At 36.6% G+C, this 144,179-nt stretch overlaps 1 pseudogene; it reads left to right on the forward strand.

Moving 5' to 3' along the window:
- Positions 1-12,371: 12,371 nt before the first annotated feature.
- On the forward strand, positions 12,372-13,187 carry LOC138442878 (armadillo repeat-containing protein 1 pseudogene; annotated as a pseudogene).
- Positions 13,188-144,179: the final 130,992 nt, after the last annotated feature.

Below are 144,179 nucleotides of genomic sequence, written 5' to 3' on the forward strand. Positions count from 1 at the left end.
CCTTACTGTTAATTGAATAATCTAGAAACAGCCATTAACATTTTATCTGAACCTATGATTATTTATTAATGCTAAACCTGCTAAAAAAAGTACGAAAACATTTCCAATATGGTCTTCCCAAACTCTGCATCACCAAATTGATATTTAATTAATCATAGTTTTGGCTCTCCCAGAAATGACATTTTAAACCAATCAATCAGAAATCACCTGGTCAGCAGAGGTTAGGTAATCAGCTTGATAGACCCCCTGCTGCTGCTGCTAAGTCACTTCAGTTGTGTTCAACCCCATAGAAGGCAGCCCACCAGGATGCCGTGTCCCTGGGATTCTCCAGGCAAGAACACTGGAGTAGGTTGCCATTTCCTTCTCCAGTGCATGAAAGCGAAAAGTGAAAGTGAAGTCTCTTAGTTGTGTCCAACTGGTAGTGACCCCATGGACTATAGCCCACCAGGCTCCTCCTTCCATGGGATTTTCCAGGCAAGAGTACTGGAATGGGGTGCTGTTGCCTTCTCCGGATAGACCTCCTGCTGCTGCTGCTGCTGCTGCTGCTGCTAAGTCCCTTCAGTCGTGTCGGACTCTGTGCGACCCCACAGATGGTAGCCTACCAGGCTCCCCCATCCTTGGGTTTCTCCAGGCAAGAACACTAGAGTGGGTTGCCATTTCCTTCTCCAATGCATGAAAGTGAAAAGTGAAAGTGAAGTCGCTCAGTCATGCCCGACTCTTCGGAACTCCATGGACTGCAGCCCACCAGGCATCTCCATCCATGGGACTTTCCAGGCAAGAGTACTGGAGTGGGGTGTCATTGCCATCCCCTAAAGGAAAGTAGCCTTGAAATAACCCACACATTTTGCCTAATATAATTTCCTTCTGCTTACTCCCTCTGGCTATAAAAATCTCATTTTGTACAGCTCCTCAGAGCTTCTTTCTATATACCTCATTGGATGCTGCTGGATTTGAATCGATTTTTGCTCTAATAAATTCTTAAAAGTTTTAATATGCCTCAGATAATCATTTAACATTTAAGGAGTTAAAAGAGGAAACCAAAGGAAATGGCCACACCGTGGAGAAGCAATGCTGCTGCTGCTGCTACTGCTAAGTCGCATCAGTCGTGTCTGACTCTGTGCGACCCCAGAGATGGCAGCCCACCAGGCTCCCCTGTTCATGGGATTCTCCAGGCACAAGAACACTGGAGTGGGTTGCCATTTCCTGGAAAAGTAATGAGCAGCCAGATATAGGTATGAGTTGGGCCCCTTGAGCTCTCTGCTTTCTCCCTGCCTCTGAGGGTAAAAGGTCAGCCCCTCTTGGTCCCAGCTCCACAGTTTTTAAATTGTAAACTTTCAGACTTTTTTTTTTTTTTCCCAGATGGAGTCTGGAAACCACTGGAGTCAGACTAAGCCTCAGTTAGAAACAGATTTGGTTCAGGGTTGGACCAAGTCCCACTTAGACTGGACTAGGTCCAATGTGAGGTGATGGGTGAATACAATTTTAAGACTGAACAAGTAGGTTAGTCCTACCAAAGATAATCTTGAATTACAGTAGACACATTGAGAATTTTTAATTTAGGCTTATCCATTTAGGATATGCCCTAAGGAAAAAGGGGTCTTAACTGAGAACTCACCATAAAAAGTAGAGAGAAAATTATTCTCCCTCCTCTATAGCTTCTGGTGACCAGGAGACCCATTAGGACATTCCACTCTCTCTGCATTCAGAATCCTGGGAAAACTGGTAGAAGTGAGAATATTCTCTAAAGTCAGCTCTCCCTGATTTCTTTCAACGGTGTCTGGTCGAGACAGGAAGTTAAAATGTCACTTTGTCCCTTCCTTTCTAAATTTGATTTGGCAGAGTAAAACAACAACAACAACAACAACAACAACACAGAATTAGATCCTTGAATTGTGACTTGAGAATTTCCCTTTGGGTACCCATGGGTCATTAATCTTCCTTCTCTCCAGACATTGTTATTATCTTCTTGTTTGTCTCATTTTGTGCCCTGAGAACTTTCTTGGCAAACTTAAGGTTGAGGGCTTGAAAAATACAGCCAGGTAGAAATGTGAGGTAAATGTCATTTGCTGCTATTATTTTACTATTGCCAGCTCTCAGGAGAACTAAGTCTTTCTTTTGAGGGGCTATTTTTGAGAGTAGCTCTGGATCGTGTGGGAGCAGTAATTTTCGTACCCTTTTGAGGGATGACCCTTGCACTCATGGGCTTTCCTGATAGCTCAGTTGGTAAAAAATCTGCCTGCAATGCAGGATATACCAATTTGAATTCTGGGTTGGGAAGATTCCCTGGAGAAGGGATAAGCTACCCACTTCAATATTTTTGAGCTCCCCTGTGGCTCAGCTGGTAAAGAATCTGCCGGTAATGTGGGAGACCAGGGTTCAATCCCTGGGTTGGGAAGATCCCATGGAGAAGGGAAAGGCTACCCACTCCAGTATTCTGGCCCACAGAATTCCATGGACTGTATAGTCCTTGGGGTTCAAAGAGTTGGACACCACTGAGCGACTTTCAGTTTCCTGCATTCATGAGGTAGTTCAATACTGCTAGGAATATTTACTTCTTGTTTTGGCTGAAACCTGGCAGTATGCAATACTAAAAAATTTATTTGTATTTAAAAAATAATTTAAGTAGCTCTATGATTGTCACCCTGCTTATTTAAATTATATGAAGAGTACATCATGAGAAATGCTGGACTGGAAGAAGCACAAGCTGGAATCAAGATTGCTGGGAGAAATATCAATAACCTCAGATATGCAGATGACACCACCCTTATGGCAAAAAGTGAGAGGAACTAAAAAGCCTCTTGATGAAAGTGAAAGTGGAGAGTGAAAAAGTTCGCTTAAAGCTCAACATTCAGAAAACGAAGATCATGGCATCTGGTCCCATCACTTCATGGGAAATAGATGGGGAAACAGTGGAAACAGTGTCAGACTTTATTTTGGGGGGCTCCAAAATCATTACAGCTGGTGATTGCAACCATGAAATTAAAAGACACTTACTCCTTGGAAGGAAAGTTATGACCAACCTAGATAGCATATTGAAAAGCAGAGACATTACTTTGCCAACAAAGGTCCATCTAGTCAAGGCTATGGTTTTCCTGTGGTCATGTATGGATGTGAGAGTTGGACTGTGAAGAAAGCTGAGAGCCAAAGAATTGATGCTTCTGAACTGTGGTGTTGGAGAAGACTCTTGAGAGTCCCTTGGACTGCAAGGAGATCTAACCAGTCCATTCTGAAGGAGATCAGCCCTGGGATTTCTTTGGAAGGAATGATGCTCAAGCTGAAACTCCAGTACTTTGGCCACCTCATGTGAAGAGTTGACTCATTGGAAAAGACTGATGCTAGGAGGGATTGAGGGCAGGAGGAGAAGGGGATGACAGAGGATGATATGGCTGGATGGCATCACTGACTCGATGGACGTGAGTTTGAGTGAACTCTGGGAGTTGGTGATGGACAGGGAGGCCTGGCGTGCTGCAATACATGGGGTTGGAAAGAGTTGGACATGACTGAGCGGCTGAACTGAACTGATGATGAGAAGTTGGCAAAGCTGAAGAGGATAATTCAGGGTCATAAAGAAACATTGTTTCAGCCCTTCTCTCCTAAGATAAAATCAAAGTATGTATCCAAAAAGGAAAAAAAAAATTTTTTTTCCTGAAAACTCTGTGGAAGCATTTACTAAAATATTCCAAAGATACAGAACTCTAAATCTAGAACATGGTAATATTTTGAATTTCATCATAGTTGAAGATTTTCTGCCTTATATAAAGAAACAGACTAAGGATAATGTAGCTGGATGAGTACATGAACATCTATGGTTCATGTTGCACCCAACTTCTTCAAAGAATTTAAAACAACTACTTTTATTTTACAAATTGAGTCTTTACAAGAATTGAAATGTGGCTCCAGAAACAATTCAAAAGCCACCTATCGTTTTTACAAATTCCAAATCCTCCCCTGCTGCTGCTGTCAAGTCGCTTCAGTCATCTCTGACTTTGTGCAACCTCATAGATGGCAGGCTTCTCCGTCTGTGGGATTCTCCAGGCAAGAACACTGGAGTGGGTTGCCATTTCCTTCTCCAATGCATGAAAGTGAAAAGTGAAAGTGAAGTCGCTCACTCCTGTCCAACTCTTTGTGACCCCATGGACTTCAGACTATCAGTCTCCTGTGTCCATGGGATTTTTCTAGGCAAGAGTACTGGAGTGGGTTGCCATTGCCTTCTCCAAAAGGATTATAGATACTATAAAATATCTGGACTTAGGGAAAAAAAAGGTGAAGCTTTTTGAAACTTGCACTTTTTCTCTGTCCCTTTCATTTTTCTTATAAAAAAAGTTAAGAACAGAAACCTAAATTAATCAGGAGATCAGAAGAGGATTTCTCTTCCCATGAAGACAGCAGAGTTCAACAAGGAAAAGACTCCTTTCCTGGCAACAAGTCAGCCAGTTAAAAGCTATTGGCCTGTTTACTGTAGTTCTCCAAACTTCCTTTTCAGCTATAAAAGTGTTCATCTTCCTTGCCATCCAGAAATTTCATTGCCATGCTAACAGATACCAAATTACTATTCTCTATTGATCTTCAATCCATCTTGATTGGAGAAATATCTGGCAGTCTATTTGTTTTAGGTCTACACGTTCTACCTGGTAGTCTCTAGAAACCAAGGCAATTCTTATCAAAAGGAAACAAGTGAGAAAAAAAAAAAAAGGTTATTTTGAAAACAAGAACTATGAAAGATCTTAAAATTTGCTTCACATATGTAAGTAAAAAGCTCTAGCCATGTGAGCAGGTAAACTTAACTTATTCCATCTGCCAGAAACAAGTTGGATGTAACCTTTCTCATAAAAACTAGTGAGTTCTGCATTATCACACTCATCTCCAAGACAGGAGATGTAAGAGATGAGTCTGATCCCTGAGAAGGGAAGATCTCCAGGGGGAGAGCAGGGCAACCACTTCAGTATTCTTACCTGGAGAATCCCATGGACAGAGGAGCCTGGTGGGCTATAGGCCATAGTGTCATAAAGAGTTGGACAGGATGAAGTGAGTTAGCATGCAACAAGCACTCGATCTCTTGGCTAAAATCTTAAAAGCTATATGTCTTATTTTTGTCTATATGTATATCTATGTATGTATGTTACAGATGTGTGATGTTTTTCTACCTGTGGATGGAATTACCTAAGTTCATTTTGTTAGATAGTTAGAATAGGAAAAAGGAGTCCAAAATAGCAGTGGTTAAAAGACAAAGAAAGGAAAAAGCCTGTGAAAATAGAACAAGGAAGATCCAAGGACCAGAGTGAGAACCTCAGGTGAAGCAAACAGCCCTCCTGGCTAGCCTAATTTACCTAGGATTGGCTCAGAGGGAGGAGAAAAATCATATAAAAAGAGGAGCCAAAATTGAGCCTCTCTCTTCTTTTTTCTGCACTTCTTTTGGTGTAACACTGGTCCACAGTTTAAACTGAGCTGTAACCGAGCTGCAGCATGGGTCTGCCATTTAAACTGAGCTGTAACCAAGCTGTAACACTGGTCTGTCTGTCGCTTCAAATTTTTGCTGTGGTGAGACAGAACTCAGGAAATTACACACTCCCCTGACAATTTGTTCATGAGCTCTATTTAAATAGCTTAAAAACAAACAAATCAAGTCTATTCTCAGAAATATGGAAACTAAACCAAATGTTTTTTTCAATTTCCCCTGATCTAGCATAACATTTGGTAAATAAAAGGTAATTTAAGTTTATTGTTTTAATTTAAAAAGATATACCTTTAGAGCTATCAGTATTAAATATAATTCAGGGAAAGAACTTTAATTCTATCTAAGTTTTAAAAAGTCAGATAAACTCATGTTATCTCTGTTATAGTATTTGTCAACATAAATATAACTTAAGATGATGGTTATCTATTTAATGCCATCATTTCATAAAATAATTTTATAAAGGGAAAGTAAAGTCTTTATATTTACCACATACCTATTACTTCTGGTGATTTTGTTTTTTAACATTGCTTCATATATTGTTATTTATATTTTGCCTGAAAACATTTTTAATTTCTTATATAGTATTTGTCTGCTGGCAAAAAATTCTCTCCACTGTTGTTTGTCTGATTTTATTTTGGCTTTATTACAGCAAAAATTTTCCTAGGTGTAGAATTTTAAGTTTTTATGTTCTTCCCTTCCCCCAACTTATTTCATCAGTTTATAAAATAAGTTGTTAAATATATCATTCCATTGTGTTCTGGCTAATACTATTTTTGATGAGAAGATTGTGACTGTTCTTTTGAAAGCAAATGAATTGTTCTCTCTCTCTCAAATTTGAATGTTTTTACAATTTTCCCTTACATTAATTTTCACTAATTTAGGTTATGATATCCCTTGTTGTAGATGTCTAATTATCCTGTTTAAATTTTGCTGCTACTTTAGACCTGTAGATTACAGTATTCATCACACTTAGAATATTTTGGGCTATTTATCTTTATTATTTTTCTGCCTAATATCATCATTTGGAGATCTAATTATTTTGGACATTTTCTCCCTGTGCTTTAACGTGGCTCAGCATTTTCCAATTGGACTCTACAGTGATAGAAATGTTTTATAATATGCTCTGTCTAAAGCAGTGTCTCAAAACCGTATGTGACTATTGAGTACTGAAATGTTGTGTGGTGAACTGAATCTATCATCCTGCAAAGTTCATGTTTTGATGGTTTCCGTGGCTGTATGTTCATGTTTTCTTTTCTTTTTCCCAGTGTCTAATATAATGTTTAGCCCACTTAAAATTTTATAAATATAATTTATTGTGTTTTCTACCTTTAAATGTTTCTTTAAAAATCTTATATGAATCCTAGGTCTTTGTTATTTCTTTAAATACTTGAACATAGAAACTTATGATAACCTTTTAAAATTATTCATTATTTTTGAACATCACTATCTTTTCAAGATGTATTTCTATTGACTAATATTTCTCTTAGGGTTGCATTATCTTAATTTCAGTATATATCTAGTAATGGTATTGGATATAGACATTGCTGAATTTTGAGTTTCTGATTATTTTGTCTTACTATAAGAAGTTTTAAAATATACTTGTTGCTGCTGCTGCTAAGTCACTTCAGTCGTGTCCAACTCTGTGCAACCCCAGAGACGGCAGCCCACCAGGCTCCGCCATCCCTGGGATACTTAGGCAGACAATTAAGTTATCTGAAGACTAGAGTGCTACATTTATGATATTTTATATCTGTGGGTGCAAATCAATATTAGCCTTTATGCTAGGGCCAGTTTAGCTCTTATACTATTGGGCTGATCCTTCTGGAGGTCATTCCTAAATGTCAAGGAGTATCTTTATTCTTTGACACTTGAATGTCTTTGAAACTTGTGTGACTGAGAGGGTAACAGGCAAGAAGGCCAGGGGGGTCTCCAAATGGAAGAATTAGGCTGCAAGTGTCAGAAATCTTTATCTCTCTTAAGTGGCAGGAGGAAACAAACTAGCTCTAATTTTTCCTTCTCTATGCAAATTTAATAGGAGGTTTCCCTTAAAATACTGTGTTGCCATAATAACACCTGGTTTCACCTGAAGTTAACTATTCTCAAACCTTGAGTTAACCAATGCATTTTTCTTATGGAATGTTTGTCTTAAGCTCTGTTACTGTACTATGCATTTATCCCAAACTCTGTCTTCATGTTGGTTCTGCCTAATGGCTCAGAACCTACTTGAGAAACCAGTATGTTATACTCAGATATTGTTCCCCTAATCTATGTAAACTAAACTATTTGTATGGTAATCTGCCCTTCTACAAAATTCAAGTCATTTGTTTTATGGCCCAGGATGAATCATCTGGTGCCAAGATTATCCCAAAATACATCTTATAGATGAGGGGCCCGATGCCATTCTGAGTTTTAAGACATTCCTTTCTTTCATTAACAGACTGCTAGTGACTATGTAACATCCAGCTGAAGACTAGCAGGGGGATATTCTTTCTGCCCCCTTCTGATGCCTATGTCAGAAGCTTTCTCTATCTCCTTTATACTTTAATAAAACTTTATTACACAAAAGCTCTGAGTAATCAAGCCTCATCTCTGGCCCCGGATTGAATTCTTCTCCTCCAGAGGCCAAGAATCCCGGCGTCTTTTCATTCAACAACAGCCTTTCATGACATTTTAGAACTGTTTAGCGTATAGTTCCTCTGTATATCTTTACAAATCTCGAGGAGTTTCAATTTAATGTTTAGTCCCAGCAGAGGCAAGCAACTACACATGTGATTTAGAGAGCTCTGTATTTTTATTCACTGCTTTTTCTATTACACTACTCCATGAATTTCAGCTGCTTTAGCCTTTCCAATATTCAAACTCTCTCCAAAACTCAGTGCTCTGCTTGGCTGTCTCTGACTTTGCTGCAGTTGATAAAAGCACTTCCAGGCAGACAACAGTATAACCGTTAGGGCACCTTGTTTGTTTCTCATTTTTATGGAATCAGAATCCTATGCTATGTATTGTTTGGAAATAATTGAAACCAGAATATTACATTTATCTCCAATATGATAGAATAATAAAATACTTTCTGATATTACAGGTTAAGAATACTGAAGAAATCTCTAGATGTAGTACTCAAACAGGGTGAAAGGAAATCTTTATATATTGCAAGAATAATGAACATAGATAATTAGTGATACTTGCCAATGATATAGTCTATACTACTACTAGGTCGCTTCAGTCATGTCCGACTCTGTACGACCCCATAGACAGCAGCCCACCAGGCTCCCTCGTCCCTGGGATTCTCCAGGCAAGAACACTGGAGTGGGTTGCCATTGTCTATAGATAATGAAATAAAGCAAGAAAAATGAATCAGTATCATGAAGATAAAAAGGGAGAAAATACTGTCATTATTTATAGGTGATACAATACTCTACCTAGAGAAGCTAATGAATGAACAAATAAATTAATTACATAATGTGGCACATATATGGGATACAAGCTCAGCCTACAGAAGTGAAGTGAAATCGCTCAGTCCTGTCCAACTCTTTGTGACCCCATGGACTGTAGCCTACAAGGCTCCTCTGTCCATGGAATTTTCCAGGCAAGAGTACTGGAGTCGATAGTAATTATCTTCTCATGTGATAGCCAACTAGAAAATTAACGAAAAAATAATATACAATAAATACTTGATATAAATACTGTTTTCCAAAATCTTCTTAAGCAATAATTCAAAACAACTCTATATTAAAACATTTACTTCTGATAAATACATTTGCTCATGTACCTCAAGAACATTTTTAGCATATTTAGTTAGAACAGTTTAGAAATTTTCAAAGATATTTGCTGTTAATAATTTAAAGATGTATATGTGTTTAGAAGTGAGACTTTATTGTTTTTTATGGATAAATGTTTAAAGGTACTGAACAGATTTTTTTATGATGCAAAGAGAAGCTAGTAAAAATGTTGAAAAATACAAAGTGCCTATATAATACAAAGAACTTGGATTTTTCAAGTTTTAAGCATTGAGTTTAGTCTACAGGACTGGCAGTTTAGCAGGAGATACAGAGTATATTTTGAGTTGAAACTGACACAAACAGACTGTTTCTGGATCATTGTTTTAACACAGTGACCAAGAACAGTTTGTGTTTGTGGCAGAGACCCAGATATGAAATAGGCTAAAATAGAATTTGGTGGAATTAAACAGCTTAGAAAGAAACATGTTCTTGTTGGAAGAGTTGTGACTCTTGGAAAAATACCAGTTTCCAAAAAACTTGGGACAGTTTACAAAAAAAAAAAAAAGATGCATCCTTTCCTTTCTCTCTGTGCCAGCATACAACCAACCACCTGTTCTTCCTACTTCCTGGGGAGTATAATAAAATATAACATCTGGGTGATTAAACTAAGATATAAGATTGCTCATTACACTTCAGAGATACTTTTCTATGAAAAGATGGGTTTTATGCACAACTACATAAGCTTGGTTAACTTGGAGTTCAGTGGAAGAAAATGCACTTCAAATTTAGAAATTTGTCTTTATTCATAGATCTGCTGTCTTTCTCTTTATTGAAGCCATTCACAATTTAAATTGGTATAAGCATATTCATGAAATTTCTAGCAATTTAATATATACTAATAATAATTGTAACAATATATTAAGATATATAAAAATGCATATAAAATATATTTAAAGTCATATACCAAAGGGAATATATTAATCAGACATAAATATTCATGGAAATTAGTTTACTTATTGTAAATCTCTGCATTATTTGAAACAATGCCAAAACTGTTTTCAGAATCTGACATATCTATTAAAACGAAATTAGAAGAAAAACGTGTGTATTTTATTTATCATGTATTTTATATTGGAAAAGAGCAATAGTAATTTAGAAGCTAATCTAATACCTAATATATAGATCAACTTAGGTAATATCTGAAAAAGAAACCTCAATGGGTAATAAATACCTTTAAATAACCTTTACAAGCCACATAAAAATCACTCAAGTCGTATGTATGACATGTATCATTGGAAAGATATACCAGTTTTTCACCACTAACCTACTTACTATACACAATATCTCTGCATTCTCATGTCCTTCTAGCAATTAGTTCAGACATCTCTACTTTCCCATATCTGGAATATAATGAAAATAATTTACTAATCCCAGAAAGACACACATTAATGACCAGACTACTGAAACTCCATCATATTTGTTACCTGAATTTTTTTTATTCAGTGTTAGCTATGGAAGTATTCCAAGCATGAGTGTGCTCAAGGTTATGTATGCTTACAAAATTCTAAATATGTTCTGTTGATTCCTAAACATTGCAGTCAGAGAAGGCAATGGCACCCCACTCCAGTACTCTTGCCTGGAAAATCCCATGGATGGAGGAGCCTGGTTGGCTGCAGACCATGGGGTCGCTAAGAGTCGGACACGACTGAGCAACTTCACTTTCACTTTTCACTTGCATGCACTGGAGAAGGAAATGGTAACCCACTTCAATGTTCTTGCCTGGAGAATCCCAGGGACGGCAGAGCCTGCTAGGCTGCCATCTATGGGGTCGCACAGAGTCGGACACGACTGAAGTGACTTAGCAGCAAACATTGCAGCATAATAAAGTAAAATATTAGCATAGACATATCATTAGCTTTCACATTTTTATTCATTTAATAGATGAACTATGTTTTTAGTTGATATATGGACACTCATATACATATAGCTCATCAACTTTACAACTATTCTGGCATCAATTTTCTCCACATATGTAAGAAGGAAATGACAGAGATCATCTTGTATACAGCCCACGGAGAGAGGGAAATAGTAATGAGTGTATTTTTAAATATATTTAAAGAGATTCATGTCATATAGCTAATTACAACATTAATTACAAAACTTAAAACTTAAAGGAAAGATAAAAATTATTCTATATAATACCTTGTTTTAAAGTTCAGATAACAGGGTCAAAGAAATAAAATTTCAGGTTGTATTTTTATCAGTCAAAGCTAAATAGAATTAAAATATGATTTTTCTTGAAAGTATATTTGATATCACACATATAGAAATTCCAAATAGAGTGGCATTTGATAATTGAAAATCAGAAAAAAATTACGATAATTGCAACCACTAGTATACACTTATCTAAGCAAATTCTAAGGCATATATAGCATTGCTGAGATTTTATTTTACAATGTTAAAAAAATCCCTATTCATTAAAATTTGTCAATAGTGACAATAAAACAAATGAAGTCAAAGAGAAGAAGAAGGTAAAGTTATAAAAGAAAAAAAATGGCAAGGGAAGGGGAAAAGAGGATATGAAGAGGAAATAAACTGAAAAAGATATGTGAATACAGCAAGTTTTAAAAATAATGTTTTTCAATCCTAAATCTTCCTGGTAGAGGAATAAATTTACCAAGGTAAAATACATACATACATAATGCATATATATATATATATATATATATATATACATACACACACACATATGACTATATTAACTGTATAATTAAAAGATTAAATTCCATAAAGGTATACAATTTTAAAATTTAAAACAATTATATACTTCAGGAGATGTCACTCAGTAATGTAAGGCAGAAAGCCAAACTATGTAAACCACACTACAGTACAATTATATTCATATTTGATACTTATATTACACATATAATATTTATATGATAAACATTCATATTTATTCATCTTTATAATCAAACAGGAAAAATGCGAGACTTTCTTTTCATTTCATTTCCCTTGCCAGCGTCCTCGCTTCTAGGCTTCAGAAGTAAGCTTGGTCATTTGTCATTGCTGACCCTGCTACGTGACTCTGGGCTCCTCTACCTCATCGTTGATGTGGCCCTAATAGTGCAGCACGCTGTGGATTCCTAGAGCACTGGAGCGAACTTAAGAAGATTTTGTCCACGTGTACAGCATAGAAGATGAATTCATCATCCTCCACGATGAATGAGGAACCTGAGGCTCTCTCTGTAGTTAACCAGCTCTGAGACCTAGCCACAGATTCTTTAAACTGACGAGCCATTGTCCAGGATCAGAGATGTCTGCCCAGTCTTATTTTATTTATGGACCTTTCGCTCTTCAATACTTGGCAGAGTGCCATGCCAACAGAGAAAAGATGAAAGGAGAGCTGGGAAAGATGTTAAGCTTGCAAAACGTTATACAGAAGTCTACAACTCCAGGGGAAACAAAACTGCTAGCCTCTGAGATCTAAGACATTCTTCAATCTTCCAACATGACAGTTGGGGATAGTTTCAATGAAATGAATTCACGTCGAAGGAAAGCTCAGTTTTTTCTGGGAACTACAAACAAACATGCCAAAACAGTGGTTTTGCATATAGATGGTCTTGATGATACATCGCAGAGAAACCTGTGTGAAGTGGCCTGGTTAAAAATTAAAGGCATTATTAGCTTTACTTCTCAAATGGCCGTTCAGAGATGTGTGGTGCGAATCCGTTCAGATCTTAAAGCAGAGGCTTTGGCATCAGCAATAGCATCAACTCAGGTTATGAAGGCTCAGCAAGTTGTGAAGAGCGAAAGTGGAGAAGAGATGCTGGTCCATTCCAGGACACACTTGTGGAGTAGAACAGAACATGGAGTTGCCTGACTACCTGCCCAAGGATGAGAGTCCCACGAAGGAGCAGGACAAGGCGGTGTCCCAGGTGTGCTCCCACCCAGAGGGCAGAGCTAGCTGGCTAAGCATAGCTGGAAACTTTTTATCCAGGTCGTTCTACTGGTGACTTCCCTTTGGGGCTCAAGGACTGTATAAGCAAACAAGGGGCCAGTTTTCCATCGTCATGGTGAACTGTCAAGTGCAATTTGCAATAAGTTATCATGAAAAATTTCTAGATCCCATCATTGAGAATGCTGCATTTTACATTCTACTGGACATTTCACCCCACTAAGTGGTAAAAGGGACAGAGACGACAGGTGGAGTTGTTTTGTTGAAGAAGGTATTTTGATTTTGCTGTCCTTTGTTTAATTGCCTCACTTCTTAAAAAAAGAAAAAAAAGGGGGTCCACTGTTAAACCAAATATGTATTTGTACAGCTTTACATTTTATTTGACACGAAGCACATGATTAGGAAAACTCATTTTCTCAAGCTTCAGGACCAAGAAGAGAATTATTTTTCCTTTTAGCTCAAGTTGTGCATGAAGATGGAGAAGGAAATGGCAACCCACTCCAGTATTCTTGTCTGGAAAATCCCATGGACTGAGGAGCCTGGTAGGCTATGGTCCATGGGGTCTCAAAGAGTCAGACACGACTGAGAGACTTCACTTTTCACTTTTTCATTTCATTTACTGGGGATATAATTTTTAAAATATTGACAACAAAGTATAAAAAGAATTTCTCTTTTCTGTAAGAGTAAACTAGATACTTTTGTGCCATTGGGCAGATACCAAGGAGACAAGGATTTATAGCACTGATTAATGACAGAAAGGGAGTGAAAAGCTCATTGATGGGGACTCATACTGACCCTTGAAGCACTTTCCTAGTTTACAGCTGTAGCAGAGATACTAAGAAGTTGAGGTGAGTCTCCAGTGAACTCTTACAATAGCCAAAATATTGCCAACTGAGATTTAAGCCCTGCCAAGAGAGAGGGCATTCCTGATGACTAAAGCAGTAAAGAATATGCCTGCAATGCAACAGAAACAGGAAACATGTGTTTGATCCCTGGGTCAGGAAGCTCCTCTGGAGGAGGAAATGGCAACCCACTCCAGTATTCTTGCTGGCAAATCCCATGGACTGAGAAGTCTTGCAGGCTACAGTCTATGGGGTTGCACAGAGCTGGATATGACAGAGCCACTGAGCACACAAGAAAGAGGAGACATGGCTAACATGCAGACTTTTCAGTTGGTACAAAGGGCAAGGGTGAACCAAAAATAAACCCTACCTTCACAAAATTGAAGACCAGCTTCAAGTCATCTCATTCCCTGCTTATTTAATCAGTATGACCTGTCACAACCTAGTTAAAATAACTACTCGGTTTTATTATGATCACCTTTCCTTTCAACTTTCTTGCCTGCCCATCAGGCTACTTGATAGAGCATTAAAATATTTATGGCTTTAAACCACTCCCAAATATTATGATTCAAATGGTCTGGGGCAGGTCTTGGACATAAGATTTATTTTGTAACTTCTCAGGCTATTACTAATGTGAAGTCAATGCTGAGAACTCTGTTCTACATGTTACTTGATAAACATAATTAACTGCACAGTTGTCTTTCTCCTCTACTGGGCTGGGAATTTTTGAGGATAGGACTATGTTTTTTATATTTAGAGCCTACACATCTAAAAGAGTGCCAGATACCATGTAGGTGCTTATAAGTTAGTTGGTGATAAATGACTGAGTTTCAAAACATGGTCATTTCAAAAAAAAAAAAAAAGATGGTCATTTCAATTCAATTTAATAGCTACTAATCAAGTTCAGACTTTATTTTTGGGGGCTCCAAAATCACTGCAGATGGTGACTGCAGCCATGAAATTAAAAGACGCTTACTCCTTGGAAGAAAAGTTATGACCAACCTAGATAGCATATTCAAAAGCAGAGACACTACTTTGCGGACTAAGGTCCATCTAGTCAAGGCTATGGCTTTTCCTGTGGTCATGTACGGATGTGAGAGTTGGACTGTGAAGAAAGCTGAGTGCTGAAGAATTGATGTTTTTGAACTGTGGTGTTGGAGAAGACTCTTGAGAGTCCCTTGGACTGCAAGGAGATCCAACCAGTCCATTTTGAAGGAGATCAGCCCTGGGATTTCTTTGGAAGGAATGATGCTCAAGCTGAAGCTCCAGTACTCTGGCCACCTCATGCGAAGAGTTGACTCATTGGAAAAGACTTTGATGCTAAGAGGGATTTGGGGCAGGAGGAGAAGGGGACGACAGAGGATGAGATGGCTGGATGGCATCACGGACTCGATGGACGTGAGTCTGAGTGAACTCCAGGAGATGGTGATGGACAGGGAGGCCTGGCGTGCTGCAATTCATGGGGTCGCAAAGAGATGCACACGACTGAGTGACTGAACTGAACTGAATCAAGTTCCTTGGAAATTTGGCCTTGGAATGCGGAATGAAGCAGGGCAAAGACTAATAGAGTTTTGCCAAGAAAATGCACTGGTCATAGCAAACACCCTCTTCCAACAACACAAGAGAAGACTCTACACATGGACATCACCAGATGGTCAACACCGAAATCAGATTGATTATATTCTTTGCAGCCAAAGATGGAGAAGCTCTATACATTCAACAAAAACAAGACCGGGAGCTGACTGTGGCTCAGATCATGAACTCTTTATTACCAAATTCAGACTTAAATTGAAGAAAGTAGGGAAAACCGCTAAACCATTCAGGTATGACCTAAGTCAAAAACAAGACCAGGAGCTGACTGTGGCTCAGATCATGAACTCCTTATTACCAAATTCAGACTTAAATTGAAGAAAGTGGGGAAAACCGCTAGACCATTCAGGTATGACCTAAATCAAATCCCTTATGATTATACAGTGGAAGTGAGAAATAGATTTAAGGGCCTACATCTGATAGATAAGAGTTCCTGATGAACTATGGAATGAGGTTCCTGACATTGTACAGTAGACAGGGATTAAGACCACCCCCAGGGGAAAGAAATGCAAAGAAGCAAAATGGCTGTTTGGGGAGGCCATAAAAATAGCTGTGAAAAGAAGAGAAGCAAAAAGCAAAGCAGAATAGGAAAGACATAAACATCTGAATGCAGAGATCCAAAGAATAGCAAGAGACAAGAAAGCCTTTTTCAGTGATCAATGCAAAGAAATAGAAGGACAGAACAGAATGGGAAAGACTAGAGATCTCTTCAAGAAAATTAGAGATACCAAGGGAACATTTCATGCAAAGATGGGCTCGATAAAGGACAGAAATGGTATGGACCTAAAAGAAGTAGAAGATTTAAGACGTGGCAAGAATACACAGAAAAACTGTACAAAAAAGATCTTCATGAACCGGATAATCACGATAGTGTGATCACTCATCTAGAGCAAGACATCATGGAATGTGAAGTCAAGTGGGCCTTAGAAAGCATCACTATGAACAAAGCTAATGGAATTCCAGTTGAGCTATTTCAAATCCTGAAAGATGATGCTGTGAAAGTGCTGCACTCAATATGCCAGCAAATTCGGAAAACTCAGCAGTGGCTATAGGACTGGAAAAGGTCAGTTTTCATTCTAATCCCAAAGAAAGGCAATGCCAAAGAATGCTCAAACTACCACACAATTGCACTCATCTTACATGCTAGTAAAGTAATGCTCAAAATTCTCCAAGCCAGGCTTCAGCAATATGTGAACCATAAACTTCCAGATGTTCAAGCTGGATTTAGAAAAGGCAGAGGAACCAGAGATCAAATTGCCAACATCCGCTCAGTCATGGAAAAAGCAAGAGTTCCAGAAAAGCATCTATTTCTGTTTTATTGACTATGCCAAAGCCTTTGACTGTGTGGAACACAATAAACTGTGGAAAACTCTGAGAGAGATGGGAATACCAGACCACCTGACCTGCCTCTTGAGAAACCTATATGCAGGTCAGGAAGCAACAGTTAGAACTGGACATGGAACAACAGACTGGTTGCAAATAGGAAAAGGAGTATGTCAAGGCTATATATTGTCACCCTGCTTATTTAACTTCTATGCAGAGTACATCATGAGAAACACTGGACTGGAAGAAACACAAGCTGGAATCAAGGTTGCGGGAAGAAATATCAATAACCTCAGATATGCAGGTGACACCACCCTTATGGCAGAAAGTGAAGAGGAACTAAAAAGCCTCTTGATGAAAGTGAAAGAGGACAGTGAAAAAGTTGGCTTAAAGCTCAACATTCAGAAAACGAAGATCATGGCATCCGGTCCCATTACTTCATGGGAAACAGATGGGGAAACAGTGGAAACAGTGTCAGACTTTATCTTTTTGGGCTCCAAAAACACTGCAGATGGTGACTGCAGCCATGAAATTAAAAGACGCTTACTCCTTGGGAAAAAAGTTATGACCAACCTAGATAGCATATTCAAAAGCAGAGACATTACTTTGCCGACTAAGGTCCGTCTAGTCAAGGCTATGGTTTTTCCAGTAGTCATGTATGGATGTGAGAGTTGGACTGTGAATAAAGCTGAGTGCTGAAGAATTGATGCTTTTGAACTGTGGTGTTGGAGAAGACTCTTGAGAGTCCCTTAGACTGCAAGGAGATCCAACCAGTCCATTCTGAAGGAGATCAGCCCTGGGATTTCTTTGGAAGGAATGATGCTCAAGCTGAAACTCCAATAATTTTTCAGCCTCACGCGAAGAGTTGATTCATTAGAAAAGACTTTGATGCTGGGAGGGATTGGGGGCAGGAGGAGAAGGGGACGACAGAGGATGAGATGGCTGGAATGCATCACTGACTCGATGGATGTGAATCTGAGTGAACTTCGGGAGTTGGTGATGGACAGGGAGGCCTGGCGTGCTGCGATTCATGGGGTCACAAAGAGTCAGACACGACTGAGCGACTGAACTGAACTGACTCAAGTTCCTATTGTATGGTGGCCTATTGGTGTACAAAAGTAGATAATACAGTGCCAGCCTTTGGGGGAATTATTGTTCAACAGAGTGGTCACAAATTTTTCATTTACTATTATACTGATAGTGCTTTTAAGTGACTGCATGTTAAATTAAACTTTCAGAGCTTCAGTGCTGCTACTGCTGCTGCTAAGTCACGTCAGTCACGTCTGACTCTGTGTGACCCCATAGACGGCAGCCCACCAAGCTCCTCCATCCCTGGAATTCTCCAGGCAAGAACATTGGAGTGGGTTACCATTTCCTTCTCCAATGCATGAAAGTGAAAAGTGAAAGTGAAGTTGCTCAGTTGTCTCGGATTCTTAGTGACTCCATGGACTGCAGCCTACCAGGCTCAGCCTACCATGCTCTCTGTCCATGGGATTTTTCCAGGCAAGAGTACTGCAGTGGGTCGCCAGTGTCTTCTCCATCAGAGCTTCAATATTCTCAGTCTAATATACCAAATTATTCTTTCTTTGAATAGTGTTCCATTATCAATTAAATAATAAATAGAATACACATCAACTGCAGAATATGTATTCTTTATAGGTGGGCCTGGAACATATACAAATACTGACCTTATTCTAAGATATAAAAAATCAACATGTTTCAAAAATTTTTATTATTCAGAACAGATATGATCCTGTTGGCAAATCTAGGGAAAAAGCCATAAATATAATTGGAAAACTGCCCATCTGTTTGAAAATTATGCACTCTACTTCAAAATATTCTTAGTCAAGGAAAGGACATAGCTTGAATTTAGAAAATACTTTGAACTAAACAATAATGAACAGATAATGTGTAAAAGTTGGATGATGTGGTTAATCACAGCTTAGGGAGAGACTTATAAAGGCTATATATTATAGAAAACAAAGCTGAAAATGAATTAAGTATGCATCCCGATTTTAATAAATGACAGCAAAAAAAATCCCAGAAAATATGAAGGAATAAGATAATGAAGATAAGAAATTAATGATATAAAATGAATTTAAAATAAAAAACTTCTAATAGAGCTAAAATTTGGAGTTTGAAGAGCCCTATATTTCAAGTAAAAGAGATGATGAATACAATACTGTTTTAGCTATAGAGAAAAGATATAAGTTGCAAAGACTGGAAAGGACTAATGGATTATGCTACAATATCTTTACAGAAAAAAAAAAAGCCAGATAAATAATCAACACAGAAATAATCAATGTCACTAGATTCAAATACAAAATTTAAAAGCAAATGGTGTTTCTATATCCTACAGATAATTGAAGAGGAAACATAAATGACAAAATATACTATTATGATAGCATCAATGAAACAAAAAGTCTCATTAAAATTTGTAATACCTTTATGGCAAATAACTATGTTAAACAGATTGATATATTATAAAAATAGATTAAAATTCTCATATTTACACAGCTCAGTTTTCCCAAAATTTGACATCTAGATTAAATGCAATATTGTTCATAATCTAAATAGCAAAAAGAAACAAAAGTCTACTGTTGGCAGACTCTCTACAAGTTATGACAAAGGAAATTTTCAGGCAGAAGGAACAGAATACAAGACAAAAATATTTCAAACAATGAAATGAAGAACACTGAAAATGAAGTAAATATAAAATATTTAATTAAAGTGCATTAAAAGACAGTGAACTATCTAAAACACAATTGCAAAAGTATTTATCAGTTCAGTTCAGTTCAGTCGCTCAGTCGTGTCCGACTCCTTGCGACCCCATGAATTGCAGCACACCAGGCCTCAGTGTCCATCACCAACTCCCGGAGTTCACTCTGACTCACGTCCATCAAGTCAGTGATGCCATCTAGCCATCTCATCCTCTGTCGTCCCCTTCTCCTCCTGCCCCCAATCTCTCCCAGCATCAAAGTCTTTTCCAATGAGTCAACTCTTCGCATGAGGTGGCCAAAGTACTGCAGTTTCAGCTTGAGCATCATTCCTTCCAAAGAAATCCCAGGGCTGATCTCCTTGCAGTCCAAGGGACTCTCAAGAGTCTTCTCCAACACCACAGTTCAAAAGCATCAATTCTTCGGTGCTCAGCTTTCTGCACAGTCCAACTCTCACATCCATACATGACCACTGGAAAAACAATAGCCTTGGCTTGATGGACCTTATTTATAGTGTATTAAAATATTTTATGCTTTCTTTAAAGTTTAATAAAAGTGGTACAAATATTTAACAGAGGAGATGAAAGAGTCATATGAAGAACTCACTTAAGCTAAGAGAAGTCAGAAAAAGTGGAAATACATAGGAAATGGGAAGGGTTTTCAGCTCAATGGGTAAAGAATCTGCCTGCAATGCAGGAGACACAGGAGACACAGGTTCAATTCCTGCTTAAGAAGATCCCCTGGAGGAGGGAAATGTCAACCCACTCTAACATTCTCACCTGAAATATCCCATGGACAGCAGATCCTGGCAGAATACAGTCTAGAGTGTCACAAAGAGTCAGACACAATTGAGTGACTAAGCATGCGACTCAATCATTATCAATTATCACATGAAATTTGAGTTATGTAAGAAAACCAATTATTGTTAAAACAGAATCACTGGGTTAAAAAAAATCTAATTAGATACTACCTACTGGTAGCCTGCTTTAAATTTAGATAATCAGACAGGTAAGAAATTTAAAAAAAAAATCATAGCATTCAAATACTATTCAAAACAAAGCTAGAGAATTATGTGTACATACTGAACAACAAAGAGTGTTTTTATCTACATTGTACAAAGACTGACAGAATTTAGAGGAAAATAAACAAATCTAGAGTTATGCAGACTTCAAAGCTTTTTAGTATTGGATGAACCAATAGGCAGACAACATATATGGATACAGGAGACCTAAACAATACTATCCATCAACTTTACTAAAATTGACACACAACTAATCAACAGCAGGGTGGGCATTCATTCCAAGTAACATGAACTTTTCACTAATATAGTCCAGATCCTGGGTCCTAAAATAATTCTCAACATATTTAAAAGAAAACAATACACACAAAGATGGGCTCAGACCATAAGTGATTTAAACTCTGAATCAACAACAGAAAGATATGTAGATAAATTCCAAGCAATTGGAAATTAAACAACTTCGAATTAATTCATGGGTGAAAAAAAAGTATAGAAAGAAGATAACAATACTTTGAATTAAATGAAAATAAAAATATTGAGACATGAGGGATGAAACAGAGCTGTGATTAAAGGAAACTGTAAGCAGAAAATGTTTATATTATTTTTAAAATCTCAATGTAAGATTAACTAAAGAAACTGGAAAATGATCAAATTAAACTCAAAACTAGTAGAAGAAAAAAAAAATTCACAGAAAAGTCAACATGATTTTAGAACAGTTACAGAGCAAAATATCAATGTACAATAATTGCTTGCACTTACATAAAATAGCAATTGAAATTTTAAATAAAATATGATATAAATTAACATAAAATATAATAGATATAAATCTCACAGAAATATACAACATATGCCTAATGAAACCTGAAAACATCAATGAAAGAAGTCAGAGAACAACTAAATAAAGGAAAAGGTTTTTCATGCTTCTGGACTGGAAGACTCAACATTGTTATATCAATTTTTTCCAGTTGGACCTGTAGCCTTGAATGCACTCTGAGTTAAAATCAAGCTGGATAGCTACTGACCAACTGACTTTTAAATTATACAAAGATGATACAATTTGAAAATATTATATCACACCTTATGAAAAAGAAAAGACAGCATTCAAGAAAATATTGTTGAAAGGATAAACACACAGATCAATGGAATAAAACAGAGAAGAGATAAATAGATCCATGAAAATGTATGTAAGTCATTTTTGATGAAGGTGAAAATATAATCCAATAAACAAATGATAATGTTTTCAAAAATTTTACTGGAACATTTGGACTTCAACATATATAGAATAAATCAGTTCAGTTCAGTTCAGTTCAGTTCAGTCGCTCAGTCGTGTCTGACTCTTTGCAACCCCATGGACTGCAGCACCACAGGCCTCCCTGTCCATCACCAATTCCCAGAGTCTACCCAAACTCATGTCCATTGAGTCGGTGATGCCATCCAACCATCTCATCCTCTGTCATCCCCTTTTCCTCCTGCCCTCAATCTTTCCCAACATCAGGGTATTTTCAAATGAGTCAGCTCTTCACATCAGGTGACCAAAATATTGGAGTTTTACCTTCAACATCAAGCCTTCCACTGAACACCAGGACTGATCTCCTTTAGGATGGACTGGTTGGATCTCCTTGCAGTCCAAGGGACTCTCAAGAGTCTTCTCCAACAACACAGTTCAAACGCATCAATTCTTCTGCGCTCAGCTTTCTTTATAGTCCAACTCTCACATCCATACATGACTAAACGAAAAACCATAGCCTTTACTAGACGAACTTTGTTGGCAAAGTGATGTCTCTGCTTTTTAATATGCTGTCTAGGTTGGTCATAATTTTACTTACAAGGCATAAGTGTCTTTTAATTTCATGGCTGCAATCAACAACTGCAGTGATTTTGGAGCCCCAAAAAAGAAAGTCAACCACTGTTTCCCCATCTATTTGCCATGAAGTGATGAGACTGGATGCCATGATCTTCGTTTGCTGAATGTTGAGCCTTAAGCCAACTTTTTCACTCTCCTCTTTCACTTTCAACAAGAGGCTTTTTAGATCCTCTTCACTTTCTACCATACGGGTGGTGTCATCTGCATATCTGAGGTTATTGATATTTCTCCTGGCAATCTTGATTCCAGCTTGTGCTTCGTTCAGCCCAGCGTTTCTCATGATGTACTCTGCATATAAGTTAAATAAGCAGGGTGACAATATACAGCCTTGATGTACTCCTTTTCTTATTTGGAACCAGTCTGTTGTTCCATGCCGAGTTCTAACTGTTGCTTCCTGACCTGCATACAGATTTCTCAAGAGGCAGGTCAGGTAGTCTGGTATTCCCATCTCTCTGAGAATTTTCCACAGTTTCTTGTGATCCACACAGTCAAAGGCTTTGGCATAGTCAATAAAGCAGAAATAGATGTTTTTCTGTAACTCTGTTGCCTTTTCCATGATCCAGTGGATGTTGGCAATTTGATTTCTGGTTCCTCTGCCTTTTCTAAAACCAGCTTGAACATCTGAAAGTTCACAGTTCATGTATTGCTGAAGCCTGGCTTGGAGAATTGTGAGCATTACTTTACTAGCATGCGAGATGAGTGCAATTGAGTGTGGTAGTTTGAGCATTCTTTGGCATTGCCTTTCTTTGGGATTGTAATGAAAACTGACCATTTCCAGTCTGGTGGGCACTGCTGAGTTTTCCAAATTTGCTGGCATATTGAGCGTAGCACTTTCACAACATCATCTTTCAGGATTTGAAATAGCTCAACTAGAATTCCATCACCTCCACTAACTTTGTTCATAGTGATGCTTTCTAAGACCCACTTGACTTCATATTCCAAGATGTCTGGCTCTAAGTGAGTGATCACACCATCATGATTAACTGGGTCATGAAGATCTTCTTTTGACAGTTCTTCTGTGTATTCTTGCCACCTCTTCTTAATATATTCTGCTTCTGTTAGGTCCATACATTTTCTGTCCTTTACTGAGCCAATCTTTGCATGAAATATTCCCTTGGTATCTCTAATTTTCCTGAAGAGATCTCTAGTAATTCCCATTCTATTTTTTCCTTTATTTCTATGCATTGATCACTGAGGAAGGCTTTCTTATCTCTCCTTGCTATTCTTTGAAACTCTGCATTCAAATGGGTATATCTTTCCTTTTCTCCTTTGCTTTTGGCTTCTCTTCTTTTCACAACTATTTGTAAGGCCTCCGCAGACAGCTATTTTGCTCTTTTTTTGCATTTCTTTTTCTTGGGAATGGTCTTTATCCCTGTCTCCTGTACAATGTCATGAACTTCTGTCCATAGTTCATCAGGCACTCTATCAGATCTAGTCCCTTGAATCTATTTGTAGCTTCTACTGTATAATCATAAGGGATTTGATTTAAGTCATACCTGAATGGTCTAGTTGTTTTCCCCACTTTCTTCAGTTTAAGTCTGAATTTGGTAATAAGGAGTTCATGATCTGAGCCACAGTCAGCTCCCAGTCTTGTTTTTGCTGACTGTATAGAGCTTCTCCATCTTTGGCTGCAAAGAATATAATCAACCCGATTTTGTGTTGGCCATCTGTTGATGTCCATGTGTAGAGTCTTCTCTTGTATTGTTGGAAGAAGGTGTTTGCTATGACCAGTGCATTATCTTAGCAAAACGCTATTAGACTTTGCCCTGCTTCATTCTGTACTCCAAGGCCAAATTCGCCTGTTACTCCAGGTATTTCTTGACTTCCTACTCTTTTATTCCCATTCCATATAATGAAAAGGACATCTTTTCTGGGTGTTAGTTCTAAAAGGTCTTTAGGTCTTCATAGAACCATTCAACTTCAGCTTCTTTCTAAGGAGAAATGGAATAGCCATCATAGTCAACAGAAGAGTCTGAAATGAAGTGCTTGGATGCAATCTCAAAAACGACAGAATGATCTCTCTTTGTTTCCAAGGCAAACCATTCAATATCATGGTAACCATGTCTATAGAATAAATAAACCTCCATAAATTATATACCTTAATCAAAAATTATCATCAAATGGCTCACTGCCTAGAAATAAATATCAATTTTTCACCTGAAAAATTTCTAAAAGTTAGGTGAAATTCTGTGTGATCTTGAGTTTGCAAAGAGTTTACAGCCTGACATCAAAAATATAAGATTTTTTTAAAGTATTTAACTTTATCAAAATTCAAGTTTTGCTACGTAAAAGTTATTGAAATAATGCTGACAAAAGGAGGGTACAGATTAAAAGTAAATATTTCCAAAGCATGTATCTGATAAAGTACTTAGTGTATAGATTACAACACATACTAGTAAGAAAGCAAGCAATGAAATTAAAAAATGAGAAGCAGATCTGAGCTAAGTAATGATGAAGATCCATGTATGGCAAATAAGCATGTGAAATGGGCAAAACAGCTTTCAACATTAGGGAAATGCAAGTTACATTCATAAAAAGATGCCAGTATATACTTTATAAAATAATAAAATCACCAAACCTGATACTATCAGTACTATTAAGGACTTAAAACAACTGCAACTCTTATTCATTGCTGGTTACAACAAAGAATATCACAACCAGCCTCAAAACTGTTTACCATGCAACCCTAAAGTCCTTCTCCAAGGTATTAACCCAAGGGAAAATGAGGACAATGTTCACACACAAAAAAATTCCATGAGTATTTATAGATGCTATGCTCACAATCAACAAAATATGACAATAATATAGGTGTCAACTGTAGTACCTCGAAGCAATAAAGAGAAACAAACTATTAATTCACACATGCAAGACATTAAATACATCTTCTTAAAGGAAAGAAGCTAAACTCCTAAGACTATTTCTTATATGATTAGATTTATACGATTTTCTACAAAAGATAAAAATATGGAAATGGAAAATAAATCACTGATTACCAGTGGTTGGAGTAAGAGATGAGACTGGCTGAAAGAGACAACTTGGAATCTTTGGGCTAACAAATATATGCTGTATGTTATTGTGGTGGTAAATAAATGACTATCTGCATTTGTCAAAAGCTATAGCAACTACACAACATGGAATGAATTGTATAAGTGTATATAAATTTGAAAAGTTCAGTCATGGTTGCAGGGGATTCAAATGGAATGTAGACAGAAAAATAAATCTACTTGTGCTACAAAACAGTTATGTAACAGTACTTGAGGAGATGCAGAAGAAAAAAGTTGATCTAAGTAACTTTGGTAGTATAAAGACCAAAAGTAGTGTATATACTCTGGTGAATTTGTTTCTCACATGTTTCAAGATTTCTCTAACCAAATATGTATTGATCATAAAATTAAAAAATGGGAGAAGTGGAGAAAAATAACAGATTCTACCTAAAACATGTGATCAAAGCTTACATCATCAAAATGAAGAGATACTGAAATAATGTTTGATATGATATGTTGAAAAGGACACTTTTCATTTCTGTAGCATTATTTCTGAAAAATATAATTTCAATTTAATCAAAAGTAAATATCAGATATCAAAGGACAATGTCAAGTACACAATACTTGACAAGTACTTTTGAAAAGTGTCACAAAAGACAAAGGAAAATGAAATTAGAACTGTTATAGGCTGGAGTATCTGTAACATACTCCATGTAATCCTATGTAATCTAAGTAATCCTAATAGCATATATGGTTTACATATTAGTATTATACTAGTGCTAATTCCTTAGGTTTTAGTTTTTGTATTGTACAGCTGTTATAAACATTAGGGGTACTGGCTGAGGATAAATGAAAATGTCCTTCTAATTTTTTGCAATGCCTCTGAAACTTAAAATTACTTAAAAATAAGATCATATTTATAAATAGCACATTCAAATTTTTTAAAACTACTTGCAATATTTTAATTATTCCATATTGGGTTATTAAGTAGGTCTATAACTATTTTGGATGCAACATAATCATTCTGAAAATTAAGTAATATTTTCCAAAAGTGCAATCAATTTAAATGATACTTGTTTTATGCTAGAGTTTTATTTCTCATTTTATTTCTGTCACTCCTCATTAATTTGATTCACCACTAAATTTATAGATGAGACTTTATAAACTTTAACATTCAGTATTAATACACAAATCATATCTACATAATCCATCAAATGCTCCAAAACAAGAACAAACATAATTAATTTTACAGAAGTATGGGTGAAAAGTCAAAGATTTGTATAGACAACAAAATGTCATAAGTTTTAACAGAGAACATATGTTATATTTGGCTGTCATATGAGGATTATAAAATTCCAGAAATAAATATGTATCAAAGTCTTAGCAAAAGCACAATTAATATATTAAACTATTATTTTAAAGGGATTATATTTTCACCATAACGAGGCTAGTTTTACTCTGCTGCTGCTGCTAAGTCACTTCAGTCATGTCCGACTCTGTGCGACCCCATAGACGGCAGCCCACCAGGTTCCCCCACCCCTGGGATTCTCCAGGCAAGATAGTTTTACTCTAAGTGATACATAATCTAAGGTTATGTATTACTGTTCTTATTCACAACGATATGACATTTTACTACCTATTATAATTATTTAAACCAAGTTTAGTTCAGTTCAGTTCAGTCGCTCAGTTGTGTCCGACTCTTTGCGACCCCATGAATCGCAGCACGCCAGGCCTCCCTGTCCATTACCAACTCCTGGAGTTCACCCAGACTCACGTCCATTGAGTCCGTGATGCCATCCAGCCATCTCATCCTCTGTCATCCCCTTCTCCTCCTGCCCTCAATCCCTCCCAGCATCAGAGTCTTTTCCAATGAGTCAACTCTTCGCATGAGGTGGCCAAAGTACTGGAGTTTCAGCTTTAGCATCATTCCTTCCAAAGAAATCCCAGGGTCAATCTCCTTCAGAATGGACTGGTTGGATCTCCTTGCAGTCCAAGGTATTCTCAAGAACAACATGATTAACTATCTTTTTAAAACAGGTAGAAACTGGCTATAATGGGAACATGGCTAGCGATATTCTATTATTTGGCCAGAAATGGCTAATATTCAATATAAAAAAACAATAAAAATTGACTACATATATATTTTTTCCTTTGCCTGTAAAACTGTGAATAGATATATACTCTGCCTTGAGGAGTGTATTGTAGAAATATGACAAGGATTCTGCAACATATTTTTCTTTTTTGAACCTCAAAATAGTAAGGATTGAAATTTGTTGTTGCTTAGTCACTAAATTGTGTCTGACTCTTTTGCCAGCCAAGCTCCTTTACCTGTGGGATTTCCCAGGCAAGAATACTGGAGTGGGTTGCCATTTCTCCAAGGATCTTCCTGAACCAGGATCAAACCCTCGTCTCCTGCATTGGCAGGTGGGTTCTTCAACACTGAGCCACCTGGGAAGCCAAAGAATTGAAACATTTATACCCAAAACATATTTCTAACCCATAGAATGCTAAATTTGAATTTGACTTGAATATTTACTAAATTCTGGGTACATTGGGCATCACATTTAACTGAACTGACAAATTCCCTTTAGTCTTGGAATTTACTTTTTGAAAAGCAAGACAGACATAAACAAAATAATTAAGAAAATCAAGATGGGGTGTTGTCAGGATGACCCTTCCTTTGAATAAAGCAGAAAGGCAAAATAGGATTTTTGTGAAGTCTAGAGCTGTAAATCACTCTCTTTCTCATGTAGGTGAATGATGTGATTGTTGTAAATGGTGTACTTTGAAATGATTTTAGATTTATAAAAAGAGTTTGAAAGGTAGTATAGTTTCCATATACCCTCTGGTCACCTTCCTGTAATGTTAACATTTATGTAACTGTGGTGTAACATTGCTATAAAATTGACACTACTACAAAGTAAGTCTTAGACTTTATTCACCAGTTTTCCCACTAATCCTTTATTGATCCTAATCTAAACATTTAGTTGTCATGTCTCTACTTCAGTTTGCTACAGATTCTCAGTTTGCCCCTGTTATTCACAAACTCAATATATTTGAAGAGTACTGACTGGGTATTTTGTAAAATATCTGTATGCTTCATGTTTTCTCATGATTAGTCTGGGATTATAGTTTAAGGGGAGAATATCACTTTCTTATGTCATATCAAAGAGTATGAAATAATATATTATTTGGTGGTGGTAACCTGAACACCTGTTTAAGGCGGTGTCTGCAAGGTTTCTTCACAGTAAAAACACTATTTTCCCATGTTGTGCTCTAGTCATTCAACTGTGACTTGGTATTTTCTCTTTCGTTTTGTCAAAAGTTCATTTCTAAATTTGGTTGATTTTGTTCTGTAGCCCAGTTAATTATATTTTTTCTGACTTTAACTGTACAATTTAATGAGTTTTTAATAAAGATATACTCTTAAATGCCAACACAAACAAGATATAGAACATTTCCATCAACTTAAAAAATTCTGTTGTGCTACTTCTTAATTTCTCTCATTCTACTCTTTTTTTTAATTTACTTTTATTGGAAGCTAATTACTTTACAATATTTTGGTCGTTTTTGCCATACATTCACAGGAATCACCCATGGGTATACATGTGTTCTCCATCCCATCCCCCAGTGCACCAGCCCTGAGCATTCTGTCTCATGCATTGAACCTGGACTAGTGATCTATTTCACATATGATAATATACATGCTATTCTCGCAAATCATCTGACCCTCACCTTCTCCAACAGAGTCCAAAAGTCTGTTCTTTACATCTGTGTCTCTTTTGCTGTCTTGAATATAGGGTCATCATTACCATCTTTCTAAATTCCATATATATGTGTTAATATACTGCATTGGTGTTATTCTTTCTGACTTACTTCACTCTATATGAGAGGTCCACTATTAAATTTAGTCAATCAATGTTTTTTTTTTCTTTTTTCTGTCTATAGATTATATTTCCGTTACTAGAGATTCAAATAAATGGAAGCACCCATTACCTATTTCTTCAAGCATCATTTCTTTCTATCACCATAGTTTGTCCTATGTTCTTTCAGGTTGTATGCAACAATATTTCCTTTTTTTGATAGATCAACATTCATTGTAGACATAAAACAACCTATTTATCCAGACATTTTAGCTTACTTTCAGTTTTGAATTATTTTTAATGAAATTACTGTGAACATTTGTGTCCAAGTATGTGCTGACCTCTCTCTTTGATTTTGGGTAACTATGGTGTAACACAATTGAAAGGTCATATATTAAACATGTTTAATTTTCTGAAAAAAAGCAAAACCGGTGAAAGCAGAGTGTTAACATGAGAACCCACTATCATATTTCTTGGCTACCATTGTGTCTATTCCTCCTATTGTTCTCCACCACATTTGGAAACACATCAAACTCGACACATGATTTCCAGCATATCTGTAAACTTACTGGTTGTGATATCATTCTTCAAGCCAATGCTTCTTTTCTGCCTTTTAGATATTCCTGATAATTTCTAGTTAAATAAGCTTTCTAGTTACTTTATGCAATTATAGTTTTATAAGTTTCTATTTTATAATTCATGCATTTCAAAGATTTGGTACAGGAATCTACAATACATGTTCAGTCTCTACCAAATGTAACTTTAGTGACAAAAAAAACCCTACAGAGTAAGTAATCATATAATTTAATATATAAAATATTATATATTATAATCATATAATTTAATATATAAATATTATATATTTATATATATATCATATACTATATTTTATATGATATAATATATAAAATAGTATACATTATAATCATATAATTTAATATATAAATATTATACATTTAATATATAAATATATATTATAATTTAATCTCAAAACTGAGACACTGCTATAGTAAAAATATTACTAAATATAGTTAACATTCTAAAATATTTATTTGAAGATTAACCCATTTGCTTCATCATATTTATAAAATTACACTATTTTAACATTAAGATCTATTCTAAGAAATAAAAGCAACTTATATTTATACATTAAAATTATTATTTTTTTTATTTTAATTTATTTTAAAAATATTTTAAAAATTATTTTAAATACATATGTATTAGGTAAAATGTAAATTATGTCATGGTAGTAAAAAATATTCCTGGTATAATTTTATGAACTATAATAAGTTCTACCATCTAATTTTCTTAAACTGCATCACTGTTTTTTTTCTGTAGGATGTATTTGTCTGATTACATTTTTATTATGTGATGAAATTACAACATATTTTTAAATTTTATATTTTATGGATGTGTGTGCATGCTAAGTTGCTTCTGTCATGTCCGTCTCTGTAACCCTATGGACTGTAGCCCACGAAGCTCCTCTGTCCAAAGGATTCTTTAGGTGAGAATACTGGAGTGGGCTGCCATTCCCTCTTCCAGGGGATCTTCACAAGCCTGGAATAGAACCCACATCTCATATGTCTCCTGCTTTGACAGGCAAGATTTTTACCACTGTTGTCCCCAAAAGCTCATATTTTATGGGTAAAATATATCAAATTATTGACATATTTAATAGGATCTGCTCCATAAATAATAATATTTTCCTGCTTGGATATATTGTTATAGTAGATAATAAGGTCCTTGGTAATCTTAGAGTAAATTATTTAAATGAAGAATATTCTTAAATCTAATTTTTGGTAAGTATAAATCAAAGATAATAGATTATTTAATATGAAAAATAATCTTACTTGTACATGAAGCAAGATGAAATGCTGAAACAACACAATAGTCTGGTACTAAACTGATTTATGTTTTACATTTTCAACAAGCTTTACATCATTGAGAACCTACTAGTGTTACTCTCACACAAGAGCTTCATAAAGTGTTCTTCATAGTTTCAACAATCCAAATGTTCCTTCTCCTTATTTATCACATAGCTATAACATATTTCTTACATCTTGTGATTTAGTATCACATCAAACTATATATGTTCAAACTACAAAGCTGTTGAAAATTTTAGAAACATTAACATTCAAATGCCAGCTTATGGTTGCACCCTCGCATAAAATATTATCTGCATGATGCCAAACACTCAATGTATGTGGATTCATTTTTGTGAATGAGCTTACATTTTTCAAGTCTACAAATGTCTTCCTCACTTTACTTAAGGCATATGTAAAAATGTTCCTATTTGATAGGATTAGTATTTTGGTAGCAATTCTAATTTCCCCCAAAGTTCATTATTCACTCTTGGATGAGATTGGAGTACACCCAAGCATAACATAAGGAAATATTCACACACATATGCATAAGACTCCATGGCAGAACCTTCATACAAATAAATTAGCATACACATAATAAATTCAACACAACATCATCACACAGAATGAATAGCATTTAATTATTTCACAAAATCTGTTCCTCTATAAATTTTAGTGTGAATTCTTGGCAGAATATTACATTCCTTATAATATTAAACTATTCAGTCTTATTTCAGAACTTGTATTATTTAGTAAAGATGTTTGGAAATGTCTCATAATTTTGATTTGCAGTATTTTTTATGGATCAAAAACTTTTACAAATTGTATTTACATCTTGCATCTGAATATGTTATAACTACAACTCTTCAGTATCAATAGATTTTTTTAAACCTTTATTGAAGTCTGACTGATGTATAAGAAGCTGTATATTTTTAGTACACACAACTTGATTTTGGCTGTAAGTATATAACCATGAAAACATCACCACAATCAATGAAATAAACATTTTCATCACTTCCAAATGTTTCCTCCCACTCTCTTTAGTTATTTGTGTGTGTGTGGGTATATGCCTGTGAGTGATATGGATACAAAATAAAATCTATTTTCTTAGCAATTTTTAAAGTATAGTTAAGTATTGTTAACTATAGTCACTAAACTGCAGAGCGGATCTCTAGAAGTTCTGCATAACTGAAGCTTTGGACTCTTTGACCAATACCTCCACATTTTCTCCTATCCCCAATTCCTGGCAACTACCATTCTCTTTGCTTCTATGAGCTTGACTTTTAGATTCCTCATACATGTGTGATTATGTAGTATTTGTCCTTCTGAGTCTTATTTGACTTAGCATAACATCATCCCGACAGTAAATGGCAAGATTTCTTTTTTTAAAAGTCTGAATAATATCGCTATATGTTGATACCACATTTTCTTTATTCACTTGCCTGTCATGAGGAAATAAAGGTTGATTCAATATCTTGGTCATAGTTAATAAGGCTGCAATGAAATCGGGAGTGCAGGTATGTCTTTGAAATACTGATTTTCTTTCTATTGGAACAATACCCAGTCATGGGATGTCTGGATGATATGGTAAGTCCGTTTATAATTTTCTGAGGACATGCAATACAGTTTTCCACAGTGGCTGCATCAATTTACATTCCCACTAACAGTCTACAAAGTTTAACTTTCTTAACATTCTTAAAATACTAGTTTATTTGTATATGTTGTTTTGTATTATTTTTATTTTGTCTTCTAGGAGCAGCTATCCTTAAAGCAATTATTCCATAATTATTCCATAATTATTCCATATTATATCAAGCAGAAGGAAGTATTAAGCACTTCCAAATGATGCTAAAAATTTAAGTGAAACAAGACAGACAAGTTCTACTGGATTTTGTCCTATAGCAGCCTTTGGTGAGCAAAGCAGGAGTTGTTTTTTTGAAATAATAAGGAGTGAGTGCTATACTGGAGATAAGCAAAATGAGTAAATTACAAAGCAATCCCATCTATATTCAAGGATATTTGATGTAAGTAACCAGTGCATAATTCAAAAAAAAGTTATCTATTTCCTAATATTACTAAAAGTTCAGTGGCAAATCTTCTGGCAAACTACAATTCAAGACTTCATATTATAAGATCATAGGTCTAATTCTCTCTTATTTCAGCTCTCCTCTCCTCCATTATTACTTGATATCTTCATAGTTAGCTATCAGCAACACAGGCTTACATTCCCTTAAGTTTAAGGTCTGGTGAGGAAACAGAAAGTGGCCTTTTAAACCAGAGGACATTATTAGTTTTGAAAGTCTCTGAGACAAGTAGTCATTTCTAACCAAATACCCTGAAGAGTATACAATGCTTTGACTAGGCAAGCTATGTTCACACATTCAACTCTGAAGTCAAAGAAAAAATCAACTCCACAGGAACCATATTTGTCAGAATAGAGTAACAGTGATTCCCCCAAGGAAAATTCCAATGCTTTTATCAATGTTGAATCCTTAAGTACATTTTTCATTTCAATAAACAAGATATAATTGGAGGAGGGGGCATTCAACGGATTGGAGAAGGATTTGGCATTAGTATGAGAGACACAGCCTTTATTATAATTGAAGAACAGAAGAAATAGAGTGAATTCAATTAAAATAGTTTTGCAAATTTGTGAACAGTTTTAGCAGTAGACCAGACTTTCTCCTAAGTGGAGTAAAGGAAGTAATGGCGGTGAGGGCTCTGAGGTTTAAAGAATGTGAAAAAGGCCAAGAACATTTGAAGATTATAACAGAGGTGTTTGCACATATAGAATAATATATTTCCCAGGAACAGTTGAAAGTTCAATTAAGATACTCAAGTACGATTTGTGGGTGACTTTCCTCTTGCTTATTGTGTGATACATTCCAGTAGAACTTCCCTGTTCAACTGCGAGTTAAGAAAAACAATAAGACTCTTCTAGAATGTTAAGCGTTGTGAGAAACAGGCAACAAAAGACAGAAGGATAGGATAGCTCGATGAATATATGAACATGATATGCAATCCCAGCTACAGAATACAAACTAAATAAGTGAGTATTGTATTCAGTTCAGTTCAGTTCAGTTGCTCAGTTGTGTGCAACTCTTTGCGATCCCATGAACTGCACCACGCCAGGCCCCCCCGTCCATCACCAACTCCCGGAGTTCACTCAAACTCATGTCCATTGAGTCGGTGATGCCATCCAGATATCTCATCTTCTGTCGTCCCCTTCTCCTCGTGCCCCCAATCCTTCCCAGCATGAGTCTCTTTCAATGAGTCAACTCTTCACATGAGGTGGCCAAAGTTCTGGAGTTTCAGATTTAGCATCATTCCTACCAAAGAAATCCCAGGACTGATTTCTTCAGAATGGACTGGTTGGCTCTCCTTGCAGTCCAAGGGACTCTCAAGAGTCTTCTCCAACACCACAGTTCAAAAGCATCAATTCTTCAGCACTCAGCTTTCCTCACAGTCCAACTCTCACATCCATACCTGACTACTGGAAAAACCAGTTGGCAAAGTAATGTCTCTGCTTTTGAATGTGCTATCCAGGTTGGTCATAACTTTCCTTCCAAGGAGTAAGCGTCTTTTAATTTCATGGCTGCAGTCACCATCTGCAGTGATTTTGGAGCCCCAAAAAATAAAGTCTGACACTGTTTCCACTGTTTCCCCATCTATTTCCCATGAAGTAATGGAACTGGATGCCATGATCTTAGTTTCCTGAATGTTGAGCCTTAAGCCAACTTTTTCACTCTCCTCTTTCACTTTCATCAAGAGGCTTTTTAGTTCCTCTTCACTTTTTTGCCATAAGGGTGGTGTCATCTGCATATCTGAGGTTATTGATATTTCTCCTGGCAATCTTGATTCCAGCTTGTGTTTCTTCCAGCCCAGCATTTCTCATGATGTACTCTGCATACAAGTTAAATAAGCAGGGTGACAATATACAGCTGTGATGTACTCCTTTTCCTATTTGGAACCAGTCTGTTGTTCCATGTCCAGTTCTAACTGTTGCTTCCTGACCTGCATACAGATTTCTCAAGAGGCAGGTTAGGTGGTCTGGTATTCCCATCTCTTTCAGAATTTTCCACAGTTTATTGTGATCCACACAGTCAAAGGCTTTGGCATAGTCAGTAAAGCAGAAATAGATGTTTTTCTGGAACTCTCTTCCTTTTTCCATGATCCAGCAGATGTTGGCAATTTGACCTCTGGTTCCTCTGCCTTTTCTAAACCCGGCTTTAACATCAGGAATTTCGCAGTTCACGTATTGCTGAAGCCTGGCTTGGAGAATTTTGAGCATTACTTCACTAGTGTGTGAGATGAGTGCAATTGTGTGGTAGTTTGAGCATTCTTTGGCATTGCCTTTCTTGGGAATTGGAATGAAAACTGACCTTTTCCAGTCCTGTGGCCACTGCTGAGTTTTCCAAATTTGCTGGCATACTGAGTGTAGCACTTTCACAGCATCATCTTTCAGCATTTGAAATAGCTCAACTGGAATTCCATTGCCTCCACTAGCTTTGTTCGTAGTGATGCTTTCTAAGGCCCACTTACCTTCACATTCCCGGATGTCTGGCTCTAGGTGATTGATCACACCATCATGATTATCTTGGTCTTGAAGATCTTTTTTGTACAGTTCTTCTGTGTATTCTTGCCACCTCTTCTTAATATATTCTGCTTCTGTTAGGTCCATACCATTTCTGTCCTTTATCGAGCCCATCTTTGCATGAAATGTTCCCTTGGTGTCTCTAATTTTCTTGAAGAGATCTCTAGTCTTTCCCATTTTGTTGTTTTCCTCTATTTCTTTGCATTGATCACTGAAGAAGGCTTTCTTATCTCTCCTTGCTATTCTTTGGAACTCTGCCTTCAGATGTTTATATCTTACCTTTTCTCCTTTGCTTTTCACTTCTCTTCTTTTCACAGCTATTTGTAAGGCCTCCTCAGACAGCCATTTTGCTTTTCTGCATTTCTTTTCCATGGGGATAGTCTTAATCCCTGTCTCCTGAACAATGTCATTAACCTCTGTCCATAGTTTTCAGCGTATGATATGTGATAGATAGATCACTATCCATCAGATGTAGGCCCTTAAATCTATTTCTAACTTGTACTATATAATCATAAGGGATTTGATTTAGGTCATACCTGAATGGTCTAGTGGTTTTCCCTACTTTACTCAATTTAAGTCTGAATTTGGCAATAAGGAGTTCGTGCACTTAGTAATGTATTAGGGCTACTTAATAGAGTGTAGTTTACCCAATGAATTACGTTCTTAGTTATTGAAGGAAAAAAAAATACACAGAAAAACAGGATGGTGTGTTTAGGAAGCAATATAAGCTCGCCAGTGATATTGAAATTAGCACGTTTTCTGTTGACAACAAGTGTTTTTTAACAAGTTCCTGGGGTATGATGGCTAAAGAGGACAAAGGTAATAAAACTGAAGATGTGGATGACATGTCCTACATTTGAAATAGATAGTGGAAATGGTGCCATAGAGGAGGGCCAGGTTTTAGGTACTGCAAAGAAGAAATTGAGAATTTAGGATAATTTTCTGGGAATATACCAGGAGGAGAAAGTAGAAAGAATTGTGAGGAAAGAAAGAAGTGATGGAGTCAGAGGCAATTCAGTACTTATCGTTATGAAGCTCATGATAAAACTGAGCAGAGGCTGGCAAGATATGACTCTCAGGACAACTGCAGCCTGGCAACTGTTTTTATAAATAGTTTTATTGAAAGATAGTTTGTTGTCTTATTTACAACTTATCTACGATTGGTTTTGCATTACAGTGACGTTGATTAGTTATGATGCATACTGTATGATACACAAAACCTAAAGTATTTACTATATGGTCCATTAAGTGAAGTGAAGTGAAAGTCACTCAGTCATGTCTGACTCTTCGTGACTCCATGGAGTATACAGTCCATGGAATTCTCCAGGCCAGTATACTGGAGTGGGTAGCCTTTCCCTTCTCCAGGGATCTTCCCAACCCAGGAATCAAACCCAGGTCTCCTGTATTCTTTACCAAGTGAGCTATCAGGGAAGCCCCATGGCCCTGTAAATAAAATACTTTTCTTCAAAGTTGGTGATGCACAGGGAATCCTGGCATGCTGAAGTCCATGGAGTTGCAAATAGTTGGACATGACTGAGTGACTGAACTAAAAGAAAACATTTACAAAATTGAAAATTAGCAAACTCAGGAATTATATTTAAGTAAATTTTTACTGATAAAACAGGTATGAAATAACAATATCTTCAAGGAAGGCACGGACGTTCACAAAATGATTTTCATTTCCACCTACAGTCCTTGCCAACTTAATGGTTCAATTACCCAGAGATTGCCATGCCTATCTGTGTCTACCCTTGCCAGGTAAACTGAAGTAGTGATGATTATAAAGCCTGCAAGAATACATTTGGAAGAACTGGAAGGAAAACTATTCATGAGACTGCAAACTCTACCTGGGAGCCTAGGGAAGAGATGATACTAAAATTGTCAGGATAATATAACTTCCCTGCTGCTACTACTACTAAGTCACTTCAGTCGTGTCCAACTATGTGCGAACCCATAGACGGCAGCCCACCAGGCTCCCCTGTCCGTGGAATTCTCCAGGCAAGAACATTGGAGTGGGTTGCCATTTCCTTCTCCAATGCATGAAAGTGAAAAGTGAAAGTGAAGTTGCTCAGTCGTTTCCAACTCTTCATGACCCCCATGGACTGCAGCCTACCAGGCTCCTCCATCCATGGGATTTTCCAAGCAAGAGTACTGGAGTGGAGTGCCATTGCCTTCTCTGATAACTAGCCTAGGATGGTATGAATTTTTCTATAAAAAACTCTTATGTATGAAACAGAGTATATTGATGGTGAAACATAAGAACCAAACAAATAGGACAGAAGATCTGTCTGAAAATATTCTGTGGAATTTTCTGTGGAGTTTTCTATTTCATCTTAATCTTTCACTCCCTTGAAAGTATTGTTCTATGTGAAAGTAGTCATAAAGGCCAGGTATTATATGATTCCATTCATATCTTGTGTACAAAATATGCCTATAAATAAAGTATAGAAATTGAAATGTAGAGTTTAAGAGACTGGGGAATAATGGGGAGTTATTATAATGGGTACACATTTTCTTTCTGGGGAGGGAAAAGTTTTCTAAAATTGACCTGATGATGACTGCCCAACTTTTTGGACATGTTACAAACCACTGAACTATCCAGTTTAAGTTGGTAAGTAATACTGTATGTTAATTATATCTCAATAAACTTTAAAAAGAGACCTATTATAAAGAAGAGTAATAAAAAGTGAAGATTAAGATTTATTTTTATTTTCTCATTGAAATACAAAACAAAATCATGCATCAAAAGTAAGTTTGGAGTTTTATGAAGAATGAAGATGTAAACTATCATTCATGGAGATTAGAAGAGATAATTGATTAGAGAAAGTAGAAGCGTCACAGTGTATTCCAAAGGCTTTGCCCAAGACTTGTGCTAATTTATACAAAGCAAGAATAATTATCAAGTTAAGGGTCTTTTCTCTATCCACTTGCTTTTGCTCAATTTTAGGCATGGAGAATACCAAAAAAATAAAATAAAAGATTTAAACATAATATTGTTAAAATATCACACTAAATAATCAATTCAAGGATTTAAAGTTTAAGTATGTAGGAACATACATGTTATAACCAGGTTATTGGTTGTGCAATTGCCCGCTTGCTTTTTTAAAAACTGTCATCCTATAATTTAGTATAGATTAAGTTCTGTAGGAAAAAATTACCTTCTCTATGGAATATAAAATATACTTAAGACAAAATTAGGTAAAAATATACTTCAGATGATTGATACCAATATTCTCCATGATCTTTTAGATAATTGTAATTAATCATATAACTCTAATTGTTGAAATTTATAAATTATTGTGGTCCTCAAAGAATCATTTGAACACTAAAAACTCATCAGTTTCATATTTCTTACCAATATTTAAGCAATATTAAATATGAACACTAGATAGCAAAATATCCTTAATATAACAATTAAAACATTGGTATATGTTTCTTCTAAAATATAAACATCCTGTTTTTACACATCTTTTATTAAAAAAACATTTCAAATGTTCAAAAAAAATTTACATCAGTTAAAAATCTTAATGGTTTCTAAGTCCAAATTCATTTTGTGAGAACTCTTACATAGTTCTAAAGTCTAAAATTTGGAAGCACATTCCATGTACAGTTGACACTTTCAGAAAAAAAGAAAAACACATTTTATTATATTTTCATTATTTTTGTTTAAAGTTTTCAATCTGATAAACTGCTGCATAATAAATACTATAATAGCATCAAGGTAATGTTTATACTTTTTGCTCACATAATGGCTGATTTTTTTTAACTGAACTGTAACTGAAACCATAGTGATATTAATGATATTTCAGAGGTAGTCAGTATATGAGTATGCAAGGAGGCATGCCTCTGCCTAACTGTCAGTTTATGTAACTGCCTTGTGGCAAAACCAGTATTAATAGTTGAGAGTTCGTAATGCCCTAGGGCTCTCCTCATTTGCTAAGGTATGATAATCAGCTGTGTCAGGCAATATGGCTGCATGTCTGCCAACTTGTGAACAGATCATTCAAATGAGGATCATTAACAGATAGAAGTTTAAGCTGCTTCTGTCTTTAAAGCCTTCTGTCAAGAATTAGAAGCTGGGGTGTTGTTGGGAAAGTAGCAGGTAAATAGAAGTCTTACTGAAAATGCAACAGATTAATGATAACCCTTATTGGAGAAATAACCATTAGTCCAGTAGTCAATTTTACATGATCTTAACATAATACATAGAGAACACTGCCATCTCTAATCCTAAATATCCTAAAACATAAACCATCTGTAAGTGAGGTATAGTTTTGTGAACTCACTAAATTTCAAGAGAAAGATAGTCTTCTGGCATACTATAACAAGATGGTGGCTTGAACAGATTATTTAATCATTTTACCTTATACTCTTTCATGTTATAACTCATGTTTCTTACAGATGATACCTATGTTTTATAGAGAAAAATGCATTAATATTTCAATACTATAAACAGAACTACATTTTATTTTTACTCCTATAGCAAAATCATTACCAATCCTAGGTTACAAATATACACATTTTAACAAATTAATAAACTTAAAACCAAAATATAATTTTTAATGTGTTTTAAATAATTAACCCAATTTACAGCTGATGCTGTCAAATATGTAAATGTACACTGGGTACATTTACATTCAGAATTTAGTCCTAACTTCTCTAGCAATGTTTAAACTCCACTCCATGTTACAGAATACATGAGCATATTTCTGTAGGAAATACTAGACTGCAGTCACACATGGTTTGTAAAAATATAAGTGTTTCACATAGTTCTTTGTTTATACTTCTTGATTCATATTTAACATTAATTTACAGAAAAATATTAATTGAAAAAAATTTCCACCAATTAAAATATAGATTTTAGATTATAAGGAAGAAAAATATATTATTAATTGGTCACTTCACTTTTGAAGTTCTGGTCTTTTTATAAGTTTTAATTAATAGTATTTAATTATAAACATTTAAACAATTGCATGTACATGGCTAAATTTGTGTGGTTATAAGTAAGCCTCATCAGCTACCAATATTGCTTCATTCACTCAAAGAAACTCCAATAAGAAGTTGAAACTATTGCTCAACTTTCAGCAGCCCTTCTACCTGCCAGCAACAGCTGGGCAATCTTTCGTAACTATTTTCAGTGAGTAGCAAGTTCATGGCCAAATCAATAATTATAAAATCAAATGGAACATCAGTTTCCATCCAAGATTTAATTTGGCAGTATAGTGCTATGAAAAATTAGACCCTCATATATTATTGCTACAATTTCTGATTCACTGGTTTACTAATGCTTCTGCCCGTTAGGGTAAATTATCATGTTTCCATTAATTTGGTAATATAATTATTTGAAAATTGAGTTTTGATAGTAACTCCCTCACTTAGAAACACTGTACATTGCTCGGTTGCTTATAGTAATTTTTAAACTATGATATTTTCAGTTTTATCACCTTAAATAATACTGCAAAGTTCTGTTTTACTTTTGTAAATACCTATTTATTTTTTATATACTTTTTTTTGAAGGTAGGTTTGTTTATTTATGCATTCTACTTTTAGATATGTTTCTCAGTTCTAGATTAATTCAAGGCAGGTTTTCTTTTTTGGATAGAAAGTCTTCTCATATTAAAAATGATGGGCTTGTCTCACTTTAGGATTCTATAAAACAAATGAACTGCTGTTCACATGGCTTACTTCCAAAATTCTAATCCTCCCTCTTGCTTATGCTATCAGTTCAGCTCAGTTCAGTCGCTCAGTCGTGTCTGACTCTTTGCGACCCCATGAATCGCAGCACTATAATTGTTTTTAATTCTTCCCAAATATAGACTTCTGAGGAAATACAGTACTGTAAACACTTTATATATACACAAATTTTATTGGTGAAGTTGGCTGCCTCCAATCTGAAAAGGCCTTTATGTTAATGTGAGCTTCTTTTTAAAATTTTTTTATCATTCATTTTATTTTTTAAATATAAATTTATTCATTGTAATTGGAGGTTAATTACTTTACAATATTGTATTGGTTTTGCCATACATCAACATGAATCCATCACAGGTATACACATGTTCCCCATCCTGAAACCCCTTCCCTCCTCCCTCCCCGTACCATCCCTCTGGGCCGTCTCAGTGCACCAGCCCCAAGAATCCAGTATCATGCATCAAACCTGGACTGGTGATTCATTCCATATATGATATTATACATGTTTCAATGCCATTCTCCCAAATCATCCCAAATCATCATTCTCCCAAATCAACCCTTGCCCTCTTACATCTGTGTCTCTTTTGCCGTCTCACATACAGGGTTATTGTTGCCATCTTTCTAAATTTCATATATATGCGTTAGTATACTGTATTGGTGTTTTTCTTTCTGGCTCCAGTATAATAGGCTCCAGTTTCATCCACCTCATGAGAACTGATTCAAATGTATTCTTTTTAATGGCTGAGTATTGCTGGTTGGTTTCAGAGTGTATTTACCTCTGTAGCTTTTGCACTTTACTATTTTTACTACTCTAGCCAAATTGCTGGCCATTTAGTCTTTAAGCAGTCTCTTTACATCTCAGTCCTCCAGCAATTTTTATTAAAGTGGCTCTGTATCCAAACTGTGGTTCAGAATCACCTGGAGACTTTCCCAAAAGCTCTCATACTTTATATTCATACAAGATTAATTGAATCAGAAACTCTGGAAGTATTTGCCAGAAATTAACTTTTAATAGCAAACAAACACCACTCCAGGTGATTCTTTATATTTTAACAGAAATACTATATGCATAGTGTAAAATGTACTAATGTTTGATGTGATACAGTTTGATAAGATTTTATACATAAATATCCTTATGTAACCAGCACCCTAGACTAAGATATATGGCATTTTCCACAAAGGCGTCTCTCATTTCTTATCACCGTCTATAAGCCACCTATAGGAGTAACTGCTATCTGACTGCTATCATCAGAGATTTACTCTTGTTTTTGAACTTTATATGGGTGCAATTACATACTATATACTGCTTGGTATAAATGTTTTTGCTCTTCTATTTCTATTTGACACATGTTGCATGTAATAGTGGTTTGTTACATTTTACTGAGTTTAATGTTCTACTGTATTAACATATCAAATTTATCTTAGTGTTGATAGAATTTAGTTGCTTCACCTTTGAGGCTAATATAAACAAGTATTAAAAAATACAAACTTTCTCCACATTTTTGATGGATATTGGTACTTATGTTATTACATATAAATATCTAGGAGGGGAATGAATGGGTTATAAGGAAATCATATATTCAGCACTGGGATACATTCTATATAGTTTCCCAAAGTGGTTGTACCAATATCTACTAAAAGCAGTGTATCAGCGTCTCAGTCATTCCACATTTTTATCAAAGTCAGTACTGTCAGTTAAAAAAAAAAAAATAGCATCAAGGTAGGTGTATGTGCTGTGCTTAGTCACTCAGTTGTGTCCAACTCTCTGCAACCTCATGGATTGTAGCCTGCCAGGCTACAATCTGTTCATGGGGCTTCTCCAGGCAAGAATACTGGAATGGGTTGCCATGCGCTCCTTCAGGGGATCTTCCCAACCCAGGGATCAAATCCAGATCTATCACTGGCATTGCATGCGGATGCTTTACCATCTAAGCCACCACATTAAGGTTTTAGTTTGCATTATCCTTTTGCCAATGATATTAAGATCCATTACAGATGCTAACAGAAATTTTGTATTTATTTTTGATGAATTGAAAATTCAAGCATTTTGCTTTTTTTTTTTTTTTCTCTATTGCATCTTCTGATCACTTATTATTGATGTTTAGGTGCACTTAATATAATCTGTATTTGAGCCCTCACTTTCCTTTTCAGTCTAATAATGCCTTTGGTGACCAAAATTCTCAGTTTTAATGAAGACAATTTTATAAATGTTTCCTTTTACACTTAATATTTTCATATTTTGTCAATAAATATATACTTACTTAATATTACATTGAAAATATTAACTGCATACTTTATCTTAAACCTAAAGAAAGCACTTGTGATTTTTCACATTTTGAATCAAATGACTTTTGATATTATTAAATATTACTAAATAGGTCTCATATTCAGCAGTTTATACAGAATAACAGCCCCAAAAGATAGCCACACTCTAATCCTCAGAATTGTTGCATAGGTTAACTTGACAGCATTAGGGATTTTGCAAAAATAATTAAGCTTAAATAACTTAAATTGGAAGATTATCATGAATATCCTAAGTGAGCACAATCTATCATGAACCCTTAAAAAGCAAAGGATCTTTCCTACTTACAGAGACCAAGTGAGATGGCAGCATGAGGACTGTGCCCACCACTGCTGAATTTGAAGATGGAGGTAAGGGCCACAAGGGATGCAGGTGATCTCCACAAGCTGGGAGAGGTAAGGAAGTGGATTCTCACATTCTTCCTGCTATTTTTCTCCAGGAAAAATACAACCCTGCTGATGCATTGGTTTTAGCCAAGTAAGACCCATGTTGGAATTCTGACCTCAGAATTCTAAGATAAAAAATTTGCATTGGTTTAAGCTTATAAATTATTTTAATTTGTATATTGTCACCCTGCTTATTTAACTTATCTGCAGAGAACATCATGAGAAATCTTGGGCTGGAAGAAGCACAAGCTGGAATCAAGATTGCTGGGAGAAATATCAATAACCTCAGATATGCAGATGACACCACCCTTATGGCAGAAAGTGAAGAGGAACTAAAAAGCCTCTTGATGAAAGTGAAAGAGGAGAGTGAAAAAGTTGGCTTAAAGCTCAACATTCAGAAAACAAAGATCATGGCATCCGGTCCCATCACTCCACGGGAACTAGATGGGGAAACAGTAGAAACAGTGTCAGACTTTATTTTTGGGGGCTCCAAAATCACTGCAGATGGTGACTGCAGCCATGAAAAAGACACTTACTCCTTGGAAGGAACGTTATGACCAACCTAGATAGTATATTCAAAAGCAGAGACATTACTTTGCCGACTAAGGTCCATCTAGTCAAGGCTATGGTTTTTCCAGTAGTCATGTATGGATGTGAGAGTTGGATTGTGAAGAAGTCTGAGCGCCGAAGAGTTGATGCTTTTGAACTGTGGTGTTGGAGAAGACTCTTGAGAGTCCCTTGGACTGCAAGGAGATCCAACCAGTCCATTCTGAAGGAGATCAGCCCTGGGATTTCTTTGGAAGGAATGATGCTAAAGCTGAAACTCCAGTACTTTGGACACCTATGCGAAGAGTTGACTAATTGGAAAAGACTTTGATGCTGGGAGGGATTGGGGGCAGGAGGAGAAGGGGACGACAGAAGATGAGAAGGCTGGATGACATCACTGACTCGATGGACGTGAATCTGAGTGAACTCCAGGAGTTGGTGATGGACAGGGAGGCCTGGCGTGCTGCGATTCATGGGGTCGCAAAGAGTCAGACACAACTGAGCGACTGAACTGAACTGAACTGATGCTAATAAATTATTTTAATCTGTTGTTAACAATTAGAATACATGTACATATATGTGTGTGTATATATGCATATGTACTTAGTATACTTATCTTTATTTTTACAACTATAATGTGTTATACTTTCTCAAAGGTCATGATTGCACTTCTAATTTCTCTAACCCTTGTAAGTAAAGATTTCATGATTGATCTATCACAGAATCAAATCTAATATTTTCCAAACATTTGATGAGCAATATTGGCAGAATAAGTAGGACGATTCTTACTATTTTTTTATGTTTTAATGATGGAACACAGGAATTCTGCATGACTTAGAAAGTATGCAGCCTGAAATAAAAGCTAAAACATGAACAATGTAAAATGTTTTGAAAAATGTTCAAAGTAATTTAGGATGTTCTGGTAAAGGCAAGTGAGAACAGATGGCTGATGGTGGATCATCATCAATCTCAATCACTTAAACTGAAATAAACTTCTAAAATAAAGAAGAGGAATTCAACAGGATACAGAAATATTAAAATCACTTTAATTCCCTCAATTTTATTTTCCATTTAGAAACATAATACTGAGCTACAGTTGTGTCTATTGAGTGAACCTGCTCCCAAACTGGAGGATACCCTATCGGAGCAATTGGTCTCATTTTTAAGACAGACTTAAAGATTAGACTATTTCAGCCTACTCTGCTATTCCACTGTTATAATATATGCCTGACTCAAAAACTCAAATTGGTAAATTTATGTAAACTACACTTACAAAATATTATGCAATCATATTAAAACATATAGGTTTATAAAAATAATTTGAAACATTCTTAAAATATTTAAGTTAACAGGAATTTATATGCGTGTATAATACTTAGCAAAACAAGACAGTCAACTAACATATTGATAGCATGTTTACATCATGGCTCATGGAAACACACACACATTCAATTCACACATCGGCATGAACATAAACACAAATTTATGCACTGAATTGAAAATACTACAAATGTAATTCTGATATCAACTCTCCATTTCTACAACTTTCTTAGAAACTGTTAAAAACCTCTAATAATTTCTGAGGGCCAAGATTTAAGCTGCAGATTTGATAGACATAAACTTCAATTTTCCTTATATAACACCATAGGTTCATGGTAGTATTGATATATATTAATGTGTATCAATAATGTTAATGTGTTAATATAATATTTATAATATAAATATTATAATATAAAAAACCAGCATTCTTTTGCTCCACATTCTTTGAGTAAGATAGTGTGTTTTAATTAGGGACCATTCCCTATAAACTCATTAGTTTGTGCATGTGAAAATGGTTTAATGTCCATTTCAATACAACTCTGCCTGTTGGCTCCATGGAAGTGTTTTCCTTTCATTTTATTTCACAAATGTTTGAAGACTACCAAGTGTTTCCTTTCCAGTCAGTTGAGTCAGAAGATTTTATAAAATCTTTATAGAAAATATTTTTCTTCACAACCATTGGGAAATATATATTATAAATGAATTATAATAGCCTGCAGACATGTAAAAACATTTTAGACCTCTTTTGCCTTTTAAAACTTACACTGTCAGGGCATGGAAGTGGCAGATGTATTCCTTTGTCTGGGGGCAGAGGTCCTGGCATAGGGTTTCCTCTGGGTTTGGGATTCCTCAGAATGAATGAAGAGTCCAGATCAGGGCTGGCCTGCTCAGAGGTGGAAGCCAGAGTCCTCTGGTGACTGAGCATGCCAACAATGAAGTCATGTTCTTTGCTCCCACTGTTCTAGGTGGAGTCCAGCTGTGGCACCAGGTGTCCCTGCTCTGTTTCTCTGCAGGTAGGAGGCCAGAGCAAAGGTTGGGAAGGTATTTAGGTGCTAACCTGTCTCAGGTGACTTCTTTCCAAAGGTGTCTCTGTGGTAGGGAGCCAGGTGAATACACTAAAGTTTCCTTCTCTGGGTGCATCACCGAGAAGAGGTAGCCCCAGCCTGGAGACTGTAGGACTGGCTTCCAAGGTGAGCTGGAGATGTGGGCAGCATGTGAGCAATGCTCTCCACAAGCATGGTGTGGGAGCATCAGAGAACTGCTCACATTAGCTTCCAGTCAATACCTACATCTGAGTTGGAAGCTGCAACAGTAATCAATAGTCTGTGGAAATTTTTCACTTGCAGAAAGGGCAAAAAAACAACCAAACAGAATCTAGGCTATGTCTGCCCTGTTCAACCTTTCAAATTTTCCTTCTAACAGTAGCAAAAAATGTCCTGATGCTCTTAGAATTCATTTTGTACCAGAAAGATGCATATGTCAAATTAAAGAGACATATTATTTGGCTAGGACATAATCATATAGGTCATTTTAGAGTTCAGCTCCACTCATCTTTCACTGAAGGTTCTTTCACAGAATAAGTCCTCCTTCACCATATAGAAAAGATGGACTAAGAAAACAGAAACTGACCATGATACTGGATTATGATGATAACTGCACAGCTGTATAAATGAAATAATTCAACTGTACATATAAAATGGGTGAATTTTAAGGCATGTAACATTATGCCTCAATAAAGATCTTTATAACAGCAACAAAACCTACACAGTCAAAGTTTTGGAATTATGTATTCATACATAAAGCAACTGGACAATTTTTAGACCAGAAATTACAACCTATAATTTTAAAATAAAATGTACTTGAATATTTACTAAACACATGTTAATAAACTGAAAGCCTTTTGAACTATTATAAATAAAAACACTGATTAAAATATAAACCAGATTAATAAACTGGGCATTAATGTCCATGTTAAAACCCCATGGTACCTATGTGAAGTACCTAGCCAAATAGCAATATTTCTAGAGTCAACTCATGAAAATGATCAATGATCATGAGTGTAAATATTCCAAGTATGTTATTTCTATTTGTTTGTTTTATTATTGTTTATCTTGTTTTATATGCACTATAATATTACTTTTGCAGTGAAAACTAATTGATATCCATAGAGTGATTAAAATGTTGTTATATAGAAAAAATCAGAAAAATGTGCAAAAGACACTATTGTGGTAATAACACTATGTCTATAAATACATAATCAAAAAATGGAAAATTCATGAAATAAAAATTCAAGTTAGAATATTTCAACAAAATATAGTAATTTGGAGAGAGGAAAAAAGAAAAAAGAAACCTCTGAAGTTTTTAATTCTAATTTTACAGTTACAGAAAACAAGTCAGTCCATCTGGCGCTCATGTACAATTGCTGGAAGCATGGACACCTCAGGACCCATGCTCCAGTCCCAAATTTCAGACAAAAAGAAGACATATTATGAACTCAAATGTTCACCCACTTATATATAAACCACTTAGGAACATACAGCTACTCTTTTGTTGTAGTTCAGTCACTCAATTGTGCCTGACTCTTTGTGAACCCACTGACTGCAGCACACCAGGTTTCCCTGCCCATCACCATCTCCCAGAGCCTGCTCAAACTTGTCTATTTAGTTAGTGATGCCATCTAACCATCTCAATCTCTGTCATCCCTTTCTCCTCCTGACTTCAGTCTTTCCTAGCATCAGGGTCTTTTCCAATAAGTTGGCTCTTCGCATCAGGTGGCCAAAAAACTGGAGCTTCAGCCTCAGCAACAATCCTTCCAATGAATATTCAGAGTTGATTTACTTCAGGATTGACTGGTTTGATCTCCTTGCAGTCCAAGGGACTCTTAGGAGTCTTGTCCAACACTATAGTTCAAAAGCATCAGTTTTTCAGTGCTCATATTTCTTTATTGTCCAACTCTCACATTTATACATGACTACTGGAAAAACCATAGCTTTGACTATACAGACCTCTGTTGGCAAAGTAACGTCTCTGACTTTAATATGCTATCTAGGTTCATCATAACTTTTCTTCCAAGGAGCAAGTGTCTTCTGATTTTCTGGGTGCAGTCACCATCTGAAGTGATTTAGAACCCAAGAAAATAAAGCCTTTCACTGTTTCTACTGCTTTTCCATCTACTTGCCATGAAGTGATGGCCTCAGATGCCATGATTTTAGTTTTCTGAATGTTGAGTTTAAGCCAGCTTTTTCACTCTCCTCTTTCACATTCATCAAGAGTCTCTTTAGTTCTTCACTTTCTGCAATAAGGTTAGTGTGATCTCCATATCTGAGGTTATCACTATTTCAACTTCTCCTTTATATAAATGTATTTATTTGTCCCTAAATTTTTGAAATTATGTATGCTAATGAAAAATAATTCAAACCTCCTTTACTAATATTCTTAATTTCAATGTTTTGACTGAGAAGGCATACTTCTCATATGGATTATTTGTAACATTTAACAAAACATGATATATTAATCCTGGCATGGGCAAAATTTACAATAGAATGAAATAAATTTACATAATAAACTATTAATGAAGATTACGGAGAAGGCAATGGCAACCCACTCTAGTATTCTTGTCTGGCAAATCCCATGGACGAAGGAGCCTGGTAGGCTGCAGTCCATGAGGTCGTTAAGAGTCGGGCACGACTGAGTGACTTCACTTTCACTTTTCACTTTTATGCATTGGAGAAGGAAATGGCAACTCACTCCAGTGTTCTTGCCTGGAGAATCCCAGGGATGGGGGAGCCTGGTGGGCTGCCGTCTATGGGGTTGAACAGAGTTGGACAAGACTAAAGGGACTTAGCAGCAGTGAAGATTATACAATTATATTTATACATTTTCTTGACTATTTTGTAAAGAAATCAAGTTATTTAGACAGTTTTTGCTATTATTTTAATTTTGTTTATTTTATTTATTATTTCATTGTGTTATTTAGACAGTCCTTTTGTTATTTTTCAGATATATGGGATGATAATACCACAACTGGGTGTATGAATCATACTATCATAATTTCTTACACTTTATATTACATGATATAATGTTACTTAAAGGCAGAATGTGTGTGTGTGTGTGTGTGTGTGTGTGTGTGTGTTCTCAGTTGTGTCCAACTCTTTGTGACCCCATGGACTATAGCCCACCAGGCCAGGCTCCTCCATCCATGGAATTCTCCAGGCAAGAATACTGGAGTGGGTTGCCACTTCCTTCTCCAGAGGATGTTGCTGCCTCAGGGATCAAACCCATCTCTCCTGCACTGGCAGGCAGATTCTTTATCACTGAGCCATCTGGGGAGCCCAATCAACTAACTTTACTTAATGACATTTACAGAAGCTACAACCAGTGACAGCAGAAGCCATATAAATACATTTAAGTACCTGTGAAATAATCACAAATGTAAACTATATACTGATCCACTCAAATAGCAAACATTTAAAATAATTTTATACTACAGAGGGTATAGTATCTGACCATAATAAAATGGAGCTGAAAACAAATATTTGGAAACGGAAAAAATATTTTTAACATAAAATAGTTTGAAAATGAAACACACATATGGATCAAAAAGCCCAAAAGTTGTGGAACCTAATAAAGTCATTCTTTAGAGAAAAATGCATATACATATGAAGGGGAAAAATATAAAATTAGTGAGTTAAGCTTTCAATTTCACAAACCAGAAAAACAATCCAAAAATTTAAATGCAAAACAAGGACTAAGGAAATAATACAAATGAGAGTGAGAATAAATAAAATTGAAGATGGAAAAACAGAGAAAATTAAAAATCAAAATTTAAAAAGATCAATAAGTTGATAAACTTTCAGAGACTATTGCAAGAGACAAAGAGAGACAAACATAGAGTTCTGGTGTGGGGATGGGGTAGGTGAGGGTAGAGGCTGGAGAGAGGGGAAAAGAAAAGAAAGAGAAAGATATATATATATATATATATATATATGAATACAAATTACCGGTATCAAGAATGAAAGGGATATCACTACAGACCCCATCAGTGTCAGATGGGAAAGTAAGGGAATACCTCAAACAACACTGCATACACATAATTTATTTGTCTTTATTCACTGCCTCTGAATCAGAAAGCTATTTATTGATTTTACCCCACCCCCCACTAACACACAGACATATAGAGATTTTGTGTATTTTCATTCCTTGAGGAGTGTCTTTTCAAAATTCTGGTAAATGACCAGTGCTACATATAATCTGAGGCAACAATGGAGTGAGTCTTGACATAGTTTGTTAGGATATACTGAATAGCAACTATGTTAGGATGGCAGTAAAGATGTGGCTTTGAAAACATGAATAACCACCAAGAAAGTCTAAAGATCTGTTCACAAATATGTAATTTAGGAGCAGAAAGTAAGAAAGACAGGGAAAGGACATATGACACTAAAGCCCATAATTACTTATAAGACAGACATTTGCTTGATTTGAATATTTATATGAGACATGAATAAAGAACAGAAATCTTATGTGGGTGATGATATAAGTAATTTAAGTAAATGGTCTGGCTACATTGGCAGGATTATGAGGGACAGTTAAATGGTTTTTGAGATATGCAAATATGGTAGGAAAAATAATGGCTCCAATCACAGGAATCTATGAATATTTAAGAGTACATGGCAAAAGGTAATTTAGGTTGTAGATGAGATTAAGATTGCTAATCAGTTGACTAAAATAAAGAGGTTAGGGTGACCCAGGTGGGCTGATTGTAATTATAAGTATCTTTAAAGTAAAAGAGGAAAGTGGGAGAGTCAGAATTAGAGAAGTGAAGAAGGAAGCAATGTTAGAGTGATCCGTTTTTCTGACTTTGACAAGGAGGGAGAAGCCAAAAGTCTAGGAATGTAGGTGGTCTCTAGAAGCTAGAAAAGAAAATAGATGATTTCCTAAAGCTTTCTAAAGGAAACACAACTTAGTTGATCCCTTGATCTTAGAACAGAAAGTCAGTTTTGTACTTCCGATCTACAGAACCATAATTGAGGAGTCTGGCATTGGCAAAAGCATGATTTTTTAGGACTGACTACAGGCAACTACAAAGGTTTTATTAGGCAGGCCTCATAGGAAAAGCTGCCCCACCCTGCACCCCTCCCCCTGCCTCACAGCAGGCTTTGTGTACAGCCAGTGCTTTGTAATCTCTGAAGGGAGTGGCAGTAAAGGATTCAGGCCCTTTTATACGCTCTTTATATATTTGCATTCCTAGTTCAATTGCCTTCATTCCTAGGTCTCTTTATTTGAGACCTTGTGCAGAGGTCCTCTTCAGCCATCTCTACCAAGGTCTTCTAAAGTAGGTGACGTGGGAGAAATTTCAATTTTCCTCCATCCAAACTGGGTACCTAATACTTTTCTACTTTTAGATTCTCCCAACCCCAGAGTCCATATAAGTGCTGTACCCTTTTGTTCAGGGCTATATCAGTGAGATAACCCTCACATCTGCACTGATTATTCTAACACTGGACTTGGACAAAATTCCATAGAGGAAATGGGACAGGAGGTTGCTGCAGTTTTAACCTCTTGTTTATACCAGGATCAGTTCAGTTCAGTACAGTTGCTCAGTCGTGTCCAACTCTTTGCGACCCCATGAATCGCAGCACGCCAGGCCTCCCTGTCCATCACCAACTCCCGAAGTCCACTCAGACTCACGTCCATTGAGTCGCTGATGCCATCGAGCCATCTCATCCTCTGTCGTCCCCTTCTCCTCCTGCCCCCAATCCCTCCCAGCATCAGAGTCTTTTCCAGTGAGTCAACTCTTCGCATGAGGTGGCCAAAGTACTGGAGTTTCAGATTTAGCATCATTCCTTCCAAAGAAATCCCAGGGCTGATCTCCTTCAGAATGGACTGGTTGGATTTCCTTGCAGTCCAAGGGACTCTCAAGAGTCTTCTCCAACACCACAGTTCAAAAGCATCAATTCTTCGGCGCTCAGCCTTCTTCATAGTCCAACTCTCACATCCATACATGACTACTGGAAAAACCATAGCCTTGACTAGACGGACCTTAGTCGGCAAGGTATTGTCTCTGCTTTTGAATATGCTATCTAGGTTGGTCATAACTTTTCTTCCAAGGAGTAAGCGTCTTTTAATTTCATGGCTGCAATCACCATCTGCAGTGATTTTGGAGCCTAAAAACATAAAGTCTGACACTGTTTCTACTGTTTCCCCATCTAGTTCCCATGAAGTGATGGGACCGGATGCCATGATCTTTGTTTTCTGAATGTTGAGCTTTAGGCCAACTTTTTCAATCTCCACTTTTACTTTCATCAAGAGGCTTTTTAGTTCCTCTTCACTTTCTGCCATAAGGGTGGTGTCATCTGCATATCTGCGGTTATTGATATTTCTCCCTGCAATCTTGATTCCAGCTTGTGTTTCTTCCAGTCCAGCGTTTCTCATGATGTACTCTGCATATAAGTTAAATAAGCAGAGTGACAATATACAGCCTTGATGTACTCCTTTTCCTATTTGGAACCAGTCTATTGTTCCATGTCCAGTTCTCACTGCTGCTTCCTGACCTGCATACAGATTTATAAGATATTAAACTTTAACTGTCATTTTTGGCTCATTGCTTTAATCAGCTACTCCAACACCTAGTAGTTCAGCTCTCAATTTCAGCTCAGTTGAGTTCTTGATACTAAGTAATATATCTGTGTCGTTTTATGGCACCCAGGTTGTGATAATTTGTAACAGTGGCAGTAGAAAACTGAAACAGCAACTGAATAAGACTTTATCAATATTCAATTAGAAACTATATCATTTAAGTACAAGTAACTTGCTTTTACTAAGAGAAACATTTTAAATAATCCCAAATCACTTAAACACATTTAGGTTAAATATACTCTTGATCACGTACCATGTTTTTCCCAGTAACAGAAATCTTGAAGCACAGCTCAAACAAGAAATTTTAGGATGGACAAATTCCTCGTTGGCAGCATGAATAACTATGAAATTTCTCTCCAGTAACATAATCATAATTTGGGAAAGTACTTAAGAAAAGCTATTTAAAGTGTATGGAGATTATCTTAAGGAATTACAGCAAATGAAAGAAAAAGCAGCTAAACATACCAAATCATGGAGAAAAAAATGAGGGCCTGTGGCATTAGTTCCATGACCCTTTCTCACTGTACCATTTCAGTGACAGAAACTCAACTCTGGGCAGAGGTGTCCAAGAAAATGGACTCCTCCCATCCACCTTCCATCCCCAACCAAAGGTTATTGTTTCTTCTGGAAGGAAAGGTTACAACCAGCAGCCTCACTGCAAAAGATCTCTTCCAGGCAAGAGTATGGCCAAAAGATTCTTTATTCCCAATCACAAGGCAGAACAGCAGAGAATGGGGTATCCTGAATTGGCCCTTGCCAAGGCTGAAAGGCTGATATAAGGTAGAGGTTCCATGCTGGGAAAGGACTACCTGTGAAAACCAGAGCTTAAACATCGCTGCAGCATTCTTGACCAGTGAAACTGGTGTGTCAAACAGAGAGGACCAGGGAAAGAGACAACTAAGAAGAGCCCTCCCGGGGTCTAAACTTTTTTAAGTGTTGAAAGACAAAGACAAAAGAAAACCTTGAAAGCAGGAACAGAAATACTCTCATTATATGTATACAAGAACCCTGATGAAATTAACTGGATTTATCATCAGGAGCAATGAAGTCTAAAAGGTTGTAGGATGATATACTCAAAGTGCTTAAAGAAATCCTATCAGCCTAGAGTCTTCTAGCCAGAAATAAATATTAATATCTTTCAAAACTGAAGGCAAAGTAAAGACATTTTCAAACAAATTAATAGAGAATTTATTTCTTGCACATGGCTTTATAGGAAATATTAAAAGATGTTCTTTGGGCTGAAAGCAGGTGACTTAGTAATCTGAATACACACACATACACATGCACATAGAAGTCCTTGAAATATAATCACATAATGTAAAAGAAGTATGATTTTATAGTTCTTCTTTCTTTTAACTGATTTATTTAAAAAGTTGAATTTAAAAATAAAAATATAATTGCACTTTAGGATCTGTAACACATAGAAAAAAATAATTTGACAATAATAGCAGAAACAGTGATTGGGAACAAAATCACTGGAGGAAGGTAAGGAAATGACACTAGAGAGTAACTCAAATTCACAGGAACAAATGAAGAGAAAGAGAACTGGTAAACAAGGAGGTTAATAAAACAAATTCCATCTATAGATGTGATTTTTTTAAAATTTCTACTAGACATAAAATTATATGAAGTAATAGTTTCAAAATGCATCTCTGGCTTATAACTTATAAAAATGCACTATGTGTAACATTAATAGCACAAAAGGTGGGCAGGGGTAATAAAACTGTATCTGAGAAATGCTTTTATGTTCACTGGAATTAAGCTCTTTTAAATCTAATGCAGATTCAGATAAGTTAAAATGTATATGGTTAAAAAAAAATGTATATGGTAAGCTGCAGTACAACCATGAGGGAAACAAGATTAGCTAAAAATCTTTAGAGGAATTAAACATATATATTAGAAAATACTCATATAAAGCAAAAGAGAACATCAGACTAAAAGAAAAAAAGAGATAAGACAGAAAGATACAAACTGTAAAATGGCAAAGGTAGATCCAACCATATAAACAATATCCTTAAATGTGTATTGATTAATATTATCCATTTAAAAGACAGAGGTTGTCCTCCTATACAGAAAAACAAGATCCTACTATACACTGTCTACCACAGACACGCTAGATTCAACATATTGTTAATAATAGTTTGAAAAATTAAAAAATGGAAAGTATATCATGCAAACAGCAACCTTAAGAAAGCTGTAATGGCTATACTGTTATCAAAGTAGATTTAAAACAAAATGTTCTTAGAGATAAACAGGATCATTAAAAATGACAACAGAGACAATCCATCAAAAAGTTATACCAATTACAAAAATATGTATTCATAAAAACAAAGCCCCTGTGTATGCAAAACAAAAATTAAGGGAAATACATGATATAGCAGAGTTGAGGGAGACAACACAACAATGATAATTTCAATGTCTAAGTTTCAACAGTTGATTGGACAACTAGGCAGAGAATCAATAAAGAAATAAAATACCTTAACTACACTATAAACTATAACTATAAACTAAACCAGACATAAATAAAATATTCCACCATAAAATAGCAGAACAGAGATTATTCTCAAGTGCACATGGGACACAATCCAGAACAACTGAAATCCTACACCATAAAACTAATTTCAATTAACTTAAAAGGCACAGAACAATACAATGCCTATTCTCACACCATAATAGAAAAAAATTTGAAATGAGTAACAAAAAAATTAAAAATCAAAACCATGTCATGATTATATAACATTACATTCCTAAAGAGCCAATGGGTCAATAAAGAAATCACAAGAAAAATTCTGAAAACATTTTGAGATGAAAAACAAGCACTGAAACTTGTGGTAGGAAAGTAAATCAGAGCTTAGAGTCAATTTATAGCTGTATAAATGCATACGTTAAAGAGAAGGGCTTATATCAAACACCTCAGTATAGGTGCCCTGTAAACTGATATACTGGAATGATTTATGAAATGTGAAATAATGTGCATTAGATATGAAATGTAAGGATGCTACTATAATTCCATTATTATCAACAATATATGATGTTATCTATTTGATATATTAATTTTAAATGATTAAGGCAAAGTTTTCACCCTCTTTCTGGATATAGTTTACTCTATTACTAAAAATTATTAAAATAAGCTAAATTTCAAAATATAATTAAGTTTATATAAATTTCTCCTCAATAGCACTTATCTGAAACACCAAAGCGAAGCAAAAATTATTTCACAACTGTCATTTTAAATCGTGAAATAAGTTGCAGTCTATAAATACACATCTCCACAAACTCACAGTTCCTTTTTCAATAAGCCGAGAACAGAAACAAATCTGAAAGAGATAGCTTTGTTGGTTCACAATCTGGGGAGTTGTGGTGAAATTCCAAAATGGCCCCCACTTTTGAGGAGGGCGAGGAGAGGACGAAGAGAGGGACAGACCACCTCACACTGGTAAGTGGTGGAGTTAATAAGCCAAGTTAATAAGCCTTGTTTTAATAAGCAAGGTGACTTACTGATGAGGTTCGTCTTTGGCGGCCAAAAGTGAGTATGTAGACCTCTGCTCTCGCCAACCAGAAGCTTAGAACTTTTTATAAGGCATCCTTAATGCGGTTCCATCACCCTTCAGACCGCTCTAGACTAGTGCAGACTAGTGCACCCTTCAGACCTCTCTAGACTAGTGCAGAGCTCTGCGCAGGCGGCGCCCTCGGGCAGAGCTGCGGCTGCGCACTGGGAGCAGTGGGCGGGTCCTAGATTCCGAGGCCCAGGAGGCAGGGATGGTGCCTTGGCGAGCCTGCTAGTCCGATCCCTGGAGATTGTCCCGTCCTGCTCTCCGTTCAGTCAGCCGTTATATCCTTTCCGTGACCTCCTCCAACAGGGTTTTAGGTAAGTAAATACTGTTTGTCTTGGTCCATCTTTCTTTGTTTATAAATAATACTTTTGTTTGGAAATTCTTTGGAAAAGGAACTAAAGAAAGAGGCCGTTTTCTCAGAGATGAAATGCAATGCTACGTTTTTGTAGGAATTTTTCAAGAGACCACTGAATCATAAAAGACGTTTTCAAACTTGAAAATTGCACCGTGCTTCAAAAACATGTAAGTGGCTGCTTAAATATTTTAGCAACAAAAACACTTTGAAAATACATATTCAGGTTAATGATCATTAGGAATGTGGCTTTCTTTTAAAAATAAAGGTCATTCTTTACTTGGTATAATTTTTGTTATTCAGTCGCGTCATGCCTTGGCTCTCTGTGACCCATGGACTGCAGCATGCCAGGCTCCTCCGTCCTCCACTGCCTCGTGGAGTTTGCTCAAGTGCTTGTCCACTGAATTGGTGAAGCTCCCTAATCATTCCCAGGTGTGTCAGTGGTTAAAGAACCGGCCTGCAGGAGACTCAGGCAGACATGAGTTCAATCCCCGGGTAGGAAAGATCCCCTGGAGGAGGCCATGGCAACCCACTCAAGTATTCTTGAGAATCCCTATGGATAGAGGATCCTGGCACGCAACAGGCCATGGGCTCGTGTAGAGTCCTACACAACTGAACCGAGTTAACAATCATGCAGAAACCAAAATGTGTTTTGCATTATCTTTTCTTAAGGTTATTTGATCCAGTACCATTTTTTTTTGAAATGACTAACCATTTCTGACTGAACAACTGAAAAAACGACCATCTCCTGTGATTTTTCTTTGTATCTTTGTAAAAAATAATATATGTATTTAGGTGTGTATATATTCTTGAGCAACTTACTTGATTCCATCTCTGTACTCACATCAGAATCACACCCTCATAATTAATATTGTATGATTGTAACTTTCAAAATCTGGTAGAATAAATCCTCCAACTTGGAATTCTCTTTCAAGAGTCTAGGCTATTCTAAAGCAATTTTTTTCAAATATAAATTTTAAGATCATGTTGCAAAATTTCACAGCTATAAGACTGTTAAAGCTCCTTGGGATTGTATTTTTTTATCACATCTGTTTTTATTTATGCTGGATTTTTAAAATTTTAATTGCAGGCTAATTACTTTGCAATATTGTGGTGGTTTTTGCCATACATTCACATGATTCAGCCATGAGTGTACATGTGTTCCACATCCTGACCCTCCCTCCCACCTCCCTCCTCATCCCATCCCTCGGTGTTATCCCAGTGCACCAGCCCTGAGCACCCTGCCTCATGAATTGAACCTGGACTGTCGATATACTGTATTGAATCAATATAACATGGGGAGAATTGACATCCTAAGTTATTTGCTAATTAAGAAATACGGTATACAGATGAGTTTGTCTTTTAAATTTCTGTCAGCAACATGATCTGACCATATTAAACTCTTCTTTGATAATTGGTGTATTTAGGTTATTTTGAAAGAAATTTTAGATTAGATTTTTAATTTCACATGTCAGTAAATTGAAATATAGTTGATTTGTATGTATTGACTTTATATCTAGCAATTTAATTGACTTATTACTAATAGTGCATTTTATAGGTACTTTTAAAGTTTTCATACATTCATGTCAATTGCACAAGAGCTTTATGTCTTTTAAATCTTTGTGTTATTACATTAATGCATCTTTATCTTTTGTCTTAAGGACAAGTTTGATAGTTAAAAACTAGTTATAAGATGCCAATAGGGTATTTTTTTGTAACTTTGGAAAGATTTGGTTCTGATTCTAGATTACTTCCCTGATAATTCTAGGGCTTCCTTGATAGCTCAGTTGGTAAGGAATCCACCTGCAATGCAGAAGATCCTGGTTTGATTCCTGGGTTGGGAAGATCCACTGGAGAAGAGATAGGCTACCCACTGCAGTATTCTTGGGCTTCCCTTGTGTCTCTGCTGGTAAAGAATTCACCTACAATGCTAGAGACCTGAATTTGATCCTTGGGTTTGGAAAATACCTGGAGAAGGGAACATCTATCCTCTCCAGTGTTCTGGCCTCGAGTATTCAATGCATTGTGTAGTCCGTGGGGTCAGAAAGAGTCAGACACAAAGAGCAACTTTGACTTTCATTTTTTCACTAGATTACTGGGAATTTTACCATAAGGTATATTGAAATATACTGTCTTTCTTTTATTCTGTTAATGCAGTGATTTTAGCAATTCATAACACAAATTTGCGTTCTTAAAATACACTAGATATAGTCCTTACTGATCTTTAGTTTTGTTCTTTCATTTTCAAAAAGTAGTGTGTTAAAATATCTGATTATGTTTGTAATTTATCTATTTCTTATTCTGATGTTCCCTTTTAAAAAATAAGCTTGAAATTCATATTATTAATATGTTTTCTATTTATTGGCCTTTTTTCATCTTTATGGAATGTCTCTTTGAGTCTGTAATATCTCTTTCATTGAAATCTCTCTTGCATGATATTAGTATAGATGTTTACATTTTATTTCTAGTTAAGGTTTTCAGCTTTTTACTTTCGAACTAGCCATGTCCTTATTTTTAAAACCTATAAGCTTTGAATTTTAATTCATTATATTTTTTTATCTAATGTAACAAATTTTAGCTTTTCAGTAAAGAAATAAGTCCTTTCATAATGAATATAAATTTCTAAATTAGTTGAGCTTAGTTTAGCATTACCTGTTTTTCTTTTTTCCTGTCCTGTCTGTTCTTTGCCCTTATATTCCTCATTTCTCAACTTCATTTTACATACTTTTACATACTTTTCCTTTAATTTTGAATGTCCACATCTTATATAAATATTTTATTATTATTGAGACTACATTCTTCACCTGTTATAACTGAACTTAACATATTTCAATTCCATATCCCATTCCTTCTTTTCCATTATTCAGTCACTAAATTTTACTCATGTATATTATATATATATGTTAAAAGACCCCACAAGACATTGTTATAATTACTGCTACAGAGCATTGCTACATTTATTGTTAACTATATGTTTGCCTATTTTAGTATATTTCATTATTTGTTTCAATTCTATGATTTTATCTGAAATTACTGACTTTATCCTGAAAAAAATTCCTATACCTTCCTTCAGTTCAGTTCAGCTCAGTCACGCAGTCGTGTCCAACTCTTTGCGACCCCATGAATCGCAGCATGCCAAGCTTCCCTGTCCATCACCATCTCCCGGAGTTCACTCAGACTCGTGTTCATCAAATCAGTGATGCCATCCAGCCATCTCATCCTCGGTCGTCCCCTTCTTCTCCTGTCCCCAATCCCTCCCAGCATCAAAGTCTTTTCCAATGGGTCAGCTCTTCGCATGAGGTGGCCAAAGTACTGGAGTTTCAGATTTAGCATCATTCCTTCCAAAGAAATCCCAGGGCTGATCTCCTTCAGAATGGACTGGCTGGATCTCCTTGCAGTCCAAGGGACTCTCAAGAGTGTTCTCCAACATCACAATTCAAAAGCATCAATTCTCTGGTGCTCAGCCTTCTTCACAGTCCAACTCTCACATCCATACATGACTACTGGAAAAACCATAGCCTTGACTAGACGGACCTTAGTTGGCAAGGTAATGTCTCTGCTTTTGAATATGCTATCTAGGTTGGTCATAACTTTTTTTTCCAAGGAGTAAGCGTCTTTTAATTTCATGGCTGCAGTCACCATCTGAAGTGATTTTGGAGGCCCCCAAAATAAAGTCTGACACTGTTTCCACTGTTTCTCCATCTATTTCCCATGGAGTGATGGGACCAGATGCCATGATCTTCGTTTTCTGAATGTTGAGCTTTAAGCCAACTTTTTCACTCTCCTCTTTTACTTTCATCAAGAGGCTTTTTAGTTCCTCTTCACTTTCTGCCATAAGGGTGGTGTCATCTGCATATCTGAGGTTATTGATATTTCTCCCTGCAATCTTGATTCCAGCTTATGTTTCTACCAGCCCAGCGTTTCTCATGATGTACTCTGTATATAAGTTAAATAAGCAGGGTGACAATATACAGCCTTGACGTACTCCTTTTCCTATTTGGAACCAGTCTGTTGTTCCATGTCTAGTTCTAACTGTTGCTTCCTGGACTGCATACAGATTTCTCAAGAGGTAGGTTAGGTGGTCTGGTATGCCCCTCTCTTTCAGAATTTTCCACAGTTTATTGTGATCCATTGAAACTTATTTGAAACAAAAATCTGCTTGTTTTCTTTTTGTTTATTAGTGCCTTCATTCACCTTCACTTTTGTGCTATTTTTATAGGTACAGAGTTTTAGGTTGGTGCAATTTTTGTAGCTACAGAATTTTAGGTGGTGTTGCAACAGTTATTGTCATTTTCATTACTTTAAAGACATCATTTTATTGTCTCCTGCCTTCACATTTTCTGTTAAGGAAGGCATTAGTCATACTGTTGCTGCTTTGAAGTTATTGTCCCTATTAACTTTGATGAGTTTTAAGATTTTCTACTTGTATTGGCTTTTCAGCATTCTAAGACAAGACTAGATGTGATTTAGTTTCTATTTATCCTGGACTTCCTTTGTGGCTCAGATGGTAAAGTGTCTGGCTACAGTGTGGGAGACCCAGGTTCAATAAGATCTCTTGGAGAAGGAAACGGCAACCCACTCCAGTATTCTTGCCTGGAAAATCCCATGGATGGAATAGCCTGGTAGGCAACAGTCCATGGGGTCGCAAAGAGTTGGACACGACTGGGCGGCTTCTTTCTTTTTCTTTCTTTTCTATTTATCCTACTTGATATTTACCAAGCTTCTTGAATTTGTTGGTCATGATATTCATCATTTTTGGATGATTCTCAGACATTAATTCTTCAAATGTTGTTTCGGTGCCATTTTCTTCATCATCTTCTGGTATGCCAATACACAGTTTAGACCATTTAATTGTACATATTATATGCATCTTGGCATTATATTACCATAATTGAAAATAAAACCTTTAATGGACAGGCACCTACTGGGAGACTGGCTGGAAATGCAGAAAATTTTAGAGAAAATGTGTACAAAACATTCCAGAAGTCACGGTAAGGCTGCATTTATGAAACTGAGAAGCAGGTGAATGTCTACGAGAAACACTGGTCAAGGAAAACAGGAAGTATAAAAACAGAAGCAAAGAGAATTTTATACTCATGAAAGTATTTAAAAGTATAGGTAGCCAGACATATGAGAAAATGAAAATGATAGCAACTGTTACTAGATATAACTCTAAGTTATCAAGTTTTAAAAAAGAAGGAAATCAGAGCAAATGCTTATGACAAGAGAATACACACAGAACATCCTGTGTAGGTAGAAATGGATGACCACATTCCAGATACAATTCGTGTGGTCTTAGACATCTCTCACTGGGGCAGAGCAAGTTCTTGAGCATTTTCATGGCACTGCACAAATCTGAGAGCAAGATAGTGGGCATGAATATCATAAAAGGGATCGGAAGAAAATAACTGCAGATGAGTAGTTTCCTTTTAAATATCTCTTTAGCACAATGCTAAGGAAGAGAAGAAAAAAGTATAGTTAGAATAATTAAAATTTAAAGTATTTACCCTTTCATGGTGGCATATTGCACACTTTTAGAATATGAAGCACATCCACATCTTCAAAGGAAAACTTTCTTAGTATCCTAGAAATTGTTTAGTTTTACTTTTCATATATATTCAGTTAAATGCTCTATGCTGCACACTTTAAGAAACAGCTTTCAGAAGTTCATGTATTTTGTGATTCTTAAAGCTTTGAACAAAAGTTGGTATTTTGTGAATTTGTGCATTAGCTCAAGATCAATTTCTAATTGTGTCATTACTTGAATGCAGTTTTTCATGTAAGTCTGTTATTCTGTTCCTAATATCAGAGGCATTAACCAAGTTCTCTTAGTTATTTTGAGAAATTACTTTGACATGAATTTTATACAGCTCATATAGTGTTTTATGAGGCATATGGGAGGAGATAAACAGAGGAGAGCTCCTCACTCTGACTTAGCCATAATTGTTGCTTGTCAACACTAGCATCTGTGGCATGTACTGATGGAACATCTTTTTTTTCCCACAGGTTAGTAAAGAAACAAATCCCACAAGATCAGCAATGTCTAATGAGACTATTACTATTTTAACACTTAAATTTACCCTTAATATAATATCTTGTGTAACTGCAATTCACTGCAGCATATTACGAACATCTTGCTATTGAAACTGCACACCATTCCCCTAATCAAATTTTAAGTGAATTAATATTACCTATAAAATGATTTATTCTTTCACAATTTTGGTATTCAAATTCACTACATCTTGTACTGTCTTCTCATACAGACTATTCTAGGGCCAAATAGATCTTCAGTTCAGATCAGTTGCTTATGTCCGACTCTGTGACCCCATGGACTGCAGCACGCCAGGCCTCCCTGTCCATCACCAAAACCCAGAGATTACTCAAACTCATGTCCATTGAGTCAGTGATGCCATCCAACCATCTCATCCTCTGTTTTCCTCTTCTCTCGCCTTCAATCTTTCCCAGCATCAGGTGGCTAAAGTATTGGAGTTTCAGCTTCAACATCAGTCCTTCCAATAAACAGTCAGGACTGGTCTCCTTTAGGATGGACTGGTTGGATCTCCTTGCAGTCCAAGGGACTCTCAAGAGTCTTCTCCAACACCACAGTTCAAAAGCATCAATTCTTTGGCTTCTTTATAGTTGAACTCTCACATCCATACATGACTACTGGAAAAAATAGATCTTCACTGGGACTGAAATTCAATGTGCAATTTAACATCTGTGTTATTAATAACTTGTGCATGAGCTTTAATTTTTCTGAATCTGTTTGTTCAAATTTAAAATAATATTGGTCTCTAAAGAATTGGAGCTTCGCAAAAATATTCTTTATATATTAAATAAACCATTTAATTGTTCATAGAAAATTCCTAGATTTTTTTGGGTAAAACGCCTTTTATTGTACAAGTTTTTGTACCTGTAGTACTTTTTGTACTTCTACTCAGTTTTTTTAATCAATTACCAATAACAACCAAAAAAATACTCTCATATTTTTTTATTCTCAAGAGAAAGGGCTCTTTTACTCTTCTATTCTTCGATGCTGATATTGTAAATCAGTATAGACCAGCTCGTTAGCTAGGGTTAGTTCCAGATTATGCTTATTGTACCTGGGTAATTGTTAGTAGCATCTCCTTTTACTCACAAAATGTCCAAGTAAGACAAATAATAGTATAGTGTCCCATTTTATATGGCTCCAGCAATACCTCTGTGTTCTGCTTTGGTATGAGTTATTGTACACTCATTTTGACTTTAATTAAATTGACAGCTAAGGCTAAGTCTTCCCATTGGTACCTTTTTCTTCTTTTAGTTTCTGCGTACTGCCTTGGACATAGATGTGACAAACATATTTACTGAGCTGTGTTTCATTTTTGATATTATAATTGGCATTATTTGGTAAAATATTTTTGTGAATGCTTTCATATATTTGAGGTTGCTGCTGCTACTGCTGCTAAGTTGCTTCAGTCGTGTCCGACTCTGTGCGACCCCATAGATGGCAGCCCACCAGGCTCCCCTGTCCCTGGGATTCTCCAGGCAAGAACACTGGAGTGGGTTGCCATTTCCTTCTCCAGTGCATGAAAGTGAAAAGTGAAAGTGAAGTCGCTCAGTCGTGTGCGACTCTTAGCGACCCCATGGACTGAAGCCCACCAGGCTCCTCCGTCTATGGGATTTTCCAGGCAAGAGTACTGGAGTGGGGTGCCATTGCCTTCTCCATATTTGAGGTTGGACCTTCTATATCAGAAAAACCTCTTCCTGTACTTACATTGTTTAAAGTTTGTATGAATGAGTGCAATAATAATATTAAAAAGGTCATTAATTAAAAGAGATAATATATAAGAGAAATTATAAATATTTATTATCTTTTCATGTTTTAAGAACTCTACTAGATTCATCAGACACAGAAGTAAATTAAAAGGAAAGAAATAAGCCTCTGTTTCCTTGATCTTAAAGTGAGGTAGATTGGTAATTGAAAAAATCTTCCCAGAAAAAATCATAAATATAAATATTAGTAATTGTAAGTGGCTTAGTTAAATTTACATAATTACAAATTTACATGATGTCAGATAGTGAAAACTAGGTTTCCCTGAATTAGGGATTATTTGCTAAAATCTGAAGGAACATACTTCTATTTCTGTTAATATGATGGCTTATATATATTACAAAATTCTCCCAGTGGGGGAAAAACACAAGAGCTTCTTAAAATATAATTGTAAGTGTATATTTACAAATATAGTTACTTTCACAAGATAATAAAGAATAATCAGATGAGAAAATGAATGTAGAAATGAAAAGTTTTAGTATGTTAGAATCAAATAACTGCTTTAACACACCCAAAGTCTCAGAAACTTAAGATATTAGAACTTCATGGTTTTTTTTTTTTTTTCTTCTATAGAGCAATTCAATGCAAGTGTCTGGTGATGAATTCCATGTAGTTTTTCTAAAATTACTCCTCACACGTAGACACTCATTAGAGACTTGGAGTTCATTGCTTACATTTTCGGCTTATAATCAGTTACCTTTTGCAGCTCTGCTGGCACAACATTTTTGCCCTCTATTCCATTTTACTTGGAGAGAAAAAAAAAAAAGGCAAATCCTCTTGAGCTCAATGGTTTCATATCTAATGTGTTTCTAAATGTAGCGATTTGCTACCAATATCCTTCTAAAATACCATTTTCAATTTCCTCTACAGTTTTAGCTTAGTAGGCACTTGGTCTATATTGCAACTTACATATCTCAGCATTATTTGGCATGGGTATAGTGCAGGTTACAATAAAGAACCAAACAACTTCATACCACAGTGGAATGAAATGAAACATTCTCCTTCATTGATTAACCATTATATATCAAATTACTGTATGACTCTGAGTTTTGTTTTGTGACATCTTTACTCTGGAATCAAAGCTGATAGTATAGTTACTTCCAGGAAGATTGCTGATCAGTTGAGCAGGAAGGAAAAAAAAAAAAGAGAGAGCGAGAACTTTGTAGAACTAATACCATCTAATTAATGCTCTAGTCCCAAAGTGTTATGTTCATTCACCTACAATTGAGGTACAAATGAGGTCCTCCTGAACTAATCCTGTCCAGTGAGCTACAAGTAAAGATGACATAATGATGACTCAGCAGCTGAAGAATCTGCCTGCAGTGCAGGAGAGGCAGTAGTCTCAGGTTTGAATCTTGGCTTCTGAAGATACCCTGCAGAAGGAAATGACAATCCACTCCAGTATTCTTGCCTGGGAAATCCCTTGGACAGAGGAACCTGGCAGATGTGACTAAGCACATTACATGCTAAGTTGCTTCAGTCATGTCTGACTCTGTGACACTATGGACTATTGCCCTCCAGGCTCCTCTGTCTAAGGGATTTTCTAGGCAAGAATACTGGAGTGAGTTGCCATGCTCTCCTCTAGGGGATCTTTCTGACCCAGAGATTGAACCCACATCTCATGTTTCCTGCTTTGTCAGGCAGGTTCTTTACCACTAGCACCACCTGGGAAGACCATTTGGATGAGATTAGTTAAGAAGGACCTCCTCCAACCACGAAGGAACTGGGAAGTGCAACATATGTATATAGGAAATGTGCTGTGACAGAAATACTAGGAAACATCTGTAATCTCTACTACAATAGATCCATGTTTCTTTGTTCTAATTTTATGATTTTATGTGTTCTATTAAGCCTCTACCAGCATCTTCTATGAATCTTAGCTGTTGTCACTTAACATTAAGAAAATGCCCTATGGATTATTATAGCACTGCAAGTAACCAATTATAGATTAGATAAAGTAATGCTAGTGCTACAAAAGTTAAACCTAAAACATTACTGACTTAACACATATCCAGAGTTCTTAACTTATATGCAGAGTACATCATGAGAAACGCTGGACTGGAAGAAACACAAGCTGGAATCAAGATTGCCGGGAGAAATATCAATAACCGTAGATATGCAGATGACACCACCCTTATGGCAGAAAGTGAAGAGGAACTAAAAAGCCTGTTGATGAAATTGAAAGAGGAATCTCCACACTGTTCTCTATAGTGGCTGTACTAGTTTGCATTCCCACCAACAATGTAAGAGGTTTCCCTTTTCTCCACACCCTCTCCAACATTTACTGCTTGTAGACTTTTGGATCACAGCCATTCTGACTGGTGTGAAATGGTACCTCATTGTGGTTTTGATTTGCATTTCTCTGATAATGAATGATGTTAAGCGTCTTTTCATGTGTTTGTTAGCCATCTATATGTCTTCTTTGGAGAAATGTCTATTTAGTTCTTTGGCCCATTTTTTTATTGGGTTGTTTATTTTTCTGGAATTGAGCTGCAGGAGTTGCTAGTATATTTTTGAGATTAATTGTTTGTCAGTTGCTTCATTTGCTATTATTTTCTCCCATTCTAAAGGCTGTCTTTTCACCTTGGCTTATAGTTTCCTTTGTTGTGCAGAAGCTTTTAAATTGATGAAACTGGAGCCTATTTACAGAGTGAAGTAAGCCAGAAAGAAAAATACCAATACAGTATACTAATGCATATATATGGAATTTAGAAAGATGGTAACAATAACCCTGTATGCGAGACAGCAAAAGAGACACAGATGTATAGAACAGTCTTTTGGACTCTGTGGGAGAGGGAGAGGGTGGGATGGTTTGGGAGGATGGCATTGAAACATGTATAATATCATATATGAAAGGAATCACCAGTCCAGGTTTGATGCATGATACTGGATGCTTGGGGCTGGTGCACTGGGATGACCCAGAGTGATGGTACAGGGAGGGAGGAGGGAGGGGGTTTCAGGATGGGGAACACGTGTATACCTGTGGTGGAATCATGTTGATGTATGGCAAAACCAATATAATACTGTGAAGTAATTAACCTCCAATTAAATAAATTTATATTAAAAATAAAAAATTTTAAAAAGATTTTTTTTAATTTTTATTTTTACTTTATTTTACTTTACAATACTGTATTGGTTTTGCCACACATTGACATGAATCCACCACGGGTGTACATGCATTCCCAAACATGAACCCCCCTCCCAACTCCCTCCCCATAACATCTCTCTGGGTCATCCCCGTGCACCAGCCCCAAGCATCCTGTATCCTGCATTGGACATAGACTGGCAATTCGTTTCTTACATGATAGTATACATGTATCAGTGCCATTCAAAGAAAGTAGAAGAAGAGAGTGAAAAAGTTGGATTAAAGCTCAACATTCAGAAAACGAAGATCATGGCATCTGGTCCCATCACTTCTTGGGAAATAGATGGGGAAACAGTGAAAACAGTGACAGACTTTATCTTTTTGGGCTCCAAAATCACTGCAGATGGTGATTGCAGCCATGAAATTAAAAGATGCTTATTCCTTGGAAGGAAAGTTATGACCAACCTAGATAGCATATTCAAAAGCAGAGACATTACTTTGCCAACAAAGGTCCGTCTAGTCAAGGCTATTGGATGGATGTGAGAGTTGGACTATAAAGAAAGCTGAGCACCAAAGAATTGATGCTTTTGAACTGTGGTGTTGGAGAAGATTCTTGAGAGTCCCCTGGACTGCAAGGAGATCCAACCAGTCCATTCTGAAGGAGATCAATCCTGGATGTTCTTTGGAAGGAATGATGCTAAAGCTGAAACTCCAGTACTTTGGCCACCTCATGCGAAGAGTTGACTCATTGGAAAAGACTGATGCTGGGAGGAATTGGGAGCAGGAGGAGAAGGGGACAACAGAGAATGAGATGGCTGGATGGCATCACCAACTTGGTGGACATGAGTTTTAGTGAACTCTGGGAGTTGGTGATAGACAGGGAGGCCTGGCGTGCTGGGATTCATGGGGTCACAAAGAGTCGGACATGACTGAGCGACTGAACTGAACTCCTATATTCCTGTGTCTCTGCCATTGTCAGCACATGGACACTGACCAGGGACCTAAGAAAATAATTAAATTATTTTGTGAGAGATTTTTAAGGTCTAGATCTGGAATTTTCATTCGTTACTTCAGCACATGTTCTGTTGTCTGGCACTTGGTCACACTACCACACCTAAATAAATATACATGAGCCAAGATAATATGGATCCTGGTTGATTAATAATATCTCAGTAGCATTTTAAGCTATGTAAGGAGATCTAAAAAATTTGGTGCAAGGCTTCCCTGCTGGCTCAGACAGGTTAAGAATCCACCTGCAATGTAAAATATTTGGTGCAATATTATTTAACTCTATCCTGGCCAGATATCACCCTTAAGATACCATCTAAGTTCTAGTAAATTTAGACGTTAGACATCTCTTTTGAAGTCTGTGCTTTAAAATAATTCAGAAAATAATATTTGTCCATATTAGGGAATCTAGTAGAAACTTCTTATAGAAGTAGGATTATAAAGAGAGACATCTTCATATATTTTCATTATAGTATTCAAGAGAAAAATAAACCCATTGTGAAAAAGATGTCTTTAAAGAATTTTTCTTGTCCTGGTTCCTTTGTTGAGTAGGTGGGGGAAAAAAAATATTTTTAATTTGCAGAGAAGACAACTGTCATAAAATAGCATGGATAAAATTAAACTTTATTTTGTGAAATATATAAAAATAAAAGGAGGCCATATAAGAAATTATTTTGAAGTGTTCTTTATTTACAATATTGTGTTATTTTATACTGTATATACTATATAGCATATACACTGTATAGCATGTATAGGTACAGATACATATGCATTATTTTTCATATTATTTTCTATTATGGTTCATCGCAAGATATTTAATATTGTTCTCTGTGCTATACAGTAGGACCTAATTGTCTGTCCATTGTATATATAATATTTTGTGTATTCTAACCCAGAACTCCCAGTCTATCCCTCCCCAATTTTTTCTACCTCTTAGCAATCATACATCTCTTCTCTATGTGTGTAAGTTTGTTTCTATTTCATAGATAAGTTCATTTGCATCATATTTTAGATTCCACATATAAACAGTATCATATGGTATTTTTCCTTCTCTTTCTGACTTGCTTTGCTTAGTGTGAGAGTCTCTAGGGCCATCCTTGTTGCTGCATGTGGCATTATTTCATTCTTTTATGCCTAAGTTTATCTATTTCATTGTATATATGTACCATGTGTTCTTTATCCATTCATCTGTTGATGGGCATCTAGGTTGTTTCCATGTCTTGGTTATTATAAATAGTGCTGCAATGAATATTGGGGTGCTTGTTTCTGTTAGAATTATGATTTTATCCAGAAACATACCAAGGAGTGGGATCACTAGATCATATGGCACGTCTATGTTTAGTTTCTTAAGGAACCTCTATACTGTTTTCTCCATGCTGCTGCTGCTAAGTCGCTTCAGTTGTGTCCGACTCTGTGTCTGTGCGACCCCATAGACGGCAGCCCACCAGGCTCCCCCGTCCTTGGGATTCTCCAGGCAAGACTACTGGAGTGGGTTGCCATTTCCTTCTCCAATGCATGAAAGTGAAAAGTCAAAGTGTCAACTCTTAACGACCCCATGGACTTCAGCCTACCAGGCTCCTCCATCCATGGGATTTTTCCAGGCAAGAGTACTGGAGCAGGTTACATTCCCACCAACAGTGTAGGAGTGTTCCATGGGGACATTTTTATATGAAGTTGTTTAAGTTGTTATCACACTTAGCCAACTAGAAATTCAAATTCTCTCTGGAAAAGCACATATTCAAACCAGACCTCAAAGAATGTAGATTAATTTCCTAAGCATTTGGACTCATGTCAAAACACATGCATTCAAAAGAGAACCATGAGTGAGAGACACAGGGAAACAAAAAACAAAGTAAATTCTTTGTTTTTGTAATTTTATATAAAATGCAATATAGATGAAATTTATACAACTCAAATCAAAATCAAAAGCTTAAAATATAAACTAAAATAAGAATTACATAAAGTCCAAGAGAGTTTTAAAAATAAGTAATTCTAGAAATAAAAACATAATACATGTTATTAAAGCATACTGGACTCTTTAAGAGGCACACTAAGATAAACTTGAAAAAATTAATAACTTGTACTTGGAAAAAAAAATAAAGACATTAAAATATAGTCCAGATATATAATTAGAAGAATATGGTGAAATTAGGATACATGACAGGTAATGTAAGAATGCTTATAAGCATAATAATATTCAAGTAAAAGATGAGAGAATGAAAAAGAAACGATTTTTAAAAAGTAATCATTTGCATAATTGCAAATATATATTGTATTTAAAATATAAAATACAAACACTTTGCATTGGTGTTTAGTGAACAGGGCCAAGGGACTAAAAATTTTGCAAAAGTAATAGCTAAGAGTCAAAAATTGATTTCACAGTTCACCAAATTATAGAAATATGCTAAATAGGCAATAAACTAGTCTTCATAAAGGCTGAAATCTAGTTTCAGATGGACGCCAACCCGTAAACTAATTTCCATGTACTTTAATAGCGTGCTAGAGAGCAAAATTAAATGTTTAGAGGAAGGTACCATTAGAATTTAAATTATCTCCATCATTTTTCATACCAAATAACCAATTTTTAATAAAAGATCATAAATCATGTTAATGGAAAGAGTCAAGTACAAAAAGAAGAGGAAGAAGGAAGAAAAGAGAGAGGTAGAGGACTGGGCAGAGAGGAGAAGAAAATCAGAAGATATTAAGATAATAAAATTACCATACATGGATTTTAAAATAACCATGCTTAATTTACTCAGAAAATAGGTGTTAAAATGGAGAATTTTGCCAAACATTTGTGATCAAAAAAGAGGGAGAATAAATAGTCAGTGGATTGCTAACCAGTACCAACAAAAATGAAAGAAAAACTAACAAACAAACCTACACTCACTGGAAAAGTGAACCTAGGAAAATAAAATAATTGAAACGGAAAAATTCAATAGAACAATAAAATTACTTAGAAAATTTGTAACCAGTGAGGCAAATCAACATAAAGTACATGGTAATGATGTAAATAGAGGAAGAAAAAAAAATGTTAAATGGCCAAAAAAAATAAAACAATTTAGTAATGAGTTTGATACCCTGTATTCAAGGAATATACTCTATGGATTGGGAGAGTTCAGTGCTCACGAGCACTGGGGAGCTCTTTCTGATGGATGTCTAGGCAAGAGCATTTTTTATAGGGTGTTAAAAGCAACAGTGCAGAGATGACATGGTTTTGGCTGGGGTTGCATGGCTGACCTTCTTTAGAAATATCAAAGAAAAGGGAAATATGTATGGAGCCCAGAGTTGGCTCGGTGGTTCGGGATTGACTGACTACATGTTCTACGTTTCTGATTAAGAGGAGCATTTATAAGAACAGGAAAGTTCACTTTGCTGCCCTGGCACCCCAGGCAGAATGACTATCTTGGACCTAGAAAATGTTTTCAAGGTTTCTGTTTCTCAAGAAGATTATCTTTGTATATGTGTGATTACAATGAAAACTCACCTGGATATAGGTATGATTTATTCTTTTTTTCTGAATATATAGTATACCTCAATAAATAAGTTTATTTAAAGCATTAGTATTGCTCATGTTATCACATTACCAGAAGCTTCTGGGGACAAGTAGAGGTCAAATCACATAGCATTTCATGAGGCAACTATTGAAGATTTCTGTTTATGCATAAGGTAATTGAAGAGCCATTTACATATTTTAATAAAGGGCTTCATCTCAGCATCTCACTTGCACTTTAGAATTCCCAATTCAGAAATGGGGAGTGAAATGAAAGAGGGAAAGTGGATTTGCAGAATAACTAATATTCTCTAAGATATGTAATGAGGACTTGTCACTAGAACTACTTTGTGGGTGTGGTTGGAGAGGGGCAGGGAGAGGGAGTAACTATCAAAATAAAATGATTACATTTAATGGATATAATTTAGGTTACACCGGTGGGACTTGATGCTGGGTCTGATTTGGGCGTGGCTAGAGAAGGAAAAGGTTAAATAATATTTCCAAAGTTTCTATCTTGTGTAACAGAATAACTGAAAATATATTTTATTAATAGGTAACAGTGCAAAATGTTTACTTAAATAGTGAAATGTAAACTTTCTGCTATAGTTTATAATGTTGAAGATGAAATATTTTTAAGACATTCAAATAGAGATGCCAAAGAGTCTTTTTCCATCATGATCTCTGAGGAGAGATCAGAACTGATGACATATTTTTGTAAGGTTTCTATTTGTAAGTGGTTTTTGAAACCAAGGATATGGATAAGATCATCCAGAGAGAGGCCATCGATTGAGAAGAAAAGTCTTTTTAGGTCCAAACCTGATGGGACTCAACTTCAAACTGTATTGCAGTTGAAAACAAATCTACAAAGGAGACTGTGAATTGGGGTTGAGTGAGGAAGAAAGAAAATCATGAGAATATTACGAAAGAGAATGTTGAGCAAATGGGAGTTCAGGAATGGATGGGGAAGGAGCCACACTGGGGTGGAAGGAAGGCTGGTTTTAGTGAAAGAGGAGCCGTGGTTTGGATCCAGTAGTAGGACTGTTTTTGTCATTGAGGCAAAAACCAGTGTGGTCAGTCACAGTTGTGTAGGTGATAGAATCAAAACAATAAAATAACCTAACGTTTTGAGAACATTGGTTATGAAGGAAAGCTTACTTCTTATTGGGAACAGGAAAAAGAGTGGGATCCACAGAATTTTGTTGCCATTGCTTTGCTGCTGCTGTTGTTACTGAGTTTTGGAATGATGAGGTTTGAAAAAATATTTTTAAAAATGAGAAAAATGTAGTTACATGCACCTGATTACATATTGAAGAGAAATAATAGATAATAATCAGTGAAAGCAAAGATAGCCAAAAAGAGCTCCAAGGCACAGATTGAGGCACTCTCCTTTCAGAGAGGAAGAAGGTGCTCATCTGCTGTAGCAGGTGGTTGGATTCCAAATCAATGGGTTTTGTAACTGAAGAAATAAAAAGAGCGACTGCTCCCAAATATGTGATTTTGGAATCAATTTTAGATATACCATTTTTAATATAAAATTATGTCCAAGTTTAAATTTTTAAGAAGAAAGTGTATATGTTCAGATACATAGTTTATACAATATGTGTATATGTTGCTCAAATTGTATTAAATGAATAAATTATTTGAAAGGAAGATTTTGTTATAACCAAGAGCAAGTCACATTGCTTATATAATCCATCAATTCATGATATACTCCTCACAATGCTCCATTTAAAACTATAGATATAGTTTTAAAACTATAGTGAAACTATAATTGAGTTCCTGGTAATGAAAAAGTTATCATCTCCAGGCTTCTAATTCTTGCATTTAAAACAGATGTAAATATTTTGCCCTTTATTATTTTAATAAGATGAAGTATATTCTTTAAAAGAGTATTAGGATTATACTTTATTATAATGAGTATCCATTTACATAGAAATAAATGTAATTGAAAGAGTGACTCTATTTGTATCTCCATAACCCAGCCTCTTCCTAATCTTTATTCAGTTGGTTTTGTTGTGGATATAATAAAACATTTTAATTGCTTGAGTTCTTTATAGGGAAGACATAACACCAAGCTTAGAGTTACACAGTGCTTGCCTCTGCAACAAGCTGTCAAAACTGAGTTCTGATTCTGGGATAAATCTGCTTATCTCTTACATTCAGATATTTTAAAGTTTCACAGTTAGAATGCATCTTAAGGCCAATAAAGAAATTTTATAGCTATCAGTTAAAGAGACAAAAATGATGATTTTTAACCCAATTCTTCCTTAATAAATTATGAGATTTTGAAATCTAGGACAGATAGGTGAGACCTAATTCATTTTTTCCAGATAACTACCAGAAATGGGCAGAAATATGTAGCAAAATACAGTAGGAGAAGGGAGAGGACTCTACAAGTGTAACCAAATTTAAACAGCAATACACATGACTAATCCTCTTTAATATGTATTACAATTTCACAGTGTACAAAATTCAAGACTACAAGTACAGGCTTTAGAAGGCAACGTGTGATCAATACTGTGATTTTATGATGCAAAACTGTTTATGCATTAATGGTGTACAAAAGAATCTCTTTAGATTATTACTATTAAATAGTTTAGATTATTTTTATTGAAATACTGAAGAGATACATTGTAAATAAATATGATCGTTAATTTAAGCCCTCTAAAGTTCCTATTCAGGCTTCCCTGGTAGCTCAACTGGTAAAGAATCTGCCTGCAATGCAGGAGACCCCAGTTACATTCCTGGGTTGGGAAGATCCACTGGAGAAGGGAAGGCTACCCACTCCAGGATTCTTGGGCTTTCCTTGTGGCTCAGCCGGTAAAAAATCTGCCTTTAGTGCCGGATACCTGGGTTCATTCCCTCGGTTGGGAAGATCTCTTGGAGAAGGGAAAGGCTACTCATTCCAGTATTTTGGCCTAAAGAATTCCATGGACTGTATATCCATGGGGTCACAAAGAGTCAGATACAACTGAGCGACTTTCACTTAAAGCTCCTGTTCAATACACATGATTTCTTTTAACAGTTAGGATCTCAAATATGATATTTATTATTCGATTTGCTCTGTTTAAGATATATGAATACTATCACTTCCAAGAAATTGATAGATAAACCAAGAGAAGAAAAGCAATTTTATAAATTTTTTATGTGTAAATTAAACTCTATAAAAAATGATGAATGGGTTAGTATACTGTATTGGTGTTTTTCTTTCTGGCTTACTTCACTCTATAATCGGCTCCAGTTTCATCCATCTCATCAGAACTGATTCAAATGAATTCTTTTTAACGGCTGAGTAATACTCCATTGTGTATATGTACCACAGCTTTCTTATCCATTCATCTGCTGATGGACATCTAGGTTGTTTCCATGCCCTGGCTATTATAAACAGTGCTGCGATGAACATTGGGGTACATGTGTCTCTTTCCATATGGAATATAGGAAGATGGCAATGACGACCCTGTATGCAAGACAGGAAAAAAGACACAGATGTGTATAACGGACTTTTGGACTCGGAGGGAGAGGGAGAGGGTGGGATGATTTGGGAGACTGGCATTCTAACATGTATACTATCATGTAAGAATTGAATCGCCAGTCTATGTCTGACGCAGGATACAGCATGCTTGGGGCTGGTGCATGGGGTTGACCCAGAGAGATGTTATGGGGAGGGTGGTGGGAGGGGTGTTCATGTTTGGGAACGCATGTAAGAATTAAAGATTTTAAAATTTAAAAAATAAAAAAATAAAAAAAAATAAATTAAATTTAAAAAAAATGATGAATGGAAAGGGTTTAAACATTTATCTCCACCTATGGTCAGCTTCCTAGATTTGCACATTTTGCTGTATAGATGTTACTGTAATTATGTCATGATGGTAAAACGTTAACTTTTAGAGACAAATGGGGGAAATTTTTAATTCTAAGTGAAACAATATAAATAGACCCAGAACAATTGTCTTGTATTGACTCAACAACTGAGAAACTTATATACTGGGTCAATTTAATGTTGATCTAGATTTGACAGTATCAAAAAGGCAAACTCTCTTCTTCTGTAAACTGTTGTTTTGTAGTGCATGTGTGCACATGCTAAATCACTTCAGCAGTGTCTGACTCTGTGACCCTATGGACTGTAGCCCACCAGGCTCCTCTGTCCATGAGATTCTCCGGGCAAGAATACTGGAGTGGGTTTCCATGCCTTCATCCAGGGTATCTTCCTGACCCAGGGATCGAACTTGTGTCTCCTGCAACTCCTTCATTGCAGGCTGATTCTTTACATTTGAGCCATCAGGGAAGCTGGTTGTTTTGTAGTATACATACTATATTCTAAGGCTGGCTTTCCTTATGGTGGCAAAATGACTGGCAGCAACATCAGATGCTAAGACTTTCCATGTAGAATCTGTAGGATGTGAATGGAAATTGTAAGGAGCTGCAACTGATTTCTCCTCATGTCTCATTCAACAAAACAGGCTTATTGTCCACCTTTTAGCCAGTCACTCTGAATAAATGAGGAGAAATAGTAATCAGGTTAAGAAAATCAGATTTTCCAAGGAATTCCAGAAAATGATGAGGTCAAATTACTAAAAAGCAACTGGATTACTTCCAGGATGTGTGGATATCCAAACTAAAATTATGAAACTGTTACAGATGTAATTGAAGAATATACCTGAGCCCAAACTGGTAAATGTGGCGTAAACTTTTAAACAATTACCTTTAAATGTTTACCTATATTAGGTTTTCCTATGTCTAGATTTTCTAGAAAAAAAACCTAGAAAATATGAATTAAACTGAAGAACAGTTTTGTCTATTTCCCAACTTTCAAAGTGAACTTAAGATTATGGTTTATGTATAGACTCATATATGTATTCCTTATTGACAGTAACCGAGCAGTGGAAAGATAATGAAAATAGTGTATGTTAAAAAAAGTTTCAAGTGCTTGGGAAAATGTAGCTGAGCTCTTCTCAACATGTATCAGTCAGTTCAGTCGCTCAGTCATATCTGACTCTTTACGACCCCTGTCCATCACCAACTCCCGGAGTCCACCCAAACCCATGTCCATTGAGTCAGTGATGCCATCCAACCATCTCACCTTCTGTCGTCCCCTTCTCCGCCTGCCCTCAATCTTTCCCAGCATCAGGGTCTTTTCAAATGAGTCAGCTCTTCACATCAGGTGGCTAAAGTATTGGAGTTTCAGCTTCAGCATCAGTCCTACCAATGAATACCCAGACTGATCTCCTTTAGGATGGACTGCTTGGATCTCCTTGCAGTCCAAGGGACTCTCAAGAGTCTTCTCCAACACCACATTTCAAAAGCATCAATTCTTCAGTGCTCAGCTTTCTTTATAGTCCAACTCTCACATCCATACATGACCACTGGAAAAACCATAGCCTTGACTAGACTGACCTTTGTTGACAAAGCCACTTCTCTGCTTTTTAATATGCTAGCTAGGTTGGTCATAACTTTCCTTCCAAGGAGTAAGCATCTTTTAAATTCATGGCTGCAATCACCATTTGCAGTGATTTTGGAGCCCACAAAAATAAAGTCTGACACTGTGTCCACTGTTTCGCCATCTATTTCCCATGAAGTGATGGGACCGGATGCCATGATCTTAGTTTTCTGAATGTTGAGCTTTAAGCCAACTTTTTGACTCTCCTCTTTCACTTTTATCAACAGGCTCTTAGTTCTTCTTTACTTTCTGCCCTAAGGGTGGTGTCATCTGCATATCTGAGGTAATTGCTATTTCTCCCAGCAATCTTGATTCCAGCTTGTGCTTCTTGCAGCCCAGCGTTTCTCATGATGTACTCTGCATATAAGTTAAATAAGCAGGGTGACAATATACAGCCTTGATGTACTCCTTTTCCTATTTGGAACCAGTCTGTTGTTCTATGTCCAGTTCTAACTGTTGCTTCCTGACCTGCATACAGGTTTCTCAAAAGGCAGGTCAGGTGGTCTGGTATTCCCATCTCTTTCAGAATTTTCCACAGTTTCTTGTGATCCACAGTCAAAGGCTTTGGCATAGTCAATAAAACAGAAATAGATGTTTTCCTTGAACTCTCTTACTTTTTCCATGATCTAACAGATGTTGGCAATTTGATCTCTGGTTCCTCTACCTTTTCTAAAACCAGTTTGAACATCAGGAAGTTCACGGTTCACGTATTGCTGAGGCCTGGCTTGGAGAATTTTGAGCATTACTTTACTAGCATGTGAGATGAGTGCAATTGAGTGTGGTAGTTTGAACATTCTTTGGCATTGCCTTTCTTTGGGATTGTAATGAAAACTGACCATTTCCAGTCTGGTGGGCACTGCTGAGTTTTCCAAATTTGCTGGCATATTGAGTCTAGCACTTTCACAACATCATCTTCCAGGATTTGAAATAGCTCAACTGGAATTCTATCACCTCCACTAGCTTTGTTCATAGTGATGCTTTCTAAGGCCCACTTGACTTCACATTCCAGAATGTCTGGCTCTAAGTGAGTGATCACATGTATAATTTTTATCAAAATTACATCAAATCTAAAATTCCAGGCTCTGTCAATTGGGTAAAGTTTATTTTTAATGAAATTATGATGAGTAATTTTAATTTAGAATGAAACTGTATGGAATTTTAATTAGCACCAAGCTAATTGTTATTGGTATAAATTGTTATTTTGCTTTCCTTTTGTAGTATTGGCTCTTATATATGTTGTATGATTGAAAAAAAAGTCTTAAAAAAGTAAAACACATTTAATAGCTTTAATTAATTTCTTCAGAATAGTTTTATATGTGTATAGCAGGAAATTCTGATTCTAAATATAAACTCATCTTTTTATGAGAGGAAAAAATGTGCTAACATTATCCTTGTTATTTAAAAAAATTCAACCAATGCTACATAACATATTTTAGTATTTATTTTAAATGTCACCATGGAAATGTTAATTTTGATATTTCCCTTATTCTATTTAATCTCTTGAGATGTATCTTTTTTTAGTACTAGAAAATGTACAGTGTGCAAATAAGATTCATGTTTTTATTTTTCACTTTTAAATTTATCATCGCTGGTAACTACCAAGTTGTGTTTCTTTACAACTCAAAATGGAGATACTCTGTTTTGCATGATAATCTGAAGACCGTGCTTTGTAATGTTTTTCAAACTTTTAGAAATTTGCAAAACATGACCTGAATTTTCTAGCAAAGGAAAACACAGTAAGGAAGAACTCAGTATTTTTTACACCAAACCTTGCATCCAATAGGAGAAGGAAATGGCAACCCACTCCAGCACTCTTGCCTGGAAAATCCCATGGATGGAGAAGCCCAATAGGCTACAGTCCATGGGGTCACAAAGAGTCGGACACGACTGAGCGACTTCACTTTTACTTTCACTTTATATCCAGTAACCAATATGTATCTGAAATTCAAAGGTAAAGTTTTCTTAAATTGTACAAACAATTTTTTGTAAGCCTGGTTTTTCTCTTAAATCATTGATTCAAGTAAAAGTCACATTCCGTATATCCCTTGATTTTCCATTATACTTCATGCTCTTAATTCACCTGTGTCCAGTATTATCATCTTAAATTCTACCAGAATTTCACTTTTTAAAACCTTCCATTTTATAGACACAACATTTTGAACTTTAATTTTCTTTTCTTTAGTGAAGATCTCAGGCCATGTTTTGTATTCTAAAATCAGAATATTAAATTCAGTTGTGTGATAAGGTGAGAGTTGCAGAACGCATCTCTCTTTGCATTAAATTAATATTTTAGCAGGAATATTTTGAAGTAATTTTCTTAGGTTTGTTTTCTGATCCAATGAAGTGAGCGTAATGGACAGAGGGTGATCACAGATAGAAAAGAATGATGACTTTCCAAAGAGTCATGAGGAAATTGATTTGGTAAGGCTTAGTTTTTCCAGTGGTCATGTATGGATGTGAGAGTTGGACTGTGAAGAAAGCTGAGCACCAAAGAATTGCTGCTTTTGAACTGTGGTGCTGGAGAAGACTCTTGAGAGTCCCTTGGACTGCAAGGAAATCCAACCAGTCCATTCTGAAGGAGATCAACCCTGGGATTTCTTTGGAAGGAATGATGCTAAAGCTGAAACTCCAGTACTTTGGCAGCCTCATGTGAAGAGTTGACTCATTGAAAAACACTCTGATGCTGGGAGGGATTTGGGGCAGGAGGAGAAGGGGACGACAGAGGATGAGATGGCTGGGTGGCATCACCGACTCAATGGACTTGAGTCTGAGTGAACTCCAGGAGTTGGTGATGGACAAGGAGGCCTGGCGTGCTGCAGTTCATGGGGTCGCAAAGAGTCAGATACAACTGAGCAACTGAACTGAACGGAACTGAACTGAATTTGGTGATATTCCAGTAAAATCTTTTCAGTTCTTGCTTATTTTGTGTGCACCTATATAAATCTTTTTGAGTAGACTCTTATGTAGGTGTTAGTCTGATTTAAAATATTTATGTAAATCATCAGAATCATTGGCTAATAGTCAATTCAGTAGAGGGAAGAAGCTAGATCAGTAGAGTCTGCATGGCACATGCTATTTTCCTCCTTGTATCTATTATATATGAAAATGAAGATAAGATGCTATCAGCAGAAAAAAAGATTGTTTTAAATAAGAGACTTTTAAACAAACCTCACAGTAACCACAAAATATGTCCAGAGTAGAGTCATAAAATAAAGGAAAATTGAAAAAAAAATCATGTAAAGCCACCAAACTAAAATGGCAGAAACAGAAGGAAAAAGAAGCCATCTGTATACAGAACAACCAGAAAACAAGAGATAAAATGGCAATACTAAATCCTCAAATATCAACAATTACACTAAATGTAAATGGATTGAATTTATCTGTCAAAAGACAAACAGTGGCTAGAGGTATTAATAAACAACAGACCCAATCTATGCTGCCTCCAAGACATTCACCAGTTCTAAAGACAAACAGGCTAAAATTGAAGGTATATAAGGTGATACTCCTGGCAAATGACAGCTGGAAAAAGCAGGTGTAGCTGAACTCATATCAGAAAAAATAGACTTCAAGCCAAAGAGGTAACAAGAGACAAAATTGGAGAGTGTATAATGATAAAGATGATAATTCATCAAGAAGACACTATAGGTATTAATGCATATATACCTAACAAGGACAGCCAAAATATATAAAACAATTAACACACCTAAAGGGAGGAATTGACAAAATAATAATAGTAGGGGACTTTAACACCCTACTTTCATCAGTGGATGGATCATCCAGATAGAAAGTCAACAGGAAACAGGGGAAAACAGCCTTTAATGAAACATTAAACTGAATAGTTTGATATGTTTCTACAGATATTCCATCCAAATGTAGCACAATGCATATTATTCTGAAGTGCACATGGAACCTCCTCAAGATAGATCATATATTGGGATATGAAACAAGTCTCAGTAAGTTTAAGAAGATAGCAGTTATACCCAGTGCTTTTTCCAACATGAAGTAGAAATAAGCTATAAAAAAAGAACTGGAATTATGTTTAGACAGAATAGTGTGCTACAGAACAACTATTAGCTAAATGAAGAAATCAGGAGGAAAAGAATACCCGAAGGCAAATAAAAATGAAATACAGCAGTACAACATGCTAAGATATATTTAGTGCAAAAAAAAGAAAAAAAGTACTAAGAGGAAAGTTTATAGCAATATAACAATACACGCCTATCTCAAGAAACAAGAAAAAATTCAAATAAAGAGTCTAGCCATACACCTAAAGGAACTAGAAAAGGTAAGAACAAATGAGGTCCAGAGTTAGTAGAAGGAAGTAAATAGACTAAAAAGACAATAGAAAAGATAAAATTGGCAAACCTTTTAGCTTGACTCACTGAGAAAACAAAGAAAGTGCTAATAAATAAAATCAGAGAAGAAAGAGGAAAATTACAATGGATGCCTAGGGGGGGAAAAAAAGGATTATAAGGGAAGACTATGAGCTGCTATGCTATGCACAACAGATTGGACAACTTAGAAAAAAATGGACAAATATTAAAATCATGCAAACATTCAGAACTCAATCATGAAGGCATAGAAAATCTATACATTCATCAATAGTACAGAGATTAAAACATTAAACACATAGCTTCTCCACAGGGACTTCCCTGGTGGCTCAGTGGTAAATCTGCCAGTGCAGGAGACACAGATTCAATCCCTGATCTGGTAAGATCCCACATTCTGTGGAGCAAATAAGCCCATGTGCCACAAGTACTGAAGCCCATGCATCCTAAACAAGAGGAGCCACTCAATGAGAAGCCCATCCACCACAACTAGAGAATAGCCCCTGCTTCCTGAAAATAGAGAAAAGCTCTGTGCAGCAACAAAGACCAGCATGGCCATAAATAAATAAAATTTAAAAATACTTTGAAAGCTCCTCCAAAATATAAGGCCAGAATGATTTGGCTTCACAGGTGAGTTCTACCAAACAGTCAAAGATGATTTAATACCTGTCCTTCTCAAACTATTCCATAAAACTGAAGGGGAGAGAGCACTTCCTGTCTAATTTTATGAGACCAACATCACCCTGATACCAATATCAGACAAAGACAATACAAAAAAATGAAAATCACAACCAATATGTCTGATGAACACATATAAAAGTCTTCAACAAAATATTAGCAAGCCAAATAATGTAATGTATTAGAAGTATCAGGGTTTCCTAGGTGGCTCAGTGGTAAAGAATCTGCCTGCCAATGCAGGAAATGCATGTTCAATCCCTGAATCGGGACAATCCCCTGGAAAAGGAAGTGGTATCCCTCTCCAGTGGGAAATCCTATGGACAGAGGAGCCTGATGGGCCACAGTCTATGGAGTCACAAGAAAGTAGAACACAACTTAGTGACTAAATAACAACAACATTAGAAGTATCACATATCATGATTAAATGGGACTTACTCCAGGGATCAATGATGGTTCAATATTTGCAAATCAATCAACATGATGGACCACATTAACAAAATGAAAGATCAAAATCTGGGATCATCTAAATAGATGCAGAAATAACTTTGACAAAATTCAATAATGATTTATGAAAAAAAAATTCTCAATAAAGTGTAGAAGGAACGTTCCTCAACATAATAAAAGCCATTTATAACAAACCTACTGCTAACATCATACTCAGTGGTGAAAAGCTGCAAGCTGTCCTACAACAAGGAACAAGACGACGGTGCCCACTGTCACCACTCTTATTCAAGAGAATATTAGAAGCCTTAGCCAGAACGATTAGGCAAGAAAAATCAATAAAAGACATCCAAATTGGAAAGGAAGAAGTAGAACTTTAACTACTTGTGGAAGACTTGATTTTATATATAGAAAACCCTAAAGACTCTACAAAAATAAATGAATACAGTAAAGTTTCAGTGAGCAAAATCAGCATACAAAACACTTTTGCCCTTCTGTTTGCTTACAGAAAAAGCAAACAGCTTACTCTTACAGTGAGCTGGCAGAGACATTAAGAAAACAATCCTAATTAAAATAGCAGCATATATAATAAAGTACATAGGAATAAATTTAACCAAGGATGTGAAAAATCTATACACTTGAAAACTATATGACATTGTTTAAAGAAAATGAAAACTATATAAACAAATGGATACTCTGCTCACAGATTGGAAGAATTAACATTGTTTAAATGTCCATATTGGCTCATTGGACCAATGGTCCAACGGTCCAACATTGGTCCATATTTCCTAAAGCCATCTACAGATTCAGTGCAATCCATATCAAAATCCCAATGATATTTTTTCACATGAGAGCAAAAAAAATTCTAAAATTTATTTGGCAGCACCAAAGACCCCTAATAGCCAAAGTAATCCTGAGAAAAATAACAAAGCTGGAGGTATCATACAGTCTGATTTCAAGTTCATTATAAAGCCAGATTAAACAGAACAGCATGGTGTTGGCAGCAAGATACATAGGATAGAACATACAATGGAACAGAATTTAGAGCCCAGAAAGAAACACATTGGAAAATTAATTTATGACAAAGGAGCAAAAAAAAAGGGCAAATAGAGAAAGCATAGTCTCTGTAATAAATAGAGTTGGGAAAACATGATAGCAAAAAGCAAAAAAAGAAGAAAAAGAAACTAGATGACTCACACTGTGCACACTCATCAGCTCAACATTTGTAAAAGACCTGAATATGAGACTTGAAATCATAAAACTCCTAGAAGGAAACCTAGGCAGTATGCTTTTTGACATGGTATTAAAAATACGTTTCTTGATTTGTCTCCTTAGGCAAGGGAAACAAAGCAAGGGAAAGTAAACAAATGCGATTGCATCAAACAAAAAGCTTCTACACAGCAAAGGAAATCATCAATAATACAAAAAGACAACCTGATGATTGGGAGAAGATTTGCAAATTATATAACCTATAAGTTTTTAATATCCAAAATATATTAAAACCTTAATACCACTCAACAAAAACAAAAACCCAAATGACCCAATAAAACAATAAGCAGAGGTACTGAGTAAACATTTTTCCAAAGAAGACACACAGATGACAGCAAGCACATGAAAAGATGTTTAACCTCACTCATTATTAGGAAAATGCAAATCTATGATTATAGCTATAAAACTTAATAATATATTTTCATTGTTTTGAGGACCCCAATTAACTTATCAACATACAAACTAATTATGTAATTGACATTTAATGGCCCAAAGCTTTATGCTAAGCATATAGTAAAACTTTTACTTGTCCTTTATTTTATACCTGGTGGAAGGTGAACTACAAATTGTATCCATAAAATAAGAATAAAGTTAAACACCTTGCCTTTCAGTAATATTTATTCACAAATCCCCTTTGTCCTATTCCAAGATATATACTTCCAGAATTTTCAGGACATGCCATAATCTCCCTTAAATTGACATATGATCAAGAGGGATATTAGAACACAAACACTGAATAAACTATAGACAATACAACAATGTTTCTTTCTTTGTTTTGTTGAATAGTTTCAAAAAGAGAAGAAAAATGAAAAACATCAATTAAACAAACATGGCTTCAGTACAGCAGAAGTACAGCTTTACTTATAAAATAAAAATACATTTGAAGAGAGAGTTTGTCATCTCATTAATATACTACTAGTCCTCTTTTATTTTGTACTTGGTAATGGCCATAGCTGTTTTGGAAGTTCACAATTTATTGATGCCTCCTCTCTACAGGGTTAAAATATGTTTTTTCAAAATTTATACTTGAATCAATAGTATATTTAAGGATATATGATAGGGTCAGAGTAGAATAGTGTGGTGAAGAAAGAGTAAATGAAAGTAAAGGTGAAGAGTCTCCCTTTCTTCTTTTATGATTAATTCAGGAATGGAAATATCTCAGAATAGAAGTAGGAACAATGCTGAGCCTAGGAAAAATTGTTTCAAGTGATTAAGAGATAAAATTATTTGTTCAAGTTTCTACAGAATTCTGTTCATTAGGATGAGTAATATGAAAGAAATATAATTGGGACAGAATTATTTGCCTTTTATTCACTTACCTGCAGATATCTTTCTATATAGTAAGTAAGTAGTAACTGAGTGACGAAAGGAAGAGATTAATACATAAAGGAATGAAGGATAGAGATACAATATCCACCTTGCCCGGTTCCTCTGATGGCATCAGTGAGGTAATCAAAATGTTCTAATAATACACGGATTCCTAAGGAAAAAAAACTGCAAACCTGTCAATCACCAGGTGGAGTAAAATAAATTTTGAAATCATTCAAGCTTTTTTTGAAACTTTTCCAGCAACCTTTTGCAGGTGTTTTTAATAGACAAAATGTGCCCATCTGCGACTGTTTACCCACAAAGACTGTTTCAACAGACCCATAGATTCAAAACAGCCCAACATTCAGCAGGCTCATATTATGTACATAAGCATGTGTGATTAATTTTATTTACCATAGTTTATTACTGTTTGTATTTATTCAAGAATGAACAATGGGGAAGATATGGACCCAGCTGTCTGTGATTTAGCATTCAAGTTATTTGGACCAAGTGACTAAGCTATTACATACTCCTCCAAAAAGGAGTCTATGATAGTTACTGAGCACCTGAAGCTCTGAATGTTGTTGCTGATTGCCTTTTGTTCAGAGTTTTCCATTTGTGAGTGGTATTACAGCATGCTGTGCTATCTGCAGCCGCATCTTTACTAAAGCGTTTCTGTGGCACTGGCATCGAAGCCCAGAGGTGACTCTGGAGTTCACAAAAAACATGTAGAGGAAGAAAGAGTGGTGTATCTCTGTGAGATAATTTACTTGCATGGTTCTCATCTGTGTCTTCACATTAAAACCATTGAAGGAAAAAATAAAATAAAACCATCGAAGGAGATTTCCATACCTGCCAGCACTGATCCTATCAATTAATTCAATAGCTGGGATGGGATCAGGGCATCATCTTTTATATTCACTTATTTTCACATCTCCTCAGGTAATTCCTCTGTGCTGTGAGAGTTGAGAAGTCCTTTGTTGTATAGAAAATGCATATATTATTTTGAGAGAAATATAAAATACCAAACATATGATTTTTTAAAAAACTAAAAGGGGATCCAAATTTGGTGTAAAAAGTTAGGTAAGAGCAGTAATATCATAAGAATATCCCAAATTTGATAACAAAGAAGTAGAGGAAATAAACACAATGGGAAAAACTAGAGATCTCTTCAAGAAAATTGGAGATAACAAAGGAATATTTCATGTAAAGATGGGCATAGGAAAGGACAGAAAATTTAAGAACCTAGCAGAACCAGAAGACATGAAAAGGAGGTGGCAAGAATGCACAGAAGAACTGTACAAGAAAGGTCTTAATGACCCGGATAACCAGACTGCTGTGGTCACTCACCTAGAGCCAGACATCCTTTTTTTTAAAATTAATTAATTTTAATTGGAAGCTAATTACTTTACAATATTGTGGGTTTTGCCATACATTGACATGAATCAGCCACAGGTGTACATGTGTTCCCCATCCTGAACACTCTCGCACCTCCCTCCCCATCCCATCCCTCAGGGTCATCCCAGTGCACCGGCCCTGAGCACCGTGTCTCATGCATCAAACCTGGACTGGTGATCTGTTTCACATATGATAATATACACGTTTCAATGCTATTCTCTCAAATCATCTGACCCTTGCCTTCTCCCACCAAGTCCAAAAGTCTGTTCTTTACATCTGTGTCTCTTTTGCTGTCTCACATACAGGGTCATTGTTACCATCTTTCTAAATTCCATATATATGCGTTAATATACTGTATTGGTGTTTTTCTTTCTGACTTACTTCACTCTGTATAATAGGCTCCAGTTTCATCCACCTCATTAGAACTGATTCAAATGTATTCTTTTTAATGGCTGAGTAATATTCCACTGTGTATATGTACCACAGGTTTCTTATCCATTCATCTGCTGATGGGCATCTAGGTTGCTTCCATGTCCTGACTATTATAAACAGTGCTGAGATGAAAATTGCGATATACGTGTCTCTTTCAATTCTGGTTTCCTCGGTATATATGCCCAGCAGTGGGATTGCTGGGTCATATGGCAGTTCTATTTCCAGTTTTTTAAGGAATCTCCACACTGTTCTCCACAGTGGCTGTACTAATTTGCATTCCCACCAACAGTGTAAGAGGGTTCCTTTTTTTCCATATCCTCTCCAGCATTTATTGTTTGTAGACTTTTTGATAGCAGCGATTCTGACCAGCATGAGATGGTACCTCATTGTGGTTTTGATTTGCATTTCTCTGATAATGAGTGATGTTGAGTGTTTGTTAGCCATCTGTATGTCTTCTTTGGAGAAATGTCTGTTTAATTCTTCGGCCCATTTTTTTGATTGGCTCATTTATTTTTCTGGAATTGAGCTGCATGTGCTGCTTGTATATTTTTGAGATTCTTTGTCAGTTGCTTCATTTGCTATTATTTTCTCCCATTCTTAAGGCTGTCGTTTCACCTTGCTTATAGTTTCCTTCATTGTGCAAAAGCTTTTAAGTTTAATTAGGTCCCATTTGTTTATTTTTGCTTTTATTTCCATTACTCTGGGAAGTGGGTCATAGCGGATCCTGCTATGATTTATGTCAGAGTGTTTTGCCTATGTTTTCCTCTAGGAGTTATATAGTTTCTGGTCTTACATTTAGATCTTTAATCCATTTTGAGTTTATTTTTGTGTATGGTGTTAGAAAGTGTTCTACTTTCATTCTTTTACAAGTGGTTGACCAGTTTTCCCAAACTACTACACAATTGCACTCATCTCACATGCTAATAAAGTAATGCTCAAAATTATCCAAGCCAGGCTTCAGCAATACGTGAACCGTGAACTTCCTGATGTTCAAACTGGTTTTAGAAAAGGTAGAGGAACCAGAGAACAAATTGCCAACATCCGCTGGATCATGGAAAAAGCAAGGGAGTTCCAGAAAAACATCTATTTCTGCTTTATGGACTATGTCAAAGCCTTTGACTGTGGATCACAAGAAACTGTGGAAAATTCTGAAAGAGATGGGAATACCAGACCACCTAACCTGCCTCTTGAGAAACCTGTATGCAGGTCAGGAAAAAACAGTCAGAACTGGACATGGAACAACAGACTGGTTCCAAATAGGAAAAGGAGTATGTCAAGGCTGTATATTGTCATCCTGCTTATTTAACTTCTATGCAGAGTACATCATGAGAAATGCTGGACTGGAAGAAACACAAGCTGGAATCAAGATTGCCGGGAGAAATATCAATAACCTCAGATATGCAGATGACACCACCCTTATGGCAGAAAGTGAAGAGGAGCTAAAAAGCCTCTTGATGAAAGCGAAAGAGGAGAGCGAAAAAGTTGACTTAAAGCTCAACATTCAGAAAACTAAGATCATGGCATCCGGTTCCATCACTTCATCTGAAATAGATGGGGAAACAGTGGACACAGTGTCAGACTTTATTTTGGGAGGCTCCAAAATCACCACAGATGGTGACTGCAGCCATGAAATTAAGACGCTTACTCCTTGGAAGAAAAGTTATGACCAACCTAGATAGTATATTCAAAAGCAGAGACATTACTTTGTCAACTAAGGTCTGTCTAGTCAAGGCTATGGTTTTTCCTGTGGTCATGTATGGATGTGAGAGTTGGACTGTGAAGAAGGATGAGTGCCAAAGAATTGATGCTTTTGAATTGTGGTGTTGGAGAAGACTCTTGAGAGTCCCTTGGACTGCAAGGAGATCCAACCAGTCCATTCTGAAGGAGATCAGCCCTGGGATTTCTTTGGAAGGAATGATGCTAAAGCTGAAACTCCAGTACTTTGGCCACCTCATGCAAAGAGTTGACTCATTGGAAAAGACTCTGATGCTGGGAGGGATTGGGGGCAGGAGGAGAAGAAGACGACAGAGGATGAGGTGGCTGGATGGCATCATGGACTCGATGGATGTGAGTCTGAGTGAACTCCGGGAGATGGTCATGGACAGGGAGGCCTGGCGTGCTGCGATTCATGGGGTTGCAAAGAGTTGGACACAACTGAGTGACTGAACTGACTGACCAGTTTTCCCAGCACCACTTGTTAAAGAGATTGTCTTTTTTCCATTGTATATTCTTGCCTCCTTTGTCAAAGATAAGTTGTCCATAGGCATGTGGATTTATCTCTGGGCTTTCTATTTTGTTCCATTGATCCATATTTCTGTCTTTGTGCCAGTACCATACTGTTTTGATGACTGTAGCTTTGTTAGTCTAGCTCTCCAGATAACTTCCTTGCACTCCAGAAAAAAGAAATCCAGCTCCACCCACCAGAACTCTGACACAAGATTCCTTAACTGGGAAATCTTGATAGACGTCCTTGAGTGTGAAGTCAAGTAGGCCTTAGGAATCTTTACTACCAGCAAAGCTAGTGGGGGTGATGGAATTCCAGCTGAGCTATTTAAAATTATAAAAGAAGATGCTGTTAAAGTCCTGCACTCAAGATGCCAGGAAATTTAAAAAACTCAGCTGTAGCCACAGGACTGGAAATGATCAGTTTTCATTCCTGTCCAAGGAAGGGCAATGCCAAAGAATTGTCAAATGACCATACAGTTGTGCCTGTTTCACATGCTAGCAAGGTAATGCTCGAAATCCTTCAAGGTAGACTTCAGCAGTTCATGAGCCAAGAATGTCCAGATGTACATGCTGAGTTTTGAAGAGGCAGAGGAAACAAAGATCAAATTGCCAACATTTTTTGGATCATGGAGAAAGCAAGGGAATTCCAAACAAACATCTTCTGATTCATTGATTACACTAAAGCCTTTGACTGTTTGGATCACAACAAACTGGAAAATTCCTCAAGAGATGGGAATACCAGACCACCTGACCTGTCTCCTGAGAAATCTGTATGTGGATCAAGGAGTAGCCATCAGAACTGGACATAGAACAATTGGCTGGTTCAAACTTGGGAAGGGAGTATGACAAGTCTGTATATTGTCACTCTGCTTATTTAACTTATATGCAGAATGGTGGTGGTGGTGGGTTAGTCACTAAATCCTGTCTGACTCTTGCAACAGCATGCACTGTAGCCCCCCAGGCTCCTTTGCCCATGGGATTTCCCAGCCAAGAGTACTGGAGTGGGTTGCCATTTACTCCTCCAAGGGATTTTCCCAACCCATGGATCAGACTGAATCTTCTTCATGTAGGTAACCTCTTTCACTCCAGGTGGATTCTTTTCCACTAAGACACCAGGGAGTATATCATGTGAAGTGCCAGGATGAATGAATCACAAGCTGGAATTAAGATTGCTGAGAGAGATATCAACAGTCTCAGATATGCAGTGATACCATTTTCGTGGCAGAAAATGAAGAGGTACTAAAGAACCTCTTGATGAGGGTGAAAGAAGAGAGTGAAAAAGCTGGCTTGAAACTCAACATTAAAAAAAACTAAGATCATGGCATCTATTCACATCACTTCATGGAGAATTGGAGGGAAAAAGTGAAAACAGTGACAGATTTTATTTTCTTGGAGTCCCAAATCACTGAAGACTCTGATTGCAGCCCTGAAATTAAAAGGTGCTTGCTGCTTGAAGGAAAAGCTATGACAAACTTATGAAAAAGCCGAGACAACAATTTGTCAGCAAAGTTCTGTATAGTCAAAACCATGGGTTTTCCAGGAATCATGTATGGATTGAAAGCTGTACTATAGAAATGCTGAGTGCCTAAGAATCAGTCCTTTTGAATTGTGCTGGAGACAACTCTTGAGAGTCTCTTGGACAGCAAGGAGATGAAACCAGTCAGTCCTCAAGGAAATCAGTCCTGAATATTTATTGGAAGGATTGATGCTGAAGATGAAGCTCTGATACTTTGGCAACCTGATGTGAAGAACTGACTCACTGGAAAAGATCCTGATGCTGGGGGAGATTGAAGGCAAAAGGAGACAGGGGTGGTGGAGGATAAGATGGGTACATAGCATAACTGACTCAATGGACATGAATCTGAGCAAATTCCAGGAGATGGTGAAGGATAGGGAGACTGGTGTGCTGTAATCCATAGCTTTGCAAACAGTTGAACAGGACTGAGTGAATAAGAACAACACTGCCTCTTCTGCTTTGTACTTCTCTTATTTAACAGTTTTCCTTTCTCTCCCTAATCATGGACTTAATGCTTTTGTTTCACTTTGTCTTGAGTAATTACAAAATTCTTCCTTACTCTTGATTCCTCTATAAATCTTGTTTACAAATGCATACCTTAACTGAAATATAGCCATCCATCTTGACTGTCCTTCTCTTGAAAAATTCTCAAGTTATGGATTTTTATTTTTCAATATCTCACTCACATGCATCATGGTCAGGAGCTCGCGTCCTCTGTTGTCACTGAAAGTATCAGATCATTACTAACCTGTCGTCTTGAGACAAACACAACTTATTTGAGACAGATTGAATTTTGTTTTGTTACTGTTGCTATTGACTCCTTTCTTTAAAACTTACCTACCTTCACTGAAAACTTTGAAACTGAATTTATTTTTTCCTTCTAATCCTATGACCTACAGTCATCTAGAATGATGTAAATAACAGTGCATACTATCTATCCAATATCAAAGCCACTTAGTTTAGTGTTCCTGCACTCCAGGAATGATCTCCAGCAGCCCTTCCTACAGACTTCCTTGTTCATGTCTGAATTTGGAGTACCCACTCTTGAACCTGGCATTCCTACTTTTGAGCTTAATATTTCATACTTACAGGATTCTTACTGAAGCACTATGAAAACAATTATTATTTGACTTTATACTTCAGTAGAGTTCACACTTCTAATTTGTGTATGTCCATCATCCCTTCCTTTCTGTATCTCCTTTTCCAGCTAAATTTCCTGTGCCATCTTTTAAACATCTTCTCTTACTGATATCTCATAAAACTGGGATTTAAGAGTAATTTAGGAATAATTTGCATGCAGGTTACATGTAAAATTGTGGGAACTGGATGGAAAACGAAAAGTGGTTGAAACTCTGGTTAAATTCTATAATTATCTTACTTAACAACATGGCTTACAAGGTTACTATGTGCTTGTTGCTGCACTAGGCAATACACAAAGTTTAATACCTGGACTTTTCCAAGTTAAAAAATGTCTGAAATTTATGCAAAGTTTTATTTGCTCATTTGTGGTATATATAAATCTCATCTTTGGAATCAGTTAAATTTAAAAAAAAAAAGATAAATTCACAGACAATAAATCCACATCAGTTATCATCCTAATTTCATTTCTCCACTATGATTGCAGTGCAGCTTGTTCTTATGAATGAGACATTCTTCTCCAGAGTAAATGTGATTTCAAAGTCTTGACTCAACTTTATTATACTAAATTGTTAAAACATCTTTTATTCTAAAGTCAAAAGGAAGAAGTTAGTCTCAGTTCATCACTGAACTTGGACAGACATGCCAGTCACAGCAACTAAATACCATACCTGCAGTGAAGGCTTAGACTTTAGTAAGCACTTTCATTCAAAAAGAAATATATATACGAAACAAGAGAGCTCTCAGTGCTTCTTTGCAAAACCCATGTTTGATGTAGGAATTTGTTTAAATTAAGTCAGAAGACTGGGCTTGTTGACGACTGGCCCAACTGACTTATTCTACTTAGAGCTAATTCAGGTTATTGACTTTTATGGCTAAGGCTCAGCATAGAATAAAACATTCAGACTTCCTTGTTGGTCCAGTAGTTAAGAATCCACCTTCCAATGCAGGGGACATGGGTTTGATCCCAGATCTGGCGGGCAACAGTCCACAGTTCACAGAGTCCAACAAAACTTAACAGCTACACAACAGAAACAACAGGGATCCCACACACTGCAGGGCACCTTAGCATGCTGGCCCCAACTACTGAACCCATGGCCTTCACCTAAAGAAGCCCTTGCACCCCAACAAAATACACTGCATGAGGTAAGTAAGACCTGATGCAGTCAAATAAGTATTTAAAAAAGATAAAGCAGTATCTCTTACTTTTTGCTTGTCTAACTTCAAATATGCTGACTATAGTGGCTCAGATGGTAAAGAATTCTTTACCATCTGAGTCACTATAGTCAGGAGACCTTGGTTTGATTGATCCCTGGGTTGGGCAGATCCCCTGGAGAAAGGAAAGTCTACCCACTCCAGTATTCTGGCCTGGAGAATTCCATGGACTGTGTATTCCACAAGGTCTCAAAAAGTCAAACACGACTGAGCGACTTTCACTTCACTTCACCCATTCCAGTATTCTTGCCTAAGAATCCTAAGGACAGAGGAATCTGACACGCTACAATCCACTCAGTCGCTAAGAGTTGGGCACTACTGAGTGACTAAGCATGCTGATTGTATAAAATGTATTAAATATGAATTTCGGTTTACCATTTACTTTTTTTTTAAATTTTAAAATCTTTAATTCTTACATGCATTCCCAAACATGAACCCCCCTCCCACTTCCCTCCCCATAACATCTTTCTGGGTCATCCCCATGCACCAGCGCCAAGCATGCTGCATCCTGCGTCAGACATAGACTGGCGATTCAATTCACATGATAGTATACATGTTAGAATGGCATTCTCCCAAATCATCCCACCCTCTCCCTCTCCCTCTGAGTCCAAAAGTCCGTTATACACATCTGTGTCTCTTTCCCTGTCTTGCATACAGGGTCGTCCTTGCCATCTTCCTAAATTCCATATATATGTGTTAGTATACTGTATTGGTGTTTTTCTTTCTGGCTTACTTCACTCTGTATAATCGGCTCCAGTTTCATCCATCTCAACAGAACTGATTCAAATGAATTCTTTTTAACGGCTGAGTAATACTCCATTGTGTATATGTACCACAGCTTTCTTATCCATTCATCTGCTGATGGACATCTAGGTTGTTTCCATGTCCTGGCTATTATAAACAGTGCTGCGATGAACATTGGGGTACATGTGTCTCTTTCAATTCTGGTTTCCTCGGTGTGTATGCCCAGAAGTGGGATTGCTGGGTCATAAGGTAGTTCTATTTGCAATTTTTTAAGGAATCTCCACACTGTTCTCCATAGTGGCTGTACTAGTTTGCATTCCCACCAACAGTGTAGGAGGGTTCCCTTTTCTCCACACCCTCTCCAGCATTTATTGCTTGCAGATTTTTGGATCGCAGCCATTCTGACTGGTGTGAAGTGGTACCTCATTGTGGTTTTGATTTGCATTTCTCTAATAATGAGTGACGTTGAGCATCTTTTCATGTGTTTGTTAGCCATCCATATGTCTTCTTTGGAGAAATGTCTATTTAGTTCTTTGGCCCATTTTTTGATTGGGTCGTTTATTTTTCTGGAGTTGAGCTGCATAAGTTGCTTGTATATTTTTGAGATTAGTTGTTTGTCAGTTGCTTCATTTGCTATTATTTTCTCCCATTCAGAAGGCTGTCTTTTCACCTTGCTTATAGTTTCCTTTGTTGTGCAGAAGCTTTTAATTAGATCCCATTTGTTTATTTTTGCTTTTATTTCCAGAATTCTGGGAGGTGGATCATAGAGGATCCTGATGTGATTTATGTCTGAGAGTGTTTTGCCTATGTTCTTTTCTAGGAGTTTTATAGTTTCTGATCTTACATTTAGATCTTTAATCCATTTTGAGTTTATTTTTGTGTGCGGTGTTAGAAAGTGATCTAGTTTCATTCTTTTACAAGTGGTTGACCAGTTTTCCCAGCACCACTTGTTAAAGAGATTGTCTTTACTCCATTGTATATTCTTGCCTCCTTTGTCAAAGATAAGGTGTCCATATGTGTGTGGATTTATCTCTGGGCTTTCTATTTTGTTCCATTGATCTATATGTCTGTCTTTGTGCCAGTACCATACTATCTTGATGACTGTGGCTTTGTAGTAGAGCCTGAAGTCAGGCAAGTTGATTCCTCCAGTTCCATTCTTCTTTCTCAAGATTGCTTTGGCTATTCGAGGTTTTTTGTATTTCCATACAAATCTTGAAATTATTTGTTCTAGTTCTGTGAAAAATGTGGCTGGTAGCTTGATAGGGATTGCATTGAATTTGTAAATTGCTTTGGGTAGTATACTCATTTTCACTATATTGATTCTTCCAATCCATGAACATGGTATATTTCTCCATCTATTAGTGTCCTCTTTGATTTCTTTCATCAGTGTTTTATAGTTTTCTATATATAGGTCTTTAGTTTCTTTAGGAAGATATATTCCTAAGTATTTTATTCTTTTCATTGCAATGGTGAATGGAATTGTTTCCTTAAACTCTTTTTCTATTTTCTCATTATTAGTGTATAGGAATGCAAGGGATTTCTGTGTGTTGATTTTATATCCTGCAACTTTACTATATTCATTGATGAGCTCTAGTAATTTTCTGGTGGAGTCTTTAGGGTTTTCCATGTAGAGGATCATGTCATCTGCAAACAGTGAGAGTTTTACTTCTTCTTTTCCAATTTGGATTCCTTTTATTTCTTTTTCTGCTCTGATTGCTGTGGCCAAAACTTCCAGAACTATGTTGAATAGTAGCGGTGAAAGTGGACACCCTTGTCTTGTTCCTGACTTTAGGGGAAATGCTTTCAATTTTTCACCATTGAGGATAATGTTTGCTGTGGGTTTGTCATAGATAGCTTTTATTATGTTGAGGTATGTTCCTTCTATTCCTGCTTTCTGGAGAGTTTTTATCATAAATGGATGTTGAATTTTGTCAAAGGCCTTCTCTGCATCTATTGAGATAATCATATGGTTTTTATTTTTCAGTTTGTTAATGTGGTGAATTACATTGATTGATTTGCGGATATTGAAGAATCCTTGCATCCCTGGGATAAAGCCCACTTGGTCATGGTGTATGATCTTTTTAATGTGTTGTTGGATTCTGATTGCTAGAATTTTGTTGAGGGTTTTTGCATCTATGTTCATCAGAGATATTGGCCTGTAGTTTTCTTTTTTTGTGACATCTTTGTCAGGTTTTGGTATTAGGGTGATGGTGGCCTCATAGAATGAGTTTGGAAGTTTACCTTCCTCTGCAATTTTCTGGAAGAGTTTGAGTAGGATAGGTGTTAGCTCTTCTCGAAATTTTTGGTAGAATTCAGCTGTGAAGCCATCTGGACCTGGGCTTTTGTTTGCTGGAAGATTTCTGATTACAGTATCAATTTCCGTGCTTGTGATGGGTCTGTTAAGATTTTCGATTTCTTCCTGGTTCAGTTTTGGAAAATTGTACTTTTCTAAGAATTTGTCCATTTCTTCCACGTTGTCCATTTTATTGGCATACAACTGCTGATAGTAGTCTCTTATGATCCTTTGTATTTCTGTGTTGTCTGTTGTGATCTCTCCATTTTCATTTCTAATTTTATTGATTTGATTTTTCTCTCTTTGCTTCTTGATGAGTCTGGCTAATGGTTTGTCAATTTTATTTATCCTTTCAAAGAACCAGCTTTTGGCTTTGTTGATTTTTGCTCTGGTCTCTTTTGTTTCTTTTGCATTTATTTCTGCCCTAATTTTTAAGATTTCTTTCCTTCTACTAACTCTGGGGTTCTCCAACTCTTCCTTTTCTAGTTGCTTTAGTTGTAGAGTTAGGTTATTTATTTGACTTTTTTCTTGTTTCTTGAGGTATGCCTGTATTGCTATGAACTTTCCTCTTAGCACTGCTTTTATAGTGTCCCACAGGTTTTGGGTTGTTGTGTTTTCATTTTCATAAGTTTCTATGCATATTTTGATTTCTTTTTTGATTTCTTCTGTGATTTGTTGGTTATTCAGAAGTGTGTTGTTCAACCTCCATATGTTGGAATTTTTAATAGTTTTTCTCCTGTAATTGAGATCTAATCTTAATGCATTATGGTCAGAAAAGATGCTTGGAATGATTTCGATTTTTTTGAATTTATCAAGTTTAGATTTATGGCCCAGGATGTGATCTATCCTGGAGAAGGTTCCATGAGCACTTGAAAAAAAGGTGAAATTCATTGTTTTGGGGTGAAATGTCCTATAGATATCAATTAGGTCTAACTGATCTAATGTATCATTTAGAGTTTGCGTTTCTTTGTTAATTTTCTGTTTAGTTGATCTGTCCATAGGTGTGAGTGGGGTATTAAAGTCTCCCACTATTATTGTGTTATTGTTGATTTCCCCTTTCATACTTGTTAGCATTTGTCTTACATATTGTGGTGCTCCTATATTGGGTGCATATATATTTATAATTGTTATATCTTCTTCTTGGATTGTTCCTTTGATCATTATGTAGTGGCCTTCTTTGTCTCTTTTCACAGCCTTTGTTTTAAAGTCTAATTTATTGGATATGAGTATTGCCACTCCTGCTTTCTTTTGGTCTCTATTCGCGTGGTATATCTTTTTCCAGCCCTTCACTTTCAGTCTGTATGTGTCCCTTGTTTTGAGGTGGGTCTCTTGTAAGCAGCATATAGAGGGGTCTTGTTTTTGTATCCATTCTGCCAGTCTTTGTCTTTTGGTTGGGGCGTTCAACCCATTTACATTTAAGGTAATTATTGATAAGTATGATCCCGTTGCCATTTACTTTATTGTTTTGGGTTCGGGTTTATACACCCTTTTCGTGTTTCCTGTCTAGAGGATATCCTTTAGAATTTGTTGGAGAGCTGGTTTGGTGGTGCTGAATTCTCTCAGCTTTTGCTTGTCTGTAAAGCTTTTGATTTCTCCTTCGTATTTGAATGAGATCCTTGCTGGGTATAGTAATCTGGGCTATAGGTTATTGTCTTTCATCACTTTAAGTATGTCTTGCCATTCCCTCCTGGCCTGAAGAGTTTCTATTGACAGATCAGCTGTTATCCTTATGGGAATCCCCTTGTGTGTTATTTGTTGTTTTTCCCTTGTTGCTTTTAATATTTGTTCTTTGTGTTTGATCTTTGTTAATTTGATTAATATGTGTCTTGGGGTGTTTCGCCTTGGGTTTATCCTATTTGGGACTCTCTGTGTTTCTTGGACTTGGGTCATTATTTCCTTCCCCATTTTGGGGAAGTTTTCAACTATTATCTCCTCAAGGATTTTCTCATGATCTTTCTTTCTGTCTTCTTCTTCTGGGACTCCTATAATTCGAATGTTGGAGCGTTTCATATTGTCCTGGAGGTCTCTGAGATTGTCCTCGTTTCTTTTAATTCGTTTTTCTTGTTTCCTCTCTGATTCATTTATTTCTACCATTCTATCTTCTATTTCACTAATCCTATCTTCTGCCTCCGTTATTCTACTATTTGTTGCCTCCAGAGTGTTTCTGATCTCATTTATTGTGTTATTCATTATATTTTGACTCTTTTTTATTTCTTCTAGGTCCTTGTTAAACCTTTCTTGCATCTTCTCAATCCTTGTCTCTAGGCTATTTATCTGTGTTTCCATTTTGATTTCAAGATTTTGGATCAGTTTCACTATCAGTATTCGGAATTCCTTCTCCGGTAGATTCCCTACTTCTTCCTCTTTTGTTTGGTTTGGTGAGCAACTCTCCTGTTCCTTTACCTGCTGAGTATTCCTCTGTCTCTTCATCTTGGTTATATTGCTGCGTTTGGGGTGGCCTTTTTATATTCTGATAATTTGTGGAGTTCTCTTTATTATGGAGCTTCCTCACTTTGGGTGGGGTTCTATCAGTGGCTTGTCAAGGTTTCCTGGTTAGGGAGGCTTGTGTTGGAGTTTTGGTGGGTGGAGCTGGGTTTCTTCTCTCTGGAGTGCAGTGGAGTGACCCGTAATGGGTTATGAGACATCAAAGGTTTTGGGATAATTTTGAGCTGCCTGTATATTGAGGCTCAGGGGAGTGTTCCTGTGTTGCTGGAGAATTTGGGTGGTATGTCTTGTTTTGGAACTTGTTGGCCCTTGGGTGGAGCTTGGTTTCAGTGTAGGTATGAAGGCATTTGATGAGCTCCTATTGCTTAATGTTCCCTGAATTCAAGAGTTCTCTAATGTTTTCAGGCTTTGGGTTTAAGCTTCCTGCTTCTGGTTTTCAGTTTTATTTTTACAGTAGCCTCTAGACTTCTCCATCTATACAGCACTGATGATAAAACATCTAGGTTAAAGATGAAAAGTTTCTCCACATTGAGGGACACTCAGAGAGGTTCACTGAGTTACAAGGAGAAGAGAAGATGGAGGGGGTAGTTAGAGGTAACTGGAATGAGATGCGGTGAGATCAAGAGAGGAGAGAGCAAGCTAGCCAGTAGTCACTTCCTTATGTGCGCTCTATAGTCTGGACCGCTCAGAGGTATTTACAGAGTTATACGGGGAAGAGGAGAGGGAGGAAGTAGACAGAGGTGACCAGGAGGATAAGAGAGAGGAATGAGTAGGAGAGAGACAAATCCTGCCAGTAACCAGTTCCTTAGGTGTTCTCTACCGTCTGGAACACACAGAGATTCACAGAGTTGGATAGAGAAGAGATGGGGGAGAAAAGAGACAGAGGCCACCTGGTGGAGAAAAAGGAGAGGCCAGAGGAGGAGAGAGTGGTCAAGCCAGTAATCTCGCTCTCAGGTAAACTTGGGTAGTGAAGTTTGGGTTTTTAAATGTACAAAATTGACAACAAAAACCTAAGAGCAAAGATTAAAAATCTGGAGTAGAGGTTGGATTTTCAAAGATACAATATTAAAGAAAAGCAGAAGGAAAAAGGAAGAAAGAGAAAAAAAAAAGAATTATTAAAAAACAAATAAACAAAACAAAACAAAACACCAACAACCATCCAAAGAGTATATATGGTGTTTGCCTTAAAAAAAAAAAAAAAGTCTTTTTTTTTTTTAAATAGTAATACTAGGTTATAGAAATAAAAATTAGAGGAGAAATAGAAGACTTAACAATTAAAAAAAAGCTCGGAAAAAAATGAAAAAAAAAAGCAAAAAGCAAAAAAAAAAATGATTTTAAAAATATTAAAAAATTAAAAATATATCTGGCTCTTCTCTGATGTTATGGGCCGTGTGGGCTCACTTCCAAGGTGGTTCCCTCTGTTTAACTTCTTCTGTTTGCTGGTTTTTAGGCTCACTAGTTCAGTCGCGCTGTGGGGAGGGGGGATGCTGCAAACAAATAGCACTGTCGTGTGCACACAGTATTTCTGCCTCTCTTGACCTGTCCTTTCTCACAGTGCACAAACCGCTCCGGCTCTACGATGCTCAGCCGGGAACCGTCTGGGGCCGGCCCTAGGCTGCGTGCACTTCCCTGGTCCAAGCCGCTCAGGTTTGGCCCTCAGGCAGCCCTCAGAGGCACAAATGCGGCTGGGACTGCGCTTTGTGTCCTTCCCAGGTCCGAGTAGCTCAGGAGTTTGGCGAGCGCGGTCGCCGCAGCTTGTCACCTTTTCCGCCGCTGCCGCTCAGCTCTCTGGGTGGACCGCTGGCGCACCCCGTGAGGCAGACTGTGACTGTCCAGCACCCCCAGAAGTCTTAGCAAAGGAGCCTGCTTGCAGTTAGGTAAGTAAAGTCTCTCTGGGTCTGCAGTTGCCCCTTTCCAGTCCTTACGGCTCTGGCTGCCTGTCCCCGGCGGGGAATGGTCTGCAGCCGGCTTTTTCCGCTCCGTCCTTTGTTCTGTGCTCGGTCCTGGCGGTGTCTTATGTTCGAGCTTTTCGCGTGGTAGCTATCCCACAGTCTGGTTTGCTAGCCCAAGTTAGATCGTTCTGGTTGCGCGTGGGGCGTTCCTGCCAGATTCTTACAAAGCTCTGCAGCCCGCGTCTCCCGCGCGTCCCTGCCCTGCCCCCACTTCCCAATGGCGGATGCAGGCGTCTGTGCTGCTTTTCTGCTGGGGGAGTTACTGGTGGGCTTGTAATCTCTTGGTTTTAATTATTTATCTATTTTTCCTTCCTGTTATGTTGCCCTCTGTGTTTCCAAGGCTCGCCACAGACTCGGCAGGGAGAGTGTTTCCTGGTGTTTGGAAACCTCTCTTCTTAAAATTCCCTTCCCGGGACGGGCTTCCCTTCCCGGGACGGAGCTCCCTCCCCACCTCCTTTGTCTCCTTTTTCGTCTTTTATATTTTTTCCTACCTGTTTTTGAAGACAATGGTCTGCTTTTCTGGTTGCCTGATGTCCTCTGCCAGCCTACAGAAGTTGTTTTGTGGAGTTTGCTCGGCGTTGAAATGTTCTTTTGAGGAATTTGTGAGGGAGAATGTGATCTTCCCGTCCTATTCCTCTGCCATCTTTCCCCTACCATTTACTATTAAACTGACATTTTTTTTTCCCTAAAAGATCCAATAGAGAATAAAATGCACATTTCAATCCACATAATGACTTCCCAAGGAGACAACTATAAGTAGTACTATAGTTCTCATAGAGGTTTAGGTATTTTCATCAATTTGGAAGTCATTTATAGGCTCAGGGATTTAAGGAATATTACCTTACTCTATGAAACTTTTGTTTAAAGAAAGAGTCTTAAAAAAGATATCTTATACATACTGTTCACCATTCCCAAGAGTCTTATTTAAGTTCTTTTTCACATAAATTAATTCTAAAAAAAATGTATCTGTCACTACCAATTTATCTGTATCATCATGCTGCACATCAGATTACCTTGGCTTAAGCCCTAAAGGGAAATATACTGGAATATATATTTCATGCAATTAGGAATATCATGGAGTGTTAAAACTTTGTTTAAAATATAACAGAGTAAAAAGTCATCTTTTATCAAAAAGAAAGTATAGATCATATGTCTAGTATCTAGTTTAATAAATATTTTTCTTTAAATCATATTTTAAGATTTTGAGTAATAGTTATGTTAATTTACTTCCCAATATTTAAAACAGAAAGTTCTTTTAAGGAAAAGTATTAGACTTTTTATTCTTTTTAGTTCTCATTTTAAAAAATATTTATGACTTTATTGTCATATATATAGAAATCACTGTGAAAGTGAAATAAAATGACAAATTTGTTATTCAATATAATTGATTTTGTTTCATGAATAGCACAAAGTAAATAGTATTCAAAAGAAATTGGCCTTGGATATTACCATTTCAATCAACTAAGCATGTCTGATTTATATTCTGTTTACTTTACTTTAAATTGACAATAGATAGGGGAAAAAAGATAAATCTTGGCTGTGTAAGCTCTATTTTAAAAATGACCACATACCAAGGATTTCTGTCACTAAATCATTGATTTATTTGAATTGGGAGGCATATTTCTGGACTAATATACGTGCTAATCTTATTATGTAAGCCCTACCTCTCCTAAAAAAAAAAAAAGTAGATAGTTCCAATGGTTGTAGTTAAGAGCTTTATGGATACTCTCAAGCAGCATCCAATTATATCTCTAAATATATGATTCCAAGAGTTGATACAGAATCAGAAAGACTCACTCAGTCTGCATCAGATTTATACTTCTATATGTCCATCCCTCCTTCCCCAAAAAAGAAGATCTCAAAAAACAGTACATCTGAGAAAAGAGAAAGTTAAAAAAAAAAAAAAATCTCCAAATATCCTCAGTTGCCTTGACAAAGCTATAAAAATACTTTCAGAAACAGAAAAAATGATCAGAGCAGTGTATGTTGAAAGACAGGGTCCTTCATGCATTATGTAAATCAAAAACTAAACTACATCTGAGATCTGCTTAACCAAAGACAGCACAGATCATCAGAGTTATATATGATCTAAAATGATTTCAGAAGACTCCAATAGATGAAACTGTAGGAGCTGTGCAAAACTGCTGTAAAAGCTGGGCTGTAAGTCTGAATATTGGGCCCTGAGTTTGGAAGAGGAAGCAAGGCAGAAGGTAAAGTAAGATGAGAATGATGGTGAGGGACTGATTTTATCATCGGGATCATTTCGACAACCTTGATAGGCAAAGTAAGATGTAAAAATGAAGCAGAGTAGATAGAGCATCTAGCTTGGCAGGCTATAGTCCATGGGGTTACAAAGAGTTGGACACGACTAAGCATAGCACAGGAAGACAGGAGATAAGAATATTTGACACAGAAATGTGTGGAAGAATGATTACATGAACTAGAGATAAGCAGAGGGGAAAAGATTAAAATATACTTTCAAAATGGTGGTGTATTAACTTGCTTGAGTGACCACAACAAAATACCACAAACTAGGTAGCTTAAAGAACAGAAATTTATTATATCAGTTATAGAGACTGGAAGTCCAAGATCAAGGTATCGACAAGGTTGGTTTCTTTTGACACTTTGGAAAATCTGTTTCATGCCTTAGTTTCTGGTGGTTTGCTGACAATTTTTTAATATTCAGTGGCTTGCAGAAACAGCACCCTGGTCTCTAAACTTAGCTTCACATAGGGTTCATCCCATGTGCATATCTTTGTTCAGATTTCCCCATTTTTAAGGACATATGGCATACTGGATTACGCAGGCAACTTGCTTCAGTGTGACATTAATTATTAATTAATTTTCTATAATTCTATTTCCAAATAAGTTAACATTCTGGGTGCTAAAGGCTTAGGACCTTAAGATATAAATTTTTGAGTGGAAACATTTGACCTTATAACAAGTGGGGAGAAAAGAAACATGCAAAGTGCAATTTGATGTAAGTTATTTTGCATAAATTTATAAAATGAACAAGAAAATGAAATAAACACCTGAATAATTCCGATATAGGGAATTCAGTATGTGCAGGAATGAAAATGTGATATGCTTCTTGTCAAATTCAGATGAAAATACATTTGTTTTTGTGTATTAAAGTTTTCTGCATTTACAGTGCAAAATAGTTTCAACATTCATGAATTCTAGGCTAGAAAATGGGATGGGTACTTAGAAAGTTGGATGGATACTAGGGAAGAACTTTGTAAGTCACTCCAAAAATAAAACCAAAAGTCTGAACTATAAGTAATGAAAAAAAAAAGGTATGTGCAATATACTTTTATTTTTAATTCATTAACTAAAAAGCAGAGAAAATCGGGCTAAACTGAAAAAAAAATGTATCACTTTATGCTAGGTTAGTGAAGTGAATGAAAGTCACTCAGTTGTGTCCGACTCTTTGCGACTCCATGGGCTATAGAGTACATGGAATTCTCCAGGCCAGAATACTGGAGTGGATAGCCTTTCCCTTCTCTAGGGGATCTTCCCAATACAAGGATTGAACCCAGGTAAAGAATTGCGGCGAATTCTTTACTAGCTGAGCCACAAGGGAAGTCCTATGCTAGGTTGCTGCTGCTGCTGCTAAGTCACTTCAGTCGTGTCCAACTCTGTGCAATCCCATAGACGGCAGCCCATCAGGCTCCCTCGTCCCTGGGATTCTCCAGGCAAGAACACTGGAGTGAGTTGCCGTTTCCTTCTCCAATGCATAAAAGTGAAAGTGAAGTCCCTCAGCCCTGTCGACTCTTAGGGACCCCATGGACTGCAGCCTACGAGGCTCCTCCATCCATGGGATTTTCCAGGCAAGAGTACTGGGGTGGGGTACCATTGCCTTCTCCGATGCTATGTTAAGAGACATCTAAAAATAAAATGAGAATAGTTAAAATTAATTAATGAACAATAGTATATCAAACAAATGAGATTAAGAAAGCAGAGGAATCAATATTTCATATTCATATTTGATTTAGTACTGCATTATCTTATTTTAATATTCATATATTTCAGCTTTTTATATCAAGGCATATTTTTAAAAATTAAGATCGTATAAGCAATTTCAGAAAGATATTACAGAGGAAAATAAGAATATTCATTACCATATATTTATGAGTGAAGTGTTGGCAGTAACCTACCTGATTGTTGCAGATGTGTTTAGAATTTATATATATACTTTTAATAAGATATTGTAATCAGAAAATAAGAATATTGCTTCATATTAAAATCATATATTGAAAATGTAATTATGAATGAAAAACTAACTTTATAACAATTTATTTATAAAATCTTTAGATACATAGATCAATGTTTTGTGTGTATATGTGCATGTCTATATGTTGGGGGTGTGTATGTGCATGCATGCAAAGTTAAATCATCAGATCAACAGTGTATTAAAAAATACATTAAACACTAAAGATAGGGTGCTGATGGTGATTAAGGACTGGGACTAGATAAAACAAGGAAAGACAAAATAGAACAAATTTTGCAAAGATGTTTGACCATAATAGTAGTATATTATAAGCCCAGATGTTTGTTGAACTCAATTCTTTACTTTAGAATATTAAAGACATAAAAATCCAAAACTATAGTTCATCTTGGCTCCAGACCTTGAGAATTTTTCTAGTAGTATGGTAGTTTCTTATGTATTTCAGAATTCCTTCTGAAACATTCTCTTCCTTCTTTGAAGTACTATTCTGAATTCAGAAGATGTCCCCAAATCTGTGTCTCATATCCTTTTTCTTGTGAATGTGGTGATTCATCTGTAGCCATACAAAATAAATACAGTACCAATACCCAGTTTCTGCCAGTTGTAACAGTTTGAAAATCTATAGTACTATATATCGTATCTAGAATATGGACATTGATAGTTTTAATACAGAACAGTTCCATTAACATAAGGATTCCTCCTATTGCCCTTTTATAGCCACACTGATTTTCATCTCCACCTCCTCTTTAACCTCTGACAACAACTAATCTGTTCTCCATTGTTATAAATCTGTCATTTCAAGAGTATTGTATAAATGGAATCATACATAGTGGACATTTTTCATGTGTCATAATTCTTTAGAGATATGAATTATTATGACTATTAATAGTTTCCCCCATTTTCATTGCTAAGTAGTATTCCACAGTATGTATGTACCAAATCTATATGTATAACCATTCATCCACAGAAGGACATTGGGTTGTCATCAGATTTTGCTAGTATATATAGAATTGCTGTAAACATTTGTGTGCAGGGTTTTATGTAAGCATAAATATTTATTTCTCTGGGATAAATAAATTCCCAGGAGTGCTGAGAACACTTACACATCGGGGTGTATTCTCTCCATTCTCCCTCTTACCCCTATTTTTAGGTAATTTTACCATTTACAGTGTCTGAGCTGATAGCTCTTACTTTATTTTCCCCCTCTTATGAATCATATTTTAAAACATCAAATTCTCTTTCCATTTTGAAAGAAGCTCAGTTGTGTCTTTAGCCTTCAAAACTAAAACACTGTACAGAAGCTCATTTAATTATGCTCTAGCTGTGGTTTTTCTGAGGCTCTCTTGTTTATCAACTAACATTTTGTGTTTTATAAATACAAATTCTTCAGTGAGGTAATTATCTTATTTCTCCATAACCTGATTTCATTTAGCAATAACATTTCAACTTTTACACTAAATTATCTGGTACTTTTCTTGGGTTATTTTAAGAAAGTTTTAGCCAGATTGTATTAGGCAAATTGCTTTTTCTTTATTTGAGAAAAAAAAAAATATCTTTCAATCTTGTCAAAGTCATTTTTTTCAAAACTTTCCACAAATAATTAACTTTGTTCAGATATTTAACCATTCTTTACAACATGGCATCCTGTAGTCATCCCTACTATATATTCATTGTTTGATGGTATATGCATACATATCTATTAGAAACTCTCAGTTTTTATAAAATGCATTTCCTACCAAATCTTACCTTGTGATAGCATTTATGTTGTCTTTCCTGCTATATATGAAATACATATAATTTTTTTTGGTTTGCCTCTATCTCTTTTTGCTCTGTATAAGCAAAAAAAAAAATCACAAATAATGATAGATATTTTCCTGTTTTTGTTGCTTTTTCTAGTATATATATGTATTTCCATTTCAGGGTTCCAGAATTATTTATCATGTTTAGATCTTTTATCTTAATCATTTTTATATATATTTGACCACTACCATGTGTTAACATTCTTTTTGGAAGAAACTGATTAATTAGTCTTTTATTCTCCTACTTCTGTTCCTCATAAAGATTTTCTTCTCATCTTATTCTGCATAGTTTTTTATCACATTCTATGATTTTCCCTTCTCCTCGCTGCTTTTACTGCTTTGATGGGGGAGTGTCAGTAGCAACTCACATATAGCATGGTTGGTGTTTCCTCAAAAATGCACCTGTCACAAGTGAAATTGATCAGAGTCCATAACAGGCTTTAGAGATTTCTAGTCAAAATCTTATTTCTGTCATTTCCCAATGGAATTTTCAAATATGTGAGGAAAAATTCTTTGTTTATTACTGACATATATTAGAATTCTATTAGTTGTTTTTGACTGCATTATCTCAATGAGTTCTCATAGGAACTTATAAAAGTTGATTTTATACTAAAAGAAGAAAAAAATAGAAATACTTCTTTTCTGAGTATCTCAGATTTTGGTTGCTTAAATTTAGAATATTTATTAAATTCTATGTACAAAAACCAACTTGAGGGTTAAAGTCTGGAGAAGGCAATGGCAACCCACTCCAGTACTCTTGCTTGGAAAATCCCATGGACGGAGGAGCCTGGTAGACTACAGTCTATGGGGTCGCAAAGAGTCGGACACGACTGAGTGACTTCACTCATTCACTCATGTACGAAAACCAACTTGAGGGTTAAAGTCTGATTTTGAAGTCACAGATAAGAAAAAGCAACCAAAAGTAAACAAATATTTTAACATAAATCAGGCATGCATACTGCTAAGTTATAGTGTACCATAATTATTTCAGCATTTAAAAATCAATACTAAAGAGCAAACAGAGAAATGTAGATAAAAAGATGTTTTATGAAGAGTATCCAATGTGATTTTAACAGGATTAAGAAATTTAAACAGATTGGTTATATAAAGTGTTTTATTTGTTTTAATATATTACTTCATATAATGTATATTATATAGTGTATTTACATACATATGCGTGAATACATGAATGTGTAAAACAGCATAATATATCTTACTTTGCTATCACAGAATGTCAATATTATAAGTCTTCTTTGAAAATCATTGTAAATCAGTAAACAGTGTAACTTCCCTTTGAGAAACTACACCATTTTCTTGTTTTTATTTCTCAATTTTACTTTTCTCACCTATATTGTAGTTACTAAGGTTAGGCTTTAGTTTAGTAGATTACACTTTCATTTGAAAATATGGAAATAGTATATGTTAATCTGCTCTGAGGCTTATTTAAGTTTATACACAGTGATTTCCATTATCCTACCAAAATAGACAATTAATGCAGTATAAAGAATTATCTGGAAACTTTGTTTTTATTCAGCCATTCAGACGTATCTGACTCTTTGTGACCCCATGGACTGTAGCATGCCAGGCTTCCCTGACATGTAAAAACTATGTAGTTTATACATAGTAAACTGTCCCCTAGTTCTCTAGTTTATTATGTATAAACTAAACATTACTATGTATAACTAGATAACTAGTGAGAGCCTCCTGTATAACACAGGGCACTCTAATTCAACACTTTGCATGCATGCATGTTGTCACTTGAGTCCGCCTCTTTGTGATTTTTGACTGTAGCCCACCAGGCTTCTCTGTCCATGGGGATTCTCCAGGCAAGAATACTGGAGTGGGTTGCCATGCCCTCCTCAAGGATCCTCCTGGACCCAGGGATTGAACCCAGGTCTCCTGCATTGCAGGTGGATTCCCTACCATTATCCTACTCAAGACTCTATTGACCTAAATGGGAAGGAAATCCAAAAAAGAGGGGATATATGTATACATATAGCCGATTCACTTTGCTGCACAGCAGAAAGTAACCCAACCTTGTGAAGCAGGTTTTTTTGTTTTTTTTTTTTTTGGTGGTGGTTGTTTAGTCTCTAAGTTATGTCTGACTCCTGTGACCACATGAACTACAGCCTGCCAGGCTCCTCTGTCCATGGGATTTCCCAGGCAAGAATATGGGAGTGGGTTGCCATTAGGCTCATAAAAATACACAATTTATTGGTCAACATTGATCAAGAAACAGTACTTAAGTATTAAATTTAACAATAGCCCTTACAGACATCCCAGATATGAGATTTTAATAGGATGAGAAACAGAATAAGTGATAAAAACCTGAGCCCCTGGAGTTAACCAGTAACTATTGTGCTTTGATTTTGTCATTTTTCTTATAATAACTGACCAGCTCTTTTACTGCTTTCAATGCCCAGAACAACCTTATCGTCATGACATGTTGACATGCGCAGGTGGAAGAGATACAGGCTTTGCTTGAGTAAGCAGATTTTCTAAGTGACATATACAAGTAAAACATATTGGCTTTAGTGTGCCAGGCTTTTCTTGGCTTTTCTTGTGCTTGCAAGAACAAGCAATTACATTCTTAGATTCTGTGCACCTGTGGCAATGCCAGTTCCAAGTTCATTAAGCAGGCATCTGTGACCAGAAGAAGATGACCTCTCTTTTTATTTGCTAACATGTAAACCAAAGCTAATTCACACATTGCTGCTGTGAATTTAAAGAAGAGGTTACTTACCATTTCAAGAACTTTTAGTTGCTGGTGTTTTGTTGTTGTCATGTTGTTTTTTGTGTCTTTCCTAATCTGCAGAGAATTTTATAGATTTAAATGATCTATATGTTAAAGGATTTCCACTTTCCAACTTAATTTTTAAATCATTAAGAGCAGCAAGTTAATCATATTGGGATCTTTGAAAATGTGATTCAGGCTATAAATCTCTCTTTACAAAGTCCAGGTCAACTCAATATTTTTCATATATTTCAGTAGGTATTAGTTAAGATATAGGCTTATCTTAATCACTTTTAAATCACTTTCTAAGTGATTAAAAATGACTTAAGGTAGAAGCTTGTCTTTCATGTAAGAGTCTAGTCTAAGAGGAGTAGATGTGCTCTCCTCTAGATTCATTTTTTTGTTTCATTGCTAGTTTATTTTCATATCTACAGTGACAATATAGTCACTGCTATGTTTGTATTTCAGACAGTAATAAGAGAACGGAAAGTGTAGGGCAAAGATAACTTCATTTGTATCACTTTTAAGCATCATGTTTGCACATCATTTTCACCCAGGTGCTACTGATCAGTACCTAGTGGCACAGCTGCCCCTGCTTACAGGGATAGTTAAGAAATAAAATTCATGGCCAACTAACCATGTGAACAGCCAGAGCTCTGTCAAAGAAAGTATTGTTGATTAATAGCAAACCTGCCATAATTGAGTTCATTGAACTCTGGTTCTTGGGACTGTTTTCAAGGACGTCAGTACCTTAATATGTCTTATAAATATGTTCAGATATAAGCATTTGTCTCAGAATTTTAATCTGATTCTTAAGGGGGCCTCCTGCTCCCCATTTTTTAAAGAATTTATTAAGAGAACACTTCATCCCCCAATGTGCCCTTATCCAGTTGTTAATGTCAAAAATCTAGAAATAATTTTTTATATTTCTCATGCATATCATCCCCACACCCACTTCGTATATCCTTATTAGTTTTTCTACCAAATACCTTCCTAACTTAATGGCTTCCACAACTTTCCACTTTCGTCCTGCTAGTCAAAGCCATCAAGGTAAAGATATCATCAATTCTCATGACTAGATTATTTTGAGAGTCTACAACCTGGTCCCTGTTGTTCTTTTTTGTTTGTTTGTTTTTCCAAAGATAAAGCCAGGTATCTTACTAAATAATAATAATAAGAATTATATGACTTCCAAATGTAAATGTTTGGATCATATTTAAAATCTATGACAACATGCAGTGTCATGCATTCATGGCCACAATCTAATATAATTTCATGCCCAAGCCCCTCTCTTCCTCATCATCCTCCAGGCTTTACAGTCTCTTTCTGTTCTTCAAACACGTCAGTCTGTTTCCCAGCTGAGAGCTGCTGCAGCAAATGCTTCTTCTACCTTAAATCCTTTCCTCCTACTTCCTGCCACTTCAAAATATTTTTGTAGAAATTTGGTATAGACTTATTTTAATGGACATATGGATTTTTATGATTAAGCTAATTTATTTGCATTTCTGCATTTCTGTTTATTCAGTTTTTTTTCACTTGCACACATCTGATTCATCTATCTAGTAAGCATAAAGAAGTGTCCACTAAATTTTATTACCTAGATTATAATGGTTTAAGCCTCTGATGACTTGACTGATGAATCCTTGCCTCTGGTTTGCTATGAAATGTGCTCCTAAATGATTTTTGAGGATGTGTAAAGGGGGGCATGTCCCACATTAAGCATTTATCAGTTGAAACTTTCTTCCTGCCAAGAACTGATTTTAGTTCAGTAGTCTTCCTCTCCTATTCTGGCTTCTCTATCTAATTTCATTACATTGCCTTTAAGATACTGAAAGTTGGTATTTACGCTAACACTAGTGCCCATCTTGAGGCCACTATTACCAATCTGAAGTACTTAGTTTCCTATTATCCCCAAATATATTGTTCACTATTGCTCCCAAGCAATCATGGATTCTGTAAGGTAAAGTTCTTGTGATGCCCACATCTTGCCAAGCATTGATGTCTTGGTTTCAGATCTTCATTGCTTGTACACATGCAATGCATCATCTAATATTTACTCTGGTATACTACAATCAAATTCTCAACTTAAAATGCTTTCAATGCCACATAACAGAAATACTCAATTCAAAATAGCTTAAAAATTTTAAGTACAAAATTTATGTGAGGAATTCTTGCCGGGAGCCAGCATGAGGAATCCCATCCATGGCAAGGTCATGAGGAAGAGCTCCAACAGGCAAAGGTGAGTCGGATCTCAAGGGAACCTCCCTGGACCTACTTGAGCATCTACCCCAAAACCAGAATCTGTCTGCCTTACTATATTATGCCTTTCACCAACTGCTCTGACATTAACAGGGGGCTGTCCCCCCACCATCTTTTTCTGGAAAAAGTTAATTTAGAGCTTTTAGACAATAAGTCTCCTGGGCATAATAAGAGTGTTTCAATCCAAAAGAAAGCCTCTGATGGCTTTCTAGCCTGCCTGACAGGTTTATCCAGACTCTTACAGATACCCATGTGATTGTTTACAGCCTCCAGACCCTGAGAGGCACAGGAAGTTTAAAACATCCTAGGAATGTAAGGCCTTCCGAGGAGGAGTCAAAATCATTAGAATAGAACTGATTAAGGGTTTCATTGTTGAGCCAATACTTGCTGCCAAGTTTTCATATATTTTATTTGTTGATATGACACCACCCTTATGGCAGAAAGTGAAGAAGAACTAAAAAGCCTCTTGATGAAAGTAAAAGAGGAGAGTGAAAAACTTGGCTTAAAACTCAACATTCAGAAAACGAAGATCATGGCATCCGGTCCCATCACTCCATGGGAAATAGATGGAGAAACAGTGGAAACAGTGTCAGACTTTATTTTGGGGGGCTCCAAAATCACTGCAGATGGTGATTGCAGCCATGAAATTAAAAGACACTCTTTGGAAGAAAAGCTATGATCAACCTAGATAGCATATTCAAAAGCAGAGACATTACTTTGCCAACTAAGGTCCGTCTAGTCAAGGCTATGGTTTTTTCAGTAGTCATGTATGGATGTGAGAGTTGGACTGTGAAGAAGGCTGAGCACGGAAGAATTGATGCTTTTGAACTGTGGTGTTGGAGAAGACTCTTGAGAGTTCCTTGGACTGCAAGGAGATCCAACCAGTTCATTCTGAGGGAGATCAGCCCTGTGATTTCTTTGGAAGGAATGATGCTAAAGCTAAAACTCCAGTACTTTGGCCACCTCATGCGAAGTGTTGACTCATTGGAAAAGACTTTGATGCTGGGAGGGACTGGGGGCAGGAGAAGAAGGGGATGACCAAGGATGAAATAGCTGGATGGCATCACTGACTCGATGGACGCGAGTCTGAGTGAACTCCAGGAGTTGGTGATGTACAGGGAGGTCTGGCATGCTGCGATTCATGGGGTCACAAAGAGTCAAACACGACTGTGCAACTGAACTGAACTGAACTGATAGTTGGTATGTAGAAAAAACAGGTAGTAGCCCTGGCATTAGCAACATTAGATCTTTGAGTTAAGTACTTTCTTTGTTATAACCCACTGCACCTTTGTTCTACAGAAATGTAACTTTATTTAGTACTTTGAAGGTGATGCACATTAAAGAAAAAACACTTCAAGGGAAAATGAGTTTTCTGGTTGATAGACATTTATCTAGGAAAAGAGCCATAAAAATTTTAACAGGCCTCTTGGCCAGAAGATAATGTAAATCACCTGAGACCCTTTGTATATGGGAAGATATGCAAAAAGAAAGCCTGGTCTCAATAAGGGTCCGGACTGCTGCCCCTGCATAACTCTGCATATTCCATTATTTCTTTATGTACAATTTGGGGTATATAAGCTGCCTTTGGAAATAAAGTTGTGGGTCTTGCACCGATGCTTGGCTCCCCCATGTCATTCTTTTCTTATTCTCCCTTTTCAGGCTAAATTCCCATCAGGAGCATAGAGGCTTGCCGTGTCTACTTATTTGCCTGGGATTCTAAGACCCACGCAAGAGGGAGTCCAATGTGGGGCACCCTCTGCTATTCAAGCAGGTGCCTGCAGCCTATGTAGATGGTGCAAGTCCCTTGTCTCGGGGCTTTATTGGCTTTCTATGTAAACCAAGGAATACAGACTCTTTTCTCCTCTATTTCTCCACTACACTATTCTTTCCTAATCTCTGTTTATATCTCTAAATAAATAATCTTATCTAATCACCAACACTGTCCCTGCATCAAATTCCCTGGATCCACCGGGGCTGGACCCTGGAAAATTCTAGCATAGAAAACTCCTATTTGGTAAATGGAAAAAAATGCTTATTTATTATACCACTAACTGGCAGTCACCAAAAACACACATGTACATGCACATACATGTACAGATCACAAGATATAAAATACATGTCCTTTTATTTTGAACCTAAAGAAAAATAAGTATTAAAATTCCATATCTATATGCTCTCTAAAATAAGATTAAATATAAACAATACTGGTAATGTTAAAAATATAAACAAATATAAAAATATAGAAAATTTAACCCTCTTCTCTTGATAGAAAGTGGAAAAAAAGTCAAAATATATAAAATTTCAGTTCAGTTCAGTTGCTTAGTCATGCCTGACTCTTTGAGAGCCAATGGACTGCAGCACACCAGGCCTCCCTGTCCATCACCAACTCTAGGACATTACCCAAACTCATGTCCATCGACTCAGTGATGCCATCCAACCATCTCATCCTCTGTCATCCCTTTCTCTTTCTGCCTTCAATCTTTCCCAGCATCAGGGTTTTTTTCCTGTCATTTTCAGTTCTTGGCGTCAGGTGGACAAAGTCTTGGAGCTTCAGCTTCAGCGCCAGTCCTACCAATGAACACCCAGGGCTGATCTCCTTTAGAATGGACTGGTTGGATCTCCTTGCAGTCCAAGGGACGCTCAGTAGTCTTCAACACCACAGTTAAAAAGCACCAATTCTTTGGCACTCAGCTTTCTTTATAGTCCACTCTCACATCCAAATGTGACTACTGGAAAACCATAGCTTTGACTAGATGCACCTTCGTTGGCAAAGTAATGTCTTTGTGTTTTAATATGTTGTGTTATGTTGGTCATAATTTTCCTTCCAAGGAGTAAGCATCTTTTAATTTCAGGGCTGCAATCACCATCTGCAGTGATTTTGGAGCCCCACCCTCCCCAAAATAAAGTCTGATACTGTTTCTACTGTTTCCCCATCTATTTGCTATGAAGTGATGGGACCAGATGCCATGATCTTCGGTTTCTGAATGTTGAGCTTTAAGTCAGCTTTTTCACTCTCCTCTTTCACTTTCATTAAGACATTCTTTAGTTCTGCTTCAATTTCTGCCATAAGGGTGCTTTATCTGCATATCTGAGGTTATTGATATTTCTTCTGACAATCTTGATTCCAGCTTGTGCTTCTTCCAGCCCAGTTTTTCTCATGATGTTCTCTGTCTATAAGTTAAATAAGCATGGTGAAAATATACAGCCTTGATGTATTCCTTTTCCTAATTGGAACCAGTCTGTTGTTCCATGTCCAGTTCTAACTGTTGCTTCCTGACCTGCATACCGGTTTCTCAAGAGGCAGGTCAGGTGGTCTGGTATTCCCTTCTCTTTCAGAATTTTGCATAGTTTCTTGTGATCCACACAGTCAAAGGCTTTGGCATAGTCAATAAAGCAGACATAGATGTTTTTCTGGAACTCTCTTGCTTTTTTGATGATCCAGTGGATGTTGGCAATTTGATCTCTGGTTCCTCTGCTTTTTCTAAAGCCAGCTTGAACATCTGAGAGTTCATGGTTCACGAATTGTTCAAGCCTGGCTTGAAGAACTGTGAGCATTATTTTACTAGCGTGTGAGATGAGTGCAATTTTTCGCTAGTTTGAACATTCTTCGGCATTGCCTTTCTTTGGGATAGCAATGAAAACTGACCCTTTCCAGTCCTGTGGCCACTGCTGAGTTTTACAAATTTGATGGCATATTGAGTGCAGCCCTTTCACCGCATCATCTTTTAGGATTTGAAACAGCTCGACTGAAATTCCATCATCCCCACTAGCTTTGTTCTCGTAGTGATGCTTCCTAAGGCCCACTTGACTTCACATTCCAGGATGCCTGCCTAGGTGAGTGATCACACCATCATGATCATCTGGGTCATGAAAATCTTTTTTGTGCAGTTCTGTGTATTCTTGCCACCTCTTCTTAATATCTTCTGCATCTGTTATGTCCATACTATTTTTGTCCTTTATTGAGCCCATCTTTGCATGAAATGTTCTCTTGGTATCTCTAATTTTCCTGAAGGTATCTCTAGGCTTTCTCATTCTGTTGCTTTCCTCTATATCTTTCCACTGACCACTGAGGAAGGCTTTCTTATCTCTCCTTGGTATTCTTTGGAACTCTTCATTCAGATTCTTATATCTTTGCTTTTCTCCTTTGCTTTTCGCCTCTCTTCTTTTCACAGCTATTGGAAGACCTCCTCAGATAGCCATTTTGCTTTTTTGCATTTTTCCTTGGGGATGGTCTTGATCCCTGTGTCCTGTACAATGTCATGAACCTCTGTCCATACTTCATCGGGTGCTCTATCAAATCAGGTCCCTTAAATCTATTTCCAACTTCCACTGTATAGTTGTAAGGGATTTGATATAGGTCATACCTTAATAGTCTAGTAGTTTTCCCTAGTTTCTTCAATTTAAGTCTGAATTTGGCAATAAGGAGTTCATGATCTGAGACACAGTCAGCTCCCAGTCTTTCTTTGCTGACTGTATAGAGCTTCTGCATCTTTGGCTGAAAGAACATAATCAATCCCCTTTCAGTGTTGACCATTTGGTGATGTCCATGTGTAGAGTGTTCTCTTGTATTGTTGCAAGAGTTCGCTTGCTATGATCAGTGTGTTCTCTTGGGAAAACTCTATTAGCCTTTGCCCTGCTTCATTCTGTATTCCAAGGCCAAATTTGCCTATTACTCCAGGTGTTTGTTGACTTCCTACTTTTGCATCCTGGTCCCCTATAATGAAAATGATATCTTTTTTTGGGGGGGTGGGCAGTTCTAAAAGGTCTTGTAGGTCTTCATAGAATTGTTCAACTTCTGCTTCTTCAGCATTACTGATTGGGGCATATACCTGGATTACTCTGATATTGAATGGTTTGCCTTGGAAACTAATAGAGACCATTCTGTTGTTTTTGAGATTGCATCCAAGTACTGCATTTCAGTCTCTTTTGTTGACTATAATGACTACTCCATTCTTTTTAAGGGATTCTGCCTGCAATAGTAAATATAATGGTCATCAGAGTTAAATTCACCCATTTCAGTCCATCCTAATTTGCACCAAAGAATTGATGCTTTTGAACCGTGGTGTTGGAGAAGACTCTTGAGAGTCCCTTGGACTGCAAGGAGATCCAACCAGTCCATTCTGAAGGAGATCAGCCCTGGGATTTCTTTGGAAGGAATGATGCTAAAGCTGAAACTCCAGTACTCTGGCCACCTATGCAAAGAGTTGACTCATTGGAAAAGACTTTGATGCTGGGAGGGATTGGGGGCAGGAGGAGAAGGGGACGACAGAGGATGAGATGGCTGGATGGCATCACTGACTCGATGGACATGAGTCTGAGTGAACTCCCGGAGTTGGTGATGGACAGGGAGGCCTGGTGTGCTGTGATTCATGGGGTCGCAAAGAGTCGGACATGACTGAGCAACTGAACTGAACTGAAAATGCTGACATTCACTCTTGCCATTTCCAATTTCCCTTGATTCATGGACCTAACAGTCCAGATTCCTATGCAATATTTCTCTTTACAGCATCGGACCTTGCTTCCATCACCAGTCACATCCGCAACTGAGTAGTTGTTTTCACTTTGGCTCCGTCTCTTCATTTTTTCTAGAGTAATTTCTCCACTGATCTCTAGTAGTATAGTGGGCACCTACTGACCTGGGGAGTTCATCTTTCATTGTCCTGTCTGTTTGCCTTTTCATACTGTTCATGGGGATCTCAAGGCAAGAATACTGAAGTGGTTTGCCATTCCCTTCTCCAATGAACCACATTCTGTCAGAACTCTCCAACATGACCTGTCTGTCTTGGGTGGCCCTATACAGCATGGCTCATAGTTTCTTTGAGTTAGACAAGACTGTAGTCCATGTGATTAGATTGGTTAGTTTTCTGTGATTGTGGTTTCTGTTTGTGAGCCCTCTCATGTCCTCTCTCAGCACCTACCATCTTACTGGGGTTTCTCTGACCTTGGACATGAATAATATAAAATTTATTCAAACCCAATAAATAATAAAGGCAGAAATATTATAAGAAATTAAATTAATGAAATATGGAAAAAATATTCTCAGACTCCCACATGTACAGTCAGCTTATTTGTGACATAATCAATATACCATTGTGTCCTGTAAAAATGATGGTTCTTTCAATAATTAGTACAATGCCAATTGGATCTTTTGGGGGGAAAATTGGATTCCTAAATCATAATATTCAAAAATGTCAATTTTAGCTGGATTGTGAAAATAAATGTGACAGATAAAGCAATATACGTTCAGAATCAAAAATATGAGAATATCTTTATGACAGATGGTAAGCAAAGATTTCTCAACGGGGCACAAAAACCTTAACCATAATGTGTAAAGTTATAATGCTGACTATATTAATGATTACATCTGGGCATCAAAATATTTCACTGATAAAGTGAAAAACTGACATTGAGGAATATTTTTGCAATTCTGGGATCTGACAAAAACTTATATCTGCAATATACAAAGAACGCCTAAACATTAAGAAGATAAAACTACCCTGTTCAGTAACCAAAGAGGCTTACAAACTTAACAGTTACTTCACACAGAGAGGCTTTCCAAATACCCAAATGATACATGAACAGGCATTTAATTAGGATATAAATGAAAAATATAATGAAATAGAACTACACACTTGCCAGAATTACTTATAATAATACCAGCTGTTACTGAGAATGTGGAAAACTTTCAAACCTCAGATACTTGTGGCTGGACACTAAGAGACAAAAATCAATATAATCCAGCAATTCTATTTCTAGTTGTATTTTCAACAGAAATTCACACGTGTATCAAGCTAAAATCAGTTATTAGAAGGTTCAGAGCAACAATATTCAGAATTGACAAAAATAATGAGAATGAACAAACCACTATTCCATAAGTGATGTGGATGTAACTTCCAAACATAATTTTGAAAAAGAAACCAGATACAAAGCACATGAACTGCTTACTTATCATTTAAGTAAAGTCCTCAAATAGCAAATCTAATCTATGTTGTTTGAAGTCAAGATGGTGGTTTTCCTGGGAGAAAGACACAGAAAAGTTTCAAGGAAATTTCTGGAGTTCTGATGATGCTGACTTATTGATTTGTGTTCTATATTTAGCTTGTGAAAATTTATCCATCTGTATGCTTCTGGTTTCTGTAGTTTATTCACTTAAAAACTTAATACATATAACAATATATTAAAAGTGATTAAATAATAAAATGATGTTATTGTTTGGTTTCTATATACATTCTTAAATAGAGCCACAAAATTTTAAAACATTTCCCAGATATATAGATATAGATATATATATATATATATATATATATATTCCAATTCAAGATAATAAGTTAATAAAAATAACTCCAGATATCTTAATCCAGATATTCTATAACTGATAAAGTTGTGTTACCAATCTGTTCATCATGACATGTTGGCACATTTTTCCATTGCAAACTCAATTTATTCTGCCATGCTGCAAAATAAATAAACCCGCATCAAATAACCACAACTCAACAGGATTATCTCTGAATCACTTCAGTTCAGTCGCTCAGTCATGTCCGACTCTTTGTGACCCCATGAACCGTAGCATGCCAGACCTCCTTGTCCATCACCAGCTTCTGGAGTTTACTCAAACTCATGTCCGCTGAGACAGTGATGACATCCAACCATCTCATCCTCCGACGTTCCCTTCTTCTCCTGCTCTCAATCTTTCCCAGCATCAGGGTCTTTTCCAATGAGTCAACGCTTCGCATCAGGTAGCCAAAGTTTTGGTTTCAGTTTCAACTTCAGTCCTTCCAATGTACACCAGGGACTGATATTCATTAGGATGGATTGGATGGAACTCCTTGCAGTCCAAGGGACTCTAAAGAGTCTTTTCCAGTACTACAATTAAAAAGTATCAATTCTTCTGAACTCAGCTTTCTTTATAGTCCAACTCTGTCATTCATACATGACTACTGGAAAACAATAATCTTGACTAGACAGAACTTTGTTGACAAAGTAATGTCTCTGCTTTTTAATATGCTGTCTAGGTTGATCATAACTTTCCTTCCAAGGAGTAAGCTTCCTTAATTTCATATCTGCAGTAACCATCTGCAGTGATTTTGGAGCCCAAAAAATTGAAGTCAGCCACTGTTTCCCTATCTGTTTACCATGAAGTGATGAGACCAGATGCCATGATCATAGTTTTCTGAATGTTGAGCTTTAAAGGAACTTTTTCACTCTCCTTTGTTACTTTCAATAAGAGGCTCTTTAGTTCTTCTTCACTTTCTGCTATAAGGGTGGTGTCATCTGCGTATTGAGATCATTGATATTTCTCCCGGCAGTCTTGATTCCAGCTTGTGCTTCTTCTAGCCCAGTGTTTCTCATGATGTACTCAGCCAATAAGTTAAATGAGCAGGATGACAATATATAGCCTTGACATACTCCTTTTCCTATTTGGAACCAGTCTGTTGTCCCAGTTTCAGTTTTATCTGTTGCTTCCTGACATGCATACAGGTTTCTCGAGAGGCATGTCTGGTGGTCTGGTATTCCAATTTCTTTCAGAATTTTCCACAGTTTATTGTGATCCACACAGTCAAAGGCTTTGGCATAGTCAATAAAGCAGAAATAGATGTTTTTCTGGAACTCTCTTGCTTTTTAGATAATCCAGCAGATGTTGGCAACTTAATCTCTGGTTCCTCTGCCTTTTCTGAAACCAGGTTAAACATCTGGAAATTCACGGTTTACATATTGCTGAAGCCTGGCTTGAAGAATTTTGAGGATTACTTCGCTAGTGTGTGAGATGAGTGCAATTGTGCAGTAGTGTGAGCACTCTTTGACATTTCCTTTGTTTGAGATTGGTATGAAAATTGACCTTTTACTGTCCTGTGGCCACTGCTGAGTTTTCCAAATTTGCTGACATGTGGAGTGCAGCATCCATCTTTGTTTGTAGTGATGCTTCATAAGGCCCACTTGACTTCACATTACAGGATGTCTGGCTCTAGGTGAGTGATCATACCATCATGGTTAACTGGGTCATGAAGATCTTTTTTGTAGAGTTCTTCTGTGTTTTCTTGCCACCTCTTCTTTATATCTTCTGCTTCTGTCAGATCCTTACCATTTTTGTCCTTTTTGAGCCCATCTTTGCATGAAATGTTCCCTTGGTATCTCTAATTTTCTTGAAGAGATCTCTAATCTTTCCCATTCTAATGTTTTCCTCTATTTCTTTGCAGTGATCTCTGAGGAAGGCTTTCTTAAGAACTCTCATTTCTATTCTTTGGCACTCTGCATTCAAATGGGCATATCTTTCCTTTTTTCCTTTGATTTTGGCTTCTCTTCTTTTCACAGCCATTTGTAAGGCCACCTCAGACAGCCATTTTACTTTTTTTTTTTGCATTTCTTTTTCTTGAGGATGGTCTTGATCCCTGTCTCCTTTACAGTGCCTTGAACCTCTGTCTATAGTTCATCACCCACTCTGTCTATCAGATCTAGTCCGTTAAATCTATTTCCCACTTCCACTGTATAATTGTTAGGGATTTGACTTTGGTCATGCCCGTATGGTCTAGTGGTTTTCCCCACTTTCTTCAATTTAAGTCTGAATTTGCCAATAAATGGTTCATGATCTGAGCCACAGTCAACTTCTGGTCTTGATTTTGCTGATAGAGCTACTCCATCTTTGGCTGCAAATAATATAATCAACCAGATTTTGTTGTTGGCTGTCTGGTGATGTACATGTGTAGAGTCTTCTCTTGTGTTGTTGGAAGCAGGTGTTTCCTATGACCACTGCATTCTCTGTACAAACCTCTATTAGCCTTTGCCCTGCTTCATTCTAGACTCCAAAGCCAAATTTGCCTGTTACTCCAGGTGTTTCTTGACTTCCTACTTTTGCATTCCAGTCCCCTATAATGAAAAGGACATCTTTGTTGGGTGTTAGTTCTAAATGGTCTTATGGTCTTCACAGAACCATTCAACTTCAGCTTCTTCACCATTATTGGTTGGGGCATAGCCTTGGATTACCATGGTATTTAATGGTTTGCCTTGGAAATGAACTGAGATCATTCTGTCATTTTTGAGATTGCATCCAAGTACTGAATTTTGGACTCTTGTTGACTATGATGGCTACTCCATTTCTTCTAAGGGATCCCTGCCCACAGTAGTAGATATAATGGTCATCTGAGTTAAATTCACCCATAATTCACTCATTCCTAGAATGTGGATGTACACTCTTGCCATCTCCTGTTTGACCACTTCCAGTTTGCCTTGATTCACGGACCTAACACTCCATGTTCCTATGCAATATTTCTCTTTACAGCATTGTACCTTCTATCACTAGTCCCATGCACAACTGGGTATTGTTTTTGCTTTGGCTTCATCCCTTCATTCTCTCTGGAGTTGTTTCTCCACTGATCTCCAGTATCATATGGGGCACCTACTGACCTGGGGAGTTCATCTTTCAGTGTCCTATCTTTTTTACTGTTCATACTGTTCATGGAGTTCTCAAGGCAAGAATATTGAAGTGGTTTGCCATTCCCTTCTCCAGTGGACCACATTCTGTCAGACCTCTCCACCATGAGCCATCCATCTTGGGTGGCCCCACAGCTTAGTTTAATTGAGTTAGACAAGGTTGTGGTCCATGTGATCAGATTGGCTAGTTGTCTGTGATTGTGATTTCAATCTGTCTGCCCTCTGATGCCCTCTCTCAAAGCCTACCATCTTACTTAGGTTTCTCTTACCTTGGATATGGGATAGCGCCTCGCTGCCACTCCTGCACCATTGAATGTGTTTAAGCAAAAAATAAAGACTGTTAGAATTGGACTGAAGAAGACACTATTTCTCAGTCAGAGATCCAAATTGTAGACTGTAGTAGATAGCAACTTACCAACTTCCCAGGTGGCTCAGTCGTAAAAGAATCCACCTGCTAACAAAGGAGACACAGGTTCACTCCCTGGGTCGGGAAGATCCCTGGAGAAGGAAATGGCAACTCATCCAGTATGTTGTCTGGGAAATCACATTATCAGAGGAGCCTAGAAGGCTACAGTCCATGCGGTCTCAAAACAGTTTGATATGACTTAGTGACTAAACAGCAACAATAAGACTTCAGCTTAGAGGGGCGGTCCTAAGATGGTGGAGGAATAGGACGGGGAGACCACTTTCTCCCTCACAAATTCATCAAAAGAACATTTCAATGCTGAGTAAATTCCACAAAACAACTTCTGAATGCTGGCAGAGGACATCAGGCACCCAGAAAAGCAGATCATTATCTTCAAAAACAGGTAGGAAAAAATATAACAGATGAAAAAGGAGACAAAGGAGGTAGGGAGGGAGCTCCGTCCTGGGAAGGGAATCTTAAGAAGAGAGGTTTCCAAACACCAGGAAACACTCTCGCTGCTGAGTCTGTGGCAAGCCTTGGAAGCACAGAGGGCAACATAACAGGAAGGAAAATAATTAAAAGCAACAGATTGCGAGCCCAACAGTAACTCCCTCAGTGGAGAAGCTGCACAGACGCCTGCCTCCACCACTAGCAAGTGGGGACTGGGCAGGCAGGCGTGGGAGGCACAGGCTACAGTGCTTTGTAAGATTCGGGCCGGGATGCCCTGTGTGTAACCAGAGCAAACCAACTTGGGCTAGCAAACCAGACTGTGGGATAGCTACCACACGAAAAGCTTGAACATAAGACACCACCAGGACTGTGCACAGAACAAAGGACGGAACAGAAATAGCCGGCTGCAGACCATCCCCCTCCGGTGACAGGCAGCCAGAGCCATAAGGGCTGGAAGGGGGCAATCGCAGCCCAAGAGAGACATTACCTACCAAAATGCAAGCAGAATTCTTTGCTAACTAAGACTTCTGGGGGTTCTGGACAGTCATCAGCCGCCAGAGAAGGGACGCCAGCCATACACCCAGAAAACTGAGCAGCAGAGACGGGAAAGGTGATAAGTCACAGTGACTGTACTTGCCAAACACCTGAGCTACTCGGACCTGGGAAGAGCACAAAACGCAGGCCCAATCGAATCTGCGCCTCTGAGGGCTACCTGAGTGCCAAGCCTGAGCAGCTTGAACCATGCATGCAGCCTAGGGCTGGCCTCAGACGGTTCCCAGCAGAGCAACGTAGAGCCTGAGCAGTGTGCGCCACAAATAGGGGCAGCCCCAGCGGGGTTGAGACACTGCAAGCACATGCCAGTGTTACTTGTTGGCAGCATCCCTCCCTCCCCACAGCACGACTGAACAAGTGAGCCTAAAAAAAAAAAAAAGAAGTGTCCACCACCGCCCCCCACCCCCCATGACAGGGTGGAAATCAGACACTGAAGAGACCAGCAAACAGAAGTTAAACAGAGGGAACCGCCTTGGAAGTGACCCCACACTGCCCACAACACCAGAGAAAGGGCCAGTAATATCTTTACTATTTTTACGATCATTCTTTTTTTTTTATATTGTTGTGTAATTGTTTTTTCTTTTCTTTTTCCTCTTTTTTTTAACCTTTTTAAATTTTTAAGTCCTCTACTTCTCCTTTAATTTTTATTTTTATAACCTACTATTACTTTTCAAATAAAAAAAGATCCTATTTTTAAAGCAAATGCTGTATATGCTCTTTTTGTGGTGGTGGTTGTTTTTTAATAATTCTTGTCGCTTTTTTTTTTCTTTTTTCTCCTTCTTTTCTTTAATATTGTCTTTTGAAAATCCAACCTCTACTCTAGATTTTTAGTCTTTGCTCTTTGGTATTTGTTGTCAATTTTGTACATTTAAAAACCCAATCTTCAGTACCCAATTTTACCTGAGAGTAAGATTACTGGCTTGACCACTCTCTTCTCCTTTGGACTCTCCTTTTTCTCCACCAGGTGGCCTCTGTCTCTTCCCTCCCCCTTCTCTACCCAACTCTGAATCTCTGTGTGTTCCAGACGGTGGAGAACACTTAGGGAACTGGTTGCTGGCTGGATCTGTCTCTCTCCTTTTCATTTCCCTCTTTTACCCTCCTGGCCAACTCTGTCTACTTCCTCCCTCTCCTCTTCCCTGTATAACTCCATGAACACCTCTGAGCTGTCCAGACTGAGGAGTGCACATAAGGAAGTGACTATTGACTAGCTTGCTCTCTCCTCTTTTGATCCCACCTTATCTCATTCCAGTCACATCCAACTACCCTCTCCCTCTTCTCTTCTCCATGTAACTCAGTGAACCTCTCTGGGTGTCACTCAGTGTGGAGAAACTTTTCATCTTTAACCTAGATGTCTTATCATCAGTGCTGTATAGATGGAGAAGTCTTGAGGCTACTGTAAAAATAAAACAGAAAACCAGAAGCAGGAGGCTTAAGTCAAAATCCTGAGAACATCAGAGAACTCCTGAATCCAGGGAACATTAATCGATAGGAGCTCATCAAATGCCTCCATACCAACACTGAAACCAAGCACCACCCAAGGGCCAACATGTTCCAGAGCAAGACATACCACGCAAATTCTCCAGCAACACAGGGACACACCCCTGAGCTTCAATATTCAGGCAGCTCAAAGTTACTCCAAAACCATTGATGTCTCATAACCCATTACTGGTCACTCCATTGCACTCCAGAGAGAAGAAATCCAGCTCCACCCATCAGAACTCCAACACAAGCCTCCCTAACCAAGAAACCTTGACAAGCCACTGATACAACCCCGCCCACAGTGAGGAAACTCCATAATAAACAGAATTCCACAAATTCCCAGAATATAGAAAGGCCACCCCAAATGCAGCAATATAATCAAGATGAAGAGAAAGAGGAATACCCAGCAGGTAAAGGAACAGGAGAAATGCCCACCAAACCAAACAAAGGAGGAAGAGATAGGGAATCTACCTGAGAAAGAATTCCAAATATTGATAGTGAAAATGATCCAAAATCTTGAAATAAAAATGGAATCACAGATAAATAGCCTGGAGACAAGGATTGAAAAGATGCAAGAAAGGTTTAACAAGGAACTAGAAGAATAAAAAAGAGTCAGTATATAATGAATAATGCAATAAATGAGATCAGAAACACTCTGGAGGCAACAAATAGTAGAATAACAGAGGCAGAAGATAGGATTAGTGAAATAGAAGATAGAATGGTAGAAATAAATGAATCAGAGAGGAAACAAGAAAAATGAATTAAAAGAAATGAGGACAATCTCAGAGACCTCCAGGACAATATGAAATGCTCCAACATTCGAATTATAGGAGTCCCAGAAGAAGAAGACAAAAAGAAAGACCATGAGAAAATACTTGAGGAGATAATAGTTGAAAACTTCCCTAAAATGGAAAAGAAAATAATTACCCAAGTCCAAGAAACCCAGAGAGTCCCAAATAGGATAAACCCAAGGCAAAACACCCCAAGACACATATTAATCAAATTCACAAAGAACAATATTAAAAGCAGCAAGGGAAAAACAACAAATAACACACGAGGGGATTCCCATAACAATAACTGCAGATCTTTCAACAGAAACTTTTCAAGCCAGGAGGGAATGGCAAGACATACTTAAAGTGATGAAATAAAATAACCTATAGGCCAGATTACTGTACCAAGTAAGAATCTCATTCAAATATGAAGGAGAAATCAAAAGCTTTACAGACAAGCAAAAGCTGAGAGAATTCAGCACCACCAAACCAGTTCTCCAACAAATGCTAAAGGATATTCTCTAGACAGGAAACACAAAAAGGGCATATAAACCCGAACCCAGAAAAGTAAAGTAAATGGCAACGGGATCATACTTATCAGTAATTACCTTCAATGTAAATGGATTGAATGCCCCAACCAAAAGGCAAATACTGGCTGAATGGATACAAAAACAAGATCCCTATATATGCTGCCTGCAAGAGACCCACCTCAAAGCAAGGGACACATACAGACTGAAAGTGAAGGACTGGAAAAAAAATATTCCATGCAAATAGAGACCAAAAGAAAGCAGGAGTGGCAATACTCATATCCAATAAAATAGACTTTAAAACAAAGGCTGTGAAAAGAGACAAAGAAGACCACTATATAATGATCAAAGGATCAATCCAAGAAGAAGATATAGCAATTATAAATATATATGCACCCGACATAGGAGCACCGCAATATGTAAGACAAATGCTAACAAGTATGAAAGGGGAAATTAACAATAACACAATAATAGTGGGAGACTTTAATACCCCACTCACATCTATGGACAGATCAACTAAACAGAAAATTAACAAAGAAATGCAAACTTAAAATGATGCAATAGAGCAGTTAGACCTAATTGATATCTATAGGACATTTCACCCCAAAACAATGAATTTCACCTTTTTCTCAAGTGCGCATGGAACCATCTCCAGGATAGATCACATCCTGGGCCATAAATCTAACCTTGATAATTTAAAAAAAATTGAAATCATTCCAAGCATCTTTTCTGACCATAATGCACTAAGATTAGATCTCAATTACAGGAGAAAAACTATTAAAAATCCCAACATATGGAGGCTGAACAACATACTTCTGAATAACCAACAAATCACAGAAGAAATCAAAAAAGAAATCAAAATATGCATAGAAACAAATGAAAACACAACAACCCAAAACCTGTGGGACACTATGAAAGCAGTCCTAAGAGGAAAGTTCATAGCAATACAGGCATACCTCAAGAAACAAGAAAAAAGTCAAATAAATAACCTAACTCTACACCTGAAGCAACTAGAAAAGGAAGAAATGGAGAACCCCAGAGTTAGTAGAAGGAAAGAAATCTTAAAAATTAGGGCAGAAATAAATGCAAAAGAAACAAAAGAGACCATAGCAAAAATCAACAAAGCCAAAAGCTGGTTCTTTGAAAGGATAAATAAAATTGACAAACCATTAGCCAGACTCATCAAGAAACAAAGAGAGAAAAATCAAATAAATAAAACTAGAAATGAAAATGGAGAGATCACAACAGACAACACAGAAATACAAAGGATCATAAGAGACTACTATCAGCAGTTGTATGCCAATAAAATGGACAATGTGGAAGAAATGGACAAATTCTTAGAAAAGTACAGCTTTCCAAAACTGAACCAGGAAGAAATAGAAAATCTTAACAGACCCATCACAAGCACGGAAATTGAAGCTGTAATCAGAAATCTTCCAGCAAACAAAAGCCCAGGTCCAGACGGCTTCACAGCTGAATTCTACCAAAAATTTCAAGAAGAGCTAACACCTATGCTACTCAAACTCTTCCAGAAAATTGTAGAGGAAGGTAAACTTCGAAACTCATTCTATGAGGCCACCATCACCCTAATACCAAAATCTGACAAAGATGCCACACAAAAAAGAAAACTACAGGCCAATATCACTGATGGACATAGATGCAAAAATCCTCAACAAAATTCTAGCAATCAGAATCCAACAACACATTAACAAGATTATACGCCATGACCAAGTGGGCTTTATCCCAGGGGTGCAAGGATTCTTCAATATCTGCAAATCAATCAATGTAATTCACCACATTAACAAATTAATAAAAGCCATATGATTATCTCAATAAATGCAGAGAAAGCCTTTGACAAAATTCAACATCCATTTATGATAAAAGCTCTCCAGAAAGCAGGAATAGAAGGAACATACCTCAACATAATAAAAGCTATATATGACAAACACACAGCAAACATTATCCTCAATGGTGAAAAATTGAAAGCATTTCCCCTAAAGTCAGGAACAAGACAAGGGTGTCCACTTTCACCGCTACTATTCAACATAGTTCTGGAAGTTTTGGCCACAGCAGTCAGAGCAGAAAAAGAAAAAGGAATCCAAATTGGAAAATAAGAAGTAAAACTCTCACTGTTTGCAGATGACATGATCCGCTACATAGAAACCCCTAAAGACTCCACCAGAAAATTCCTAGAGCTAATCAATGAATATAGTAAAGTTGCAGCATATAAAATTAACACACAGAAATCCCTTGCATTCCTATACACTAATAATGAGAAAATAGAAAAAGAATTTAAGGAAACAATTCCATTCACCATTGCAACGAAAAGAATAAAATACTTAGAAATATATCTACCTAAAGAAACTAAAGACCTATATATAGAAAACTATAAAACACTGATGAAAGAAATCAAAGAGGACACTAATAGATGGAGAAATATACCATGTTCATGGATTGGAAGAATCAATATAGTGAAAATGAGTATACTATTTATACCCAAAGCAATCTACCGATTCAATGAAATCCCTATCAAGCTACCAGCAGTATTTTTCACAGAGCTAGAACAAATAATTTCAAGGTTTGTATGGAAATACAAAAAACCTCGAAGAGCCGAAGCAATCTTCAGAAAGAAGTATGGAACTGGAGGAATCAACTTGCCTGACTTCAGGCTCTACTACAAAGCCACAGTCATCAAGACAGTATGGTACTGGCACAAAGACAGAAATATAGATCAATGGAACAAAATAGAAAGCCCAGAGATAAATCCACACACCTATGGACACCTTATCTTCGACAAAGGAGGCAAGAATATACAATGGTGTAAAGACAATCTCTTTAACAAGGGGTGCTGGGAAAACAGGTCAACTACTTGTAGAAGAATGAAACTAGATCACTTTCTAACACCACACACAAAACCAAACTCAAAATTGATTAAAGATTTAAATGTAAGACCAGAAACTATAAAACTCCTAGAAAAGAACATAGGCAAAACACAGTCCGACATACATCACAGCAGGATCCTCTATGATCCACCTCCCAGAATACTGGAAATAAAAGCAAAAATAAACAAATTGGATCTAATTAAAATTAAAACCTTCTGCACAACAAAGGAAACTATAAGCAAGGTGAAAAGACAGCCTTCTGAATGGGAGAAAATAATAGCAAATGAAGCAACTGACAAACAACTAATCTCAAAAATATACAAGCAACTTATACAGCTCAATTCTAGAAAAATAAACGACCCAATCAAAAAATGGGCCAGAGAACTAAATAGACATTTCTCCAAAGAAGACATACGGATGGCTAACAAACACATGAAAAGATTCTCAACATCACTCATTATCAGAGAAATGCAAATCAAGACCACAATGAGGTACCATTTCACACCAATCAGAATGGCTGTGATCCAAAAGTCTGCAAGCAATAAATGCTGGAGAGGGTGTGGAGAAAAGGGAACACTTTTACACTGCTGGTGGGAATGCAAACTAGTACAGCCGCTATGGAGAACAGTGTGAAGATTCCTTAAAAAATTGCAAATAGAACTGCCATATGACCCAGCAATCGCACTGCTGGGCGTACATATTGAGGAAACCAGAATTGAAAGAGACACATGTACCCCAATGTTCATTGCAGCACTGTTTATAATAGCCAGGACATGGAAGCAACCTAGATGTCCATCAGCAGATGAATGGATAAGAAAGCTGTGGTACATATACACAATGGAGTATTACTCAGCCATTAAAAAGAATACATTTGACTTAGTTCTAATGAGGTGGATGAAACTGGAGCTGATTATACAGAGTGAAGTAAGCCAGAAAGAAAAACACCAATACAGTATACTAACACATATATATGGAATTTGGAAAGATGGTAATGATGACCCTGTATGTGAGACAGCAAAAGAGACACAGATGTATAGAAAAGACTTTTGGGCTCTGAGGGAGAGGGAGAGGGTAGGATGATTTGGGAGAATGGCATTGAAACATGTATACTATCATGTAAGAAACGAATCGCCAGTCTATGTTCAATACAGGAAACAGGATGCTTGGGGCTGGTGCACAGGGATGATCCAGAGAGATGATATGGGGTGGGAGGTGGGAGGGGGGTTCAGGATTGGAAACTCATGTACACCCATGGTGGATTCATGTTAATGTATGGCAAAACCAATACAGTATTGTAAACTGAAGTAAAAATAAAAATAAAAAAAATAAAAAGACCAGCTTAGTTCAGTAAGCTAGGTATGAGTGAAAAACACAAATAAATTGTAATACTGATGTGAAAAATGTAAATTTAAGATATTTTATGATTTGAAATAATTGATTACTTTAGGAATTGAAGTGAAAAAAAGAAAAACAAGGAAAAGTATGAAAAAATATAAAGATGAAATTCTGCAGTTAGCCATATGCCAAACCAGTTTGTGGAGAATGAATTTCTTAAATGTAACTAGGGGAATGTGAAAAGAATACAAAATATTATATATCATGTGAACAAGAAATTACAGAACAAACCAGAAATGTATATTAGAAGGATTCACAGTGATAATTTTATAGAAACAAGAAAAATATAGAGTTCTTAATAGAATAAAAATGTTAAGGCTTGAGAATAGAAAGCACATCATTCAGAGTGTAAGCCTGTTACATAAAAGACTGATAAAGCAAATAAAGCAATCACACAAAGAAGGGAAATCTAGTTAAAAATAAATTAATAGATATATCATCAAATATGCCAAATAAAATGAAGGGCATTTGAACGAAATTTTTCAAAGCAATCTTTACTGTTGCAATAGCTAGTTGTCATATCTGCCAGGTATAAAACATACGAAAGATTGGATGCATTTGAAATGTCTTTATCAACTGCCACTCAAAATACTAATATGAGAATTTGTAGTATAATTTTTATTGAAACTAAAATAAGAAATGACAGTAAGAATGGAGACAGACATATTTCTTTACTTTGAGTATATTTATATCCATCAGCATTTGGACTTAATAATCAATAATTGTAATACATATTGTGTTTAAAATCTGTAGTGCTACAAATGGATAGACATATTTCATTTTTTTAAATGGAAATTTTGATAGAATATGTAAGATGAGATTTAAAAGTTATATTCTATATATTAAAATTTGTATTCTGTTCAAATTAAGCAAAATAAAATTAAAGTTCAAAGGAAAAGTGGATTTTATTATATTAGATTTGGGGAGGAGGCACATTTTTATCCCTGAATATCAGAAACATTAACTCCAAAATAGTGCATGTTTCCAATGCAACTGTTAAATAGACTGTTGAACATATTTAAATATATTAATGAGAGTATGAATAATGAATCCTTCATGAAATATAGTTAAAATTTCACTTGAACGTATTTATGTTTTTAACAGAATTGGTAGAATTTAGTGTTTTACTAGAGGAATCATTAGGAAAATAAGAGCAATGTAATATAATATCTATTACTTTGTGGTAATCAGTCCATTCAGTCACTCATTCATGTCTGACTCTTTGCAACCCCATGGATTGCAGCACTCCACGCTCCCTTATCCATCACCAACTCTCAGAGCTTGCTCAAACTCATGTCTACCAACTCAATGATGCATTCCAAGCATCTCATCCTCTGTCATCCCCTTCTCCTGCCTTCAATATTTCCCAGCATCAGGGTCTTTTCAAATGATTTTCAGTTCTTTGCATCAGGTGGACAAATTCTTGGGAGTTTCAGCCTCAGCATCAGTCCTTCCAATGAACACCCAGGACTGATCTCCTTTAGGATGGACTGGTTGGATCTCCTTGCAGTCCAAGGGACTCTCAAGAGTCTTCTCCAACACCACAGTTCAAAAGCATCAATTCTTTGGCACTCAGCTTTCTTTATAGTCCAACTCTCATATCCATACATGACTACTGGAAAAACCATAGCTTTGACCAGATGGACCTTTGTTGGCAAAGTAATGTCTCTGCTTTTTAATATGCTGTCTAGGTTGATAGTTTTTCTTCCAAGAAGCAAGTGTCTTTTAATTTCATGGTTGCAGTCACCATCAGTGATTTCAGAGCCTAAGAAAATAAAGTATGTCACTGTTTCTATTGTTTCCCCATCTATTTGATATGAAATGATGGCACCAGATGCCATGATCTTACTTTTTTGAATGTTGAGTTTTAAGCCAACTTTTTCACTCTCCTCTTTCACTGTCTTTAAGAGGCTCTTTAGTTTTTCTTTGCTTTCTGCCATAAGGGTGGTTTCATCTGCATATCTGAGGTTACTGATATTTCTCCTGGCAATCTTGATTCCAGCTTGTGCTTCATCCAGCTCAGCATTTCTCATGATGTACTCTGCATATAATTTAAATAAGCAGGGTGACAATATAGTGCCTTGACGTGCTCCTTTCTCAATGTGGAACCAGTCTTTCGTTCCATGTCTGATTCTGTTGCTTCTTGACCTGCATACAGATTTATCAGGAGGCAGGTACCTTTGTGGTAATACATTTATACATTTATAAATGCATATATAAGACTACCTGTTATGAAGCAGTTCCTTGAAATCTGTGTCTCTCCCTCTGTATCTCTCACTGTCTCATATTCCTCATATATTTTATTAGGGTATGATGGCCCAGCCAAGTTGATATATACATTAACCATCACATTGATGGAAACATTAACCTTCAAGAGGTCAGTGGCTAAAAGAGGCTGCTGAGTGGTCATCTCGTAAGGAAATTTTTTTTTTTTAGGAATTTTTGGAGATGATAAATATTTAATTTAGGTCTTTTGTTTTTTCCCATGAATACCTTTCTCCACTTCTCCTATTTACTTATAAGAAAGAGCCACTTTTTCCACAAATATATTTGAGTGTGGTAAAAAATCTAATTGGAATGTATTATTTTTCTATCATAGCAGGCTGTGTGAAAGAGAAGAGTAACAGCTATAAGGTCCATTAAAATCCTCCATAGGAATAGTAGATAAGTGGTCTTGGTCAAGCAGCTGGAATATGTATTCTAGGTTCTCATCCATAGTTATGGTGTCAGAAAGAGTTGGACATGACTTAGCAACTGCATGACAAGTGAACAGCACATTTTATGAAGAAAATTTCTTTCCAAAAGAATTATTGAGAAAAACAGCGTTCTATTTTTTTGTTTTTCGTTTTTTTGCTTGTTTTGTTTTCCTTCAAGTCTCATTAATATTTGGTTTAAGAGAAAGCATTTGAATTTTCATTTCAATTATTTATTTAACTGATGGGAAGATGACAATATATTATTTTTGTCCAAATACATGATGAAAATTTAGTCTCAGACATGTAGTTGGGCAAATAGAGATACTTTAATAACATTTTTTAATAATTTTTAATTATTGATATTCCATCAAAGCTTTACAAGTTCTAGTTTGGTAAAAATTATTCGTGATGTGAAACTAGAAACTGTGTCCAAAAAATCTTTGCACTCTGTTACAATAAACTTAATATATCAATGATTTTGATACATTGTGTAGGTTGTTTTTTTTTTTTGAGTTTTGGCTTAGTCGCTTATAAGATCTTCCAATGTTGACACATGTCCTTAGGTAATACCAACATTCACATTTGTTAATATTTCACCAGCTTTGTCAGAAAAAGCAGTGTTGGAAAGATATCAAGCTCATAGCTGCAGATATGAGTTTTCTAAAAAAAAAAAGATTATTTCGTATCAAAATTATATTATTAGTGACAGTGTCATTTTATCCTTGTAAAATGTTAATTAAAAAAATTACAATCTATCCAATAACAAGTCTGTACCTAAGTTCACCCATCAACTGTTTTTCAAGTAAAATTGGTTTTCCATAGCAACAACAAAAAATACAAATGTAAAACACACTCACAAAAACAGAAAGAAAAAAAAAACACAGATACTTTGCTTAGGGAAAATCATCATATTTTCCAGAATTTGCAGAATTTCTTTATGTGTATTTATAATTTTGTTACACAGAATATTAAAAAATTGTGTGCCTAATGATATTTAAGAAAATTAATAATTTTACTGTTTAATCAAGACAATTGTTAACGCTGCATTTAAAACTTTATTTATTGTAATTGCATGGTGGTGAATAGTGAAATTCATAAGTACAAATATAAACACAGGATAAAAAGGTAAATAGTATTGATGTGCAAATTAGTTTGAATTTGAAGTCACCTGAAAATCTCAGAAATTCCCAGAATTCCCCTATTACAGACTGTACATTGAGAATCCCTACCCTAAAAGGTGTTAGAAACTCAAAATGAAAGAGATGTCATTCCCTGAGAACAGGACTGTTGGAAGAGAGAATAATAAAAGTTTTAAATTTTCAAATGCTTATCCTCAGAGCTCTTTTTTTTTTTCTTTTAGTAGCTATTCTTTTACTCTAGCAGAGATAGACTTGATCTCAGAAGGCATTTGATTTGACAAAAACAAATAATTTAGAATTGGCTGACAAGTTGACAGTAAGAAAAACATCGCAACTAGAATTTGACTTATAGACTTGATTAGACTTACAATGCTTTAGCAAATATATTAGATAACATTTTTACTGCTAATTACCCTGGGCTTATTGATATAAAGCTGGAGGGAAAGTATCCAGAAAGTTAGGAGTAAGTGTTTGCTCCTTGCTGTTTTAGCAAAGTAGCCAAAGAAGAAATGAACTCAGGTAAAAAGTTACCAGTTAGTAAGCAGTAATAGAAGGAAAAGAATTTAGAGATTTGGGGCACCATAGTATGAGGAAACCAAATGTTCCTATTTCCAAAGTAGCAGGATATTTGGCTATTCAAAAGAATATACCTTAAGAACTGTTGAGTCTACTAAGCCATGTAATAAAGGGGGGTTACCCCAGTGAAAGTATCAAATAAAGATGCATCTTTCTGCAGGCAGTTTATTGTTTTAAATGGCATAGGGTAGCTTCCTCTTAAATGAGAGGGAAGGACATTGGTGCAGAGTACAAACCAAAAAAATAAAGTAAGGTTGAGCATTATATGTACTACTCCCACATAGTGCTGAGTTAAAGCCAACAGAGTAGAAGCCTATGAAGTTAAGATAATGTAAGCTTGAGCATAAAGCAAAGACAGTGCCCAGTTGTGGATGTGACTGGCGATGGAAGTAAAGTCGGATGGTGTAAAGAGCAATATTGAATAGGAACATAGAATGTCAGGTCCATGAATCAAGGTAAATTAGAAGTGGTCAAACGGGATATGGCAAAAGTGAACATTGACATTATAGGAATCAGTGAACTAAAATAAAGGAGAGATAAGAAAGCCTTCCTCAGTGATTAATGCAAGGAAAGTGAGGAAAACAATAGAATGTGAATGACTAGAAATCTCTCATGAAAACTAAAGATGCCAAGGGAACATTTCATACAAAGATGGGCTAAATAAAGGACAGAAATTGTATGGACATAACAGAAGCAGAAGATATTAAGAAATGACAAGAACATACACAAGAACCATACAAAAAAGATCTTCATAAAAAAGATAATCACGATGCTGTGATCATTCACCTAGCGCCAGACATCCTGGAATGTGAAGTCAAGTGGGCCTTAGGAACAAAACTAGTGGAGGTGATGGAATTCCAGCTCAACTATTTCAAAGCATAAAAGATGATGCTGTTAAAATGCTGAACGCAATTTGCCAGAAAATTTGGAAAACTCAGCAGTGGCCACGGGACTGGAAAAAGTCAGTTTTAACTCCAATCCCAAAGAAAGGCAATGGCAAAGAATTTTCAAACTACCTCACAATTGCACTCTTCTCACATGCTGATAAAGTAATGCTCAAAATTCTCTAAGCCAGGATGCAACTGTACATGAACCAAGAACTTCAAAAGTACATTAACCATGAACTTCTAGATGTTATGTCTGGGTTTAAAAAATGCAAAGGAACCAGAGATCAAATTGCCAACATCCTTTGGATCATAGAAAAAGCATAAGGATTCCAGTAAAATATCTACTTCTGCTTTATTGATTATGCCAAAGCCTTTGACTATGTAGAATACAGCAAACTGTGGAGCATTATTCAAATGGTGGGAATAACAGACCACCTTCCTTGCCTCCTGAGAAATCTGTATGCAGGTCAAGAAGCCCAGTTAGAACTGGACATGGAACAACAGACTTGTTCCAAATTGGGAAAGGAGTGTGTCTATATTGTCCAACACCTACTGTAAAATGTGTAATGGCCGACAGTAGACATGGATGGTTACATGTTATTTATCCTCATACAGGGCAAAAGCACAGTTCATAAAAAAGGAGTATGGCTTTATTTTGTCACCCTGCTTATTTGACCTATATGCAGAGTACATCATGCAAAATGCTGGGCTGGATGAAGCACAAGATGGAATCAAGATTGCCAAGAGAAATATCAATAAGCTCAGATACACAGATGACACCACCCTTATGGCAGAAAGTGAAGAGGAACTGAAGAGCCTCTTGATGAAAATGAAAGAGGAGAGTGAAAATGCTGGTTTAAAACTTAACATTCACAAAAGTAAGATTGTGGCCTCCCGTCTCATCACTTCATAGCAAATAGATGGAGAAACGAGGGAAACAGTGACAGACTTTATTTTCTTGGGCGCCAAAATCACTGCATATGGTGACTGCAGCCATGAAATTAAAAGACACTTGCTCCTTGGAAGAAAAGCTATGAATAACCTAGACAGCATATTAAAAAGCAGAGATATTTCTTTGCTAACAAAGGTCCATCTAGTCAAAGCTATGGTATTTCCATTAGTCATGTATGGATGTGAGTTTTGGACTATAAAGAAAGTAGAGTGCCAAAGAATTGTTGCTTTCAAACTGTGGTGTTGGAGAGGACTCTTGAGAATCTCTTGGACTGTAGGGAGATCAACCAATCAATCCTAAAGGAAATCAGTCCTGAATATTCATTGGAAGGACTGATATTGAAGCTGAAGCTCCAAGACTTTGTCCACCTGATGTGAAGAACTGACTCATTTAAGACCCTGGTACTTAGACAGTTTGAAGGTAGGAGAAGGGCACAACAGGCATCACTGACTCTAGGGACATGAGTTTGAGCAAGCTCCAAGAGTTGGTGATGGACAGGGAAGCATGGAGTGCTGCAGTCCATGGCATCACAGTCAGACATGGCTGAGTGACTGAACTGCACTGAACTAGCTGATAGTGCTGACTTAAAAACAATAAATTAAAAGCCTACTAAGCTTTGGAAATTGTATGTTAATCAGATAATAAACCTGGTCTTCATAGCCCACCATAAACACCACAAGGCAAGGTTCATTTTTCAACATCTACTGCAAAAAGTGTAATGGCAGACAGTAGACATGGATGGTTATATATTATTTATCCTCACATAGGTCAAAAGCACAGTTCATAAAATATAAAGAATGTTATATAGACTGAGTGTGTGTGTCTACCCCAATCCATATGTTGAAGTTTTAACCTCCAATGTGATGGTATTAGGAGGTGGTGCTTTGGGGAGGTCATCAGTTCATGATGGCGGGCCCCTCATGAGAGGGATTGGTGCTCTTATAAATAGCGACCCTAGAGTGCTGTCTTATCTTTTCCACTGCCTTAGGACACAGAGAGAAGATGGCCATCCATAAATGAGACAGGTCCTCAACATTTTGCAGCCTCCTGAGTTGTGAGTAATAAATGTTAATTGTTTAAACCACCCATTCTGTAGCATTTTATTGTAGAAGTTCTAATGTCCTTATTCTAGTGAAACTTGTTCTAATGAAATTATTCCAGACAGAAGAAGAACCAGGGGTGAATAGATTGTCTAAGAAAAGACTTTATCTCACTGCTATGGTAAGAAGTTTCATAAATCCTGCCAAGAAAATTTTAAAATTACTATCAATAATTGTTTTCCAGTCTCTGCATTTTTAATTGATTGTTTTTACTAAAGTATTTGTGTACTATTGGTATAAATATCCCGTTTGGGCTACTATACATTGAAAGTACGCTAAACTTTGATTGAGTGGGTGGTCATGAGGAGTTACATCTAAATTGATAAGGAGGATTTTGTATCCTCTAGGTATTTGAAATTTGAAGTGAATATAGTAGATACATGAAATTTTTATTTTCTCACTTTAGGGGGGGAATAAACATATTGTGTGCATAGGTAGAAATGTCATCACAGGGGGCCGACTCTTAGGAGACCATTACACACACACACATATTTTGTTTTTCTCTTTGGAATTTTAGTTGTTCGGTCACAAAGCTTTCTAAGAACACTTTGTCATCTAGTTTCTGTTATACTTGTCCACTGGAATATGACTAGAAGTAATGTGTGCTTGTGATACCTCCGAATCCTAAATCACTGATTTACTCCCCTCTTTTTCCCAATCCAACCAGCAGACTTCTAAATAAAACAATGTGATTCTTTGACCAGCTTGACAACTAAAATGACCTAGAGGATGATGCAACCTTGCAATAGAAGAAATTTGGACTCTTGAAGAGTTATTTAGAATAGAGATGCATGCAGACCTGGATAATTCATATATTTAGCTTCATTATCAATAAGCAAGTGAATTTGTAGCCATCTTTGGGCTTCCCTGGTAACTACTTTACCGGTAGCTCAGCTGGTAAAGAATCCACCTGCAATGTGGGAGACCTGGGTTTGATCCCTGGGTTGGGAAGATCCCCTGGAGAAGAGAATGGCTATGCACTCCAGTATTCTGGCCTGAGAATTGGACTACAGTCCATTGGGGTCGCAAAAATTCAGACACCACTGAGCAACTTTCACTTCACTTGTTACAGTAACTCAGCTTTTGTTTCAACTACTGAGTGAGTGAGTGTCGCTCAGTCATGTCTGACTCTTTACGACCCCATGAACTGTGTAGCCCACCAGGCTCCTCCATCCATGGGATTTTCCAGGCAAGAGTACTGGAGTGGGTTGCCATTTCCTTCTCCAGGAGATCTTCCCTACCCAGGGATTGAACTCAGGTCTCCCGCATTGTAGGCAGATGCTTTACCGTCTGAGCCACGAAGGGTGGTATAAATATAACATTTGAGGACACAGAATCCAGAGCCATGGAAAATATAAAATTCATGACTCAGCAAATTTGCATAACTCTTTTAAAAGCTTAAGGCTTGAAAACTATAAAATCCACGGTTAATGTTGGGCCATACCTTGATATAAAAGGTGAGAATTTCCTAGTGATAAATGTCTCTCAAAAGTGAAACTCCATGTTATCTTTTTTCTTCCTGTTTCAAATATGGAATGGAATCGGATGAGAATGAGAGATTGCTGCTAAGTCACTTCAGTCGTGTCCAACTCTGGGCGACCCCATAGACTGCAGCCCACCAGGCTCTCCCATCCCTGGGATTTTCCAGGCAAGAACACTGGAATGGGTTGCCATTTCCTTCTCCAATGCATGAAAATAAAAAGTGAAAGTGAAGTCACTGAGTCGTGTCCAACTCTCAGCGACCCCATTGCAACCTTCTAGGCTCCTCCATTCATGGGATTTTCTAGGCAAGAGAACTGGAGTGGGGTGCTATTGCCTTCTCCAAAAGAGAGATTAAGTTAGGTTAAACAACAGAGTGAAATCAAAGAATAAAATGAAAGTCAGTGATACCAATGCTGTGGGTTGTTTGGTAACATAAATTATTAACATACAGTTGGAAACCCCTCTTAAAAGTATGCTAAAATTCAGTCTTAATTCAAATGCTAAGTTTACTGATACTGCATATCAGTCATATATGTATTATCACTCTTAACAAGATTTCTAAAACATAGAAAAAATATGGTACTGCCAAAGATATTTTTAGATATATGCTTCTAAGTATCAATTACTCAACAGAAAATTTTGAGCTGAAGATTTTATTGAAGTTAACTGAGGAAAGTTGTTTTTCCCTCATGCTTCTCTACATGTTAAAAAATAAAAGGACCCAAAAACCTCACAACTCTGTTGCTGGTATGATGATTTCATAATTTCAATAATTTTTTTCTCTATATGTTTAAATTTTCTGAAAAATTATGTGTAATCTTTAATCAAGAAAAGGAAAATAATACATATAGAACCCATGGCAGAATGTTATATTGTTGTATAAAGTTTGCTTACTGAGTCTATTATTGAGTAACAAGGTCCTATCTAGATTTTATACTAAATGCAAGATCTGGATCAGATCTTTCTACTAAGAACTAAAGCAGTGATTGCTGGGCTGGGAATATTATAGTTTTTATTTTTGTTTAAGGAGAGAAGACAATATTGATAAGAAAAATGTAATTGAGGATGAAGTGATAGGATACATAAAGCAAAAGGAAGGCTGAAGTTGACAGATATATTCAGAAAGAATGTGAAAGGACTTTGGGTATTCTTACTACTGAAAGTCAGAAAGGAAACAAAGACAATTTTAAATCCTCACAGTAACATTTCCATTTTAAAAGATTTTTAAAGCACTGAATCTTCTGGATCCTACATAGAGAAAATTCCTCAAGTAAAACTCTATATAAAATATATTGTGATAGAAAATTTTGGTATATGATGTTGTGATAATCCTGTAAATCCTCAAAAATACAAATAGGAAAGTATTATTTTTTGTTTGCTTTTAGAGCACATTTGAGGTACATTACTGTATATGAGATATGTAAAAATGTTACAGTTCTTAATATTTTTAGGGTCTTTTGGTTGCTTAGTAACAGGAATGGAAGGCATGGTAAAAGTAGGTCACTAGTAAGTGAGGAGGGATATTCTTGTTTTTTTATGTCAGGAAATATTGTTTGAAAGTAATACTAGATATAAATTGTGGATAGGTTGTGTATTACTCTGAGACAGTCAAAGCTCTGTGTGCATTACAATTTTTTTTTTCTGTCATTCTTCCCCCTTCAGGGGAGATGTTAAACATAAAGTAAACCATTTCGCTTATTTTTCCATAAGTGTTAACAATTTTTCTTAATAGCCTATGAGGACTTCAAATTATGTATGAAATGAAATAGCACTAATTGCACATTTAGAGGTACTGTCAATGTTTAATGCAACAATAATCACTATTCTGGGACTTCCAAACACAAATGAGTCATTCTTTTTCAGCAAACAAAATGAAATATAAAAGTTTTGATTTTATGTTAATGGTAAATGTAAGTATCTAGGACATTTAATTTAGACTGATTTAGGTAATTACTTTGCAGGTGTACTACATTAATTATCACATTAGATTAGTGATATTCTAATTATGTGTTTGTTTGCATAACACGATTTAGCCTGAAACTGATGAGGATTTCTTTTCTTAGATCCTAGAAGACACAGAGGCATTATAATGTTTTATTTCCTATGCTGAAAAAGAATGACATTGGGTTCTGTTTCCAGATATTCAGAATAATTTTTGTTAACTGTGAACAATGTACATTTTTAAAAATCCAAGTATCCAGAGGAACTGGAGAGCAACCAAAATGAAAATAAAACCCTAGGAATGAATCTGTGGTTAAAAGAAGGTTACTATATAATAGAATATTTACATTCATATGGCTTTATACATAAATGCACACTGAAGTTTGTACACTAGAGAGCAAGTAGAAATCCAGCAAAAAGCCATGGCATTGCTGGTTACAAAATCAAGAGCTTGCAGAGCTGTTGCTAAAAAATGGGATGGATTCTAGTAAGGAGAGGATCATAAAAGGGGAAAGTTCCACATAGATAGGAGCAATATTAGGCTTCAAAAAGATAAGGAATAACTAAAAGATTGAAAAACCTAAGCAAAGAGTTCAGCTGCATTCCACTACAGGGAAGACAGCATTTGGATTTTAAGTCCAGTATAGGTAAATATTACATAGACCAACATCATTCATATGCAGAAGACACTAACACAGTCAGAAACTTCTAAAAATTTGCCATTTGCAGTATCTAGTCTGAAAATGAACAAGAAGCAAAAATATTAGGCATGAGAAGAAATTTTACACTATAGTTAAGGAAAAAAGCAGTCAATAAAAGTTGGCAAAGAAATTGCAATTTGCAGTTAAGAAATTAAAGAAAATATGGATATAGATATTAACAGGTAGGTAAATACAGTACAAAAATAGAAATTGTTTGTAAAGATATGTAAATTATAGAAAAAATGTACAGTGCCTGTAAAAAAAAATCTAATGGATAGAATTAACAGTAGAATGGAGATAGCAGAAAAGTGATAATTGAAATTGAAGATAGTCTATAGATATTGAATATGCATGAAGACTTAAAAACTATAAGAAAGGAACATCACTAAGATGTGAAACAGTATCAAGCATTTAGCATATGTGTCATTGGAATTTCAGAGGCAATAGGATTTTTTTAAAGAGTAGAAAATTCCCAAATTTTATGAAAAGCAAAAACTTTCATATGTATAAGGAGTTTTTGAACCCAAAGCAAGGAGTTTTATCTTAACCCCCAAATAGTAAGATAAATAGGTGCAACATAAACTAATTTAAAAAAATGGAGAAAATTTGGAAAATAGTTGAACACAAACACCATATTAAATATAAAGTAACAATGATATAAAGGAAGGCTCGATTACCTTATATAAAAAATTGGAATACAGAGGACAAATGCAATTTCTTTAAAATTCTTAAAGAAAAACATCAAAATATACTTTATATCCATTTAAAAACTATCAACATAGAATTGACATGATGTGATTTTCTTATAAAGACATAAAAGAGAATTAATCATCACCAAGAACAGTGGTGGCTCAGATGGTAGAGGATCTGCCTGCAATGAAGGAGACCTAGGTTCAATCCCTGGATCTGGAAGATCCCCTGGAGAAGGGAATGGCAACCCACTCCAGTATTCCTTGCTGGAGAATTCCATGGACAGAGGAGCTTGGTAGACTACGGTCTCTGGGGTCACAAA

This window comes from Ovis canadensis, chromosome 6 (assembly GCF_042477335.2).
Source record: "Ovis canadensis isolate MfBH-ARS-UI-01 breed Bighorn chromosome 6, ARS-UI_OviCan_v2, whole genome shotgun sequence".
In the NCBI taxonomy this organism is placed as follows: domain Eukaryota; kingdom Metazoa; phylum Chordata; class Mammalia; order Artiodactyla; family Bovidae; genus Ovis; species Ovis canadensis.